The following is a 142,375-nucleotide window of genomic DNA, read 5'->3' as shown; positions in this document are numbered from 1 at the left end:
ACAGGTGACAAGCATGGCGGCACCGGGACTTGTAGAGTCTGCCTGGGCCAAGATGGTTCAGGTTTCAGGATAATGTCCCCCATGAGCCCTGGTCCCTCTGAAGGTCTTAATTAAGAGGTCCTCATGGGGGCCATGACAACTTGATTGGGGCAGTTGGGCATGGGGTTCATGTTTGGTTTGGTTTCAAGAGAGATTAAACAACAACCCCAATGACGACTGACAGCAGCCCTGTAAGGGCAGGGTAGAAGTTGCTCCTGAGACTGGGACTCTTTATGGGAGTAGAAAGCCTGCTCTTTGTTCTAGCATGCTATTTTTTTAGAGCAATTCACTGCCATCAAGTTAATTCCAACTCACTGCGACCCTGCAGGACAGACTAGAGGTGGCCCTATGGGTTTCTGACACAGTGACCCTTCATGGGAGGGAAGACATCATCTTTCTCCCGCGGTTTCGAACTGCTGACCCTGCATCGTACAGCCACTCTGCCACCAGGGCTCCAGTTCTGTTATTTTCAAGGGAGGTAAGGCTCCTGGGAATGCCCAGATTTCCTGGATGGCAAGACAATCCACCCCACGGTCTACTACTGTTGATCATTTGGGAGCACTGCCCTCCCCTCCCCCACCTCCACACACATGGGCCTTGATTAGGGGAGGGGTGGAGGGAGAAGGAAGCACTTAAGCAATCATTTGACTTCTATGAGAATCTGGTTGGGAATAAATGGCAGGGGGGTGGGGGGGAGGGAGGGGGGGAGGGGAGGGCAGCAGGGAGGGGGTCGGGGAGGGGTGTCAGGCTTCCTCTGCTCTGGTTGGAAGCGCAGAGGTCATGAATGAGGCCATGTTTGCGGAGGGCTTTGAGCGGTTGGGATGAAAGCAACTCCGAAGTGCAAGGTATTATTAACTGGAGGTATTATTTTAATCTGCGAGGACAATGTGAGGCAGGTAAAACAGGGCATAAAAACAAGGCCATTAATAGCCAACAAAACAGTAGCTGCCGTAGAAAGAACAAAATCCTCAACGGGTCGCTGGGGCGGACAGGGCAGGAGATGGCGCCCTGGCTGGGGTTTCCTGGATGCCGGGGAGAGGGACTGTGGAGTCAGTCCTGAGTCAGACACACAGTACACGGACCCTCACCAACCAACACTTGTGAGGATGACGCAGGACCAGGCGGGGCTTCTTTGTTCCGTTGTGCCAGTCTGAACCCACTAGCCCCCAACGCCAACCACCCACCAACCAACCTGCTGCCTCTTGCCACGCCCCCCCCTTTCCCAGAGAGTTCTGTGGATTCCCGGCTCACTTCTTATAGCAGTCCCGCAGCCGGTTCTGCGGATGTGGTGCAGAAAGCACAGAGGGGTGGCGTGGATCAGCCAACATCTCACAGCAAGACGTGGAGAGAAGGGCTTCAGGGTCCAGAAGAGACTGCCCGTCTCAACTATCATTTAAGGGGAACACTCGTTGAATCTTCAACGGGAAAAGACAAAGATCTATGGTCGGGATGGGAGAGACCCTTAACGTGAGGTCGTAATGGCAAACAAGGGTCTGCAGGGAAGACGAGGCTAGGATAGGTCAAGGGAGGGCATAGGAGCTTACTAGGTGACCGATGGATGTGCCACTGTTGCAGGTGGGACTGCAGAAAAGAGATTGAGGCCACGTTTGGGACAAGTGCAGTGTGCTAGACTGAAGAGTTCACAAGATTGGCTCAGGCTCTTCCCACCAAGATTGTCGGAGCCAATTGCCATCAAGGACACACCCAAGCAAGCCCTTGAGGGAGCCTGCTCCTCCCCAGGTGGCTGGGCCCGATGGGTGATAATCTGCTTTCTAATGCACTCCGCCTAAGGGCAAGAATGTGCCCATTCTTGGGTAAGGGTCAGAAGGAATTCACTAAAAGACTACGGTTAGCCTTTAGGAGACGGCTCCAAGGGGTTCCACTTTCTCTGGGCTGTGCAGCCTTCCAAAGGCAACATGGAAGGTCTGCGCCAGCCTCTTCCTCCAGAGTGGGGGGCCCAGTCCCACCGTGTGAAACAAGGTTGCAAGTATGGCATTGCATTTGAAACGTGGACGCTGAGTGAGGGAGCCCGGAGACCTGTGTGCTGGAGAAGGATTCTGAAAGGACCGTGGACTGGAAAAAGGACAGACCGATCAGGACTGGAAGAAGTAAGGCCAGAGTGCTCCTTCGAGGCCAGGATGGCAAGACTTGGTCTTACCTACTTTGTACATCTTGTCAGGAGAATCCGGTCCCTGGGACCGGCCACGTCTGGTACGGGGTGGGGTGGTGTGTGTGTGTGTGTGTGTGAGCTGGACGGACACCGAGGCTGCACCACGGCTCAGGGCCAGGCAGTGTTTCCTTCTGTTGGGCATCAGGCAGCACTAAGGGTCAGAGGAGCCCACTGGGTGGCACCTAACAACAACGAAGGCAATGACCCAGTCTGGTTTTAGAAGCTTGTCGCTGACTAGTGCACCACACTGCCTCTGTTGCTTCTGTGTTTGCCGCTTAGGAGGGTCTCACGGGGAGGCCTTGTCCAAAGCAGAGCTCTCAAGGACATTGGGACCCCACTGGGAAGACTGGAAATGATTGTCCTCTGGTTGGACAAGGGAGGGCCACAGGGGAAGAGATGGAGAACCCAATGTAGCGTGTCTTCTGATCTCTCGATTGCTACTTCTGTGAGCATTGATTGTGGATCCAAGTAGGACAAGATCCTTGACATGCCAATAAATAAGATTACAGATACATGCTTTTATATGGAGCCCAGGCGCATGGTAAGAGATAGCTAAAATAAGAACCATCTAAGATAGTCCCATGATTGTATCACCTAAGGATCATGGAGTGCATTAAAGGTCTGACCCTTCCCTTCACCCACCCAGTGACTCCCCTCTCCCGAAGCAGATTAGCAAAGTAGAGACCGCAGTCTTGAATGCTCTGTAGTATGAGGCTCCCGTGGGAAGCTCTGCACACTTCTGCACACCTGACTTAGACTTCCCAGTGGACAATGGAGAATTCCAATGTTGCTCTCGTTAAGTGCCACAGAGCGGTTCGGGTGGCCCATAGAGACCCCATGCACAAAAGAACGAAGCACTGCACAGGCCTACGCCATCCTCAGAATCGTCCCATACTTGAGCCCCGAGGTTACAGCCGCTGCACTGTGCCAATCCATCGAGTGGAGGGTCTTCCTCTTCTGCGCTGCCCCTCCACCTCGCCAAGCATGATGCCCTTCTCCATGGACTGGTCTCTCCTGTCCAAACATGTCCAAAGAATGGAAGACAAAGCCTGGCCATCCTTGCCTTCAAGGAGCTCGTCCAAGAGAGATTGGTTTGTCCTTTGGGCCGTCCATGGTACTTGTCAATATTCTTCTCCAGCACCGTAAGTTCCAAGCCGTTGGCTCTTCTTCCATCTTCCTTCTTCAGTGCCCCATTGTCACATGCATATGAGGCGTCTGAGAATATGTAGCTTAGGTCAGGCACCCCATAGTCCTCCAAGTAGCACCCTGGCTTTTCAGTACTCTAAAGAGGTCATGCAGCAGGTTTACCCAGTGTAGCGTGTCTTCTGATCTCTCGATTGCTACTTCTATGAGCATTGACCGTGGATCCAAGTAAGGCAAGATCCTTGAGATTCCAATAGGTAAGATTACAGATACATGGCTTTATATGCAGCCCATGCTCATGGTAGCAGATAGCTAAAATAAGAACCACCCAAGATAGTCCCATGATTCCTTCACCTAAGGATCTTTATTTTTCGCCTTTTTGTGTATGAGTCCTCTTTTAGATGTTGTTGAAACCCATCCCCCGGGGTTCTGAGACTCGCAGTTCTGTAAAAGTGGAGCCTCCTCTGACTTCATGAAGGACAGCGTCACCGTTAGGAGCATCAGGACGAGGTGGACTTCCTAGGAAGCAGAGGGCAGATAAACCTCCTTTGTCCAACCTCTCACCCATTCTTATGCCACCTGCCCTGCCCAGCACTCTCTGGTGTGATGATTCGTTGCACAGTCACGCAGACAATGCTCATGATTATGGGGTGTATTCAGGAAGTAACAGGCTCAGAACAGACTCAGAATACAGTTCTTCGGTCAGGACATCCCCTTCTCAACCAACTGTGCCCACAGGCAGGCCATTGGCTCTTCCGGCCCATTGGGCTTCCTGGGCTAGCCAAGCCCTTGGCCTGCTTGGACAAGTGTCATAAAGCTGGTTAACTTACCAGTGCTCAGAGGCACTGCACTGCGTTAGTGAGCCTCCTGCCCTCTTCCATGGTTGACGAGCTTAGTTCTAACAAGAGCCCGAAGGTATCCCACTCTGCACAAAGGGGCTTCTTTTTCTCTGTCTGTGGGCCGTGAAGTCCCTGAGCCACCCTGGCCTGGCCTAGCTTCTGCTGCCTCTGCGGCTGCTGCTGTCTCCCTGCTCCTGCTTCTGCTCACTGCCGCTCACTGCCTCCACGGTTCCATCTCTCCCTCCTGGGTCTAGGAGGTTCTCTGTGCAGGGACCCTAGGTATAAAGGGTCTTCTTGGTGGTAGCTGTCCCCTTTGTGCCTTGGGGTCGGCTGTCTTATAAGCCATAGTGGGGTAGCAAAACAAAGCAACTTCCTGGGTAGAGTTTCATAGACCGTATTTGCATGGCTCCACCCCCATAAGAGTGCCGTGCACCTTACTAGTAATGTCTAATCCTCTCGAAGGGTTCCAAGCACCTTCTCTGTGGGTGGCACCTGATCTTTTGGTAGGAGTTGCAAGGCCAGAGCTAGAAAAGCTACCCCAAAGCCACCCATCGTGCCTTACAAGCATTCTGTCCCCCTGATAAACCGCCTTGGATCATGTCACTTTGACTGGTTACCGAGTCACTTTCAGTATTAACAATGTTCCACAGCTATACGTGGTTTCCCGTGGCGACTTTCTCAGAAGTGGACAGCCTGCTCCTTCTTGATAGTCTGTCCTTAGTCTGGACGCTCCGCTGAAACCTGTCCCTCTTGAGCGTCCCTGCAGGGATTTGAAATACCACTGCTTGACGGATGCCCACCTGGGTAGCCCTCGGAGCACTAGTCCCACGTGGGGCACCTGTCTCAGGCAGCAAGGATGATCTAAACGCAGCTGCTCCACCTTCATGACCGCTCGTCTGCTCAAGCCCATTGTTGGGGGTCCTGTGCACTCTGAGCTCCTCCCAACCCAGGGGCTCTTCCTGCGACCCCGTATCAGACAATGTCCACTGTGCTCCACAGGCTTTCCCAGGATGTTCCTAGAAGCCAGGATGGTGAGACTTAGTCTCACGTACTTTGGACATGTGATCAGAAGAGACCAGTCCCAGGAGAAGGACATCGTGCTTGGTCAGAGGGACATCAGAAAAGAGGACAGTCCCTTGGTGAGATGGACTGACTCAGTGGCTGCAACAATGGGCTCAAGCCTAACAATTGGGAGGATGGTGCAGGACCAGGCGGTGTTTTGCTGTGTTGGACACAGGACCGCTCTGAGGTGGAACCACCTTGACGGCCCCTACCAACAACAACAAAGACAATTCTCAGCAGTAGATTGACAAGCCTTTTTCTTCTCGTCTGTCTTACCCTGAAGGCTCTGCTGAAACCTGTTCACCATAGGTGGCCCTTTGGGTATTAAAGTGCTGGTGTCATGGTTTCCAGTGTCACGGGAACCATGAAAGTCACCAGATTATGACAGACTGACAAACAGGTGGGGGTGAGTACTAGTTGCTGACTATTGAGAAGGTAATGTAGACCCAGCTCTTTATAGGTTTATGTCATTTACTGCTCACAACTACCCAACAGAAAGAGGGCCTGGTGGCACCGTGGATTAAGCCCTGGGCTGCAAATAGCCAGGTTGGTAGTTCAAATCCACAAGAGGGTGTGCGGGAGAAAGATGAGGCTGTTTGCTTCCTTAAAGATATACCATCTCAGAAACCGAACGGCAGTTCTACCCTGTCTTAAAGGGTCACTGAGTCGGAATGGTCTTGATGGATGTGGTTTGTTTGTTTGTTTGGTGGTGGTGACGAATGCATTTTCATTTCGCACATGAGAAAAGGGAGGAGGAAGGCGGAGACTTGTATAAGATCACCCAGCGGGTTTGGAGTGCGGCTAAAAGTTTGGAGCCCTGCTGGTATAGTGGCCAAGCATGGGGCTGAGATCCACAAGGTCCGCAGTTTGAAACCACCAGCAGCTCCAAGGGAGAACGGCTGGGCTTTCCACTCCCATAAAGTTACCGTCTCGGAAACCCACAGAGGGTGGCTATGAGTCAGCAGCAGTGAGCTTGGACGTTTTGAGATTGGAGGCCAGAGCTGGAGCGCTTGAACATGACACTCGGCTCTCTAGCCCTTCTCCCCCACCAGAGCCACCCCTCAGCGGGGACGGGAGGACCCGGAGTTGGTCTGCACTGCCCTCAGGAGCAGGAAGGTGGAAGGCAGTCCCAGGTGAGTTCACGCTGGTTAACACCAGATTGGCTGTTCCCCAAATGTCAGGTGCCCTAAAGGACAAAGGCTACACCACGCCCAAGTATAGTTATTGGCATTTCCCAAAAGCAGCGCTGGTGCCGTGTACGCTCTGTCCTGTGCCTGCCAGCCAAGGGAGCAATAAGTTGGCCCTCTCTCTGCTTCCTAGGTGTGTCTCTTGGCAAAGGAACTTCTGGCAGTCGTTTCAAAGAGACGCTCGGCTAGACCCGGGTGGTTGGGGCTTGCTGAGAGGCGAGTGGGGAAAGTAGGTGTGGGACTGGCTGGCTCCGGAGGGGCCTCCTTGGTGCCCCCAGAGAACGGCTCTGGGTTTCTGAGACCCTGATTCTTTCCAGGAGCTGTCACCCCTCTCCTTCTCACTGTCACCGATGGTCGGAGGCACCGACCTCAGGTCAGCAGCCCAAATGCTGAACCGGCCATGCCCCAGGGCTCTGTGGCTTCCTTCAGTAGCGTCTTCAATTGCTGTCAGCACTCAGGACTCCCAGTGGCTTTCTCTAGGTGGGCAGGGCTGGATTGGCCTGGAGCCGGTCCACTCTCACTCTACCCTGGGGTCCCAAACACTGGGGGCCCTTTGTGGTGACAACCTTGACTCCAAGGACCAGCCACACCGCTTCCTTCCTGACCCTTTGTGTGTGTGTGTGTGTGAACGGACTCCCTGCCAGCTCTGAGCTCTGTGGGACGGAATAGAACTGCTCCCAGGGGTTTCCCAAGCTGTCAGATTTTACCCCGCCCACTGGCTCCCTCCACCCACGTTTTTGTTGTTCGTCCCCCTGGGGGGATAGTACGTCAGTCATTGAGATCCGTTCCCCATTTCTCTCCCTACCTTCCTCCTACCACTCTCATTATTGGTCCTGAGGGGTTTATCTGTCTTGGGGTCTATGTGTTGAGAGCCCTTCTCTGTACCCGTGCACATGCTCTGGTCTAGCCAGATTTGTAAGGTAAAACAGGGGTCATGATAGTGGGGGGAAAGAAGCATTAAAGAACTAGAGGACATAATTGATATATGGAATATTATAAGAGCTGTAAGAGGCCCCCAATAAAATGATTTTAAAAGAAACGCAAGTGGATGGCTTAGAAAAAAACAAACTAGAGGACACAAGGTTGGATGTATAGCTCCCCCCTCCCCCAGTGGGATGAATAATAGAAAGGTAGGTGAAGGGAGACAACGGACAGTGTATGACATGAAATAGCAATAGTTCATCCAGGATTCACAAGGGTGGGACGGTTGTGGGGAGGGGAAAAGAGGCTCTGATACCAAGGGCTCAAGTAGAAAGACATTGTTTTGGAAATGTTGATGGCAACCTACGTGCAAGTGTGCTTAATACTACTGAATGATGGATTGTTAGAAGATCTGTAAGAGCCCCTCAATAAAATGATTAATTAAAAAAAGAAAGTAAGAAGAGAACTAGAGAAATGTTGTGTGTTTCATTGGTGCTCTACTGTCCCCTGGCTTGTCCCCTCCTTGTGACCCCTCTGTGAGGGGGTGTCCAATTGTCTACAAATGGGCCTTGGGCCTCCATTCTTACCCCCCCCATTCTCATCAAAATGATTGATTATTTTGGGTCTTCTGGTGCTGATACCTGATCCCCTTGGCAGTCCCGTATCACATGGGTTGGTGTGCTTCCTCCACGTGGGCTTCTTGCTTCCCTGCTAGACGGCCATTTGTTTAGCTTCAAGCCTTTAAGATCCCAGATGCTATATCTTGTAGTAGCAGGGCAACATCAGCTTTCTTCACCACATTAGCTTATGCACCCATTTGTCTTCAGCGATCGCGTCGGGGGGTGAGCATCACAGAATGCCAGATTATTAGAAAAACAAGTGTCCTTGAATTGATGGAGGACTTGAGTAGAGGTTCAATGTCTGTCTGCTACCTTAATACTTAACCTATAAATGCATGTGCATAGACATATATCCCTCTCATTATATGTGAATATATTTACATATGTACGTGCCTATGTTTAGACCTCTATACATGTCCTTTGCCTCCTAGTTCTTTCCTCTATTTCCTTTTACTTTCCTCTTGTCCCACCATCATGCTTGACCTTCATTCATCTCCCTGTAGTTTCGAACAGCGGAACTTCTGGGGAGCAGACCAACTTGTAACCCACTATGGCACCAGGCTCCATCCCTAACATGGAAATTAAGAAATCCAAGACCAGCTCCTCGCATTCCTGATGTGTGACCCACCCTGAATGCAGGCCCCCTTCTCTGCCTCAGAGAGAGTCATGATCCTCAGTTTTGTGTCAATCACCTCCTTGCCTTTCTTTGCCATTGAATCCCTAATAGAGGAGGGTTAGCCCTTCTCTTTCTGCTGGAGCCCTGGTGAGATAATGGTTACACATTAGGCTGCTAACCTCCAGGTCGGCAGTTCAAACCCACCAGTCACTCTATGGGAGAAAGTAGAGACTTCTTTACTCCCACAAAGAGTTACTGTGTCAGAAACCTACAGGGGCAGTTCTACCCTCTCCTGTACAGTCACTATGGGTTGGCATCGGTTCGATGGCAGTGAGTTCTCATTCTGGCAAGTTCCATGGCTTTCTCCACCTATGTGCTTGGTGAGCACCTTGACCCTGTGGTCACCACAGCCAGGGTGGACTCTCCTGTTCTCTCTTCAATGGGCTCGGATAACAATGATCCCCACCTAGCAGTCACCAGGAGATGGGCTCCTGTGGAGCTGCTGGTGGATTCGAACTGCCCACCTGGTGCCTAGCAGCCCAATGCTTACCTGACACCAGCCCCAGGAGTCCACTCTATGACCAGGGCTACTTGATTTCCACCCACCTCCCAGAGTTACACAGGAATCTAAACGGACCAGGATCCAGCAGGCAGCCTGTCTCCCATCAGTCCCTTGCGCTGTGGTGGCCTGTGCATGGTTACTAAGCTGAATGCATCAGCATTCCCATTGCTGGCAGGTCCCCTCCCAGTGGACAGGTTTCAATGGAGCTTCCGGACTAACAGGCGCAAAGGAAAGTCCTGCCAATCTGCCACTGGAAATCAGCCCATAAAAACCCTATATAAACATAACCAAATATTGTCTGATGCCGTGCGGGAAGACAGGCCCTCAAGGCTTCAAGTGCAGACCTGGGCACTGTTTCCCTCGGTCGCACTTGGGGTGTCGATGAGCCAGAGAAGACGCGACAATGGCCTCTCCGAGGGCATCAGTTGGCAGACGAGCAATGCTGCTAAGAGCGCACAGGACTTCTGATGAGCGGTTTCTGCTTGGGTTTCAGAAATTTTCAGGAACAGAGGAAGTTAGAAAACATAGAAAGCCACACAGAGATAACAGGGAGAAGAGACGGCAGTGGGGGAAGAAGAGAGGAATGGACTTTGTTTACAGGCAGCTTCTCTATAAGTCTGTTAGTCAGAGGACTGGGGCAAAAGGTGGGCAGGCTCACTCCAGACCACGGCAAGGAGTCTTTGAAGCACACTCTGGTGGCACAGTGGGTCAGACATGGGGCTGCATTGTCAGCGGTGGGCAGCTCAGAGGGCGGAAGATGTGGCATTCTGCTTCCGGGAAGATTTACCATCTCGGAAACCCACAGGGGCGGCTCTACTCTGTCCCACAGGGTCGCTCTGGAGGGCTGTGAGCTTAAGTGGGATGGGGAGTTGGTGCGGGAACGGGGGGTGGGGGGGCCCAGGCTCTCCATAAAGAGGAAGGATGCACATGCAGAGAACACAGCACGGGCCTCTCTACCAGAATTGGGAAACTGCTAGGACCTGCCTCCTCCCCGGCAGCCTGGAGCTGTGCTCCAGTGCCCAACATGCCCTGGGTCTTGGAAGAAGCCAGGGACAATCCGGTCAGTGTCCTGCAAGGTTGGTGTGCAAACCCAACCGCCCTGATGGCTGTGGTCAGGGTCAGGTACTCCCTACCAAACCAAAAGGCTGGGGGGTTGAACTCCCTCTCCATGGGAGAAAGCGGCGGCCGTCTGCTTCCTTAAAGATTTCCTTCCACCCTCGGCCATTGAGTTGATTTTAACTCATAAAGGTCCTATGAAGACTGTATGTCGGGTTTCCCAGGCTGTAAAGCCTCATCTTTCTCCCAAGGAGCAGTTGGTGGATTTGAACAGCTGACACTATAGTTAGCAATCCAACTCTTACCTGAAAGCACCAGCAGGGCTGCCTGTGGGGCAGTTGTGCTCTGTCCTGTAGCATCCCCATGTGCTGGCATCGACTTCGAAGCAATGGGTGTAATCTTTGCAGGAGCACAATGCCAGCTCTCTCAGACTGACAGCCTCTGGGTTAGCCTTTGAACAAACGAAACCTAAGGACTGGGCCACCAGGGTGCTTTCGAGAAGTGACCGCAGCCTCTTAATTTTAGAGCCTGCAGGCCAAGTGGGTGTGTTGGGGGGAGCCGGTGAGAACTTCTTACAGGGGGGGCCATTTGCCATCTCAGAGAAAGTGCTTTGGTTGGGGGCCACTTGGGAGAGCTGACTTAAAATATTCAGGAATGTCGCCAGCCGGTTGTTAAGCTCTCTGCAGCTTGAAATCAGCCACAATGGGAGTATTTACACCATGGAAACGGCAAAGGCTGCAAATCCGGGTTCCCTCCACCACAGCCCCTGTTCCGTGGGCCTGCAAAGCCCCCTGAGGGGCCGTGGACTGCTTGACTGCCTGGTGACCAAAGACCAAATCAGTGACTGCTTAAAGGCCTCTTAAGGATAATCATTGTGGAGTAACGAGTGCCCACACACTTGCTCACCCAGCAGTGTGTGTGTGCGCCCATGAATCCGTACATGTCCACTCACTCCGTGTGCCAGTCACCTGACAAGTCCTGAAAAACCCAGGATCCTTGTGTTCCAGCACTTTTGAATCATTCGCTCTTAAGAAACCTCAGCAAGAAACACTGATTGTTCCCATTTCCCAGAGGAGACTGGAGGTGGTGGCACAAAGAGAGTGGGAATTTGCCCCAGGTTTGCTTGAGTCAGAGGCTCCAGCTCTTACCACAGAACCACACCTGCTGACAAGCAGCCTGACCTGCCTTCAGGGAGAAACCCTGTCCAGGTGTCTGCAGAGAGGCAGCTGGGGGAGGGGGAGGGGGAAGCTCAGGGAGGGGGAGGGGGAAGCTCGGTTATTCTCTGCCCCTCCCCACTCCAACCTTCATCCTTATCCCTTATCCTCCCAACTTCCTTCTATGATCTCTGGATCCGAATGAAGGCCCACTTCTCAACTAGCCCTTTCTTCCTCTGTCTTCTCCCTTCCTTAAAAGCCTTTTGGGGTTTCAAGCATCCCAAGAGCTCTGACAGAGAAGTGATCTATCCTTCACCCAAGGTAGCAGCGACCTTTGTGCTTAGGTAACAGCCCGCCCATCCCTTGTTCAACCTGCTGAGGACTGGATCCGCACAAAAGCTGGTCAGTAGGTCAGTTCTGGCCTGGAAGCTCTCCAAGGGCAGGACCCTGGCCGGATTGTCCCGGGATTCTTCCAGGACCCAGGATGTGTTGGGCACTGGAGCACAGCTCCAGGCTGCCGGGGAGGAGGCAGGTCCTAGCAGTTTCCCAATTCTGGTAGAGAGCCCCGTGCTGTGTTCTCCGCATGTGCATCCTTCCCCTTTATGCAGAGCCTGGGCCTGCCCTGTTCTGCACCAACTCCCCATCCCACTTAAGCTCACAGCCCTCCAGAGTAACCCTGTGGGACAGAGTAGAGCTGTCCCTGTGGGTTTCCGAGGAGACTACATCTTTCCAGAAGCAGACAGCCCCATCTCTCTCCCTCGGAGCGGCTGGGGGCTCATACCACTGACCTTATGGTCAGCAGCCCAATGCCCAGCCCACGGCGCGTCCAGGGCTCTGGTTCTGGTTACTCCAAACCAATCTCCCGGCCACAGAGTTGATCCCAGCTCGGAAACCACCCTGCAGGCCAGGGGAGGACTGCGCCAGTGGTCTTCCAAGAGGAGATCTTTACGGGGAGCAGCACGCCTCATCTTGATCTAGGGGAGCAGCGGGTGAGTTTGAACTGCTGACCGCACAGTTAGCGGCCCGACGCATCACCCATTGTGGCACCAGGGCTCGCCGTTCAGAGCCCTGTTGTTAAGCGCCAACCCGTAACTTCCATACGCACAGCAGAACGCAGCACGGCCCGGTCCCAGCCCCAGCCCCAGTCCCAACCCAGCCTCAGTTGTTCCTGTGCCTGAGCCCACTGAGGCAGCCACCGAGTCAGGGCACGAGGTGGGAGGGATTAGGAAGCAGAGGGAGGAAAGGGCGCAGGAGTGAAAGGTCTGCTGCTGTCATGTAATCGGGAGCCACTGAAAGGATGGCTGAGCGAGTCACACAATGGCAGTTAACGCAGGAAGCAACTTGGCCTTCAGCGTGACTTTCCGCCCCGATGAGAGGAGGGTCAAGAGGGAGAGAAACCAGAGCGGAGACAGAGACCAGGCAGCAGCCAAGTGAAACACAGGTACACACTCCTCATTCGTGGGCGTGGAAGAGGGCTCGACACACCGGGAACAACAACCAGAAGACGCGGCCAAGTGACACCAACAGCTGTTTGCACATGGAGTGGAGTGACGTGTCTTCCTGTGGCTGTTTGACCCCAGGGGTTGGAGAGCGGCGGGGGGACAATGCAAATAGCGGTGTGTAGCACTCACAGAGGGAATTGGCCAGTTTCGTGACCGCCCCCCAACCCCCCCCTCCCGGCTGTAAGGATTCTCACCGTCTCGCACCACCCATTAGTACCCTTCCAGTTAAACGGCCCCTCTGGGGATCAGCTCACCACCGCTCTCTCTGGGCACTGGCCTGCTCTAGAGCAGCGGTTCTCAGCCTGTGGGTCACAACCCCTTTGGAGGTCGAACGACCCTTTCACAGGGGTTGCCAAAGACCACTTGAAAACACATAAATATTTCACAATATATAATTACATATTGTTTTGTGATTAATCATTATGCTTTGATTATGTTCAATTTGTAACAATGAAAATATATCCTGCATATCAGCTATTGACATGACGATTCATAACAGTAGCAAAATGACAGTTATGGAGTGGCAACGAATATAATTCTGTGGTTGGGGGTCACCACAACATGAGGAACTGTATGAGAGGGTCTCGGCTTGAGGAAGGTGGAGAATCACTGTTCTAGATCCTTCTTTTAAGTGGGCTCGGGCACTCAGCATGTCCTCTGGTTTCTGTCTGGCTTATTTCACCGCAGTGGGCTATGGTCAAGCCTCACCCACGCGACTGAGTGAGAGTCCATTGTGTGTGCGGTGCCGGGGGTTAAATGTTAGACAGGTAAGCCAGTGGTCGACTGTTCAAACCCACCAGCTGCTCTGCAGGAGATGGATGAAGCAGTCTGCTTTTGTAAAGACTTACGGCCTCAGAGACCCTATGGAGCAGTTCTATCCTGCCTATAAGGTCTCCGTGAGTCTTACGTGTATATGTACACAAGCACTGTGACTGGCCTTTCTACCTACCCGGTCCACTTGCCAGGACAGGCTGAGGGGTGGCTCAGTCAGTGCTGGCAGAACTGTGAGCGGCTCCTCGTCCCGCAGACTGTGCCACCTCAGGTGGGCTGAGACTCCAGAACAAACAAAGGAGGAGGAGGAGGGTGGAGGCGGAACGGTGCAGGCAGGAGCAAGAAGGCAGGGTCTGATGTTGGGCAGAAGCAATCCGCGACTTCGTGAAGCCAGCGCAGAAGAAATGGACTCTCCTGAAACTGTGTGGCATTCGTTCCTGAATCGGATAGATGTCCTTGAATTCGATCGATGGCTACGTGCTAGCCCCTGGGCATCTTCTGAGACTTGACCACCCTTGGGCCCTTGCCCGCAGGAGCGGGGCCAGGCCAGGTGAACAATGCTTTTCATTTTGATCTGAACTTGAGAAACGTGATTACACTGCCAACCCGACTGCCCCAGACGGCCATGGATCGAGACACTTCCTCTTTGTGAGCGGCAGGGCCGGTGAAGGAGGAAATGAACCATGAGGAATTCACACTGGGTGGAAGCGAAATAGGAAAGGCTGATGGCTGAGGTCCAAAAGAGCACGGGGTCTTTTCTTCTCCTGAGAGCGTCAGCTGTGCGGGCAGAAGCGTCTACAGGGTTCCAGGTGAGCCGGCCCACAGATCGGCCACTGCCCGTGCAAGTCTCTGCTGGAGACCCCACGGCACAATGGTGACGTGCTGCACTGCTAACTGCAAGGTTAGCGCTTCGAACTCTGCCCCTACTGACTCCTAGGCCCCTAAGATTTAGTAATCTGCTCCTGGAAAAACAACTGCTCAGAAAGCCCAAGGGGGCAGTTCTGCTCGGTCATGTGGGGTTCACTCTGAGTCGAAAGCTTGCCAGCACCCAACAGCCACCCTTATTTGGAATAGTCTGGGCTTGGATCCGCCCCCCCCCCCATGACCCCTCACCCCAGCCAGCCATGGAAGACACCTATCTTGGCATGCCTGGGGTCACACGGAACCCCTGGAATGCTGTGCCTGCCGACTTTCCACCCGTGGGCGCTTCCGCCTATTATGGTGAACCCAAGAATCGCTGCAACGAGTGGGTTTGTTCCAGGGGCGAAGAAGGCAGGCGCAGCTGAGCTGAAACCAGGACAGCTGAGATGAACAAAATGAGAAGCTCCCAGGGACTGGCTGACCTACAAATCCCTCGTCCCAGTGCCTTGCCCACGCCCGCCCCATCTGCCTCAGGCCCCAGGCTGAGAAGAAGCAGTGGGACCTGAGACAATGCCCTCCTATGGACAAAGGGACTGTCGGAGATGCTAACGTTCTGGGCTCTCCCCAGGGCGGGATCCACAGGCCGAGGCGGCAGGGTTGCTGCAAGGCCCTGTCCCGCAAGGACTCAAGTCTCGGTGTGTCATCACCCTGTGCCTGATGGACAACCCACCCTCCTGATGGGAATCGCTCCTGGATTTTCCCTCCTCTCTGCACTGTCCTCAGGCAGTTCTCCTGACCCAGATCTGCTGCATGGCGGCAAGGAAGAGCCAGAGCGGAATGCGGTCCGAGAGGAAGGTCGTCCGTCCCAAGGGCTCATTGCTTATCTTGCATCTGTTCCGGGCCTGGTGGTGCGTTTTTTTTTTGTGTTTGTTTTTTTTTTTCCAAAATACTTAACATTCTAGACCGTGGGGCTCCAACTCAGAGATACACAGATCCTTGTGAGCTAGATGTTTCAGTCCACCTCTCTGCACCCCCTCCAACAGCAAGGGCTCCATCCAGGGCTGCTGCTGCTGTTAGGTGTGGCGGATTGGTCCTGACTCATCCTCACGCCCATCGAGGCGAGGTCCACTCAGAGTGACCCTGTATGCAACTGAAGGAACTGCTGCCCGGGCCTGGGCCAGGCATGCACGTGCCGCTCTGTTGGCACTCACTATAGTACCCAGTGTGTCCAGCCATCTCCTTGAGGGTCTCCCGAAGGTACACAACTGGTGGGGTCTGGAAGTGTCTGACTCCCGAAAGTCTTATGTTCTTTCTCTGCTTCGGCGTCGGCAGGAAAAGGGGGCCCTGACAGCGGCGACGGTTAAAGGCTTTGATTTGGGGGAGGCATTTGCAGTGGGGTCTGGCCCTTTCGGAGTGCTCACCAAGCCAGCCCCAACTGATGTGGCTTTTCTTGACAGCACCGGACTCGGGATTCAATTGTGGGAGGAGAAAGCAAGTTTTGTTGTTGTTGTTGTTGTTGTTGTTGGGTGCTCTGGGCTTGGCTGTGACCCATAGTGACCCCGTGAATCACAGGAGGGAACACTGCCCAGTCCTCGCTGTCCTCACCATGGTTCCGATGCCCGAGCCCACTGGTGCTCAGTCCACCGGGTCAGTCCATCTCCTGGAAGACCTGCCTCTACTTTACCAAGCAGGAGGTCTTTCCCCAGGGACAGGTCTCCCGTAATAACATGTCAGAAGTATGGAGGCGAAGTCTCTGTCCTTGGCTCTAAGGAGGAGCTCTGGCTGTGCATTTGCACGATCTATTTTGACGGTCCATACTCCTTCCGAAAGTCTTCACCTGCACCAAGTGCACCGGTTCTTCTTTGGTCTTCCTCAGTCAACGCCCAATTTTCACACGCACAAGAGGCCGTTGGAAAGACCATGGCTTGGGTCAGCGCCTCTTGGTCCTCAAAGTAACATCCGTGCTTCCCACATTTTGAAGAGGTCTCGTACCACCAGCACACGTACCCAACACAGGGCAGTGCTTGATCTTCCGACCGCTGCCGCCGCAAGCGTTGACTGTGGATTCACACAAGATGAAACCGTTGACATCTTCAGTCGGGATGTCGCCTATGGGCCCAGCGATGAGGATTGTTATTTTCTTTACATTAAGTCGTGATCCATACAGAAGGCTGCCATCTTTGACCTTCATCTGCAAGTAGTTCATTAAGTGTGTCATCTACGTGTCGGAGGTTGTTAATTAGCATATATCTAACCCTGATAAGGGCATTCTTATAATCCAGCCCCTCTGCTAGTTTGCACAGCATACAGATGGAATAAGTACGGTAAGAGGAGACAACCTAAGGCATATCTTTCTTGATTTTTAAAATTATTATTACCTTTTTATCGTTCCTGATTTTAATCCCTGCAGGATTCCTTTGTTCGACTTGCACAACTGCCTCTTAATTCAGGGATAGGTTCTGCACGAGCGAAATGAAGCGTTTTGGGTTTCCTGTTCTTCTCAAGCCGATCCAGGGTTTGTTATGATCCGCACAGCCAAGTGCTTTGTATAGTCAATAAAACACAAACAAACATCTTGCTAGTATTCTCTGACTTGAGCCAAGATCTGTCTGACATCAGCAAGGATAACTCTTGTTCCACGTCCTCTTCTGAATCCGGCCTGAGCCTCTGGCAGCTCCCTGTCCATGGACTGCAGCAACCGTTGTTGAAGGAGCTTCAACCATTTATGCCCCCTCTCACAAGCAATTAAATGTTGCTCATTCTGATAAAATATAACAAAAATTGTCATTTTAACTATTTTTAAGTGTACAGTGAAGTGACATGCCTTCTATTCACCATGGCACACAGCCATTACCACTCTAATTCCGAAACTTTTCCAACACCAGACAGAAACTGTACCAGTGAAGCAGTAACATTCCACTCATTTCTCCTCTTAACCCTCAGCAACTCGTTATGAATGTGTCTAGACGTTTCATGGAAATGGAATTGTACAACAACTAGCCCTTTCTGTCAGCTTATTTCACTTAACATAATGTTTTCCAATTTGGTCGCTCCAGCATATCTCAGAACGCCGCTCTTTTCTACCGCTCTGTGACAGTCCACGAGTGGCGACTTATCCATCATCTGTAGATGAACGTGTGGGTTGTTTCCTCTCTTGGGCTACGATGGAGAGCCCTGTACTAAACATCGGTGTAAAAATATTTGCTTCAATCAGCACAATTTTACTTACATGCGATAGCAATAATATTGTTCTATAATTTTCACATTCTGTTGGGTCACCTTGCTTTGGAATGAGTACAGATATGAATGTCCTCCAGTCAGTTGGCCAAGTATCTGTCTTCCCAATTTCTTGGCACATGCGAGTGAGTACCTCCAGTCCTTCATGGGCATGGTGGACCGTTTCCATCGGCCTTCTCGAAGCAGAGCTGGCCACAATGGAGTGCATGGAGGAAAGCCTTCGGGACCTTCATTTGCTGATGGGACATGACCCAAAATGAGAAGAGACAGCTGCAAATAACTCACCATTCAAAGTTAGAATGTACAAAGTAGGAATCTAGGGAAATTGGAAGTTGTGAAAAATGAAACAGACTGCATAAAGATTGATATCCTAGGCATTCATGAGCTGGAATGGACCGCGGCCATATAAAAATGGGATCGGTAATTCTGAGTCAGACAATCCTATGGCTTAATAAGCTGGGAATGGCAAGTTCAAAAGGAATTACATTGCATTCCTCCAAAAGGCCATTTCCGCCTCTGTCTTAAAGTGTGATGTTTTCTGTGATAGGATAATATCTCTGTACCTTCAAGAGCATCCAGTCAATCCAGCTCTTACTCAAGCTTATGCAGCAACCACCAAAACCGTCTTGTTAGGTGCCATCAACTTTTAAAATTTTTAATTAATTTTAATAAATCATTTCATTGGGGGCTCTTACCGCTCTTATAACAATCCATACATCAATTGTATCAAGCACATTTGTGCATAGATTGCCATCATCATTTCCAAAATATTTTGTTTCTACTTGAGCTCTTGAGGTATCAGTTCCTCTTTTTTAACCTGCCCCCCCACCCTCATGAATCTGTGGAATTTGTAAATTATTTTTATTTTCATGTTTTATACCATCCATTGTCTTCCTTCACCCACGTTTCTGTTGTTCATCCCCCACCACCCCCAGGGGAGCGTCGGTTGTATATCAATCATTGCCATCAGTTCCCTCTTTCTCCCCCTACCTTCCCCCTACTCTCATTATTGGTTGAGGGGCTTACCTGGAGTCTGTGTGTGGAGAGCTCTTACCTGTACCAGTGTTCATGCTCTTGTCTAGTCAGATTTGTAAGACAGAACTGAGGTCATGACAGTGGTGGGGAGGGAGCATTGATGAACCAGAGGATTATTATGTGTTTTTTATCGATGCTATAGTGCACCCCAGCTGGCTCCTCCGCATGTCCAATTGTCTACTGATGGTCTTCGGGTCTCCATTCTGACCCCCTTCGTTTGCATCAAAATGGTTGTTTGCTTTGGGTCTTCTGATGCCTGATACCTGATCCCATCAGCACCTGGTGATCACACGGGTTGATATGTTTCTTCCATGTGCGCTTTGTTGCTTCCCTGCTAGACGGCCATTTGTTTAACTTCAACCTTTTTAAGACTCCTGATGCTATATATTGTAATGGCCAGGCCCCATCAGTTTTCCTCACCACGTTATCTTATGCACCCATTTTGTCTTCAGTGATTGTGTCTGGAAGGTGAGCATCACAGAATGCCAGGTTATTAGAACAAAGTGTTCTTCGTTGAGGGTGGATTTGAGTAGAAGCCCAATGTCCATCTGCTACCTTAATGCTTAACCTATAAATATATGTACATAGACCTGTATTCCTATCATTATATATTAATATAGTTACATATGTACATGTCTATGTTTATACTGCTGCTAATATATTTTGCCTCCTTGTCCCACAATCTTGTTCAACCTCCATTTGGCTCTCTGTACTTCTCAGGCATTCTATGCACTCCTTGCCATTGATTTTATATCTCTTGTTGTTCCCTTGTCCCTGAGTTTGTTGTGCCCCATTTCCTCCTTTCCCCTGTCTCCCCGAAAACATTGGTCCGTTGTTTTCTCCTTGGGATTTTCTATCCTGCTTATCTTATACAGATAGACATGGGAAAAAAAGAAAAAGAAAAAGTATCTATGAATAATTCCAGGTTTGTCTGCTGACCCTTATGAATCTTTTCTGACTGGGTCTGATGCAGTGCCAAGCCCTGCCCACACCACCACGCCCCCGCCCCCCCAAGTCTGTTTTCAGAATTACTTGGGGACTTTGTGGCTTTGCTCCCATTGCTGCTCTGTTGCGCTCTCTTCATGTTACGCCCTGGTGTGGGGGGGTCAGATGGGGCACAATCCCTGCACTGTGTCTCTGGTGCTGAGCACCCCACCGTCTCGCCTGCTTGCCTCTGAGGAGCACTCTGGCCTCACTTCTGAGACAGATCGACTTGTCTTTTTGACAGCCCATGGTGCTTCCAAAGTTCTTCTCCGGCAGTAATTCAAATGCAAATGCACTGACTCTTCTACGCTCTTCCTTATTCGGCGTCCAACTTTCACAGGCGTAGGAGGCGATGGGAAAGACCCTGGCTTGGCTCAGGCGCACTTTAGTCCTCTAAGTAGCATCCTTGCTTACCACTAAGTTCGGACGAAAGCTAGTGATGAAGAAAAGGAAGAGGTCTACCAATGTCTTCCATCTGAAATGGATCACGCGTCCAGATGCCTTGATAAAGATTGGCGACTGGAATGCCAAGGCTGGAAACGAAGAGGAAGGAACGGTCGTTGGAAAATACAGCTTGGTGATAGAAGGGACGCTGGACATTGCGTGACAGAATTTTGCCAGACCAACGACTCCTCCACAGCAAATACGCTTTCCCAACGACACGAAAGACAACGTTGCGTGCGGACCCCACTCCTCGCTGTCATTTTGTCGCGCTGTGGTGGTTGGTGTGTTGACGATGCCGAAAGCAGCATCACAGGTTATTCCCAGTGCCAGCACGCTTTCCCAAAGTGAGCAGGCTGCAGCCGAGCTTCCAGACACCGAAGAACACATAACAAGTACCAAAGAAGGAATCTGCTGCCCACTTAAGGAGCAGCCGCTAGAACCCTGCTTCACAGCTTCAGGACACTGTCAGATACCGAAGGCCTAAGGATTGGAAGCAGAGCCACGTCCGACATGGTGCTGCAGGACGGGACCCGCGGGTTGGAGGACAGGTGACATGACTGAGGAGCAGCTGCTTTCTTGGGGTGGAGTCGACCGTGGTGATGTGAAGACAGTCTGCGGGAGTGGAGTCTCTGGGTTCCTCACTTGTGGGTAGGGGCGCGACTCGGGGAAAGAGAAACAGCTGCCAATATCTGCTAAGGGTGGGAGTTGGAATGTGTGAAATATGAAACTAGAAAAGTCGAAAGTCATGAAAAAATGGAATGCATGAAGATTGAAATCGTAGGTAGTGGTGAGCTGAAATGGACTGGGATTGGTCATTCTGAAGCAGGCAGTCGTGTGGTTTAGTGGGCTGGGAATGGCAAGTTCGAGGGGAATGGCCTGGCATGCATCGGCAGAAGGCCATGTGAAGATGCATTTTAAAGTGCAACGCTGTCTGTGATAGGATAATATCTATCCAGCTGCAAGGAAAACAACTCCTATTCAAAATTTATACACCAACCACAAGAGCAAATGATGAAGACATTTAAGAATTCTACCAAAAAAAAAAAAGAATTTTACCAATGTCATAAGTCAGAAATCGGTCAATTGTGCAATCAAGATGCATTGATGCTTATTGGCTACTGGAATGCAACAGTTGGAAACAAAGAGGAAGGAAAAATAATGGGAAAATACAGTCTTGTGGTAGAAACGAATCTGGAGATCGCATGATAGAATTTTGCAAGACAATGACTTGTACGTGGCAAATACAGTTTTTCATCAACATAAATGGTGACCACACACATGGACTCCTCCAGATGGAACACAGAGAAATCAAATTGACTTTGTCTGTGGGAAGAGACACTGAAGAAGCCTCAATATCAGCAGCTAAAATTAGGCCAGGGGCTGACTGTGGAACAGACCATCAATTGCTCATATGTAAGTTCAGGTTGAAGTTGAAGAGTCAAGTTTTCAGCTTGGGAACCCTACTGAGATGGGTGATGAACCCAAAGTCAGTTCGCCAGGCTCAGAGCAGGTCAGAAACGCACAGCTTCCTTGTAAGAAAGAACTGAGCTCTGGAGGGACCCACATCCCTACTGTGCCCCGGCTGGGCAGAGAAAAGCCTCAGAGTGAATTGATGCTCCCTTTATGAAATATGGAAGACAAAGGCTGCTAAGTAGAGCCCAAGATTATAAAGCAACATCTCCCTCGGCTTCCTTCCCTACTGCCAGGAACAGGGGCAGACACGGTTCCACCCTCCTGCCTTCTTTGCCTCTTCTGACACCAACCGTTCCTCCCATAGCACTCTCCTTCTAGGCTGGGTTCAATACTTTGCTGCAATGGTTAGTTACACAGAGATGAGCCTCACGATTAGGGGAGTTTATTAGGAAAACTAACAGGTTGTTGCAAACCAAGATCGGTAAGCATTCATTGGCCCACATCAGCACCTCTCCTCAGCCAGCAGCCATGTCTCACTCTGGGCCTCAGCCTTTCAGACACGTGGTTCCAGGGCTCCTGTCTGCTTGGGTCAGGAAGTCCCCTGCTGCTTGGCTTCACATGTCAGAGTCTCCACACTTGCCTGTGCTCTTGTCTCAAGGTCTCCTTGTCTTGGCCTTTGGTCTTGGCCTGGCTCCTTAGCTCTGTCTCTTGGTCTTTGGACCACAGCCTCTGTTGCCCCCAGTACTTCAGTAAGAGACCTCAAATGGGCTGCCCTTCCGATGATCCTGGGGCTTCTCTCTGAGATGGCTCTTATATGCAGACCAGTGGTTCTCCACCTTCCTCATGCCGCACGACTCTTTCATACAGTTCCTTGTGTTGTGGTGACCCCCAACCATAACATTATTTTCGCTGCTACTTCATCCCCATAATTTTGCTACTGTTATGAATCGGGAGACCCCTGTGAAAGGGTGTTCGGCCCCCAAAGGGGTTGTGACCCACAGGTTGAGAACCGCTGACATAGAGTGGCTTTGATGGAGGCGTATTTTATGTCTTAGCAGACCACACCTCCAAGGGGGAATGTATGGCTTGATGGGATGTCCCTACTAAGGTTAAAATGTCATCCCACCTTAATCTGGTCTATTAGCATAGCAGAGAATCCCCTCTAAAAGGGGATTACAGCCACAGGCATGGAGTTTAGAATTTACCGGGAGGGATTATGGGAGGAGGGCCGTATTCATTTACTACATCTCAGAATGCCCGGTGGGTTCGAACTGGCAACCGATGAGAGTCTAGCTTCATCCTTGGGGCTCTTTATTGCTGAAAAAGCAAGGTGAAAACCATAAAACACAGGCAGGGAAAAAACCCTGTCTATTGTGTCTGTTGAGTTACTTCCCACTCGTGCTGGCTTCTTGTCTAACAAAACAAAATCCTGCCGTGTTTGCTCCGTCCTCTCAATCTTCGAGGCCTTTGGGGCTAGGGCTGCAGCTGCTGTGTCAGTTTGTCCCATAGAGCCATGGTTCCCAACCTTCCTCACGCCGCGGCCCTTCCACACAGCTCCTCGTGTGGTGGTGACTCCCAACCATAGCATTATTTTCGCTGCTACTTCTTCACCGTCATTTTGCTCCTGTGATGAATCAGGAGACCCCTGTGGAAGGGTCATTCGACCCCCAGGTTGAGAACCGCTGCCCTAGAGGGCTTCCTTCTTTTTCTCCGACTCTCACCGTCATCGAGCCTGGTGTCCCTGTCCAGTGACGGGCTTTTCTGATGCTGTGTCCAAGCAGGCAGAGCACAGATTCGCCTTCAATTCTAAGCTACATTCCGGCCGCGTTTCTTCCACTTCATTGAGGGTCTTCTTCCTTTTTCTGAGCCTCTACGTTAACAAGCGTCATGTCCTTCTCCAGGTAATCTGTCCAAAGTAAATGAGAGGAAATCTCCCTATCGTTGCTTCTGAGGAATGTGAGGGCTGCACTTCTTCCCAAACAGCTGTGTCCGTGCTTTCAGCAGTCCGTGCTCTGTACGCGTGCTGGGACCCACAACCCGTGCTCACGGAAGCAGCAGTCCACGGACCACACGGCACTTTGCGCTGCGTAAGTCTGCTGCACGAGACCTCATCAGAGCGTTGAAAAGCTGATGTTTCTTTGAGGACTCAGGCACACCAGCTCAAGCCATGGTGTGTTTTCATTAGCCTCGGAACACGTGGAAGTTGGGCATGCTATAAGGACTGCTGGAGAACAATTGCTGCATTGAAACTACGGCGTTGGCAAAGAATATTGAAAGGCCCGTGGACTGCCAGAAGGGCAAGCAGATCTGACTTGGAAAAAGCACAGCCAGGATGCTCCTTAGAGGCGGGGATGGCGAGACTTTGACCGACAGACTTTGGACATGTTGTCAGGAGGGAGCAGTCCCTGGAGAAGGACATCATTATTCGGGAAAGTGGAGGGGCGGAGAAAAAGAGGAAGGCCCCCCAAGGAGATGGACTGACACAGAGGCCACATCAGCGGGCTCAAGCAGAAGGACAGTTGTGAGCATGAGGCAGGACGGGCAGTGTTTGCTTCTGTCATACACAACTCCATGGCACCTACCACCAGCACCCGCGAACACCATAATTCAACGGCATCCTCGATCCCCCAGTCTTCCCTAGTCATTGTCCAGCTCTTCCAGGCACTGGAGGCGATTGGAAATACCATGGTGCGGGTCAGGCACACCTTAGTTCTTAAGGTGCATCTTTGCTTTTAAAATACTATGAGGAGGTGTTTTGCAGCCCATTTGCCCGGGGCAATGCATCCTCTGACTCCCGTTCCCATGAGTGTTTATGCTGAATCCAAGTAAAATTAAATCCTTGACAATGTCAATATGCTTCTGTGTATCATGATGCCGCCTCTTGGTCCTCTTCAGCAAGCAAGATGTGTATTTTTCATATCACAGGGTGTCAACGAGGACTTCCTCCAGTCGTGCTGCCCGGCACGTCTCCGTGTAGTCCTGCTTCTCCGAGTACTTGCTTAGCAAACATCCAATAAGTATGATGAAAGGGGACGCCTTGTTCAAGGAAGCCCAGTGGTTCTGTAAATTAAGTGTTGGGCCACTAACCACAACGTTGGCAGTTCAAACTCAGTGGCCACTACATGGGAGAAAGAGAACGCTGTCTGCTCTTAAGAAGATTCCGTCTCAGAAACGCTAGCAGGGGTTCTCAAACTTGTTAAACAGGGGGCCAGTTCACTGTCCCTCAGACCCATTGGAGGGTCAGACAACTATGAACAAATTCCTATGCATACTGCATATATCTTATTTTGAAGTGAAAAACCAAATGGGGCAAAAACACCCAGTGGGCCGGATAAATGTCCTCAATGGGCTGCATGTGGCCCGCGGACCTGTAGTTTGAGGACGCCTGCTCTAGGGAGCTCAATCCTACTGAGTTGGAACCAACTCTATGACAGTGGATGGTTCTATCCCTTTGTTGTGTTGGAAGTCCTGCCTCTTGGTCTATGTCCTGGTTCCAAATGTAAACCATACATTTTTATGGTTCGTGCACATTTTCCTAGGATTCTCTGCTTTCAGCCAAGGTCTATCTGCTGTCAGCAATGATATCTCTTTATTTTTTCTTTTTAAAATAATTTTATTGGGGACTTGTACACAATGCATCCATCCATTGTCAAGCACATTTGTACATTTGTGGCCATCATCGTTCTCAAAACATTTCCTTTCTACTTCAGCCCTTGGTATTGGCTTCTCATTTTCCCCCTCCCTTCCCTCTCTCATGAACCCTTGATAATTTATAAATTTTTTTCATGCCTTTTTCCTTCTCTTTTAAATCACTTTACTGGGGGCTCATACAACTCTTATCACAATCCATCTATATATCAATTGTGTCAAACATACTTATATATCTGTTGCCATCATCATTCTCAAAACATCCTCTTTCCATTTGAGTCCTTGGTATCAGCTCCTCATTTTTCCCCTCCCTCCCTGTCCCCCCCACGAGCCCTTGATAATTTATAAACTATTATTTTGTCATGTCTTACACTGTCTGACATTTCCCTTCACCCACTTTTCTGTTGTCTGTCCCCCAGGGAGGACGTTATATGTAGATCCTTGTGATTGGTTCCCCCTTTCTACCCCACTTTCCCCTTCCCCTCCTGGTATCTCTAATCTCATTATTTGTCCTGAGGGTTTATTTGTTCTGGATTTCCTGTGTTTCCAGCTCTTATCTGTAACCAATATACATCCTCTGGTCTAGCTGGATTTGTAAGGTAGAATTGGGACCATGATAGTCGGGGTGAGGAAGCATTAAAGAACTAGAGGAAAGATGTATATTTCATTGGTGCTATACTGCACCCTGACTGGCTCGTGTCCTCTTGTGACCCTTCCGTAAGGGGATGTCCAGTTGCCTACAGATGGACTTTGGGTCTCTACTCTGCACTCCCCCACTCATTCACAATGATATAATTTTTTGTTCTTTGATGCTTGATACGTGATCCTATCAATACCTTGTGATCACACAGGCTGGTGTGCTTCTTCCATGTGGATTTTGTTGCTTCTCAGCTAGATGGCTGCTTGTTTACCTACAATCCTTTAAGACCCCAGACACTATATCTTTTGATAGCCGGGCACCATCAGCTTTCTTCACCACAGTTGCTTAGGCACCCACTTTGTCTTCAGCAATTGTGTCGGAAAGGTGAGAATCATGGAATGCCAGGTTAATAGAACAAAGTGTTCTTGCATTGAGGGAGTACTTGAGTACAGGCCCAAGGTCCATCTGCTACCTGAATACTAAACCTATAAATATATGCACACAGATCTATTTCCCCATCGGCATATATAAATATATTTACATGTGTACATGCCTGTATTTAGACCTCTTTAAATGCCCTCTGCTTCCTAGTTCCTTCCTCTATTTCCTTTTACTTTCCTCTTGTCCCACTAAAATGTTCAGCCTTCTTTTGGGTTTCAGTAATTCCTCTCGGTTACATTGCCCTTTATCAAACCCTACCAGGCCTCCTATATCCTCCTCACCACTGATTTTGATCACTTGTTGTTCCCTTGTCCCTGGGTTTGTTAATACCCACTACCTTTCCCCTGCCTCCCCCTCTCTCATGCCCCCCCCCGAATTGTCAGTCCTGGTTGTTTTCTCCTCCAGCTTGTTTATCCCACCTATCTTATCTAGATGGACCTACAGACATAATAATATGCACAAAAAACAAGACAGAGCAAAACAAAGCAACAAAAGAAAACAAAATCAATGACAAAAAAAGAAAAGCCTGTAAATAGTTCAGGGTCTATTAGGAGTGTTTTCCGGTCGAGTCTGATGGGGTGTCACGCCCTCACCCCAAAGTCTATTTTTGGTATTTCCTCAGGACTTCATTGCTCTGTTCCCCTTGCTTTTCTGTTCCATACTCTTAGTGTTTCACCTCAGTATTATGGGGTCAGATCAGGCGCAATCCCCGCACTGTGTCTCCAGTGTTGTCCCCTTTAGCACTATGGGTCAGTGAGGGACATCGTATCTTGTAGTGAGGTGGCCCTATGGTCCTCTCTGTGTTTTGGCTGCTCTGAGCAAGAATATTGGCCTCAGGGCTTGGTGGGCCAGGATGTATTCCACTCTCTCTTCCTCTCCCTTCATTTGCTCCCGTGTGCTCTGATAAGACATGTCCCTCTCTCTGAGCTGTAACTTCAGCGCTGTCCTCTGAAGTGAATTATTCTGCAGGGAAAGGGGGCTGTCCATGTAGTTGGGATTGGGGCCGGGCCTTCAGATATCTCGTATTCTAGGTCTTCTTTTGAATTCAACTTGAATTTCTGGCAGTTCCCTGTTCATGTAGTCATGCAGTTGTTTTGGTTGATCCTTAGCAATACTTTACTTGCTTGTGATATTGATTATATTTCTTGCAAAATTAATGGTCATAGATCTGCAATCTACTGGATCACTAATCTTTGGCATAGACACAAATATTGATCTCTTCTAGTTGGCTGACCAGGTCTTTCTTGGTATAGATGCGTTTGTCTTTCCAGTCTTCCATCCATTGGTTGAAATAGCTCAGTTTCTGTCCTGCCAATTCCCAGACCCTTGTTTATTACCAGTGCCTTCAGTGCAGCTTGGACTTCTTCCTTCAATACCATGGATTCTTGGTCATATGCTGCCTCCTGAAGTGGCTGAACATCAACCCATTCTTAATACGAGGATTCTCTGGGGTTCTTCATCTTATTTTGGTGAGATGCTGCTGTGCTGTGCAGAAAGCTATACCACTGGCATTTCCAATGCCAACAGCATCATCTATGGTGGGCAGTTTTCAGTGGTGCTCCCAGACTAAGACAGACTAGTTAGAAGGACCTGTAGCTCTACTTTTAAAAAAGAACTGAGCAGAGTAGGCCTTACGAAAAGCAGCAGGCCATTCCAAGAGCCAGACTCCATCCAATGAGTTTTTAATCAACCCTGATCCAGGCCACTAGACAACCCCAAAGTGGACTTCAAAAGCTGTCCCAGGAAAAAAGGAGCCAGTCACGTTCCAGCAGTTTCAACTTGTGCTGATGAGGCCACTCTCTCAGAGAAAAACACCAGACCCACAAATAAATAAAAGGTTGAAAGCACAAATGTCTGTAATTACGCTTTGGGATGACGTCGTTGGCTGCTTGTCCAAGCTTCTCCCGACTCTGTATGTTTGTATCAAGAGAATCCCATGTTCCATCTGCCTAGTCTCATTCCCTCTTCTCAGCTTGCTTCTCTTCTGCAGGAAATCTACAGGTCTGAGGTTGGGTATCCCGATCGTATGTCGGGGTGACAGTCTCCTACCTTGAGGGTCATAATTCTAGGGATCTGTCAACAAGCACTCTGTGACAGGATTGGCCTCTTCTTAGCTGGTCATCAACATGGACTGGTTCATCTTTGGTCTAGACGCTGGGGGGCATGCGAGTTGGTTAATGCTACCGAAATCCTCTCCTCCCAGAACCCACTGGAATCGTGACACTTGAGGGGCGCTTGACGAGAACGCGCGCGCTCCTCTCCTCCCACTTTGCGGGGTGACTTCAGCAGATCCTGTGCACGGGAGGGAAGAGAAGGCTGGGGTAAACAGGCTCGGAGGGGGCGTTGTCTCCCGGTGGGCCCCCTCCAGCAGGCACGGGGTCCCTGGGGAGCCTCTGCCCGTTGGCTCCGCCCCCGCCAAGGAGGCCCCGCCCCTAAACGCAGGCCCCGCCCCCGCCCGCGAGTCCCGAGGCAGCGTCCCCGCGCGCCCGGCTCCGCCGCGACTCTCCGCGCGAGGCACGCGCCGGCGGCCCCCGCGGCAGCCCGTCGCTTATTGGCTGGCCCGGCGCGGACGCTCCCGCCCCGGCCCCCCATTGGCTGGAGCCGCCGCGGACCCCCGCGCGCGAGCCGCCGCTGACATCACGCGGCCTGAGGCGGCGACGGCGCCCCCGGCCCTACCCGCAGCCCCCCTTGGCAGAGGCGCCGCCACGGTGCCCACGGAGAATGGTGCGCGTCGCGCCGGGGCCACCCCACCGCCAGAGCCGCAGCGGCACCTCAGCAGAGCCGGCCGCGGCGGGCCACCGAGCCCCGCACCCGGCGGTGGGGCGAGCGGCCGCAGTGAGGCGGAGGGCGCCGCCGCAGCAACGGTCATGGGGGCCCTGACCAGCCGGCAGCACGCGGGCGTGGAGGAGGTGGACATCCCGTCCAATTCCGTGTACCGCTACCCGCCCAAGTCCGGTGAGGGCCCGGGGCGGTGGGCGGGCGGTGGGCGGGGGCCTGGCGCCGCGGGGAAGTGGGGAGCTGGGCCTCCCCGCCGCGGGGGGCTGGGGGCGCTGGGGGGCCGGGCTCGCTCCCTCCGAACCGCGGAGGACGAGAACGGAGGGGCGCCCCCGCCGCCGGGCCGGTCGGAGCCGCCGCTCTAGGAGCCTGGCGGGGTCACCGAGATCACCTAGCCCCCCAGCTCCATTGTCGTCTGTCGGAGACAGCGGCGGCGGCCTGCTTGGTGGGGCTGCGGCTCCGGGGAGGTGGGCGCCCGAAACCACTGCCCCCCCCCCCCGCCAGGGGCCAGCCCCAAGGCCCGGGCCCCCCTTTTCTCACAGGGTTTTGGCGTGCATCTCGGACACAGCCCTGAGCTGGGTGCTGTCCTTGGTCTGCCGCATACCGGGTCTTGGAAAGGGGACAGCGTCGGGTTAGGTGTCTCTCGGAAAAGCTGCCCTTGGCTGCTGGAAGATGGAGGCCGAAAATGTGTTTTGTGCAGAGAGAAGAAAGTGTCTGAGACAGAAAATGTTTGGGAATCCAACTCTCAGAGTCACTCCAATTGTCCCTTTGCCAGAGTAGCGCAAGCCTGGTGGTGGTTTTCATTGGAATGGGGACCCGGCGGCGGTATTTAGAAAGTGCACAGCGCTCGTTGTGTTTGTTTTCAGTTCAGATCATTGTGCCTAGCCTGGGACTGGTGGCCTGGTGCTGGAGGTGAGGAGGGTTTTGCCCGGAGAGGAGAGGGGTCCCAGGCAGGTAGTCCACCATACAGAGCAGTTGTCAGTGCCAAAGGGCGAGGCCAGGGTCTGGCTACCTGCCCTTTGTCGTTAGAAGGACATCCCCAGCTTTCTCTTGTCTTCCATCCTGCTGGGGATTTGGGGGAGCTAGCAGCGAGGTGTCAGAATTGGAGAGGAAGGTGCGTATTTCATATTTCGCTCCTTGGGTTGAATGAAGACACACTTAGGAAATCAGCTGGGCTCAGCGGTGTGTCCACTCTCTTGCCAGGGGAAGGCAGCAAGCAGACAATGAGCCTGCAGCCCTGCAGAGCGTCTGGCAGAGCCCTGCTCCTCACACACGGCGTTTGTGCCAGAGAACGAATCCTTGCAGAGAGGCATCAGCTTCGAGCTGTTTTCGAAGAATGCCTAAGCTGAGGCTGTGGTTCCCTGAAATTTTGGTGAACCCCGGGCTAGTGATGACTAAAGGCAGAACGGAAAAAGGCATGCCTTTTTTTTTTGGCAGGATCTTTTCTTTCTCTTTTATTTTCTTGAATCACTTAGCTTTTATCGATTGGGAGATGGAGCCGGATTTTGCTGACCTCAGAGTTTTCAGCAGAGTTTGCTGTCTCAGGAGTAGTCATCCCCCCACCTCCTTCAAGTGTGGGAATTTACATGGGTAAAATCTCTGGAAGGTTATTCCCCACCAGCTTTCAAGACAAGTTGGAATCTTGAAGACAAGGTTGCTTTCCGTTCACTGAAACTATCTTCATCAGCACACTCCATGCCTGCCTTCTCTACTAACCCTCTCCGCTCTGCTCATCTTTTGAAAGGTTTCCCTAATTATCACTCGATTTTAATCGGAAATTCTGTTGGAGAGCAAGCTTTCCAGCCCAGAGGATCAAATAAAGTTCATGGAAGAGAAATTCAGAAACTAGGTCTGAGACCAGTCCCGTTGCAGGAGCCAACCCTTGGGTCCTGAGCTTGAAGAGCAGAGTGAATTCTCAGCAATGCTCTGGCCTAGAGGCAACTACCCTTCACATGACCTTCAGATTGGTCCAGCTCTTGATGGGATTAGAGTATTCTAAAATACCTGAGAGGGATGGTAGAATCTGGCCCAACCTGCTCATTCACAGGTAAAACAGTGACTAGATATGACCAATGCCACCCAACAAGAATGCTCTTGGTTCAAAGCCATCTGCCTCTACCTTTTCGTTGGAATTGGATTTTAAACTTGCTCTGCATGATTAGGGGAATGGAGGCAGATCGGTGCCCACTGAATAGAAGCAGACTTGCAGGCTTGGTCCTTGCTGAGGCTGATCTTGAGAAAAAGCAGTGATGGTCGGACAAAGCAGGAACCGAGGCTGGTTTCACGGCTGGGACCACCCTCCGGTTCACGGTGTTCTTAGATGCCGTCAAGTTCGTTTCCACTCACAGTGGCAGGTGCATAACGGAGAGAAACACTGGTGCCATCCTCACGATCGTTCTGGTTTGAGTCTGCTGTTGCAGCCACCGTGTCGGTCCATGCTGTTGAAGGTCTTTCTCTTTTTCTGTGACCCTCTACGTGACCAAGTGTGACGTCCTTCTCCGGGGACCAGTCCCTCCCGATAGCAGGGCCAAAGTTACATACCTGGGAGGCGAAGTCTGGTCACCACCCTCACTTGTAAGGTGTATTGCAGCTCCTGAGCCCCTGGAAAGTCATCTAACCCCCACTACCTGTGGGACCCTGGTCTCAGACAGAAGTGCTGCCTGTTGTCCCTGTCACCATGGTCATGGTACCAAGGAGCAGCTACTTTTCCTCTTTTTAATGCTTTTAATGGAAGCCCAAATATCCACATGCTCCTGAAACCCAGAACATTCAGCATTGCCAAGAACAGCTGATTTGGTGTTCTGAGTGGGGTGTGTTATCTCAGGAAACGGGAGAAGAGCCTTTTGCTTTACAGAAGTGGAGAGAATGCAAGTAGATGACATAATGTGGACACTGTTCTGTCGGGGTGACATAGTCACATGGTTCAAAACATAAAAAGAAGGAGACAGGGCATGGTGGAAATTGGATCCTGACCTCTGACCTAGCCATCTAGTCCCCTTTCCCCATGGAGCCTCCCATTCTGGTGTAACAGTATGTGTCAACCCCTCTACAGTTATCCCGGAGTTCCTGGTCGAATACAAGCATCACGTGCTATTTAAAGCTGTTCTTGATCTTGGGTACCCACACCCCCACTGGAGATTTTTTTAATACCATTTCCATAATGGAGCATTAGTATGTTTTCAAACTATAAAAAATTCTTTGTGTACATGTACCATCATACTTTTTCACACACAATCTCCCATTTCTAGACATCCGATTCCCCTACCCCTCCGTCTTTGACTATTGCAGATAACCAGCCATGAGTAATCTTGCATGGATACTCTTCCAGGCTGTTGAGGACTGTAATAAAGGCATGAATATTCATCAGGGAAGCTATGGTGAAGAGGGAGGGGGGTTGTTTCTCTCCATCAGCATAACACGAGAGGCTGCTCTGGCTACCCTCCCCCTGTGCTCTTGGGCAGTGTTTGGTTGTGCCTTTGTGGGTGATGGTGATGGTTTTTACTGCAGCCCATCCATGCTTTTGAGGTCTTTTCTGAGGCCCTTGCTTCTGGGAAGGCCTGCGGTCCGTTGTCTCTCAAAGGCATGGCTGTGCCGAGCTGGAAAGCCATATCTTGGCCCGGCCATCTTTTGACAGCAGTATCTTCTTGGCTAAAAATCCCAAGTTCCATTTCTTTGCTATAAAGATGACTTCATTCACTTTTAATTCCGTGCTGATGAATCTTTTCCTTCCACACTGGAGCACATTTGAAAGTAAGGATAATTCACTTTGCTCAGGCTGTAAGAGATAAGCTAGCAACTTTCAAAGCTGCTGTAAATATTCGGAATGGGGGTCAGCGCCCTGCGCAGCTAATAACATCGTCATTCCATTTTTTTCTTTAATTGGAGATACATAGGCTTGTCCAAAGGGTTTGTCCAATAGCGAGCAAGAGAGGTTGTTAAAGACACAGGTAATAAGTCTTTACTTGTCAGGTAATTGCCAGTGTTTCTCTTTGGAGCCGGTAATTTAACATTCGTTTTGAAACCAAGGATTATAATTCAGGAGTTTACTACAGAATGCAAATCATGTAATGCTATCACAGTTGGAAGGCACCCTGGTGGTGTAGTGGGCTACGCAATGAGTTGCTCACCACAAGGTCAGTGGTTCAAACACACCAGACAATCCGAGGGAGGAGGAGGAGGCTCTCTGCTCCCATAAAGATCTCGGAAATCTGAGGGGGTGGTTTTGCTCTGGTGCTATCAGGCGGCTAGAGCCCTGGTGGCCTACTGATTACTTGTTGGGCCTCTACTGCAAGGTCAGCAATTTGAAACCACCAGCCGCTCCTAGGAAGAAAGATGGGGCTTTCTACTCCTGTAAAGCATGAGTCTCAGAAACCCCTTGGGGTAGTTCTCTCCTGCCCTGTACTCAGAGCTCTGAGCCGGAATCTCCTCAGTGGCACTGTTTGAGTTCGATAGAGTTGCTGTGAGTCAGAAACTACTTGACAGCAGTGAGGTTGGGGTTTGACACAGTTTGACTGATGGTTTAAGTACAATTAAATGCTGACGTTAGGTACCGTCAAGTTCGGAATCACAGCGACCCTGCATTAGACAGAACAAAACACTGCCTGGCCATGCACCATCCTCCCGGTTGTTATGTTTGAGCCCATTGTTGCAGGCCCCTCAAATTCATGGGAATACATTTCATGCCAGCAAACACCTAAGTGTTGCTTCACCTTATCATGCAGACCACATGATCAAACGCTAGTCTTTTTCCCCATTTAAGATATCATTTTCTTACTTTGAAACCCTATTCTGTTTGCTTTATTTGTGTATCTTACTGAGGGTGGAACACTTAGCTTAGCCTCTTGATTTTGTCTTCAGATTTAGAGGATTTGCTTTCCTCATGGAGGTGGCTTGGCATCTCTCTTCTCTTCTGATTTGTTATCGGTAATGTGCATTACTGAGCACCTGCTATAGATCATGCATTATGCTCAGCACCAGTATAGAAAGGCAGACTCTTTCACTCAGTTATTTTGATGCCTATGGCAAGCAGCAGGGTGGGAGCTCTTGAGTCAGCTTTGCAATGTGGGTCACAGATGGGAGTCTTAACAGCTCAAGCTATCTGGTGGCTTCTTATTTTAACTAACTATGCTTGCTAAATGTGCGGCAATCTCAAGTTCTTCATTGCCGAAAGAGTACGTGTGTTGTGAACACATAAAACAGATTGCAACGGTATATAATTTTTTTTAACAATTGTTATTTTAAAATGGTTGTTCTTCCCAAACATCCATGCTTATCATCCAGTGTCAGTGTTAGATTATATGCACACAGGTGAATTAACACAAGAGGGCTTCAAAAGGTTCATGGAAAAATTCCATCATTGAATTCCACTTCTTCTCCACACACTTTTTGAAGGCCACTTACAAGGAAGGATACATGATCAGTCGGGAATCCACCCCAGAAATAAAAGGTTGGTTTGATATCTGTAAGTTCATTCACGTGATACACCATGTTACGAGAACGAAGGACGAGAAATACATGCTCATCTTCACAAAGAAAAGGCACATTTGATAAAAGCACAACTTATCCTTGACACAAACTCTCAAGAAACCAGGGGTAGAATAGAACTTCTTTAAGCTGATGAAAGACATCAACCAAAACACCCCACAGCTAGCGTTGTGTTTAATAATGAAAGACTGAATGCTTTCTGCTGAGATCGGGGCGAAGGCAGGGACATTTGCTCTCACTGTTTTTCTTCAGTATGTGGTGTAAACAGTTAACTCACTTGGCTACTAACTGAAAGGTTGGTGGTGCAGATCCACCTAGGGGTGCCTTGGAAGAAAGGCTTGGCGATCTATCTTTGGAAAATCTGCCATGGGAAGCTCTGTGGAGCACAGTTCTACCCTGACCCACGTGGCTTCGCCATGAGTTGGAATTGACTTGATGACAATAAGTGTTCAATAGGTAGTGGTGATTCTAGCAAGTACAATAAAGTAATTACCTAAAGCCATGCAGACTGTAAAGGATGTGTAGTAGTACACTTATAAAAGAAAAAGCCAAACGTCCTTTATTCCCAAACGACCGGATCCTACGTATAGGAAATCCACACACATAAATATTTGAGCAAATAATGTGGATTTAACAAGGTGGCAGTCACAAGGCCAACTAAATAAATAAGTTGAATTTTTATACACATGCAAGAAACAATCTGAAAATGAAATGAGGAAAACTACTTCTAGTGAAATTTTTTTAAATAATAAAATTATTCTTAGGGAATAAATTTGACATAAGTTGTACAGGACTCCAAAAACCAACTGTCAAGTTGATTCAGACTCATAGCAGCCCTACAGGACAGAGTTGAAGTACGCCTGTAGGTTTCTGAGACTGTAGATCTTTATGGGAGCAGAAAGGCTCATCATTCTCCTGAGGAGCTGCTGGTGGTTTTGAACTGCTGACCTTGTGGTTAGTACCCACAAGAGACCCACTAGACCATCAGGGCTCTGGACAGGACTAGCACACTGAAAATTCCAAAATATTGCTAGTTTGATGATTAACTAAAGATGTTTTTGAAATTCAAAATAAGTAGAGAAACATTTTATGTTCCTGAATTGGAAGAAAATCTTGCTAGGGTCCCATGGCTCCTCAAATTGACCTGTGAATCTACTATACACTTTATCAAAATGTTGGTATGCATTTTCTTGGGGGCTGTTAGAAATTGATAAGCTGCTTTTGAAATTTATAGGATAAGCAAAGGAACTAGAATGGTCCAAACAGTTTTGGAGAAGAACCAAGTTGGGGGATGGATAGATCAGTGGAGCAGAATTGAGAGCCCGCAAGCAAGCTATCTATAGTGAATTGATTTTTGACAGGTACCAAGACAACTAACTCTATGATAAAACAATCCCCCCCCCGCCCAATAAATGGTGCTGGCAGAACTTGATATCAATCAATTATTAAAAAAATAATTTTGACCATTTCTTTACATCTCTAAGAATTAACTCTGACTGGGTTATAGGGTGAAAAGACAATCCACAGAAATGGGTTATGAGATGATGTGTTAGTCTGGGCAAACTAGAGAAACAAACTCATAGACACTCATATGTGTATAAGAAAGAACTTAATATATGAGAGCAATTGAATATTGAGAAAACAATCCAGCCCAGTCCAGATCAAGTCCATAAGTCTGACATTAGCCCATATGTCTGATACCAGTCTATAAAGTCCTCTTCAGACTCACACAACACATGCAATGATGCTGAGTGCAGGGAGATCACAGGTCAGTGGTGAGAAATCTTGTGGATCCGGTGGCTTTCTAAGCATCTTGGCGCTGGCAGGGGTCTCCACGTGGCTTTTCCAGCTCAGGGCACTAACATAGTTCCATGTGTCTTGTCAGTAGAGCATCTCCCAGGAAGTGAGCAGAGAGAGAGAAGTATCTCCTGCTGCCAAGCAGGAAAAACAGGAGCTCCCAGAATTCTCAGGAGGAAGCCATGCTCACACAGAGGCCTCATTGGTTATATCTTCATTGACAGGCCACACTCCACCCCTTCACTCATAATCCTCTCAAATTGACACCAGATTTTATAACTATCACAGATGGTCACCTGACTTGAGTAGACGTTTTTCTAAAGAAGTCAACAAATGGCTAATAAGAACATGGAAAGATCCATAAGATTGGTTGTCTACCAATAACAGCAAAGAGAAGTAAGAATAATAGACAATCAAAGAGGTGCAGTAGTTTTCTAATAGACATATTTTTAAAAAGAACCAATGATAACTTTTTTAGTCTTCAGTAAAAATATTTCCTAAGAAACTACTCTGTACCAAGCAATTCTCTAGTTAGCAACAGAAACAAACAAACAAAAGATCATTTACCAACAGAGAAGCATACATTCGAACTACAATGAGATAGCACATCTAGAATAAAAGTCTTGGTGAGGAAGTGGAGAAATGGAGGTTCCCTTGCATTGTTGGTGACAGTGTACAGTGGCGCAGTCGCATGGTCACACCATTGAGCAGTTGTAGAGGTTCCTTGTCATGATGCATCAATTCCATTCTTAGGTATCTATTCCCAAGAAAAAGGAAAACAGGTGCCCACCCAAAAACCTGAAAATGAGCGTTCATGGCATATGTTAGTCCGGGATGACTAGAGAAACACATTGATAGACACCTAGATGTGTATAAGAAAGAGCTTTATATAAAAGAGCAATTATATATTGAGAAAGCATCCCAGCCCAGTCCAGATCAAGCCCATGAATCCGATATTAGCCCATATGTCTGATACCATTCTATAAATTCCTCTTCAGACTCATGCAACCCATGCAATGATGCCGAATGCAGGACGATCATGGGCCAGTGCGTGGGAAGTCTCGTGACTCCAGTGGTAGTGGAAGTTTCTCAGCACTGGTGTGGGCCCCACGTGGCTCCTCCAGCTCCAGGACTCTGATTCCATCAGTATAGCTCCATGTGGTTTGTCAACAGGAATGTCTTGCAGGGAGATGAAGCACAGAGAGTGTGTCCCACCTCTAGGGAGGAAGACAGGAGTTCCCAGAATCCTCAGGAGAAGGTCATGCCCACACAGAGGCCTCATTAGCTATGACCTGATTGACAGGCCAGACTCCACCCCTTCACTCAAGTTGGCAAAAGATTATGTAACTGCCACATGGTAGCATTGGCCAACTGGGAACAAATCCACTGTCTTCTCAACTGACAAATGGATAAAGAAAACGTGGCAAGACCTGGTGCAACCAGACCTCTGAAGCCAGAGAAGCCGCGTAGAGACCCCTGCCAGCGCTGAGATGCTTACAACACCACTGGATCCAAAGACTTTCTACCCACTGGCCTGTAATCGTCCTGCATTCGGCATCATTGCATGTGTTTCATGAGTCTGAAGAGGACTTTATAGATTGGTATTGGACATATGGGCTAGTATCGGACTTATGGACTTGATCTGGACTAGGCTGGGATGCTTTCTCAATGTTCAATTCCTCTTGTATATAAAACTCTTATAAAAGAAGAAAGAATGGCATGTTATTTGGCAGTCAAAAGGAATAGAGACATGATCCAGACTATGTGGAGGAACCTTGAGAACATGCTAAATAAAAGAAGACCACATGAAGTCTTCGGCAAATCTGTAGGAATAGACACTAGATTAGTGGGAGCAGGGGCTAGGGGGTGGGTGTGGGGGCATGAGGAATGTCAGCTAAGGGGACAGGGTTTCTTTTTAGGGTGATGAAAATATTCTCAAATTAAGATCATAGTGATGGCTGCCCAATTTGGAATGTCCTATAGAACCATTGAATTGTACACTTTCAATGGGTGAATTGTATAGTGTATGAATTATGTCTCAATAGAGCAGGCTTTGAATGAATTCAAGTCACTGTCCACAGAAACAAGGGCAGCGTACGGTTGCATAGCCACTAAATCTCTTGCCTCGTGGCTTTTGACTCAAGGGGGAAACAAGCACCAGTGTCCCATGCAAAGCTAGCCACTGGCCATCCGCAAGGGGCTTGGTAGGCCGCCCTCTCTGAGGGGAGCACCCTGGCTTGTTTCATACTGGGGTCAAAACCCCAAGCACAAGAGATTGGGCTGTTGTGCAGCACACATGCTGCTCTTGTTCCTATTGGCCATGACTGACCTGTGTTGAACAATCAGAAGCCCTGTAATAAAATGGCTAAGAACTTGGGTCATAGAACTAAATGTAGTGGCTAAAATTATAATGCTTCTAGAAGACTAAGAGGAACCCTTTATCACCTGTGGTTGCATAAAGTGTTCTTAGATACAACCCACCCGTGACTGAACTTCTTAAAAAATAAAAAAATGTTTTTGGTAGCAAAAGACAACATTAAGAAGATTAAGAGAGTATTTGCACATCCTATCAAGAATTTGTACATAGAATATATCAAGAACTCTTACAACTCAGTATTAATAAGACAAAACACAACCCTGTCTTTAAAAATGTACAAAAGATTTGAGTAGACATGTTACCAAGGGAGATTTAGAAATGGCTAATTAAACCCATAGTAAACTTCCCAACCTCATTAGTCATTGTCATCATTTGCCATCCAGGTCCCAGCAACTCTATGTAACAGTAGAGCTTCCCCATAGAATTCTAAGGCTGGGCCTTTCAAAAGCAGATCACCAGGCCTGGCTTCCAAGCGGTCTCTGCATAGGGTGTAACCACCAACTTTTTGTCTGCTAGTTGAGTACTTAACCGTTTGTGCCACTCAGGGGCTCCTCATTTGTCATTAGGGAAATACAAGTGGAAGCCACAATGATGCGCTGCTTCACACCAGCTAAGATGGCTAAAAGAAGACCGTGTCTGGATGGCTGGTGGCAATGTGACGCCATTGGAGACCTGGTGCAGTGCTGGTGGAGATGCCACTTTGGAAACCAGCATGGCACCTCCTTAAAGGTTCAACTTAAGTTTTCCATATGGCCCAGCAATTCCACTCCTAAGACTCAACCCCCCAAATGAGAACATTTGCAAACATGGACGTGCACAAGGCAGCCCGTAGCTGCATTATTAACGATAGCCTCAAACTGGAAGTAAACCAAGGGTTCAATGGGTGGATAAACAAAATGCACTGTATTCATCCCAATGGACTGTAATCCAGGAATTGAAAGGAACAAACCACTGATACATGCTCCAGTGTTCATCATGTTCAGGGAAAGGCCTAGTGGCAGACTGTATTTTACAAGCCCATTTAGATGAGCTAGCTGGAAAAAGCAGATTTGGAGATACCGAAGGCAGAGCAGTGGTGGCCTAGGGCTGGGGAGGGATGGAAATGGAGGTAGATTGTAAACAGGGGCGGGGGAACATTTTGGGCTGCTTGAAATGTTCTCAAACTGGACCGTGGTGCCACTTACAAGAATCACTGAATTGCACGCTGGGTGGATTTTATACTTAGTAGTGTGTTGATGTCAATAAAATGGCTGTAAAAAAAAAAAAGTAACAGCAGGGTTTATGTCAGTTGACCAAAGTAAAGAAAAGCGCTTGATCCACCAGGAAGAGGTTCTGGGGACCAGATGGCATGGAAGATCGGCTTTGAAGGCAGAACAGAACTTTCAGATAATCCTGTGTGGAGAATGGTGTTAGTAATGGTCCAGCAATTGGCACTGTTCTTGCCAGAGCCGGAGCACACTGCACAGATGAGCCGGTTGGGTTACGAAGTCCCCCTAGAAAGATAATGGGAAAGAGCATTGGGGAGGGTGGTAGGAGTAAAATTGGTGTCATGGCAAGATTTCTCTGAGGGTTATGAGACAAGCTAACCTGCTGTCCTTGAACTTGGAAAAGGCTGAGGGTCTTCACCAGGATGCTTTGCTGCTTTCCTGTTTTGATGACGAGTGTGTTGTTAGCCTGGATGCCCCAAAAGAACCCAGGCACCAAGGACAGAAATCAGGCATCTGGAGCAGCCTCTGCTCTTGAAGGGACTCCCAGGTCTCGGCTAGGGCTTTCCTGTTCTCAGACCTGTGCAAATCAATCAGGATTTGCCACTGAGGAGCCAGTGCCACTCCCTGATCTCTGAAACTCCCAGGGGGCTATTGTTCTCCTGATCTCCTTGGTTTCTGTGCCCGGTTTGCTGCCTTTGCCTCACACAGATGTGACATCAGCCCATTCTTCCATTTCTCTCAAGAAAATTCCACTCACATAAAGGATCCAATGTGTCAGTGTTTACCAAAGACTTGAGAAGATGGGATAGTTGTGAGCACAGTGTAGAAATACTAATAGCCCAAAGTACAGTAAACGGTATTACCCTGAAATGGCAACTTCAGCCAGGGAGTTTTACTGGCTGCTGAAGCTCACCAACCTCAGCCTTTCTTTATCTTGAATACCCCTTTCCTCTTTCCACTCTCTCCTCCCCACTCTGCCCTCTCAGTGGGAAAGTACACAATGCAATCCACCCATCAGCAAGCAGCCTGATCTGAAGCCTGTCTGAAGCAACTTACTAAACTAGATTCCCCCCAAGATAGGGCCTTCCCTGCCGCCTTCCAGAAGGAAATGTTATTCACTCAGTATTAAAACATGGAGTTTACGTCCAAGATGAGTGATCTGTATGGAAAGATTTGTCAGCTGGTTAAAGATCTTGGCTGAAATTCTGCGCCCCCCCCCCCCAATAATGAAAGACAAACATTTGGAAATTGAGTAAAGAAAAGGAGAAGCCAGTCTGAATCTTGACCTAGTTCACTATAGACAAAGGTTCTATCTTATTTGATTCCACAGTAATCCTTTGAAGGAGGTGTTATTATCTCTGCTTGACAAATACGCAAAGAAACCCAAACTCAGGAAGGTTAAATCTGCCCTAGCTGCAACAACATCAGGGTCTAGTCCAGCTGGGGTCTTGGGTTGATGCTGGGAGGAAGAAAGGGAGAGAGAAAGTAGCGAGAAGAGGATGGAGGTCTTTGAGACAGGTTCATGTTTCTGTCTTCATGGGGGGCGGGGGCCAGGAATTGGAGCAAGAGGAGGAAGGCACCATTGAAGGGGTGGGAGAAAAGCAAACCCTTCAGGGGTTTTGAAAGGCAAGGGGAGAGGAGCTGATGCCAGGGACTTAAGTGGAGAGCAAATGTTTTGAGAATGATGAGGGCAATGAATGTACAAATGTGCTTTACACAATTGATGTATGTATGGATTGTGATGTGTTGTATGTGCACCTAATAAAATGATTGGAAAGAGAAAAGAAAGGCAAGGGAGAAAGAGCTTCGGCAATGTAGCTCTGCTGTGAACATGACTGTTGACCAGGTGATCCAAAGCACTGTCTGTAGAGCAGCAGGGATTCTGGTGACAATTGGAGGAAGAATTCTTGAGATGCGAGCAGAAGGTGACTGGCTGGATGGGTGTGTGAATAGACGACATGAAGGCATGGCAGAAGAAATACGTTTTGAAGTTGTTTTAGTTGGAGCTATCAGAATACATTGCAGTGTGAGTTAAGAAACTCTAGTGGGGTAGAGGGTTACTCATAGGGCTATTAAAACACAAGGACAGCAGTTGGAAACCACCAGCTGCTCTGTGGGAGAAAGGTGAGGCATTTTAGTCCCATAAAGAGGTACAATCTCAGAAACCCATAGGGGCGGTTGGATTTTGTTCTATAGGCTCACTATGAGGTGGAATCAACTCAGCTCAATGGCAGTGTGTGTGTGTGTGTGTGGGGGGGGTTATCACGGTAAGATTTTGACACCTTAAAAAAAAGATTTTGACACCTCTGTAATGGAGAGGAAGGCTGAGAAGGGAGCACCACAAAGTTTGAAAGCAAACAAACTCATTACCGTGGAATTGACCCCGACTCATAGCCACCCTGTAGGATGGAGTGGAACTGCTTCCTGTGAGTTTCCGAGACTGGAACTCTTTTTTTTTTGACTGGAACTCTTTATGGGAGTAGAAAACCTCACCTTTCTCCCACGGAGCAGCTGGTGGTTTCCAACGGCTTATCTTATGGTTGGCAGCCTGATGCATGCCCACTACCCAGAAGGACTTCTTTCCCCCACGCTGATGGCCTGAAAAAACTCTGGTAACAGGAGGAAGGAGGGCAAGGCTGGCTGATTGGAGACCTTCAAGTGTGGGCAAAATCCAGACTCATGGATTGCACCTTGCTTGGCATACCGAAAAGTTACAGTTCTTAAAATTATATTGTACTGGTTCACACTAGAGACCAGGTCTAGGTATATATGGGATCTTAAAAATAGCCTTTCAAACTAAGAGTGGAAATGGAATATTCAATAAATAGTGTTAGTAAAATTTTCCATTCAAGAAAATAAAAATTAAACTCTCATCCCCCATAGTCCACTAGAACAAATTCCAGATGTAAAAATAATCAAACAGCAAAAAAAAAAAAAAAAAAAAACCCAAAAAAAACATAGACTGCGAAGAGTAAGGAATGTTTACGAGTAGGGACATGCTTAATTGAATTAGGGTGTTCAGTGGAAATATGGTGTCATGGTTAAGAGCATTGGAATAAAAATAGAGTGGGCTTGGGACCTGCTCCTTCTCCTACAAGCTGTGTGGCCTTGGACAAATCACCTCACTGTGCACCAGTGTTCTCTTAGAAAATAGGATCATAAGAACTTACCTTCACAGGGCTGTGAGGATGATCCACGCCGCCCCCTTAGAACCAAGGCAACACTCAGCAGGAGGTTCTTGCTGCAGGGAGGGCAGTGCCTTTTTTAATGTGGCTCTTCTAGCCTAATGAGCCCTGGTAGCTTAGTACTTACGCTTTGGGCTGCTAACCGCAAGGTTAGCCATTTAAAATCAGTAGCTGCTCCTTGGGAGAAAGAAGGGACGTTCTACTCCTAAAGAGTTGTAGTCTAAGAAACCCACAGCGGTAGTGCTATCCTGTCCTTCCAGTTCGCTATAAGTCAGCCTCGACTCGATGGCAGTGAGTTTCCTTTCGTTTTGTATTCTTTTTTTCCTTTTAGCCAGTCTCTAACTTCCAGCAAACCACCTTCCCCTACATGGGTCTGGTAAGAAGGTGGAGGAAAATACAGATGGGATTCACCTGTGAGGGACTGTGAGCAGGATTCCCGGGAATACCATCTTGCTGGGTATAAAAAGAGCCTTCTGAGAAGCAGGAGGAGAGATCTCATGACCAGCATGAGCCAGGAGGGGAGTGGGTTTGGGGACCCCAGCTCCCCACAGTGACCCTCCTAACTCAGATGACAGCTAGACCATCAGAGCAGCAGCGGGACCAGAGCATGGGACAGACGGTGGACACCCCAGGCCGTGGAGTGAGTAAAGCGGGGTGCTTTGTGTGGGAGGCTGGCTGGGGGGTTGGGGTATCTCTGGGCATTTAACTGGGGAAGGTGGTCTTGCTGACCCACAGAAGTGGAGCGGAGTGCCTTCAGGCTGAGGCTTACTGGAGTGGGTGTCTGGACACTTCATTCAGGGAGCTGGGCTTGCTGACCCACCGAGCTTGAGCTGAATGCCTTCGGGTTGAGCCTTACTGCAGAGAGCGGCATGCTCCTTTGAGCATTTATTAGCAGACCTGAAAGAACTTTGTAACAAGTCCTGATAAACAACCATATTTCTCCCTTGCTTTACAACCTGTCCAATTCCATAATAAACTCTTTAATCATGAACATTGTCAACCCCAGGATGAAGGTGTCTTGTGGGTCTTTTCCTCACTGCCATGGGGTCAACCCTACAGAACAGAGTAGAACTGCCCCTGTGGGTTTCTGAGATGGTGACAGCTGACAGGAGCAGCAAGCCTCAGCTTTCTCCCATGTAGAAATACAGTACAGAATACTAATGACAACACCATTACTATGGGATGTGGACAGTCCCAGCGAGGTGCTGATGATTAAGCTGGACAGTTAGCCAAGAGCTTGGCCATCAGACCCCACCCAGAGGTACCTCTGGTGATCTGCTTGTAAAAGATCAAGGGCCTTAGAACCCTATGAAGCAGTTCTACTCAGCACACCCAGGGTTATCTAAGCCAGAATCGACTTGAAGGCAAAGAACACAACATCAGGTTAATTGTACATACTTCTTCCTGAGGGGACTTTGGAAAGTTCTGTTGAAAACGGGGGCACGCTCTACATTTTTATCTAGGTCCAGAGGTCTTTTGCCTTTGTTTCAAAAATACAGTCTGGCAATGCACTCCATGTGTTTTATTTTCATTATATTTTCTGTCTTCTGCGCAGGGAGCTCACACATCAGCCAGATGGACGTGTAGGTTCTTCCATTAGACACGTAAAGCAAAATATTTAACATTGATGTGGAAAACAAAATATTTTTGACACCAGAGCGTCTTTGATTTATATTCATTCCTCTCTGCCTTTGCCAGAAAGGAAGAAACCTGGCCTTTTTCTGGTTGAACATTCTGTCATCAAATGCATTATCTCTCGTTCCTGTTACAGTACAGGAAGAGGAAAGTCAGATAATGCTTGTGGTATGAAGGGCCCCAAGCCCTGGGCTCCTCATCCACATATTTGCACATGTGAAATGATTGACAAGGGAGAGAGAGGAGGGCGGGGTTCATTTCCAGTGCTTCCATGCTCACTGTTTTTTGGGCTTATATAACTCTAAAACTCACTGTCATGGAGTCACTTCTGCCACCCAGTGACTCCCTGGCCCTGTGGGATTTTGAGACTGTAAATCTTTACTGGTGCATCAAGCCTCATTTTCTCTGTGGAGTGACTGTGTGTTCGAACTGCTGATGTTGTGGTTAGCAGCCTAACTTGTAACCCACTATGCCATCATGGCGCCTCTTACAGTTGTTTAGTTGATGATAAGGGGTTTAGAGTTGGTCAGGTCTGGGCTCAGACCTTGTCTTTGCTGTTTCTTAATTGTGAGCCTTTGGGCAAGTCTCTGAAGTCTTCTAGGCTTCTTCAACGGAAAGAAAAGCATGCGCAAGCGTAGCTCAGAGTTGACATTTAAAAGGGATAATCTGGGCAAAGTTCTGTATCTTGTTCACAAGTTATTGTTAGTTTCTGTCTAGTATTCTGACTCATGCCAACGCCCTGTGTGCAGAGTGGGGCTGCTCATAGGGCACTCAAGACCATGAACTTTTGACTTTCCATAAGAGCTTGGAAACTGAAGCAAAAATTTAAATAGCAACATTATTGTGACTTGTGTGAAAATGTGACTTTCTTCACACGTGATGTGTTTTGTATTGCAGTGAATTCTCATAGCATAAAATTAACGAGTTAAAACAGACAGTTTAATGGCATTGAGCATCTTCACAATGGTGGGCAAGACCTCTTGTGTCTAGTTCCAGAGCAGGTTCCTCACCCCCAACTAAAAACCTTACCGTTAAAAAGAACGGCAGTCAGACCCTCAGTGAGATGGCCCCTAGCCTGGCAACGATCGTGAGGATCATGTAGGACCATGTGTCCTTCTGTTGTCAGCAGGGCCACTAATAGAACAGACTCAAAAGCCAACAGGCCACTGAAAGCAGTTATCCCCCAGCCCCTCTTTCCCCCAGCCCCTAGCAACCACCAATCTCCTTTCCGTTGCTAAGAGTTTATCTGTTCTGAGTATTTTCTATAAATGGAATCATACCCTGTGTGCCCTCTTGTGTTTGGCTTCTTTCACTTGGTGTGTTTGTGGGGTTCATCCAGGTTGCGGCATGAATCACGTCTTCATTGCTCTTTCTGAGTAACATTCCGTTGCATGTGTTTTCAGTGCCCCTTCTTCCGTGTGTGGCCATTGGATGGTCCTGCCATTTGGCTTTTGTGAGTGGTGTTGCTATGTAACCCTATGAGTCTTTGTATCATTGTATTTTATTTCTTACGGTTACTGTATATATTCGAGGATAAGCTGATCCAAATATCAATGGAGGCACCTAATTTTAAAACAAAAAATGTGCTGAAAGACTCAGCTTGTACATGAGTATACACGGTATTTTAGATGAACCCATTCAGAGCAGGGGCAACAGCTGCGGGTAGCCAGTGGTGTAAAATATAGGGCAATGAAAAGCTGGTGAGGATGAAGTGTGTCCTTGCAGTATCCCCCAGCCCCACCAGCTTCCAGTGTATTTCTTGAGGAAGCCGGGGCCTTTGGTTTGTAGAGTTTTCCCCAGTCTAGATTTTGCTGATTGCACCCCTGAGCTGTCATGAATCAGTGGCTCAATCAAATTCACCTCCTTAAATTTTTAAAGGGTATGTTGAGTATGTCTTATTTACTGAGATACTTTGTTCTGTTTTGCATCAGTAGACAGATGTCTGGCTGTCTTGTTTTTTGTTTGGGATGTTTTGCTTTGTTTTCGTGTGTGGGTGGACGAGTCATTGATTTATCAAGCATTGTCAAACAAATAACTTCATTTTTATCACTCCTTTTTTGTCTCTTAGCCGAAATAGTTCTGCCAAGAAAAACCTTATCTGCTGGTTGGCCAGTCACCGAGAAGTGCGAGCTTAGTTCCCCGGGAAAGACAGGCAGGATGAGGTCTTCTGCTGTCCCAAACCAGGACTTGGTTCGCTCGCTTCCTCCGGGGATGTATTTAAAAAAAGATGACTCGTAGCTGCCCTGTGCACTCACGATCCCAGGCCTTGCAGTACATTTGACTGGAGCACCAAAAGGCCCTGTCTTTGACCAATGGGACCGTTGCAAATTGGTTCCACAGTCCTTTTCACGTGGCGCTCCTCAGAGGTTTGGGGTGATCTCCTTGGGATGTGGGGCCACACCCAGTGCCACGCCCCTCTGGTGAGTTTCCTGCCCAGGCCTGGGTGTGAACCTGGCTCCCTTTGGTGGGACATGGTTCCCGGAGACCACAGCCTCAGCGTTCTTGGCACAGGAAATATTGTTCATCTGTAAAGATATATCACATGCTTTGAAAGTGAAAAGAGTTATTTTCTTATGTTGGAGGTGAAAGTTTGCCCAACAAGCCAGGTTCTTATTGAACAAGTTCTATATTTGGTGATGTTGGTTCCGTTTCCCATAAATTCTGATTCATTCTGTTTGGGCTGGACCATTTCTCATGCTCTGTCTTGTTTCCCTCAGGAGCCCTGGTCGTGGAGTGGAGTTGTTTAGGCTTTGGGCTGCCAATCTCAGCAGTTCAAACCCCCTAGCTTCTCTGAGGGAGAAAGATGAGGCTCTCCTCTGTGGTAAAGGGAAAGTGCTACTCTGTCCTGGCAGGTCACGGTGAGCCGAAAGGACCCAATGGCAGTGAATTTGGTGTGGTTTGGTTTGATGTTTCTTTGCTCCCTTACCATCTGGTCTTCACTCTCCAGTGTCATTTGGTTTCCTATAGACCACTCAAAGGAGCTTGTGGCTCAAGGAGACCTTTAGTCTATGAGCCAACTGTTACTTAGCTAGCAGCTCCAGGACGACATTGTTGTCTTCTTTAATCTTGACGTTAACGTTTCTCTCAAGGGAGAACCCCTGCTTCTCATTGATAAAGTTAAATTATTCCATTGTTACTCACTTGCTATAGATCACAGCCTCAGGATAAAATGATACAATACTACCACTAAAATACGGTTACTGTTTTGGTTTTGTGCTGCCGTTTTTCTCCTGCTGGATAAAGTGTAAACTCATGTTTGATTTTATTTCATTTATGTAAGGATAAGCCATTTGCATTTTTTAGATGGCTGGCTGTCTATACAGGGAGGGGAAGGACAAAGTGGAAGGTACCGGGATAAAAGCTAGGTTGCTTTGAATATGTATCATTTTGTATAGTTCAACAGTAGAACCCTATACACATTTTACATAATTATTCATTTTTTAATTGAATGCAGCCCCTGAAAATGGAAAGTAAATAAAACAGAGGAGCCTAAATTAAATGTGTGTGTTTTTAAGATATTAATGGATATTCTCTGTATTTATACTGCTAAGAAGAATGGATATACACTTACAAGTTGACTAAAAGGCAAGTGTTATCAGGATTGTGCAGGCATGTGTTTGCTGTCAATGTCTGTCACTGCGGTTGCCGGCAGAGCTGTGTGCTGACTTGAGAGCCTGAACAAGCGGCGGGAGCTTTACCCGGTCTGTCAGGGCATGATCACTTATTGACCCAGTGTAACGGAGAGCCAGGGGTTACAGGAGTCTGTTTCAAAGACAGGAAAAAGTGAAAATTTGGTAGTCTCAAGTGGATTTTTTTCTTTTAACCTGTAAGTATATTGGTAGCTTACTCTAATTCAGATAGGTGTACACATGTGATCTGGTGCCTTGGACCACTGCACCATGTGCCCAAGGATACACATTTCACGCTGCCCCCGCCCAAACTCTAGAAGTGAACAGTGTCAAAGTGCATTCAAGTTCATTTAACTGGAAGTGACCTATGTAATTTGAAGAAAAGCATCCCCAGGTACAAGTATAAAGCAACCTGGCACTTTAATCAATATCGTTTTTTCCCTTGAAAAGTTGCTTAAGTTGAAATACCATTTCAAACCTTATAAATATGACCATTTCGTATTATAAGTAACACCGTATCAAACCTTACAAATGACGTGTTATATGTTAAGTGCACGGGGGAAGTGAGCTTTTTAAAGGAAGTGTGCATACCTGGTTTGACAAGCATCCTGTTTTATGTATGAGCTCTTCCTTGAATTTTAGATTTTAAATGTACTCTTTGTTTTTTCATGCAAGGTAAAATTGTCATTACCTCAGCATTACCTCTTTTGATAAGCTCTTTTCGCATCCTGCCCCAAAAGACATTTTTCTGTCAAACCTAGTCGGCTCCTTTAACCTCTTACACCAGGTCATTCATGCCTCTCTCTTGCCAGGCTCATCCAGCCCCACGTGGTCCACTGTAACCTATGGATTTCATTGCCCCAGATCCCTTACCTGACTGGGAAACACCATGGGCCTTACACTAAACTCAATTTGTACACTATCAGACCCCAAACTTGCTTCTCTCATTTCTTCACTGATGATTTGGGCAGGCCATCCTTCAGTGTAGAATCTGTAACATGTCTAATTTCACCGTCTGTCCACTAAAGACATCAACCCTAATAAATATAGATGTAGGGCCCTGGTGATGCTGTAGATTCATGGCAGTAGACTGGTAACCACAATGTCAGTGGCTCAAGCCCACAAGCCGCTCATCCGGAGGCATGCGAGGCAGTCTGGTCCTATGAAGACTTACATCTTAAAAACCCTCGATAGGATCACTGTGAGCCAAAATGGACTCAATAGCATTGGTTTGGGGGGGGGGCGGCGGTGAATAATATAAAGAGAATACATTTTACCAAGGCTCAAAGATGAATGACACTTAAATTATTTGCAATGGCTTCTTGTGCTTAAGGCCACTAGGCACTTACCTTCTCTATAAATTATGCACTCGGAAAATAGGACAAGCAAGTGCTGTCATAAATAATTGATAGTCAAGCTTTCCCAAATGATCGATTGCACCGCCGTATCACTGCAGGTGGCTGGCCTTTGTGTGTGCGATTTGGTGGAAACTGTTCCGAGGTCCTCTGCGGTGGCTCTCAGCTGGGCTCCTGAGTATTCAAAAATGATGTTTTCCTCCTGTCTGGAGCTCAAGAATTGCTTCACTCTGTAGTAGGAGAGCTGATCCACATGGATGTGCTGACTAGATATGTTGTTGTTGTCATCGTCGCTCCAGCTCATCGCGATCCACGTCCAGCAGAAGGAAGCACTGCCCGCTCCAGCGCCATCCTCATAATTGTTCTTCTGCTTGAGCCTGTTGATACAGCCTCTGCGCCAATCCATGTTGCCGCCCTGTTAGTTTATCAAATGTGATGTCCTTCTTCTAGGCATAGCAAATCCAAAATTGGATGCATGGGGTGGTGGGATTCAAATAATTTAACAACCAGTCACTGCCCTCATGACCATTTTAAGTATGTAAGTATAAAAAATGAAGTAGAAATTAACTGCCGGTAAGTAGGAAAAAAGGATATGCTGAAAGGTAGTTTATTATTTCTTTTTAAAAAATTAATCGTTTTATTGGGAGCTCATACAACTCTTACCACAATCCATACATCCATCCATGTGTCAAGCACATTTGTACATTTGTGGTCATCATCATTCTGAAAACATTTGCTTTCTACTTGAGCCCTTGGTATCAGCTCCTTATTTTTCCCTTCCCTCCCCACTCTCTCCTCCCCTGGTAGTTTTTTATTTCATACAGTTAGTACTTAAATAAGAAAAATAAAGGAGGGACACAAAGAAGGAGTTTTAAAATATTAACAAAAAGTATTTCACAAAAAAACAATAAAACGTGTATGAGCCCCTAATAAAATGTAAAAAAAGAAAAGAGGAGAAAAAAAAAGAAAATGATTAGGGAAAAGAATGTACGGATGTGCTTTATACAATTGATGTATGTATATGTATGGATTGTGATAAGAGTTGTATGAGCCCCTAATAAAATGTTTTAAAAAAACAATAAAACGATTATTTTCATCGTTGCAATATTCTTCACTTTCATCTGAGCGTCATTGGCTGGGTGATTTATCTTTAATCATCTCTTCACTGGAGAAATAGGATACCATTCCTGTAGAGGTAGGCCAATAGATTAGAAAAAAGTTAGACGACTTCTTTCTCTGAATCTATTATATGCATCTTTGAAAAACCCCTTTCAGACTCTCCTGAAATTACAGCAATTGTTCTGATCATACTTTTAGCTCTTAGACACTTTTAGGAATTGCATATTTCTCTCATAATATCTTGTGGGAATTGGAGGCATAACACAAAGCTGAAACAAATGACAGTGTGTCATTGTGCTATTAATATTTATTCATGAACAAATGATAAATTCTTAGAACAATAATAAGAATAAATTTTTATAACATTCAATTCCTTGTAACAGTTAATAAATAAATATTACAAGCACAGTTGCATCTAATTTTTTATACCTATGGATGGAATGAACAGTACTACGGGTGCTTAGAATATGCTGTCGCACAGATGAACATTGAAAAAGAGTAAGGCATGTAAATTTGTGGTTTCCACATTGGGCAGCTGCCCAGCCAAGTGCCATTTTAACAACTGGTTCACCAAACTCAACAAAGAATTACGTATCAGTTCTGCTGATCTGGTGCAAACTGGCTGAATCCCACCACTGGTTTAGCTGTTCTGCTCTATCTTCCTTCTCCACTTGCAGACACTCATTTTTAAAATTTGCTATAAATCTTAAACAAAAATTGCAATTTACTTAAGGGAGTTCATACATATCCTAGTAGTATAAGAGAGAAACAGCTTTCTGGCATTTTGTACTCTTTTTGTATTAGCTTGAGCATTTGGGGTCTGTGGGGACATTGGCATGGCATGTGATGGCGTGTGCTTACCTTGATGGGAGGATTGCAGTTGTGGTTGCCGTTGTTAGGGCCGTTGCGTCAGTTCCAACTCCTAGCAGTGACCTTTAGTACAAGACGAAACACGTCCCCGGCCTGCGGCACCCTTAAGGTTGTCCTTGTGTTTGAGCCCAGTGTTGTAGCCACTGGGCTATTCCATCTCACCGAGGGCTTTCCTCCTCTTCTCTGCCCCTCTGCTTTCCCAGGAAGATGTCCTTCTCCAGCCTGGTCTGTCCAGAGTGTGGGATAAGAGGCAATTCATTTAATCATCAAGAGTGAAAAAATTCCCAGAGTGAATTTATTGTTTCCTAAACCTCTCACTGCCATCATATCCTGGCTCGGTTCTTTGGTCTATCTGGCTGAGAGGTTGGTGAGAATTCTGACCTGATTTCTTGTGGTAAGGGCAGTCTTGACTAGATCCCTGCCTTCTGTTAAGGTTGGGGTGTCCAGTTGGGGTGCCCTGCAATTCTGGCCATCAACACTGGTGGTGAGTTCTTGGTATGCTGTGTAGTAATTGTGGGACAGTGGTTCTCAACCTTCCTAATGCCACCACCTTTCATACAGCTCCTTATGTGGTGGTGACCCCCCCCCCAACCATAACATTATTGTCATTGCTACTTAATCACTGTCATTTTGCTACTGTTATGAATCGGGCAACCCCTGTGAAAGGATCATTTGACCTCCCCCATACATAGGGGTCACGACCCAGGATTGAGAACCACTGTAATGTGGGAGAAAGCTGAGGCTTTCTGTTTTCACAAAGATGTACATTCTCAGAAACCCACAGGGACATTTTTGCTCAATCCTGAGATTGCTGTGAGTCAGAGTCAACTGGATGGCAGGAAGTGTGTGGTATTTTATGGGTAAAGCCAGGGACAGCTGTATTATTGAAATTTGTGTTTGCCTATGAAACAAACATTTATATAATTGAAGCAAAGTGTAAAGACGCTTTCTTTTAGAGGCACATAGAGATGTAAATGTAGTGGTCAGTAGGTAATGAGACCTCTGTACATGAGTATGAACTTGTTTATGAAAATCTAGGTAAGATTATTTTAATAAAGAAAATCTAGGTAAAGAAATGTATACATGTATATACATGCTAATACTTGTCATTAAGATTCCTGGAATAACTGTTTCAAGTGTAAGGAAAAAATCAATGACAAAATACCGTTATAGAGAGCTAACAGCAATGACTACTAGAAGAAATGGTCCCGAAATTGATTGTGGACATGAATGCCCAGATCTTAATATGAGTGAGCCATTACATTGTATGCTAGATGAAGGATATGTTAATAAAACCATTTTTAAATCAACACGTGTAGATGTTCATTAATGTGGGTTGTGGGCCCTTTTTATAGGTCAATCGTGATTAAGATTTGATGAAAGAGTGTTAGAAAGGAAACACTGATCTAGTTTATGTTTGGCATCTTGATTCTCCTAGCTGTGATTCTGCTCATTTTGTGCCATTGTTCAAATTAAAGAAAAGAATTTCTAACTCTTGACTCAATTTGTTTGAAGAGTTAGACCTTCCCCCCCCCCCATCCCCTCTCCCACTTAGTTTTGTCTTACTAGTTTCTTCTGTTTGTCCCTCATCAGGGAGCTATTTTGCCAGCCACTTCATTATGGGAGGAGAGAAGTTTGACTCAAGTCATCCTGAAGGTTACCTGTTTGGAGAGAACAGCGACCTGAACTTCCTGGGAAACAGACCGGTTGCGGTATGGTTGTGATCAGCTCACTTCTCCCTGGGATTTCAGTGGCCAGACAAACATTTTTATCAGCCTAAGTTGACAGTTGTTGGTTCACCAGTGTTTGTCACTTGGTCCGAGTTGCGAGGGAGGGACCCTTGCAGTCTCATCAGGGCCTCTTTAGCCACACTTACCCCTGGAAAGGCTACCAGAGTCTGCTTAAGGGGGAGGGGGGGTCTCCAAAAACAAAGCCTTCCAGAGGATTCAGATCTCTACGTAAACGGCACTTTTTCTGGAATCCCCTGCCCCCCCACCCCCCCGCGTCAACCCTACTTGCCATCACCTTATTTGTGTTTCTTTTTTGTGACACTTAACACCATAGAACATGGGTTCTCAACCTGTGGGTCTCCACCCCTTTGGGGGTTGAACCACCCTTTCACAGGGGTCGCCCAATTCGTCACAGTAGCAAATTGACAGTTATGAAGTAGCAACAAAAATAATTTTATGGTTGCGGGTCACCACAACATGAGGAACTGTATGAAAGGGGCATGGCATTAGGAAGGTTGAGAACCCCTGCTATAGAAGCTTCTTTTAGTTTATCTCCTCTTTTAATTGTGTCATAACTAAAATGATCCTCTGAGCTCTATTCAAATAAGACAAGGAGATTTTTAAAGACATTGAGCAGTTGAAAAATTACATGGATAATTATCATATGCTACCTACGATGAGCTGGACCCCAGAGGCTGGTTTGTGTCAGGTAGTTTTCTGATTGACTGATATTTACAGAGCTTTATGTTATCAGTCACATGGTTGTCTTGAGGATCCAGAAGGTTTAGTTGAAAGACTATTTTTAAATTTTCAAAATAACTAGTCTATCCAATGTGCAGACATCTTGGGGCCGGGTGGAAGAGCATGTTTATAAAGTTCTGTAGGATCTGGCAAGAGCCTCCTTTCCAAGGACAGGTTTTACAAGTCAGGGGCGGGCTGTACATTTCCTGGAACAGTCCGACCTCATGCCTGACCGCTGCCTTCATCTGCTGGGAACAGGTAAGAGTTTACAAAAGTCTACTTGTAGATAACGAGCAGAAATAAGGTAAAATGGGGTATAATCCAGACCTGGGTCAGCTAGTTTAGTCACGCTGAATGCCTCGGGTTTGGGGGTTTGCTTACACATTCCCCCTTTTGACAAAGGCACTTTGAGGGGGCATAGATCACATTCACCAACATAGGAGTAACCTTTCTCCCACAAGGACTTTCTAAGGACTTTCTGGAGTTTTATGTTATCAATCAATTAAGTGATTGATGAATATATTTTACCATTACCTTGTCATGTTACTAGGCCTCATCATCACGGTGAGCTGGCTGATATCAGGGTTAGTATAAATAGACCACATTAGATGAACACTTTGGTTTTCTATAAGGACTGCTTCAAGGTGAAAAATAGTCACCTTCAAATTTTGGCTTTTTTAACCTACATAATTCTTTGCATAATGAGGAAAGTTGCAATGGAGTTAAATATAGTAGATGACTATTTCATGGTTCTTTAAGTTATTTCTACAAAAACTAAAGCCACTTCCATCAAGTTGATTCCGACTCATAGCAACCCATGAGGACCAAATAAAATACCGCCACAGAGTGTCTCAGACTAACTCTTTACAGGACAGAGTGCCTCGTTGTCCCTTGGAGTGTCTGGCAGGTGTGGGTCACTGACTTTGCAGTTGACAGTTCCATGCTAACCTTCTCTGCCACTGGTTCTCCTAGCTAACTGTTCTCACAATAACTGTAATTATGATTAGGTTTAGTAGTCTAGAACATAGCCAATAATCGATCCTATTTGATAACCAGCTAAAGATATCAAGAAAGGAGGGAGCAGTCATAGGGCATTGAATGCAACAAGGTAACCCTTTTGGTAGACCTTTAAATGCCATTCTAAAATGTCTAATCTGAATCAAGATGACAAAGAGTTGGTGGGGGCCAGTGATATGAAGGGCTCCCTTTTCTATTAAAGGGGCAAGAATTTAGGGGCCACCTTTTTGTTTGTTCCGTCAGCAAGAGCATTATATTTCTTCTGTTTGCGAACTTATTTTAGGTGGTGAGCATGGGTTTTGACAACAGCAGGCTCGAGAGGTAGGGAGTCATACAGTTAGGACCTTTCCTGAGCTCGTGTATGGGCTCTGGCAAGGGCGGTTCTTTTAACTTGTTTAAAGGAGAGGGCTTGGCCTTCAAGAACTTCAGGAGAGCTTGTCACAATGTATCTTGGCTGATCATGAGAGTTAGTCAGATCATATCTCATCTAAGAGCTGGCTACAGATATAATCAAATCAGGATTATCTGAAGGGATTTTTTTTAAATCCCCAGAGAGTTGGTCTAACGTTAGGTGTATCCACAAAGAGAATGTCAGAGAAAGTGAGCTGACTGGCAGAGGTGTTGGGACAGAGCAGAGTTTAGTGTGGTCGTTACACCATGGGTCACATCTAGAAAGCTTCCCAGGACTGTGCCTTCTAACAATGTGACAGTGCCGTTTACTGCTCAGCAACAAGGAGGGGAGTCTTTGTCTCCAGGATTAAGCTGAAGGCTACAGTAGCCTATAAGTCTGATATCCTATAGGATCAAGCTGAAGGCTACAGTAGCCTATAAGTCTGATATCCTATAGGATCAAGCTGAAGCCTACAGTAGCCTATAAGTCTGATATCCTATGGGATCAAGCTGAAGGCTAAAGTAGCCTATAAGTCTGATATCCTATGGGATCAAGCTGAAGGCTACAGTAGCCTATAAGTCTGATGTCCTCCATGCTTCTGGGCCAGAATACGTGAAGCATTTCCTGAAACTTCCTGTATAAGCAAGCAGAGTCTAGATGATAGTTGGGAACACCAGATGCAGGGGTGTTTGTTAGGGTTTCTTTCCGTTTGTGGTCTCCTGAGCTTCTAATGTAATTTGAAAGAAAAACCTGATTTTGGAAACTTTCAAATACTAATATAGGAATTAAACTAACAAGGAGAAATTAAATTCAAGCTCTATAGCAGCCACAAAATCCAAGAAACCTACATAATTATTTCTTAGTCTCAAAGATTAAAAACCAAAAACAAAAACAGAAATGGTCTCCTTTCATTTGGGAACAATAGAAATACCTTCTGCAGAAATTATATGGCCTATATATTTAAACCACAAACCAAACTCAGAGTCAATGCTGACTCATGGCGACCCCCTGTGGGTTTCTGAGACAGCAGCCGTTGATTGGAGTAGAAAGGCCAGTCTTCTCCAGTTTACAACTGCCCACCATGTGGATCGCAGCCCTCACAACACTACGGCACCACCCACGTAAAGGAAGGCTGAAATAACTGGCGTTTTTCTGTAGAAACTCTTCGCCCCTAGATGTTTCAACAAAGTTTTTCTGTCATCAATACACACTTGCTGGGAGTTTGGAGCATATTAGTGAATTATCAAAATGTTGTGATTCAGATTCATGTAGCATTTGAGAAAATAACTGGGAGATGCAGTAAATTATTGAGGTATTGCTGTCCATATCGTCGATTCTCCCTGTGTTCGTCCGGGTAGACTAGAGAAACAAATTCATAGACACTCAAATTCATAGACACTCATAGACATTCATAGACACTCATAGACATTCATAGACTCTCATATAAGAGAGTTTTTTTTTGTTTTTTTTAAGAGAGTTTTATATAAAGGGTAATTGTACATTAAGAAAGCATCCCAACTCAGTCTAGTCCAACTCCATAAGTCCGATATTAACCCATATGTCCGATAACAATCTATAAAGCCTTCTTCAGACTCACACTTGCAATGACAACGAGTGCAGGAAGATCACAGGACAAGTGGGGGGGGGGGAGTCTTTTGGATCCAGTGGTGTCAGCCCTGGCAGGGGTTTCCACGTGGCTGCTCCAGGTCCCAGAGTCTGTCAGCGTAGTTCCATGTGTCTTGGCAGTGGAGCATCTCTCCAGGGAATCAGCATTGACAGAGAAGTATCTCTAGCCTCCAAGGAGGAAAATCCAGGAGTTCCCAGAATTCTTAGGAGAAGGCCATGCCCACATAGAGGCCTAATTGGCTATCATCCAATTGACAGACTAGACTCCACCCCTTCACTCTTAATCCTCTGAAGTCCCAAATTGACACCAGATGATATAACTACCACACGCACACATGAAGACAAACACCTAAAGAAGGTGCCACAAAGGTCAATGACAATAACATGCATAGCATCCAGAAGAACATGAAAATTAACAAGAGAGGGTTTAGGATTACTTGAACTTTAGGCATGGTAATGTGATTGCTAGCTCACCGAGCCTGAACAAACACCCAGCCGCTCTTGTTTTGTTTCTTAGCAGGCAACACAGGCGTTTGAACAGGGGCTTTCAAAATAAACTCCTTCTTCAGCTTCTCAAGTAAGGGGATATTGAGGAATTGGGGGCAAGGGTTCAGATGTGCCTACTTGAATTCTGATGTATGGCCCACAGAGTTTCAGGAATCATAAAAGCTATGGGGAAGTAGAGTCGAGAGTTATTATTTTTCTAATACACAACTCGTGCTTACAAGCAGCAAACCGCTTCCATTTGAAATAATTTTGATTCAAATTAATTTTTAAAGGTGTGGGGACATGAAGTTTAATCATATTTCTCCTTTTTGTGTCAATTGTTGATTTCAGTTCCATTTGGATAAAGATCTGGCCCTAAAAAATGGCTTTGTAGCTTGGAGGTTCCTGGGCTATGACCGATATTTACTGCTGCCACCAAGTTGATTGCGGCTCACGTGGTCCCAACAGAACTGAAAGTCTCACCTTTCTCCCGAGTAAATTGACAGAGGTTGTGTTAGTCTGGGTACTTTAAAGAAACAAATCCACAGAAACTCATGTATAAGAGAGAGTTTTATATAAAGGTTAAGTGCGCATCAAGAAAGCATCCCAACCCAGTGCTGCCCAAGCCCACAAATCCAACATTAACCCATATGTCCAAGCACCAATCCACAAAGTCCTCCTCCATCTCACAAAACACGTGCAATGATGCCGACTGCAGGAGGAAAGCAGAATCATTAAGTGTGTAAGCATCTCAGCGCTGGCAGGGGCCTCCACACGGCTGCTCCAGCACCCAGGGATGCATTGGGATAGGTCCATGTGGCTTCTCCACAGGGATGTCTTGCAGGAAGTGAGCCTTGCCAGCTGAAGCAGGGAACTGGCAACTGCACCCTGGACCGGCCATCACAAAGCAAGAGACCCAAGAACTAGAAAGGCGAGGCTCACCGAACCCTTTATCTCTCCGCCCTTCAATTAACCCCACATGTATTTATTGGCCAGGTTGGCGAGTGCGATAGTTTATTGTGCCAGCCTGGCTGATAAACTCAAGTAGGATTAACTGAAGGGCAGAGGGATAAATGGCTTGGTGAGCCTCACCTTGGCTGTTCTGTGCCTCAGTTTAAAGGGGTACACTACCTGTGGGATGCCTAGCCTGTGGACTGTGTCGCTGTAAGGTGAGGTCCCTTTAAGCCCACACGATTGGAATGTTCCTCTCTGGAGCTGGGGGCCGACAGTTGATGACAGTTGGGGACCTGCCTTGCTGTTTGCTGCCTGGGTATATATAGCCCAGCTCTCTCTACAGAAGGGGACTAGCAACTGGCGGCTCTAAAGCCTTAAAGGACTGCTAGTGTCTCACTGCTTTATAATTTAACTGTTAATTTCTTGTATTATCTATCTGTATATAATTTAACGGTTCATTTCTTGTATTATATATCTATCTTTATAAATATATCTATATATAATTATTAGCAATCTGGTCTTGTCTTTCTAGAGAACCCTGTCCAACACATATTGGTACCAGGAGTGCTTCTAGAGAAGTAAACCATAAATATGGGTTTCTTAAATTGGCTTTCCAACCTGATTACTCTTGACGTGGATACGTCTGCTACCCTTACTAATCCATGGTGTGAAATAGCAAAGATAATACCTAAAGTAGCACCACCGATAGATGGGGTGCTGGATAAAGGAGATGATCCTATGTTTGATATTTTCCAGGAGTTTTGTGATAATGACAAGTATAGGGAAGCTGGTTGGCTGGTCCTTCATGCAATGGAAAGTGTGATTAAGGAGAGGGATGATCTCAGAGCCTCAAAAGCACGCCTCAGGTGCAGACTAACAGGTTTGAAAACTTCCATCTGTGCTACAAAGGAGAGCCTTCTCTCCTCTAGTAAAAGAGCTGACATTGCTGAGAACCAGGTCCAGAGTCTCATTATACGAGTGGCTGAATTACAACGGCAGCTGAATTGCAGATCTAGAGTAGTGTCTGAAACCAAAGTAAGGGCATTAATTGGGAAAAGTTGGGACCCTGAAACATGGGATGGGAACATATGGGCTGATGATCCAGAAGAAGAGGATATTGAGCCCTTAGAAACACCTGAGCACATTAGCCAAACTATTCAAGTTGATATGCCAGGTGGGGCTGCATCAGTAGCATTACCTGAGGAAGATGCCTCGCAAGATATTGCTGAGAGCACCCAGGAAACACCCTCACCACCCATTATTTCTGCTAGACCTGTGACTAAAATTAAGTCTCAGGAACCTCCTAAAGGTGAGGTTGCGAGGATTATCCAAGAAGAACTGCGCTACACACATAAAGACCTGCTTGAGTTCTCAAATACGTACAAGCAAAAGCCTGGAGAATACCCCTGGGAATGGTTACTCAGGGTGTGGGATACTGGTGCACGAAATGTAATATTAGACCGGTCTGAGTTTCTGGATATGGGACCCCTAAGCACAGACTCTTCTTTCAATGTCTCTGTGAGACAGGCTAAAAAAGGATCTAAGTCTTTATTTGGTTGGTTCAATGAAGCATGGACTGCCAGATGGCCTAGATTAGACCAACTTGAAGTACCTGACCTCCCTTGGTACACTGTAGAGGTAGGCATCCAAAAGCTTAGAGAAATTGGTATGTTAGAATGGATCTATCAAGATATTCCCATAGACCCAAAAAGGGGGTGTCCTGAGGACATACCCTTTACCACAACCATAAGGAACAAGATTATGAAGTGGGCCCCAGCATCTCTTAAGACTCCTGTAATAGCTATTTTATGTGCACCAGGATTAACAGTGGGCACTGCCCTAAGCGAACTCTGACATTTGCCCACAATGGGGCTGATTGGTCCCCGTGATGGTAGAGGGCAGGTGTCAGCACTGAATCAACAGAGACAGGGTAGGTGTGGTTATAATAGACAACAAGTTTTCAATAATAATCAAAGCAACCTGTCTCGTGTGGAATTATGGCATTGGCTACTTAGCCACGGTGTCCCTAGGAATGAAATAGATGGGAAGCCTACTAAATATTTATGTGATCTGTACAGGCGAAAGAATGGTAGATCAGGGAAACAGCAGAATAGACCGTACCGATTGCTCAATCAGTTCCCAGACCTGAGCCAGTTTACAGACCCACAACCCCTTGAATGAAGGGGAGGCCGGGTCCCTTTGAAGGGACCTATCACTGAAGGTTTATACTGTTAGTCTTTCCTCTAGCCTTCCCCAAAGGGACCTGCGGCCTTTCACAAGAGTGACTGTTCATTGGGGGAAAGGAAATAATCAAACTTTTCAGGGATTACTAGACACCGGCTCAGAACTAACACTAATTCCAGGAGACCCAAAATGTTTCGAAGGCCCACCAATCAGAGTGGGGGCTTATGGAGGTCAAGTTATCAATGGAGTTTTAGCTCAAGTACGCCTCACTGTGGGTCCAGTGGGCCCCCGGACCCATCCTGTGGTTATTTCCCCAGTTCCAGAATGCATCATTGGAATAGACATAGTAACTGGCAGAACCCCCATATTGGATCCCTAAAATGTGGAATAAGGGCTATCATGGTAGGAAAGGCCAAGTGGACACCATTAGAATTGCCATTACCTAGGAAAATAGTGAACTAAAAGCAGTACCGCATTCCTGGAGGGATTGCAGAGATCAGTACCACCATCAAAGACTTGAAAGATGCAGGCATGGTGATTCTCACTACATCCCCATTTAATTCACCTATTTGGCCTGTAAAGAAGACAGTGGATTATCGTAAACTTAACCAGGTGGTGACTCCAATTGCAGCTGCTGTCCCAGATGTGATTACATTGCTTTAGCAAATTAGTACTTCTCCTGGTACATGGTATGCAGCTATTGATCTGGCTAATGCCTTCTTCTCAATACCAGCCTCAAAGGACCACCAGAAGCAGTTTGCCTTCACTTGGCAAGGGCAACAATATACTTTCACAACTCTCCCCCAGGGGTACATCAACTCTTCTGCCCTGTGCCATAATTTAGTCTGAAGGGACCTTGACCACCTGTCTATTCCACAAAATGTCACACTGGTCCATTATATTGATGACATTATGCTGATTGGACCCACTAAGGAGGATGTATCAAAGACTCTAGATTCACTGGTACAATATCTGTGTACAAGGGGTTGGGAAATTAACCCAACAAAGATTCAGGTACCTTTAACATCAGTAAAATTTCTAGGGGTCCAGTGGTGTGGGGCATGTCGAGATATTCCTACTAAAGTGAAGGATAAACTATTGCATTTAGGGCCCCAATGACTAAAAAAGAGGCACAACGCCTAGTGGGCCTCTTCGGATTTTGGAGGCAACATATTCCTCACTTGGGTGTTCTACTTCGACTTATTTATCAAGTGACACGAAAAGCCTCCATTTTTGAGTGGGGCCCAGAACAAGAAAAGTGCTCTTCAACAAGTTCAGGCTGCCGTGCAAGCTGCTTTGCCACTGGGACCATATGATCCAGCTGACCCAATGGTGCTAGAGGTGTCAGTTGTAGATAAAGATGCAGTGTGGAGTCTTTGGCAGACCCCTATTGGTGAATCACAGCATAGACCATTGGGATTTTGGAGTAAAGTCTTGCCATCCTCTGCAAACAACTACTCCCCCTTTGAAAAACAGCTGTTGGCCTGTTACTGGGCCTTGGTGGAGACTGAACGCCTCACCATGGGCCACCAAGTCACCATGAGGCCTGAATTACCTATCATGAACTGGGTATTGTCTGACCCACGTAATCATAAAGTTGGACGTGCTCAGCAACACTCCATTGTTAAATGGAAGTGGTATATACGAGATCGGGCCAAAGCAGGACCTGAAGGAACAAGTAAGCTGCATGAAGTGGCCCAAATGCCCACAGTCTCCACTCCTGTCACATTGCCTCCTTTCTCCCAGTCTGTACCTATGGCCTCCTGGGGAGTTCCTTACCATACTTTAAGTGAAGACCAAAAAAGTCATGCTTGGTTTACTGATGGCTCTGCACGATATGCAGGTGCCACTCGTAAGTGGACAGCAGCAGCACTACAGCCCCTTTCTGGGATCTCCCTAAAGGACAGTGGTGAGGGGAAATCTTCCCAATGGGCAGAACTTCGAGCAGTGCACCTGGCCATTCAGTTTGCATATAAGGAAAATTGGCCAGATGTGAGACTATATACTGATTCATGGGCTGTGGCTAATGGCTTGGCTGGATGGTCAGGGAATTGGAAGGACCATGATTGGAAAATTGGTGACAAGGAGGTGTGGGGAAGAGGTATGTGGATAGACCTCTCTGAATGGGTCAAGAAAGTAAAGTTAATTGTATCTCACATGAGCGCTCACCAAAGGATTACCTCTGAAGAGGAGGACTTTAATAATCAAGTGGATAAGATGACACGCGTTGTGGAAACTGGTCCTTCTCTTTCCTCTGCCAACTCCTGTTATCACCCAATGGGCACATGAACAAAGCGGACATGGTGGCAGGGATGGAGGTTATGCATGGGCACAGCAACATGGACTTGCACTCACCAAGGCTGACTTGTCCACTGCCACTGCTGAGTGTCCCATTTGCCAGCAACAGAAACCAACATTAAGTCCAAGATATGGGACAATTCCTCGGGGAGATCAACCAGCAACTTGGTGGCAGGTTGATTACATAGGACCACTTCCATCATGGAGGGGACAGCGTTTTGTTCTTACTGGAATAGACACCTACTCTGGTTATGGATTTGCCTTCACTGCACGTGATGCTTCTGCCAAAACTATTTGTGGACTCACAGAATGCCTCATCCACTGGCATGGCATCCCATATAGCATTGCTTCAGATCAAGGGACTCACTTCACAGCAAATACAGTGCAGCAATGGGCCCATTCCCATGGAATCCACTGGTCGTATCATGTTCCTCATCATCCTGAAGCTGCCGGCTTGATAGAATGATGGAATGGGCTCCTAAAGACACAATTACGGTGCCAACTAGGTGGCAACAACTTGCGGGGCTGGGCAATGTTCTCCAGGAAGCTGTATATGCTCTAAACCAGCGGTCAATATATGGTACTGTGTCTCCAATAGCCAGAATTCATGGGTCCAGGAACCAAGGGGTGGAAGCTGGAGTGGCACCACTCACTATTACTCCCAGTGATCCCCTTGCAGCATTTTTGCTTCCTTTCCCAGCAACCCTGTGTTCCTCAGGCCTGGAGGTCCTGGTCCCGAAAAAGGAACTCTCCCACCTGGAAACACAGCACGGATTCCACTGAACTGGCAGCTGAGAATGCCCCCTGGGCACTTTGGACTTCTCATGCCTTTGGATCAACAGGTCAGGAAGAGTGTCACTGTACTAAGTGGTGTGATTGATCCTGATTACCAAGGAGAAATTGGACTGGTACTACATAATGGAGGTAAAGAAGAATATGTCTGGAATCCAGGAGATCCCATAGGCCGACTCTTAGTGTTACCATGCCCTGTTATTAAAGTAAATGGTAAGTTGCAGCAACCCAATCCTAGCAGGACTTATAATGACCCAGACCCCTCAGGAATGAAGGTCTGGGTCACCCCGCCAGGCCAAAAACCACAGCCAGATGAGGTGCTTGCTGAGGGCAAAGGTAATACCGAATGGGTAGCAGTAGAAGGTAGTTCTACCTATCAATTACGACCACGTGATCAATTGCAAAAACGAGTCTTGTAATTGTCAATGTAGTTTCTTTGTATGTGATTATTGCATATATTTCCTTTGTTCGAGTATGATATATCGGATATAATTTGACTCAGTGTGTTTTCATTTATATGTATGATAGATGATTCATGATAAGTATAAGTGTGATTTCATTAATATCTGGAAATTATATAAGTATGTATGGGTAAAGAATTGTGTACAGGTGCCAGGTTGGCAAGGGGTGGATTGCGATAGTTTATTGTGCCAGCCTGGCTGATAAACTCAAGTAGGATTAACTGAAGGGCAGAGGGATAAATGGCTCGGTGAGCCTCGCCTTGGCTTGTTCTGTGCCTCAGTTTAAAGGGGTACACTACCTGTGGGATGCCTAGCCTGTGGACTGTGTCACTGTAAGTTGAGGTCCCTGTAATCCCACACGATTGGAATGTTCCTCTCTGGAGCTGGGGGCCGACAGTTGATGACAGTTGGGGACCTGCCTTGCTGTTTGCTGCCTGGGTATATATAGCCCAGCTCCCTCTACAGAAGGGGACTGGCAACTGGCGGCTCTCAAGCCTTAAAGGACTGCTAGTGTCTCACTGCTTTATAATTTAACTGTTAATTTCTTGTATTATCTATCTGTATATAATTTAACGGTTCATTTCTTGTATTATATATCTATCTGTATAAATATATTTATATATAATTACTAGCAATCTGGTCTTGTCTCTCTAGAGAACCCTGTCCAACACAGCGAGATAAACTAACTACCTCAGAGGGGTTTTAAGAAAACAAAAGACCCCAAATAAAGCTCAAAGAACCACAATGCAAAGATAGTGGAGCTCCAGTGTTTGAGGTGCTCATCTGATGGCAGCACTCAAGAATTCATGGAGAGTGAAAACCCCAAGTAGCATAGTTGTTACTGAAGCTCAAGCCCTCAGGTCCTCGGGGGTCGCTGCATGTAAAGCACCTTTGAATCCCGCAGTTCTGACAGCAGATGTGTAGAGAAAATGCTCATAATTCTGCTAGAATAAAATAAGGAAGTTTACTGAATATAACACCTCAAAATGGAGAGCGCACATGGAAAACCAGCCAGCAGAGCCAGAGGGCAGGTTGACATACGGAAATGTCAGGAATTAACAGGCAAGTTTCTGATAGGCTGATATTTACAGAGCTTCATGTAATCAGTCACAAGGTTATCATGGGACCCCACCCATCCACCCCCAAGTATGTTCAGTTGAAAGGCCAAAAATAGCTTTAAAATAGTTTATTTCTCAAAAAAACCCAAAGTTTATTTTTCTACCATGCAGACATCTCGGGGCCACCATCGGTGAGCATTTTACAAACTACATTTTGCAAGGGGGCTGGCAGTAAGCATTCTTTCCAAGAACAGGTATTGCAAGGAAGGGAGTTGGTCGCCACTTCCTGGAACAGCCCACCCACCCACATTCCCAACTTCCAGTTTCATTTGCTAAGGGCAGGTAAGGGTTTGCAAAAGTCCAGAAATAAGGCTAAAGGGGAAAAGGAAATTAGGGTCTGAAGTAGAATGGGATGCCATCCAAGCCAGGACCACCACTTTAGTGCGGCGTCAAGCTTCAGGGTTTGCTTACACAATTAATTGCCTGTATAACTACAGCACAGAAACTCAGCCCGGCCCACTGATATCCAATCAAGTCGGACTCAGGAACCCAGTAGAGCAGAGCAGAACTGCCCCTGTGGGTCTCGAAGATGGCAGCTCTACACCGGAGTAGAAAGTCTCATCTTTCTCCCATGGAGCGGCTGGTGGTTTCAAACTGCTGCTCTGTGGTTAGCAGCCCAATGTGTGACCCACAACACCACCAGGCTTCTTCAAAGGGCAAGGACCGTTTGAACTGTTGTGTTCCAGCACAGAGAACAAATCCTCATACATAGTAATAAACCTTTGATAAATAGTTGTTACATCAATGACTGGAAATTTTTCATCTTGACCTCTGAGTTGACTGTCTCAGCTGTTTGTGAAGCTCACTCCATGGACTTTTGCTGAGCACCTCTCTGCACCCAGCATGGGGCTCCACAGTCATGGCGGCCGTGTGGCCGCCGGAGTGACTTACGTGTGCTTGATGAAGGGCGTGAACGAGTTAGCCTGCTGTTAGTCAAAACACTAGAAATATAACATAATTTAAGGTTTCGTTTGTTAAAAATCCAAAATGTAATAGGCTCCTCTCGTATTAAAAATTCCTTTTTAAGTTTAGTCAGCAGGGATGTCCTTACTCAGGAAGGAAGCTGGCAGGTCATTAAGATAAGAAGCCAGAATAAGCCTAGCTTCCCTCTCAGTGATTCTACACATAGCTGGGGAGGTCCTGCCTGTCCTGGGACCCTAGACAGGGCTGTGGGAGGAACACCCCAGCCTCCCCTCCCCCCCAGCCCCTGCTGCAGTGCTACATACAGCACAAGGGAGGTACACCAGCGAACTCCAGCACTCAGCTGACGCCTGGCCATGGGTGCGATCTTGCCTTTGAAGTAATCTCACACAGCATCTGTGGAACCCTACATCAAACGGGTACAGCACCCCCACTACCTTGAGGAAGAGTTGGAACTCCTCCAGCCTCATGGACAGGTGCTCAAGTCTCAGTTATCTCCTTACCTACTACTCGACTCTCACTCTGTTCACTAGCCCTTCTATCTTTCCCACTGCAGTCAGTCTCAACAAGCTCAGGTTTGTGTTGGGTTTTTTTCTCTTTCCTCTTTTTCCCTCTTTTTGTTCTTTTTCTCTCTTTCTCCTCTTCTCTCCGACTCTCTCCTGTCATATGCCACTACTGGCTTCCAGGTCACTATCCTCTGCTTAGGGCAAATCAACCCAAATAGCAGGAGGAACTCCAGCCTGCCCTCCGTGGGAGTGCTGTACACCACATAGGGCAGCTGGGACGTCAGACCTCTAAGGCGATCTCGTCAACTAGGGAAATTCTGCCCAGCACCATTGGGTGCCGGCATTAAAAGGGTACACCAGTCTGCCATTGTGGGTCAGGGTCTAAACCCCTCTGGCCCCACATTCAAGCAATCAGGGATCAGCTATCTCTTTATTCTTTATTTCTTCCTTCTCTCTCTCCTCCCTCTTTACCATCACAGCCAATTTTAGTGAACACAGTTGGGTTTTTTCCCCCTTCTTTCTCTTTATTCTCTTTTTCTTTCTTTCCTCTCTGTCATTACTCACTTCGCTTCTCTCTCTGCTTATATGATTCTCTCTGCTCCCTCTCATTCCTTTCAAATGACACTGCTGGTTCCCAGACCCTACACTCGGCCTAGGGCAAGCCTGTCCTCCCAGTGAGCAGCCTGACCCCTAAGACAGTGCTACACACAGCACAGCAGGGGGTCAGCTATTTCTTCAACTATTTTTTAAATTCTCTCTCCTTCTCCTTCCTTTTCTCTTCTTTTTCTTTCTTTCTTTGTGTTCTTCTTTCGCGTTTTCTTCTTTTCTCCTCTTCTTCTAGCTCTTCTCTGTTTCCTACGACAGCCTCAGCAGATATAGTTCTCCTCTTTAGCTGTTTTATTTTATTTTCTTATTTTTACTGTTTACTCTGTGCATTTTAGTTGTGCGTGGGTGAGTGGGTGTCAGTTTGCTTGGCATTATTGCTCCAGTCTGTGTCTTCCTCTTTCTCTTTTTCCTCTCCTTTCACTCTCTTTCCTGTCACAAGCCACTAGCAGCCTCCAGGCCACTCCCTTCTGCCTAGGGCAACTCTGAAGGCCCAACTGGGGGAGCTCCCACCCGCATTTATTGGCTTTGCAAGCAGCTGGGGAATTCACGCTAGTCCTCTTCCATACACCAAGCAGCAGGGGGTTCTCCCCCACAAAAAGTGGAGGCATCCCCAGCCTAAATCCTTAGGCCCTACAAGTGACCGGGGGAAACGCCTGACCACCACTTGTGGGGCTCCACGCTACTGCGGGAGCATCCACCCAACCTCCAAGGACATCTCTCTGTCTACGCTAATTCCCCTGTCAGCTACACCAAGGAGGGTATACCCACACGCCCTCCTCGGCACTACAGCTGCAGACAGGCCAGCCGAGGTGCTCCAAGAACCGTGAAACCTACTTAGAGATCGGCCAGGGAAGCAACGCCATCGTGGGCCCACAACAACCCAGCTAGTGTCACATGAGAGGAATATCCAACACACATTCCAAGTATCGGAATACTGGACGGCTAGGAAGATAGCGCGATAGCCTGACCCCTCAGTACAGCTCCTGGCAGGGAGTTCATAGAAGTACTCCTACGAGTCCCCCAAGAGAGCCCAGGGCTCTTTCACTCAGGCCCCTCTAAAACAACACGTAAACCAGCAACCAGTTCTAACAGCTTCAGCGTAAAAGTAGGAGAAACAGAAGACGATGCTGGAAGAAGTCATGAACCTAATGATGGACATACAAGAAGCAGATATTGACCTGCCATAAGAAGCCAGGCCCAAAGCATCCCCTTCAGAGGCCTCAAGGGCAGTAGTGTGGTAAGGCCAGGCATGGAAGCATCCCTCGAATCTAGATAAATAAGGGTGCATGAAGCTTTTGGGGATGGGGGGCGGGGTATCTAATGGCCACTGGAGATCATTTCCAAATCACCATGGCAAAGCCTGCCTTCTTGGGTTGGATTATCAGTGGTCTCCTGTGATCGTTGTAAAACCCACTGACAATGACAAAATAACGATGTATAAATTACCAAGGGCACATTGGGAGGGGGGAGCGGGGAGGGAGGGGAAAAAAAAAAGGACCTCATGCAAAGGGCTTAAGTGGAGAGCAAATGCTTTGAGAATGATTGGGGCAGGGAATGTATGGATGTGCTTTATACACTTGATGTATGTATATGTATGGATTGTGATAAGAATTGTATGAGCCCTAATAAAATGTAAAAAAAAAGTAATAAAAAAATTAATGTATTTTATGGAAAGAAAAAAAAGAATAAAGTACACTACTGGATCTTAAAAAAAAAACAAAAAACCTGCTGACATGTCCCCATGATGTTGTAAAGCGCCTCATCTTTTCCTGTGATCATTAAAAACTGCTTCTGTCATATCGTTTAAGGCATAGAACTTGCTTGACTTTCACGAGCGCTTTGAAGCAGTTTTGTGGAAGCAAACCTTGTTCTTTCCTTCGGCCAGCACTTACAGAAATCAACTTAGAACTTCTCGAATCAGCCTGGTCTCTCTGGCTGCACACTGGCGGCATCATGCTGAGGGCTCAGAGCCTCTCTTTAACTCACTTCTGTGCCATGGGACGGAGGACTTCCTGTCGCTCCCATTTTACACACGAGTTCGGGGAGATGGATAGTAGTCACAGCTGCCATCATGTAAGGCCTACGGGTACTAAGTTTTCACAGATCAACACCCTTTTCACTGACTCCCTTTGCCTCAGAATATTCTTCCCCCTTCAAGAAGCCCCCAGTTCAGCGGGGCAGACAAAACATCTAATGTTTAAATCCCAAGACTAGATCTGAGGTGATTGACCTTCCATAGCAGTTGAGAGTGAGAGAAGAGAACTGCAGGTTAGGGGACTCTGGGCTGGCGATAGAGCCAGGTGGACTGAGCAGGTGGGTGGGGATCAAGTGGGGCTTTGAAATGTGGCTGGGTTCTGACTGGACAGGCAGACACGGAACCTTTTAAGACTAAGGCACAGGCCCCAAAACATGTGTTTTGCTGAGTGAGCAAACACACCTGACTGCTGTGTGCCAACTACTATGAGGGGTAGGTGCCGAGGGTGCAGAGCGGAAGTGCGCCTGGTTGGTCTAGCCCCAGAACAAAGAAGTCTGGTGGGGATGGACATTTTCTGATGGCAAGACAAGATTGAAAGGGGAGTTGGGCACCCTCTCCTGTCATGTGGGGAATAGGTATAATTTTTCAGGCAGAAAAATTGTTTTTTATGGGGCTGATCCCCTCCCCAGGAAAAGGAATCTAGTAATGATCTTCCATTTTATTTTTTAATTTTAAAAAAAGGAGCTGTCATTATTTTCAGGAGCTCTGGTGGCATAGTGGTTACACATTAGACTGTTAGCCTCAAAGTCAGAAGTTCGAGACCACCTGCGCTCCAAGGGAGAAAGATGAGGCTTATGAGGCTTTCTGCTCCCAAAGAGTTCGTCTCAGGAACCCACAGGAGCAGTTCTGTCCCGCCCTGTAGGATCGCAGTGAGTTGGCATCAGTTTGATGGCAGTGAGTCATCGTCTCTTCCTTTCTCTCTCGAGTGGTGCCTCTTCCAAGTTGCTTCCACCTCGGCGAGCCCTTAGTGCAGAGCTGCCAGATGAGGGTTCCCACGACTTTCAGTCTTTAGGAAGCTGACTACCGATCCTTTCTTGAGAGGAGTGGCTAGTGGGTGTGACCCTCAAATCTGTGGGGCAGCAACTAAGCAGTTTAACCGTTGAGCCCACAGGGTGCCTGTCGGAAGAAGTCAAGTACCCACTGCCTTCTAGTGGATGCCAACGCAGAGCAGCCCTGTAAGATGGGTAGAACTGCCCCTGTGGGTTTCTAAGAATAACTCTCTACGTGACTAAAAAGCCCCATCTTTTTCCCATGGAGTGGCTGGTAGTTTTGAACCGCTGACCTAAGTGGTTAAAAGCCCATCGCATAAACACCATGCCTGCTCCTTGGCCCAGTAGTATACTTCAAAATACTAAGCCCTAAGCAAAAATCAACCAACAAATGTTTATCGGATGCCTACTCTTTGGTTTTGCTATTGCTACCTTAGCAGTCTTTGCTTTCGTCTTCCCGGACCAATCCAGAGAGGACTCGGTCCTCACTTACCAGGAGTCAGCTCAGGGTTGGCAAATGGCCTTTCTTCTTCCTCGGGCCTTACTTTCCATCAGTCTCTTCCGTTTGTTTGTCCTTCCCCTTGGGGCTACAGTAACTCATGTCAGACACAGTCAAGCTTACTGTCATTGAGTCAGAGTAGAGCTGCCTTATTGGGGTTTCAGAGACTTCAATCTTTGCAGGAGTAGACAGCCGTGTCTGTCTCCTATGAAGCAGCTGGTGGCATGGAACCGCTGACCTTATGGTTAGTTCAATGCATAACCCACTATGGCAGCACACATTTTTTGTAGTTCATATACCTTTTGTATTTTTTACCTTTTAAACTCTAAAGCTTATTTGGAAACAAACAATTGCTTCTTTAGGTTCATCTTGAGGTATATGCTGGTTGGTGAAATTCCTCAAAATGTTACCGCCTCATATACATTTCAGGGCTGACGATAAAGACAAAGGCAAAGACACTGCTGTGGTGTGGGTCTCGATTCACAGCGAGCCTGCAGGACAGCATAGACCTGCCCCACTGGGCTTACAAGACTGACATCTTTATGGATGCAGGTGGCTACATCTTTCTCCCACAGGATAGCTGGTGCGTTCAAACCCCTGACCTTTGGGTTGGCAGCCATGCACTTTAGCCACTGACCATCAGAGCTCCCTGTGTAAGACTGAAAATGACAGAAACCTGCAACCCTGGATGGCAGCCTTGCCCTCCAGCTTCAGGACTTCCCCCAAAGGACTATCCACATTGGAGTTATTAAGGTGGTATGGAGCCAGGTTTTCGAAAGGCACCCTAATTTTGTGAAGAAAGCCAATCTTAGCGTTCACCTACAGTTGGTCTGCCCGCAGGTGCAGTTCGGTGCTGTTGATGTAGCTCCAACTCATGGCAACCCTCTGTCAGCAGAGAGAAATGCCGTCCTCACAATGCTGGTGCCACTGCCGGTCCATCTTGTCAAGGGCCTTCCTCCTTCTGCCTGCCCCTCCACTCTACCACGCCTTATGTTCCTCTCTGGGCATTGGTCTCTCCTGACAACATGGCCAAAGGACAGGCAACAGAGTCTCACCATTCTTGCTTTTAAGGAGCGTTTTGGCAGTATTTCTTTCAAGATGGATTTGGTTGTTCTTTTGGCAGTCCCTGGTACTTTCCCTCTTCTTTGCCAGCACCGTCCTTCAAACGCATCCAGTCTTCTCCAGTCTTCCTGACTCAGCATCCAACGTTCACACGCACAGGAGGTGATTGAAAATACCACGGCTCGAGCCAGGCGCAACTGAGTCCTCAGAGTCACATCTCTGCTTTTCAGCACTTTAAAGAGGTCTCAGGCAGCAGATTTACCCTGGGAGACATGTCGTTTAATCTTTTTGACAGCTGCTTCCATGAGCATTGACTGTGGGTCCAGAATATCATATAGAATAAGCCTAGCACATCATCTTTTTCTTTCCCCATTTGGTATTTCATGATCATAAAAATAGCTAACATTCATTGACCATCTATCTCACTGTTTGTCAGACCTCAGTGTTATATGCTAACTCTTGTTGTGCTCACACCCTAATGAGGCAGGCCTCTTAACCTCGTTTGACAAGCCAGGAACATGAGACACATAGAGCTCAATAAAGGCTACAGTGTCTGCAAGTGGTCGACTCAGGATTTGAACCCAGGCAGGTCAGCCCCAGAGCCTGAGCCATCTGCCACTTCTGCCAATAAGGTCAGGTGTGCTCACGACCTCTGCCCACACGCTGTTCTTGGGTACCTCTGTGCAGCTCACCGGGCGAACATGTGCAGGCTGGGTAGCTGTGTAAAGGGCAGGCCCACGGCAGGGCTGTGTTCCCTTGCAGGCACTCTTCAGAGTTCACGTTTGGTTTGTAATTCCATCTGCCACGCTGACCTCTGGGCTTGGCCACACTTGCAATCACACTTCGGTAGAGGGAGGTCCTGTGGCTGGAGATTGATGTGTAGCCTGAGTTCTGAAGACTGACTTCTACTCTCTAATAACGCAGCTCGTGTGTCAGCAAGTAAGCTTCACGTTACAGCGGGAATGGAACCGACTGTGGCATGAGGCCAGAGCAGTTCTTCTTTCCAGAGAGCAGCAAAGCGGAGTGGGATGAGAGGACCCAGGTTGAGCTGCTAAAGGCCGCAGACGGGTGGCCTTTCTTGGGATTTCTGAGTGGTCAGACTGAAAGCATTGCTTGTGGATCCACTTGAGACGAAATTCCCGACCAAGTCATTTCTACCATCTTTATTGGTAATGTCATGATAAACAGAGTAAGTGGGCCTCCTTCTGACTCGACAGGGATGGAACTGTTTGAACACAGAGCCCGAGCAGTGGTGTGGAGCAGCGTAGGAAACCCACGGGGTGGTTCTGCCCTGCCCTGAGTCAGCGTCGGCTCCACGGTGCTGTTTTGTCTTGTGTTTGTTAGGGTGCTTACTAGATGGCGAGCACGGGCCTCTTTAGCCGCTGGCATTTCACACGGGTTATTTCTGCCCTGCTGGTGGGCAGGGTGGAGAGGATATGCACTGTCTTAGCACATCACTTTCTGAAGTGTGGCTGTGGCTGTGACCAGGCTTCCGCAGGCGTTGCTGCCCTGGACCCTGGAGAGGCGGGCCAGCGCCTTCGTGTTTCTGCACCACAGTCCCTGGGCAGCTGAAGGACTTGAGACCCAGAGACGCTGGTTCATAAAAAGGACAAAGCCCAAGAGTGGTCAGCTCAGGGCTGCACCCAGGCCAGCCGCTGCCACTGCTTGGACCACTCTGCCATTTCTGTTGATAAGGTCAGGTGTCCTCAGGACCTCTGTGTGTACCCCGTCTCGCCCCCTCCTCTGATGGGGAAAGAGCTGGGCTGCCTTCTGCTCCGTTACTGAGTTCGATTTTGTTTTGTTGTTGAAGTCTTAAGTTATTCAGAGGATTTAAGTCCAAATCCTAATACAACAATGAATGTGGGATTGCCAGAGGCTCTGGTGGTACCTTGACACTATCTGCCTTTTGTAGCCAGGAGTTCAAGTCCTCCCTCCAGCAAGTGGGAAAATAACTGTGCTTCAGCTGAGCTCCCAGGAGCTCCCACCACCCGAGTCTTCCTAGACCGACTCAGGGCTCCTGTCCCAGGGTAGGGTGCTAATGGGGAGAGTAAGGTACACGTAGGTATCTTTTTCTTATTTCTCTAATAGAGATAGACCAAAAAGTCGTATTTAAATTTTGTGTCTATAAACCAAACCTTTTATTCATTTGTGAAGGAGTGTTTTGCAACAGTTTTTCATGTGTTTTTTTTCCCTCCACTGTGGCAAGGAATAACATGTTAAGAGTTTTGTTGCTACTCATTCATTTATTCAGCAGATGTTATGAGTCAGACAGTGAGCAGAAGGAGGTGTTGCTATGAAGCACTGTGGGAAGTCCTGCTGGAGAGAGAAACGAAGAGCTGAGGCTGAAGGAGTCCCTACATCAAGAGCAGACACCGGCTGCCGGAACTTTTGAGCGAGTACGTCCCTGAGTCCAAGGGGTGCCTAGGTCTTCCCTGGAGGAAGAGAACAGGAAAGAAAGACAACAATGGAACAAAGTGCACCCTCGCTTTCCAGATTGGCAGCCAGTCTGTACAGACTGGACTCTGGGAGGTCAGTGGAAAGACATCTCCTTGTCTGAAGGGCCATGAAGATTGTGGGAAGGAGTTTGTTCCTTCTGCAGCAGAGAGATCATAATCATGATGAACTTGGCCTCTCGTTAGCTTTGTGATGTTGGTTAAGGTCTTGATCTTTCCGAGCCTCAGTTTCTCCATTTATAAAAATATTTAAAATTCAAAAAGTGGTGACTTTTATTAGTTGATTTGCATTTTAGAAAGCTAACTGTTTAAATCAGCTCTCAGTGTAGAGACTGGATCAGAAAGACAGGAGAGAAACTAGTCAGAAGGTAGTTTATTGGTTAAGATACTATCTCAGTTATCTAGAGCTTGCTCTAGGAGAAATGCTATCAATGCTCATGAAAACAGCATTCAAGAGGTCAATCAACATGTTGTATTGGTCAAATCTAAACAAGACCTCTTTAAAGTGTTGAAAACCAAAGATGCTACTTTGAGGACTAAGGTACCCCTGACTAAAGCCTTAGCATTTTCCATCACCTCATATGCATGTCAAAGTGGGACATTGAATAAAGAAGACTGAAGAAGAGTGGATGCATTTGAACGAAGTTGCTGGCAAAGACTATTGGAAGTCTGATGGACCACCAAAAGAACACGCAGATCTGTCTCGGAAGAAGTACAGCCAGAACGCTCCTTAGAGGCAAGAATGGCGAGACTTGGTCTCACTTACTTTGGACTTGTTGTCAGGAGAGAACAGTCTCTGGAGAAGGACATGCTTGGTAAAGTGCAAGGGCAGCGAAAAAGAGGAGGCCCTCAATGAGATGAATGGACACAGCAGCTGCAGCAATGGGCTCAAGTGTGGGACTAATTGTGAGGTTGGTGCAGGGCTGGGCAGCGTCTCCTTGTGTTGTGCACAGGGTCACTGAGTTAGAACTGATTTTGCAGCACCCAACAACAATAACCAGTTGATGGATTTATGAAGCAAATTTATTTTCATAGTTTAGAACGTTAGACACCCAAATTCTTGGTACCACCTCTAGGGTGGACCTCCGTGTTGGCTCTGTAGTGGGCACTTTCTTGTCTCTTTTCAATATCAGTGGGCCACTGTTCCTCGGAGACCTTCCTGTGCTTTAGGATCAGTCTTCCCCTGCGTCTTAGCAGACCCCGTGCGGCACAGGGACCTTGAGTCCACAGGTTCTAAGCTGCTCCTAACTTATTTCTTACCAGTGGGTCTCTCTTTTTCTACTTGTTTCTTTTTTCTTTCGTGACCACATCCAGAGCAAACTCTTAGGTATGGTGGTCCTACTTTCTCGGCTTTGCACAGCCCTGCCCCCTGATAGTTATAAACAGCAGTCCTACGCTCCTGAACTGGGGTGGTGAAGATCTCTCTCGGAGGCGGTGGCCCCACCCACCCTTTGAAACTCCAGAAGCCACAGCCCTACCTATATGCCATGTCTCTCCACTTAGATAGGATCAGGGCTGTGACCTAAGTAAGGATTTTGCATCCTGCCCCAGTCCCTTTACAACTGACTAGCTAATCACATCAAATCATTTACTGTGGATAATTACATGGTTACACAACTGCCAAACCATGAGGGAGGGAATCATGGTCCAGCCAAGTTAACACATATTTTGGGGTCACAATTCAGTCCGTGGCAGATACTGAGGGGCTAAGCTAAGATAATCGCATTAGAGATAAAGACAGTGCCATTCTAAGAATTGTGAATCCTAGGAGCTGAGGAGCAGGAGCAGTGAAAGCAAAGAACTTGACGAGGAGCAACCTGGGCCTGGGTGTTGCTTAGAGATCTGTTTGTGCTCTGGCCCCGTTGTAACTAGACAGGATGGCCACTCCTTGCCCTGGAACCTACTGCCCTGAAGCCCTTGGAAGCCTTCTGTTCCACATACGTTCCTGTGTGTTTGTAGGTGGTGCGCATACATGCGCATGTATGTGTCTTGCTAGATAGACCCTTTGCATGTTACTTTCTATCCCAGCGGTTCTCAACCTGTGGGTCACGACCCCTTTGGCGGGGCCGAATGACCCTTTCACAGGAGTTGCCCAATTCATAACAGTAGCAAAATGACTGTGATGAGGTAGCAACAAAAATAATTTTATGGTAGGGGGGTCACCACCACATGAGGAACTGTATGAAAGGGTCACGATGTTAGGAAGTTTGAGAACCACCGGTCTATCCTTTTCCTTCATAAACTGTGCTTCCGTTTCTTCAGTTTGGCAATATTTGTTCATTGTGTAGCTGTGCATACCCAGCTGTTTCACTTCTCTGAATCTCTTCTACAGAAAAACCGTTGCAAGTGAGATGATTCATGCTTACAATGTACAGTGCAGCCTTACTTGCCATTGGGAAAAAGGAGAAACCCTCTAAAAGACTGTTAGAAAGTGACTGGTTAGACAGACTAGTCTGCCTGTACCATGAACTAACATGAGACAGATCTGTAACTATTTACAGGAGTAGAAAGCCCAGGCTTTCTCCATGGAGCTACTGCTGGTTTTGAACTGCCAACCTTGCAGATTGCAGTCTGATGCTTAACCACGACACCACCAGGAGGGCTCTGTATACACCAACGTGAATATAGGTCCATGATCACTGTACTCACCAAAACATGCCGCTTGTTCTGTGCAGCATGCTATGTAGAGTCTGGTTTGATTTGATACGCTCTATGTGTGCATTTACCTATTTATACAGGCGCATGGAGGAGCCCTGGTAGCATAGTGGTCACTCACTGGGCTGCTAGCCTCAAGGTAAATAGTTTGAAACTACCAACCACTCACTGGGAGAAAGGTAAGGCTTTCTACTCCCTTAAAGGGTTGTGGTCTGGGAAACCCACAGGGACAGTTCTATCCCGTCCTATAGAACTGGATCCACAGACCTACATGGAGAAGAATGCCCTGTACGTTGTGTGTGTGTGGGGGGGGGTCATCCTTGGGGACATGGCTTCCTGCGGCAGACTCCTGTGTGGCTGGGATTTTCTGCAGCGAGCCTGCGCTCATCCTGGTAATCAAAAGCATGTTGACGGTTTCGAGCAGGGAGAGAGGGCCTGTTTCTGAGCACAGGCAGGAAGGAGGTCAAGGAGACTGTAGAAGGAGCGAAGATTAAGGAAGGTCACAGGATGATGGTCGCACATTTTTTTACCTGAATGACAGGAAGGGTGGGGTCTGCTGAGTGAGGCTGGGATGTGTGTCAGGAAGTGGTCGGGGCCTCTGGGGCTGATAAGACATCTGGTGAGGAATGGAGCCCTGGGGGGGCTTGGCCTCAGCATGCCATGATTCACCTTTTGAACATTCGATTCACCACAGACGCAGCCTGTTTTCTTTCTTCATTTTTTTTAAACCAACCTAGGAATAAAAGAAAACCTCACCTTGAATAGAGCTGACCTAAAAAATGAACATTTGTACTTTGTACTGGTTGAGGGGCTTTCTGAAGGAGTTCACTTGAGGGATGGGGGTTGGGGGTGGGGTGGGGTGTGTGTGTTTTGTTTTAATAACATCATTCTTTGAGAATGCCCTCACCCTCCCCAGTGCCGACCACCGGGATTGATTGAGTAAAATGACCGTCACCTTTTCTACTCCGCACCGCCCGTGGGTCTGGTGTGTGTTGCCAACATTGGCGTGGTGGGAAGAAATGGCTGGTTGGTCAGAGGAAAGTCTGTGAGTGAACTTTTTGGAGGTATTCTGCTTTGAACTCTAATTTGTTTTTGTGTTCTTAGAACAGCACCAAGCAAAACAAGCAACCAGAGACACATCCCATTTATGTCACTCTCTTTCCTTCGTGCGTGCAGCCCAGGTAGCATATTGGTTACAGGTGGGGCTGCTAAGCAAAAGGGCAGCAGTTTGAAACCACCAGCCACTCCAGAGGGGGTAAAAAGACGAGGCTTTCTACTCCTGTAAAAAGAGTTACAGTCTCAGAAACTCACAGGGCAGTGCTACTTTGTCCTCCGAGTGGGCACTGATTCGAGGACAACGAGCTGGTGGGGGTTTGGGGGTTCTCCTTCATACAGATGAGGAAGTCATTTGAAACACCTTTCTCTAGGGAAACTTGCCTCCTGGCACCTAGATGCAGGAAATGGGAGGGTGAATCCTGAGGAATGAGCAGAGACTGGTGCAATATGCAGATGACACCACCGCCCTGTTTCCAAAGAGCATGGTTTGGTTTTACAGATTTTGTTCGAGAGTTTTAACTCTTTCTTGACTCCAGAGGTATGGAAAGACTGGTGATTTTTATTTGGAGAGTAGAATGTTGTCAGGTAGGTCAGAGCAAACAGAACAGGCCATTCAGTGGTGTGTGTGTGTGTGTGTGTGTGTGTGTGTGTGTGTGTGTGTTTTGTCTTTGGAAAATCCATTGTTTATCATAAAAAAGAAAAGCTTGGGGGAGCTCTTTGGGTCCATGCATTTGCTACCGGGCCTTAAAAATGGGATTTTTATGTGGCTTCTGTCCAAGGAGTTTTCTGGCTGGAGGCAGCTGTGTTTATGGAGTAGGATTTATGGGTCAGCTGGATCTGATGGGGCTGGTGAGTGTGCCCCACATGTAGTGAGGTGGGGGCTCCTGAGACGCCTCATCAGTGACATGACTCTTCCTGCCAGCTGTGCTGTTTGTGTCTAACTTTTTTTTTTAATAAACAGCTGCTTTTCGTTTACTCACCACTGTTGTTGGTGGTGTGAGAGTTCTCCATGCGTGGACACACCATACACACACGTGCTATTAAAACAATGCTAATGTCAGCACCCTTGCCACCACCCCCAGATCCAGAAGTGGGACATTGCCAGTGTCACATGGGTCACGTTTTGTAAATTAAAAGCATTTTCATTAAACTTTCCACATTTGTATTGATTTTTATCAGCAGCTTTGTTGTTAGGTGTCCATTGTAAAAGCAAACCGTTCCTACACACACACACACACACACACACACACACACACACACACACACACACACGGCATTCTGCAGATTGTGTAATCGTTTGCTGCCTTTTCAGAGTTGTTTCCCCCGCACAGTCATCAGCTCACTGCCCTGAGGTTTCTGTGTAATGTCTCAAGTAGCTGTTACCAAGTTGATCCCAGAGAGATAGTTAGTTCGTAAAAGCCCATAATGCTCAAGGCAGATTTTTTTTTTACGAGTTAAGCAAAAATGTTGTTTGGTTTGAAGGCTTGGTTGCAGGTTTGAGGAGGATCTCAGGATGATAAAGTTGTTGCAGGAGCTCCTCCAGCCTTCCTGACTCCAGGAAGTGTGGCGCTCCTGCATGGCCTGGACTTTGTAACCCCAAAGCGTCTGCTATGTCTGATCCATTTCTCTGTTAGCTAAAGGGGCTGCCTCTGGCTGAGATGCCTGCAGGAGAAAGGGTCACAGTAGAAGGGAGTCCTGGCTTTCCGTGCCTGGCACAAACTCGAGGGTAGAGATTTGAGGATCAAAGGTACTGAGGGACGTTGGAATGTAGCTGAAAAGTCTAAAAACTCCTCTGGAAATGGAACTTTGCTGGGGACGAATGAAGATGAGGATATGAGATTTTAATAGTTTATTAGCCTGGTGGATTATTTTTCTCTATGTGTACCTATTTTCATGCCAGTGTACACAGATCTGCCTCTTTCTTGGCTGAATAATTCATAGTATAGACATATTCCTTATTTCATCATTCTCTGATAATAGCCAATTAGGTTGTTTATACGTTTTCGCCACTACAAATAATGCTGTAATCAGTATACGTTAGGAAGAAACCATTTCATATGTTGAAGAGTATGTCAGCCAAAGAGACCCAGCCAAGGGAAATAGCTGGATATACACAGCTAACATTTAAATGCATCTAGGCATGCTGAAGACCAGAAGTTGTTGTGAAATATTTGCATATAGCAGTCATTTTTCATTCTCATAGCTGTATGCTGTTCTATGATGTGAAGGTGATGGTCTCTTTTCCATGAATATTCGTGAGTGTTCATACATGAATGTGTATACGTATGTGCACAGAGGTATAGATAGGCAGGCCTGTAATTCTGCTGAGGCCATTTTCCTTGTTAGGGATTGTAGTGCTGTAAACTTTTTACCACACTGATGAGCATGTTTGCATATTTATTCAGAATACACCTAGAAGTGGAATTACTGGGTCATGACTATGCTCAGCAGCTTCTCAACGTGATTATAGCAGTTCATCCTCCTGCCAGCACTTTGAGCATCCCCAGCAGTTTGCACCTTTCAATTTTATTTTAGCCTTCTGGGGTGTGTGGAATTCATTTGCATTTTTCTGGTGACTAATAAAGTTCCTTTGTGAAGTGCCAGATCCAATCGTTTGTTAGTTTTCTATTAGCTCATCTTTCACTTTCAGATGTGTGCCCCAGCAGGTAAATACATCATCAATCCCTCCTCCCCTCTCTACCTACCCTTTCACTCCTGGGAGGGAGGCATGCTCAGTGTGAACGTCCTGTTTGTCAGACTTTTTTCTTACCTTCTCTTGCTCTTTGGTTAGGAAATCTTTCCTGAACCAAAACCATAAAGGTGTCCCGTTTCCCTTTATTAGCGTATTGGCATTGTTTTCTTACTACTGTGGAAGCCTTTTGGAATTGATTTCTGAGTGGGAGATGAAGCAGGGGCCAGGATACACCAACAGTTGCTGAAAAGAACTGTCAACCTTTGCCCAAGAGTTTACAGGTCACCTTTGTCATAGAGTGACAGTCTCAGAAACCCACAGGGGCAGTTCTAGCCTGTCCTATAGGGTCGCATGAGCTGGCAATGACTCATGGCAGTGAGTTTGAGTTTTGTTATAAATCAGGAAGGTGGGAGGGTACTAAGACATGTGGCCAGCAAGCATTCTGGGAGCTGAGTGGGGAAAGGAGCTGAGAAGGATGTATGGACATCCCCTCTATTTTCAGAAGAGCCCCCTGGTGCTTGGCTGTGCCTGGTACCCTGGGACAGAGAACCTGTCCCGTCCCCCCCACCCGTCCCCCCGGCCCCAGCCTGCTGTTAGATGGGCATGGAGGGATCCAGGCTTCATGGTGTCTACAAAAAACTCTTGGGCTCTCCATGTTTTCCATTCAGACTGACCAGGTCTCCCCTGTCAGCCCGCTGGCACCCCCTCACTGTCAGGCAGGCCGCTGTCTCTGGCTGAAGCCTTTCCAGCCTGCTCCTGTGGTGCTTGCCCGTTCTCCTTTGCCCTGCCCGCTGGTCTGTGTGTGTCTCAGCGCCCATGGTTTTGCTGTGATCATTTCCTGGACTCTTCTCTCTGTCCCCTTGGTGTCCTACCTCATGTCCTTCTCTTATCCCTCCAGGGTCGTTGAGGGGTCTGGGGAGAGGATGTGTGTTCGCATGGGGCGGACACCAGCCTCCACATCCATTCTTGCACACGTTCAAGCCTGTGCCAGCAGGGCTATGAAATCCTGTTGAATTGGAAAGTTTCTGCCATTTCTCAGTCCTTATACGCAGGCACTTCAAAAAGTCTGTGGGAAAATTGAATGAAAAAATCATGTAAATTTCCCCCAAGCTCTTTGGAGCCTCCACAAATAGGTATTTCATGGTCATATGTGTGTGTGCGTGTCCTGGTAGCATGGTGGGTGAAGCAGTCAATGCACTGCAAGCTGCTCAGTCAGCAGTGTAAGCCCCCCAGCCGGGAGGGGAAGATGATGCAGCTGTCTGTGCCCGTAAAGATGAAGCCCTAGTGGGCAGTTCTCTGCCCTGCAGGGTTACTATGAGTCAGAATTGACTCGATGCCAGTGCATGGAATAGACACAGTATTTGACATTGTGATATATGTATAATACAACTTACTGCCTCGCCTAGAACGGGAATGAATAAGTGCTATAACTTAGGCTATGAGAAAACTACTCCTGCAAATTAAAAATAAGGTAAATCATAGCTATAAAGGGATCTTTTGTTGAGCTAGAATGTAACTTGCCATCGCTGGGGTGAGCTCTCTTCTTATGGAGGGGCTGGTAATTGTCCTACTGTGTGTCTGTGCGATCTTTTATGTCAGCCCTAACTTGTGCCGGAGGCACTTGAGTGGTTCTTGTGGAAATCAAGAACCCTCCAGTAGCTCACCAGCACACAGTACCTCTGTGTGAGGGACGCCACATCCGAAAGGAGGGGAAGAGCGTGCTATTGAAACTCGACAGCGTGTTCCTATTCGTCTGTATTTGCCTCCAGCCTCAGCCCTGTCTATTTGCATTTAGTGCCAAGAATTTCATCTAATTGTGTCCAGTACTGTACACTCCCAGACGCAGGAACCAGGAGAATATTTCTGTAGGAGGGGCTGGTTCCAAAGTAAGAGCTCCTGGCCCTTGGAGGTGAACCAGCCACTTCCCAAACTCACTGAGCAGCAGTCTACTTTCAGGAGCCTGCATGTGTCCCTGGATGTGACCATGTGAGAGGTGGCAGGCAACTGCATCTGCCCCTCAGGAGCAGCCTGGAAGGTCTCTGCGGGTCTGAAGGAGGAGCCCTGCCCACCTGGTGGTTTGGGCCGGTGCTGCTGCCACCGTCACTTTGCTTGGTGAGTTCACGAGGGTCACAGTGGACCGCAGGAGCACTGGCCTACCTCTGTGACTGCAGATGGCCTTCCTCGTTGCCCTGGAAGCTCAGCCCAAGTTCCTGCGAGAGAGGTTCGCCATCCCCACAGGTGAGCTGGTCCACCAGGGAGGACTGTCCTGTTGTGTTTCCTCCCAGGGCTTAGAGAACTCAGAGACAGAGACACCCATCTGACAGTTCGGGCCACCTTTGTTCATTTGCTCCTTCTCCGAGTGTCCAGAGCAGCCTCAGAGGTGGGGCCCCTCCATGAAGCCGACAGCACCGTTAACAGTGACCCAGCAGGCACCCTGGTGGGGCAGTGGTTATGTACCTGGCCGTTCTCACCCGCCATAGGCTCTACGGGAGGAGAAGTCCTGGCGGACCTACTCCTGTGCAGGTGACAGCCAGTTTTAAGCTGTCTGCAGTGCCGCTATGAATTGGAACCCATTTGACAGCAAGCAACCACCACAATGGTAACCAGTGTTCTAATAACACTGTATGATTTTCAAAATGTTTTTTATTTGGTTTTAATTACCATATATACTTGTGTATAAACCGAGTTTTTCAGCACAAAAAATGTGCTGAAAAACTTGGGTTTGGCTTATGCACAGGTCAGTGGTACCCCAGCGAGAACAGCATCTATGATGACCTCCCACCAGCTGAAGCTCTGCATTGGGATATGGATGATGATGAGGAATCCAGTTTAGAAGGATTTTAACTCTTTACATTTTAGCTTGGTTGCTGATTGAGCTCAGGGAATAGTACTCTTAAGGTATCATTGTTGATACCTTATTGTTTTTGTTGAACCTATTTTCCACTTATTGTGCTGGTTTACTAATGTTAAATGACTTGTCCTTTTATTTTTGTTTTTATTTTAAATAAATATTTAAATACATTACCTCACTGATGTCTCAATTTCTAGTAATTTTATTTTGATTTGTTTTGATTATTGAAACTCACCAATAGCTTCGGCATTTTCTACCCTAGGCTTATATTCGAGTCAATCAGTTTTTCTGGTTTCCCAGGTGATAATTAGGTACCACGGCTTATACTCAGGTTGGCTTATATTCGAGTATATACGGTACTCCAAACCACACACAAGCCCACTTCTGTTGAGTCCATCCTGACCCATCTCAACCCCACAGGACAGAGTCAAACTGCCCACAGGGTTCCCCAGACCGCCATCTTCACAGAAACAGCCTGCCACGCATTCTGGGGCAGAGCCACTGGCCTCTTGGCTTTGCAGCCATGCGCTCTAAGGGCTGCCCCACCACCAGTGTGCTTACAAGATGGGTGGGGGGGAAGGTGGGTGGAAATGCCATTGTACAGGGGAGCAAGCTGAAGCTAAGTGGCCTGCCTGCAGACTGCTATAGCAAGTGAAGCAGAAGCACCAAGGGAGAAAGAAGCCCACTCTTCTGAACCCTGGCGTCACCTCCCTCAGCTTCCCATCATCTCGCAGACGAGGATTCGCACCCAGTGTAGTGCATGCCCCTCCTGGAGAACATAGCCCTTCTGTTAACAGACAGAGCCCCGGGCCTGTGGTGTAGGAATTTCCTCGAAGTTTCTGTGAAGCGTTCTGAAACCAAGTGTACATACTCTGACCTCTGTTTCCTGTTGTCAGGGTGCACCCCAACTTACGGGAAACTGCACTTAGTGGTGGGTGCATTTCCTAGAGAAATCGGGTTAATTTTCTCAACTTTTAAAGAGGTGCATAGTAACCTTAAGTTGTAATGAAACGTCTACCCGAATCTGTTATCCATTCCCCAAATGCTACAGAGTCCCGTCCCGTCCCCAACCCCCTAAAGTTGACAGTGCCTCCTGCTTTTCAGGTTGAGTAAAGAGCTTCGCCATTGGGTCTGTGCAGCTGGGACCCCTAAGCAGCACTCTCAGCTCGTTCTCCACGGAGGCCTGGCGGGGCCAGTCCTGCAGAAGAGCAGCTCGAGCATCAGAAAGATTATGGGCACACACTCTGTTTTCTCTCTCTTCAGAATGTTATTGCGGTTTCAGCGAGTTTAGTTCACAAACTAGGTTTATTCTGCAAACCATTTATCCCTTCCTACATAAGCCACATGCGTCATGAATCTCATTCATTCCATTCTAGATGCTTCCTTTCCAGGACACTGGCTTCCCTGACCCTTCCCTTCTCCACTCCCTTCAGAGTCCTTCCTGAATGTCTGGTCTCTTAGTTTGGTTGGTTGGTTGGTTGTTTAAGGCACATTACTCATGGGTGGTATTTTTTTCTTTCACCAGCAAGTCTGTAATCGAGTGAAGAGGGTGACCTGGAGGGATGGTTTGGTTTTCTTTCAGGGTCGATGTGTATCTTCTGACAGAAGTCTTAGCGAGTGAGTCTTCTAGTCTGCACCCATCCCATTAGTCTGCGCTTCTGAAGAACTCTGCTCCCCATCCTCCTCCTGTTTGACAAGGACTCTTAGGCTCTGCCGACAGGGAAGCAAGGGAATGGGGTGGGGGCTCTGCAGGGCTAGAGGAGGAGAAGGGCCTGCTGCTTCCTGTCTACTTGCTGCTCCTATAAGGCCTCTTCGACCAGAGCAGCTTCTCTGGTTCCAGTCTCTGGCTTAAATGCCACCCACACCTCCAAACCTGGAACCAACTGGAAGCCACGCCTTCTCAGAAGTCTGGGTCCCTGCTCCAGGTTTATAGGGTCCAAAGACCCCAGCCCTTTTGCTCCCCAACCCTGGGGTGAGGGGTAGGTAACTGAAGAGTATCAGAGCTCGCAAACCTCCTGGTAGTTTCCCCCAAACCAGACCCATAGCCATGAAGTTGATTGTCGGACCTGTAGTCCGCTCCAGGCTGTCATTCTTACAGCAGCGCATAGCCGCATCTTCCCCCACAGAGCGCCTGGTGTTAGCCGGTGCGCCACCAGGGCAAAATGGAATAAATGTTGCTTTGTAAGTCAACTGCAGAATAGATTTTCCAGTCCAGGTTTCCACAGGAATAACTTTGAAGTTGAAACTGTGAGCCATGTGCTGTGCATTTTCACTTTGTGATCTGTTTGTTGTTTTTCTAATTACATGGGGTTTCCATGCCCCATGATTAGCTACAGAAGACACACGTTAGTAGTTCTGTATTGGTTTTCTGTGGAGGGCCGTATCTGCCAACATACAGCCTAACCTGAGTGGCCTGGCTACTTAAGCATTCTGTATTGGATTGGCTTGGGAACTCTGGCGCTTCATAACTAACGTGCTTGCCATCGCTAGAGTCTAACAGACTGCAGAGTGGTGGTGCTTCTGTGACGTTCCAGGAAGGCGAGAAGGAGGCTGGGCGCCCCCTGTCTGTATCTTGCCGTTCACACAGGCACTTGGAGAGTCGCCTTGATGGGACACAGGATAGCCTGGGGTTTTCACAGAGCATCAGCTTCTCGGGTTTGTGTCTTCTGCAAGTGGGAACACCGTGTGTGGGTGCCCTGGCCCCTCTTGGTACGTGGCCATCATGAAACCCGGGAGAGCTAACACCCAGTTGTCATCGGGCATCCAGACGCTTCTCTGAAGAAAAAAATACAGGATGAGTATTTAGAAATACCTCTTTCGGTGGAAGCTATCCATAAGGTCATGCATTAGGTAAACCTGCTGCATAAGATCTTTGGGGGTTAAAGAGAAAGGGTGTTACTTGGAGGACAAAGGTGGGCCTGACTGGAGCCATGGCGTTCTCCATGGCCTCACAGTATGTGAGAGTTGGACACTGAATAAGGAAGACAGAGGGAGAACTGATGCCTTTGGATCGTGGTGCTGGAGAAGAATACCGAGAGTACCATGGACTGCCAGAAGGACACATTGATCTGCCTCAGAAGAAGTTCTGCCAGAGTGCTCCTTGGACACAAGGATGGCAAGACTTGGTCTCCCGTACTTTAGACAGGTTGTCAGGAGAGACCAGTCCTGGAGGAGGACATCGTGCTTGGTAAAGTGGAGGGGCAGCAAAGGAGAGGAAGGCCCTCACCAAGAGGGACAGACAAGGTGGCTGCATCAGTGGACTCAGGCGCAGGAACACTTGTGAGGGTGGCGCAGACCGCGGTATTTCGTTCTGTTGTGCAGAAGGCCATGATGAGTCGGAGCCAACTCTGCGGCACCGCACACAGCAGCGTCTCAGCAGGTCCCGATGCTCGCCTCTCTGCAGACAGCCTTCACAGACAGCACCCGCTTCTCACACAGGCATGCTTAAAAGTGGCCTCTTGTTTCCCTGCTGGGCTGTTTAGCCTCCTGCCCAGCTAAAGTCAGGACGTCCACCAGGAGTCATTTCACCGGCCACGTCGTTACAGACCAGCTTGTTGGAGGGAAAAGGTGATGCTGTCCACTATATTAAGAGCACGCTCCACTCTACGCCATCCACATCCCGCCCCTTTCCCCCAGAACTGAGCCACTAGCAGGTACATTGTTGTAAACCATCCAGGTTTGTGCTGCTTATCATCCCTCCAGGATAAGGTGGTGGTGGTCTTCCCTAGAGATAAGATGCAGGCAGCGGGGCAGAGACCCGGCTCTGGGAACAGGCTCCTCTGGCTTTGTCCCATGGGCAGGTGGTGGGAGCTGCTTCTGGTGCTCGGGGGCAGGTTGTGCCCAAGACCCTGCCAGCTCCCTCGCTTTCCCCTCTCAGCATGCAGGCAGTGCCACCAGCCTCACCAGCAACAAGCACAACCGGAAAGGGACCACCTGTAAGATTTCTGTATGGTGTTTGCCTGGTGTCTAGATCCCATAACTGCCTGTTTCCCAGAGCACAGCCACAGTGAGCCACGCCTACACTGCCTCCACAGAAAGGAGCGCCGTGTCATGTTCCAGGAGACACATATCCAAGGGCCTGAGTTCAATGCCACCCTTTGGGGAGGGATGGAGACAGCAAGGGAAGCAGCACAGTAGTTCATGGCCACTGCCCCTGAGTCATTCGGTGTGGCATCTTTTAGGGTGGCAGCGCACACCACCTTACAGGCACAGAGGTCAGAAGGCCAGCACCAGTCTCACTGGGTGCAAGTGCAGCCATGAGCACACTGGCTCCTTCTGGAGGCTCCCAGGGAGCGTTTGCCCCCTGCCTTTGCCAGCTTCTCTAGCCACCCCCACTCCCTGGCCCGTGGCCCTTTGCTCCATCTTCAAAGCCTGCAGTGTAGCATTACCCTGTCTGCTTTGCTTCAGGTTCTCAGGCTGCTGTCCAAGCCATTGTCTCATTCCCTCCGCAGGTACTCCCAGGAGCCATCTCCCGGCTTCCAGTACTTGTTAAATGCAAAAGTCTTGTGAGTCTGTGTCTCCCACCCCACCCCCACCCCCAGAATTCCAGGCATGGTACAGATGGTGCAGCTGGCCACCAGCTCCTCCAGTGGGATGTACCTCTGACAGCTGCTGCGCTTCCCTACATCTCAGCTCCTCCTGCCTGGCACCCGAACATCTCCCTGTGCACATCCTCTTCTGAAACCCAGGCACCCTCCTCTGTCTGTCTGTCTCTCTCTGGTGGTGCCTTCTATTTAATGGAGGAGCCCTAATGGCATAGAGGTTACGCGTTGGACTGCTAACTGCAAGGTCAGCAGTTCAAATCCACCAGCAACTCCTCGGGAGAAAGATGAGGCCCTCTACTTCTGTAGAGCTACAGTCTTGGGAACCCACAGGGGCAGGTCTACTCTGTCCTGTGGGGCCACTGTGTGGGTCTATTTAATTGCAAGGACAGCTTTCTAGGTAGCAAATATTGTCTCTGGGAGAAGAGAAGTCTGATAGGGATATTTTTTGTGTGTGTGGTAAAATATAGATTACCAAAATGCGCTCTTCCCACTGGTCAGACATAGGCATGTATAGTCCAGGGATGTTGTCACATTCATTGTGCTGTGTGATGTCACCACTAGCCATTTCCCCCACAAAACTATCACCCCAAACAGAAGCCCAGTGCCCTTTAAGCTGTTCAACCCCCACCCCCACCCACTTCCTCCTCCCTTTGTCCTCTGGGAGCCATTGATAAACCTGGGTCTGTGCATTTCCTGCCCCACAGAGTCTGTAAAGGAAATCGTGGAGTATTTGGCCTTTTGAGTCTGGCTTCTTTTACTTAGCCTGATGTTGTCAGGTTTGTCTATATCGTAGCAGGTATTGCAATAAAGAACATCCCATGGTATGTTTACACTGCATTTTGCTAATCCTGCCCTCTGTTGATGGGCATGTGGGCAGTGCCCACCTTCTGATGGTTGGGAGTGGTGCTGCTGTGACCATCTGCAGGTATGTGGGTAGGTGGACTTTGGTTTTCATTCTTCTTGGCATGTACCCAGGAATGGGTCTGCCGGGTCCTACAGTAGCTCTGTGTTTTGCTTTCGTGAGAAGCTGCCAGACTGCCCAGCCGCTGTACCATCTGACATGCCAAGGAAGGATCCGGTCTCTCCACTTCCTCACCAATAATTGTTTCCCACTTTTCCTGGTAATAGCCATCCTAGAGGGTGTGAAAGGGGTCTTTTCCCCTCTTAGCTCTTCTCAAAATTAGCTGGTGTTTGGCCAAATCTTTTGCATCTAAAAACAGTTCCTTCCCAGGAAGGGATTTTGGGAAGCTCAGCATGCTGACTGCTGTGTCCTGCTGGGAGGGAGCTGGGAGCTGAATAGGCTTCCTTTGTCATCACAGCCATGTGACCTATCTGACCTGACATCATAGGGGTATGCAGGGTGCTGCCATGTCTCAGTACTCCCAGACAGTGTCAGTCACCACCAGACAGACCAGGAGACACCTGCTGTGGAGTTGACACTGGCTCCCAGTGCCTCAGCCCATAAGCAGTGGGCAGTCTCTACTACCCCGTGGGCAGTCTCTACTAGAGTGGATGGCCAGGTCTCTGCTCTGGCAGCTCCGCTTGTTGGGTCACACCATCACCTTCCAGTCAGCAGCCAGGTGTTTCCACCACTGTACCAGCAGGGTGCCTTTGATTTTCACAAGAAAGGAGAAACTGGATCCTGGATCAGGGTGATTAGCAGAGCTGTCTGGTCATTAATCAGAAATGGGGTTTTCCGAGGGTTAGCAGGGGCACTCCCTGCCCCTCCTGTCGGGTGAGCTAAGGGAAGTGGCTCCCCACACACACACACTGGGCAACAGAGGGCTTGAAGATTTTTTTTTTAAAGTCAGGGTCATACCTGCTGTTCCACAGCCATGACTTCTGCCCCAATCCTCACGGGGACGATAAACAGACTGCCACTTCAGGTTGGTCTCTTTGGTGACCAAAACCAAGAACAAAGCTCTTTTGTGTTCATGTTCAAGGTCATCTTGTGACAGCCACTCAGTGGTGTCTCCTTAACATCTTGTCGGCTTTTGGGGAGGCTTAGTGGGCATGGTATGGGCACACTTCTAAACTCTGGGGAACAGATACCCTGTGAGTCCCTCCCACCCACCCCACCCCCCACAGCTCCTGTGGACCTCTGAAGCTCAGCGTAGGGCAGACCAGGCGGCAGTCTTCTGGAGATGCTGTTCTGAGGACATGTCCTACAGCTCCACGTCTAACCCTTGCCTCTGGCCAGTCCTGGGCACATGCCATATCTGAGAAGAGGGGCAGGGGAGACAAACAGAATCAGCAGGCATCAGATCAGAGATGGCCAGCATTTAAATGTGAAAGGCCGAAAATCTATACAGGGGAGTGTGTCTGCTCTGCTTGGAAGGAGTGCTTGCTCTGGCCCAGCTGTTGATTTCTGTGGCAACTATCAGCGATTCTTGGGCACAAATATTCTTGCTGCTCATAGTATAAGCGAGTACTTACCTGTTCTTTTAATAAATAGTCTTAAATGATCTCCTTTCTTGTTGGAAGCAGCATTTTGGCATTTGGGCTTTTAGTAAATTTTCCCCTCCTAAGTAAAAAATGACATTAATGAATCTTAACATTTGTGTTTCTTCTGCCCCCCTCCTCGTCTGTATTCTTCCTCTTAGCAGGGCATGCTTGTGCCTCGCGGTGACTCGCTCCCAAAGCCCCCTGCCACCCAGGCCATTCTGATTCACTGCGACCCTCAGAACAGAGTAGACCTGCCCCCAGGGGTGGGGGGTGGGGGTGGGGTTCTGAGACTGCACCTCTTTACAGGAGCACAATCAGTGGGATTGAACTGCTGCCCTTGACTGTGAGCAGCCCGACCCCTAACCCACTGTGCCTCCAGGGCTCTTAGAGGCCAGTTCATTGGTGGTGGTCTGAGGTGGACAAGCCAAAAAGGAAGAAGGCTCCTTGAAGACAAGGGTGGCTGCAGGGCTGGGCAAGGAAGGCATCAGTTAACACTGGGAGATCTGTGTAGCCCGAGAGTGCGCACAGGGCACCGAGCCGGCAAAGCTGGCCACGCATGTGCTCCACGGTCACATGTGAGCTGTGTGGAGAGGATCCGTAATGATGGTGGTGGGCTGTAGAGTCCAGACTGAAATTGAGAAGCAATTGAGCAAGAAACTCAACCGCCATTCAGTAAATTCCATTGACAGGACAGTGGACGCGCCAGCAAGTCCTGTCACGGACAAGAGTCATCATTGGAGGCTGACCTTAGTGTGGGGGAAGCAGGTGATGGACACATTCTCAACGCCCCTTCCTACTAAAAGGCAGCAATAGAGTCGCTATTCAGGGTGAAGCTGACATGCCAAGGGAGCGATTTCAAGCCTCCAGCCTGAAGTCGGCCTCGCCGTGCCCTGTGCCTGGTGAGAGACAGCAGAAAGAGTGGTCATCAAGACCAATTGCGTGCACTCTGAGCGCTGGCAGTTCCACAGTTAACCACCAGATGGCCCTCTGCTGATGCAACTTTTGCATGTGCTACAGAAAACCGTTGCCCTCCTGGATGGGAGCCAGAGAGGAATTTGCTCTGGATATACATGCAGAGCCTTGATTGACAGACCTCCGGGACCACGAAAAGAGTACATCTGGCTGAGCTGGCGCCCCTCTGGTACTCTTCTGGGCTTGGGTTGTTTGAGATTTTAATTATTCTGGGATCTGGGCTTGTTTCAGTACAGACAGAAGCAGCCCAGTTCAGGGTGAGTGCAGCTCCCAGCTTGCAGTACACCTGCTACAGCACCTTTTGCAGATGGAACTAAAGGCAGCTGGCTTGGTTCATCCCTGCCTCCCAGGCCTAGTGCTTGTCCAGGCCGGGCAGGTTCTCACTGAGCGTGTTGAGCAAATCAGGAAACATCTCTGCTCTTTGGAAACAGAGGAGCCATTGCCATATGTTAGAAGCATCATCAGCTACGTGTGCATTTGAACATCTGGGGTGAAAGGTGAGCAGCAGCAACTAGCACATCTGCGGTGGCTGTGACTGCTGTTGGTTCTGGCCTCTTCCTGCCCGAAGTGTCCCTGGCTGTCTTCTGAAGGTACCTCTGGACCTGCTTACCAAAAGGCTCTGCCACGAATGCTTCACAAAGGCTCTGAGAAGAGCCTGGGCACTCTTGTTCACATCTACAAGGAGCGTGCTTCTGAGAGCTTCCACCAGCTTCCAGATCAGTGCTCTGCAAGGACCGCGTAGCTCTCGGCTTCCCTACATGCTGCTCAGCCGCAGAAGAACCTGTAGACCTGCCTTGTCGTTGAAATCAACCTTCTGCTACAGCACAGCCCTGTTGCCGCTTTGCTGTTTGGTTCCGTTGAGTCAGTTCGGACTCACAGAGACGGAGGCTGTATTGGAGCCCGTGGTGGTAGCCACTGGGTCAGTCTGTCTTTTTCACTGACCCTCGGCTTTCTCCAGGACTGGTCCCCCGCTGTCCACGTGCCCTGGGATAGTGAATTACACGAATCTTTTGAGTCTCCGTTTCCTTATCTGCAAATTGGGGTGATTAACCCTGACTTTATCTAACCTAGACATGAGCAGCCTCATGGAGTGCTTCTTGCACCCATGGCACCATGGCTGTAACCAGGGGCTCAGGCATAATAACTGTGAGGAGGCGGTGTTTCTGTCGGGGACACACAGGTGCGCTGTGAATTAGAGCCGCCTTACAATCAACAACAGCAACCACCTGAGAGCCAGGCTGTCTGTGTGTACAAGCTGATGGGGATGGCAGGCGCATCTGTTAGCGCTGTTTCCAGAACAGCCCATTGTTGTCCTCAGTAAACTTCTCCCTGCACTCGCTTTCCACACGTGGCCCCCACAGTGCTTTCATTGCAACGATTACCCAGATTTTACGCTAATAAAAAGGGTTTGTGGGGGCAGCTTTCACTGGCTAGATGACTAGATCGGGGGCCCTGAGCCTGCCTTGTCTGTCATAAAGATGCTGCCCTATCAGTCTGGTCCATAAGCCGGTGGGAAGACCACCTGTCATTCTGTGTCCGTTAGTCTTTGCCTAAAGCCTGTCTTTACAGTGGAAAAATGGAAGTTAATTCCTGAAGCTGCATGTGGGTACCTTGTATGAGACTGTTGAGAGACCACTCCCCCCCAAGGAGTGCCAGGGGGAAGGCCTTGTTCCAGGAGCCCAGGACCAGTGCCATGGGTGGCGTCTAAGGGCCACTCAGTCCACCTCAATGAACGGCCCGTGCGTCTGCCTGTGCACCATGGAGAGAAAAGGCTTCCTCTGCTCGTCCCTGTCACCACCCACTCGCCAGTGTGGTACGTAGTATGCCCGAGGGCAAGAGAATGCCACTCGCAGCTCTTCAAGAGCCAGTAGAAACTCTGGGTGTGGCCTGAGAGACCGGCAATTCATGCTGAGTATAGTCTCTGTTTCTTTGTAGGACATGAACGGCAGTCTGTCCTGGTGTCACCCTGATTAGCCTGGAGATGACATGATTCTGCTTTCCTTTCTCACTCACCCGTCTTCATTTGAGCTAGGCTTTGGTTTGACTGGAGGGAAAGACCTCTTTTCCCTTATATATCACTCAGTGACCACCCACCCTAACATGCCACCAGTGCCCTCGGGAGGGACTGCAGGCCACTGAGAACACTAAGGAATAAAGAGTACGCAGAGTCAGGTTTGTGCTTTCCGATCTGGTCGTAACCAGCACTACAGTCCTCAGAAGTCCGCTTCCGAACTAGGACGAAATGCCTGTGACCGTCTTAGCAAAGGAAAGAGAGGGAGGGAGGATGGCTTCAGCCCTCAACTTTGCTTCCTGATACCTGTGAGACTTTGGGCCCCTTCACTGAACGAACCCCTGACCCTCAGTGTCCTTATCTGCAAAATGGGAACAGCCATCTCGGTCTCAAGGGCTTGACATGTGATAGTGTCTGTAAGGGCCCCGCGTGGTACCTGACACATGGAAGGCCCTCCGTGAAAGGCGTTGCAAGCAGGATCAGTAAGAAGCAGTGAGCCCGGAGCAGAGGGATGCGCTGGGCTCTGGTGGAGGTGAAGATACTTTCTACTCCATGCCCTCTGGTTCCCTTTTTAGCCAGAACAAATGCCACCTCCTCTATGAAGCCTCCGGGGACCTCAACCCACGCGATCTCTTCCTTGATTTTTACAAACGAGCACAGTATTACAGCACTAGTGGTCGTGTCGGGTAAGCGTTGGACTTTTAACCAACCACAAGGTCAGAGGTTCAAATCCACCAGTGGCTCCACGGGAGAAAGTTGAGACTGTCTGCTCCCATAAGATTGATAGCTTGGACACCTCTGTGAGGGTCGCGATGCGTCAGAATTGGCTCGATGGCTGCAGGCTTGGTTTTCCTTTTGATTGGAGAGGCACAGCTCTTTGTGCGGCCACGTTGTCCGCTTTATCACGCAGGTCCTGAAGGAGCTCTCTCCTGGTCCCTAGCCCTAAGCATCGCGGCAGGTTCTCATTGGATAAGTGTAGCGCCACCAACATGAGCGCTGTGATTTCCGTGAGGAAGTAAGATCAGATTTTCAATGGTTTCCTTTTTTTTTCTTTCGGGGGGCTTATAGCATATAGGAGTTAAGTAGCCCTGGGAGTGCAGTGAGTTCAGTCTGAGGCTGTTAGCCCAAAGGTCAGTGGTTCAAACCCACCAGCTGCCCCGTGGGACCCAGGTGTGGCAGTGAGATGTGGCGGTCTTGCTTCAGCCTTGGAAACTCTAAAACAGCCCTCCTCTATCCTGTGGGGTTGCGGTGAGTCAGAAGCCCCTCTGAGCCAGTGATTGGTAAAGTGCAGGAGTGGATTCACTCTGCTGCAGACGAACTCCCACAGAAACCAGGGCAGGGAGCCTGTTGATACTTTCTGGGAGCTGAGTAACTTACTCTTTGTTGCTGTAAATCTGTTGTTCAATCGATTCCGACGCATAGCTACTTGCAGGAGAGAGCAGAACCTGTCCCATGGGGTTCAAGGCCATCATCTTTCTCCCATGGAGCAGCCGGTGAGTTCAGGCCACCGCTTCCCCCACTGCACCCCCAGGCTCCGTTCACTGCGTGGTTAGCATCAAATGCGAGGTGGCATTCAAACACGGGGTTGAAAAGTGCCGCTTTGTTTCTTTCATTTTCTTTGTGCTTGTTTCTTTCTCCCGCCACCCGCCCCAAGGGGGTCGAGGAAGAACTCAAGAGTTGTGGATAATTCCTAAGTCCCTGTACAGACGAAAATGAATAACTTCACTACTCCAGAAAAAAAAATGTTAATCCCCCCGTCATTTATTTTGGCTTTAGGATACACGAGCGTTTGTGGCAGATTTACCTCCCTAATTACTTTTTGCTTAAGCTTACTTGAAAATCGTTTTCAATTCCTTTGGTATGACAGCTCAGGAAAGCGGGAGGGCAGCGAAATGGGCCAACAGCTGGGATCTGAACTTGGGTGTTCGTTTGCCTAAGTTACTGCCCCCGGCCCACTGCTAAGAGGAAAACAGGCCTGAAATCCGCTTTCTGGAGAATAATTGGGCAAAATGTATTTAGAAGTCTTAAAAATATTTGTTCTTTGATCCAGTAATTCTACCTTTAGGAATTTGCCTTAAGGAACTCTTCACCCAGGGTAGGCACAAGGGTTCGCCACCACACTGATATAAGAAAAGAAGAAGGTTGAGCAAACTGTGAACTGCCCAACAAGTGAGCAAGAATGGAGGGGGGGAGGGGGCTTGAAGCCCTGAACAACAGAGACTCGAGTGAAGCGGTGTAACCTGCCACTGAGTGCAGACTTGAAAAACGTTTGCCGTGTCTTGCTAAGTGAAGAAGAAACTGTAAAATAGTATAGACAGTGGGATATATAAGGTATAGGTAGATAGCCCATTGCCATTAAGCCAATGCCAACTCATAGTGACCCTGTGAGACAGAGTAGAGCTGCCCACGTGGGTTTCCTGTGCTGGAATCTTTACGGATGAGGAGTATCATTGCTGATGTCAGATGAACCTTGATTGAAAGCAGAGAATATCAGAAAGATCCTTACCTGTTTTTTACTGACTACACATAAGAATCTTGAAAGGACCATGGGCTGCCAGGCCAACAAGTCTGTCTTGAAAGAAATACAGCTAAATTCTTCCTTAGAGGCCAGGATGGCGAGACTTCATCTCGCATACTTTGGACGTGTTATCAAGAGAGATCAGTCCTTGGAAAAGGACATGGTGCTTGGTAGAGGGTCCTCGGAAAAGAGGAAGATGAGGATGGGTTAGCACGGTGACTGTAACCATGGGCTCAAAGATGCGACAGTGCTGAGGCTGGTGCCGGATGAGACAGGGTTGCGTTCTGTTGCACATAAGGGTGCTATGAGTAGGAGCCAACGTGATGGAACCTAACAGCCACAAGATGCGAGGTGTTTGACCATGTGACTCATAACAAATTACAAATAATATTGGGAATATAGGAATTCCAGATACTTGGCTGTGCTTTTGTGGAACCTGTAAACAGACCGAGAGTGAGTTGGTGCAGCAGAACAAGGGGGTACTGTGTGGCTGATGGCCAGGAAAGGTGTGCCCGTGGGGTTGTGTCCTTTCACTGTAGTCAGTCGGTCTGTGTGCTGAGCAAGCCATCTGAGAAGCTCCACTGTAGGACACAGCCTTGCGTGCTGAAAGTCAAGAAGGCTTGAAGCACTTACTGATGATCAAAGACTGCCGTATGTGCTTATGTAGAAGCCGAGTTTTCAGCACACTTTTTGTGGTAAAATTAGGTGCCTCGGGTGATACTCGAGTCGGCTTATACTCGAGTATGTACGGTATTCATAGCCTTCCGTGTGGAACACTTTGGCATGAAAACACCCTCACAACTGGACCATAAGTGAGACCACGGTAAAAGGAAGAAAAAATGTTGACATTGGCAAGGATTTAGTTTTACCTGATTCATCACCAATGTCACATGATTGGGCCATGTGGTCCAGAGAGACCAGACCCTGGAGAAGGACAGCGTGCTTAGCAAAGGGGAGGACGCTGGAGAAAGGGAAGCCCTGGACGAGCTAGATTGACACAATGGCTCAAACATAAAGACTTGGAGGATGGCGCGGGACGAGGGAGGCAGTGTTGCAGGGGCAGAGTCGGAGCCAACTGAACAGCGCCTCGCCACAACGGTCTTTATGGAAGCTGCCCTGGTGGCGCAGTGGTTGGGTCTTCAGCTGCTAACTGTGGGCAGTGCCAACTCAGCCACCTGCGGAAACAGCACATGGCAGTTTGCTTCTGTAAAGGTGGTTGTCAACGTGAGGTGCCACCCAGCCTGTTCCCACATGCCACCACCTCTGTGCAGAGAACAAAACCCTGCCTGCCAGGCACCATCCTCACAACTACCAGCCACCGTTCCAACTCCCGGGCCAACTCGCCACCCAGCATGATGCCCTTCCCCAGGGAGTGGCCCTACCCGGTAACGTGTCCACAGTCAGGCAACAGCCTCACAAACCCTCTAGGGAAGTTCTGCTACATCCCAAAGGGCTGCTATGGGGCTGAATCACCCCACGGCAATGGGCTCAGGGTTTTGGTTGGAGTCTGTACACGAGAGATGGGCACATCTATATCACCCATGAAGCATTGTTGTGTTTGAACCACTAACCTTAGAGATAGCAACTAAGCACTTGTCCACTGTGGCCAGAGGCTCCCTGGTGGGTAGATGCATAAAGGAGGTCCAGCAGGGCTGCATCCCGCAGTGTGAGCGTGGAACCGTGGCCGCCCCGTGGGTGTTTGCTCAAGTGCTCCCTGGGATACGCATTGCTTTTACAATGGGAAGATGTCGCTGTGGTTTTCAGAACTTTTGCTTCTTTTACCCTATCAGGGAGAGAGGGAGCTGCTGGTATGTAACCCCCAGAAGGTGGGTGATCTGAATGCCAAGGGTCTAGACAGAGTGTGTTTTCTTCAGGGTCACACTCCTGTGTGGAAATTACCCGCAATCGTACTGACTTGCATGAGGTCGGATGGGCCAGAGGCCACCTTATGTCTCTGTCGTACCTTCACTGCTCTCAGCAGAGCCCTGCGGAGACAAGTCTGACTAAACAGTTCCGCTTCTTGCCACCAGCACTCCAGAGGCAGGCTCTTCCGGAGCTAGTAGTTCCACAGTGTGACAAGAACTTGTCGATTTTAATACATACACGTGACGTAGTGTCACAATTATGTAGTACCCAAGTCACATTCTAACTGACCACACTGGGAACACTTTTCATCACCATTTGGCTCCTGAAAGGAGCCCTGGTGGCACTGACAGGTAAGCATTAAATTGCCAACCACAAGGTCGGCCTTTCAAACCCCCAGCCCCTCCATGGGAGGAGATGAGGCTGTCTCCTCCTGTACAAGTGTACAGCCTGCGAAACCCTTTACAGGGTTGCTCGGAGCCGCCATCAACTGTTTTCCCTTTTATTTACCATCTCATTACCGTGCGCATGGAAGTCCAAGTCCACGGTCTGAGCAGCGTTAGAGAGTGCATGGGGACTGACTGTGCGTGCATGTGTGTGTGTGTGAGAGAGAGAGAGAGAAAGAGAGAGAGAGACCGACCGACTGACCCCAGGATTCCTGAGACACCAGGAGGCCAGACTGAAAGCTTGCTGGCATAACCCTTCGGTGTTGGGAACGTCCGTGGCCACTCTTTATTATGATGAGGTTGTAGACAGAAAGCTGCCCATCATGGGAAGAGCAGACCAGTCTGGCTCTGGCTCTTTGGAGCCATGTCGATGCCCAGCTGTGCTGCCAGCAATGACCTGGATGGAGCACATTCACTCAGTGTGTCTGGTCTCTGCCACCACTACCACCCCTACCACCCCACCCCCAAGCTCTGTCACACACCACACTGACAGCCTGCCTGCTGTTTCTGTCACAGTTTCCTTATGCTGCCCCGCCGCCCCAGGAGCCGGTGAAGACTCTGAGGAGCCTGATCAACATCCGGAAGGACACACTAAGACTAGTCAAGTAAGCTGGCCACCACCATGTCCTCAGTGACCACCTGGCTCCTGTGTCGTCGTCTCCCTCCCGGGGGTGGGCACTACAATCCAGTCGTGGCATGAAGAGCAGGGCAGCCTGGAGGGACCCTGAGGGGGCGGATTGGGCAAGGTCACTGGTAGACATGGTGCCTAGAGCCTACCATAGGTGGGTCTCTCGTGCTTGTTCAGTGCACACTTTCCTCATTAATGTCTCTTTAATGCAGTGCCCATCCTCTGAGGCACGAGGATGATGGCCAGGTTGGTGGTTCATTCATTATCATTACATTAGCCATCATTTATACTGGTCATCTTCATGTTCTACTGCCAAGCATATAATTTTTAAACAAGTGCCCCCAGCCCCTCAGAGGGTATAATATATAAATGGATATCCACCCCCCCAGAGAGTGTAATATATAATCAGATGCCCAGGTTTGGGGTGTACTAAGCTCCCTGGTTTCCATGGAGACAGATTTGGTTCCCCCAGTTTGTCCAGGAGGATAGGACGGCGGCTCAGAGGCCATCTTACCACAACAACCCCATGGACGGCAGAACGAAACATTGCCTGCTCCTCCCCTATCCTCACAGTTAGGGTGTTTGAGCCACTGTGTCCATCCATCTGGCAGAGGGCCTTCCTCTTTGTCGCTGGCCCTCCACTTTACCCCGACTCAGGGAGCGGGCTGATCTGACAACACGTCCAAAGTGTATGAGATGGAGTCTCCTCACCCTGGCTCCTGTAAAGGGGCACTTTGGGTGCACTTCTTATAAGAAGTGGCTTGGTGTGAGTCAGCCCTCTTGGCATTAGAAAGTTTATGTCCCTCTTTTAGAGTACATGTTACTCTGATAATTTTATTGAGAGCTGAGTCACATGTCATACAATTTCAGAGACAATTCAGTGGCTTCAAGCTTATCCATAGAGCTGTAAAAGCAGTTGTTACTACTCTTTACTGTTAGGCCATTTTCTCTCTGTCTCCCTCTCTCTCTAACATACACACACACACACACACACACACACACACACACACACACACACACAGCCCTAGGCAGCCTTTGTCTCCATGGTCTCTCTCTGATGAGCCATTAGATTTTGTCTGCCCCTGAATGTTCTTCTGCCCCCCACCACCAGCAGCTTGCCATTCTTCCCTCCGCTGACCAGTCGGAGCAAAGGACCCCAGGACACCTACCAATTTGTAGCCTCATGGGCGGTCCCCAGGAGCTGATGACGCAGGTGGAGTGAGGCCTTGAGAGCCTGCCTGGACCAAACCTGTGCGGCCATGGTTCTGCCACAGAGGAGCGGCCGTGTCGGGCCTGGGACTAGATCAGAAGGCAGGAGGCCAGTTGGCTGCTTCCCAGCCTCTCTCCCTATCCCCCCTCACCCCCCCAGTACTCATTCAAACTGTCACTGAGCATCAGTGTCTCCTTTGGAAAATGGTTTTCATCAGCCTGACCCCCTGGCACTATATTCACAGTAAGGCCAGCCCCAGGGGAGAGAAACCGTGCTCACCAGGTTCACCAAAAAGGCCTGGCTTGGTGTTTCTGAGCTGATGGGGAGGGAGGACTTCCAGACTGAGATGGAGGACTGAACATGTCACAATCCAGCTCCAAGCCTGGCAGAGCATTTTAAAAGTCTTGGCTCCTGCATGAGGAGCAGCAGTGAGCAGCCTTCCAAGCCTGTAGCAGTTGGTGAGTGTTACATGGCTCTGCAGACCTGAGCACCAAGCTGGCAACAGAAAAAGCTGGGTACCAACTGGTTTACGCAGAGACAGCCCCAGAGGCCCAGGACTGGCTGTGCCGGGGCAAGTCTATGGAGGAGGCAGTAGCTCTCTGCCTTCCATACTGCAAAGCCAGACCCCACGCTAGCAGAGGAGCCCCACCCCAGTAGCCTCTGGCCTTGGGGGACTGGGCTCAGCTGAGGGTCAGACTCAGAAGGGAAGAAGGAAGGAATCCAGGCCTCCTTGGTGGCACAGCCTCCTGCTGGCCTCCCTACCTTTCTCCACTCCCAGAATGCCAGCAGTCAGGCCTCTGCCAGAACAGAGGAAGACATTGCTCTGGGGGATTCTGGGGGATTCTGGCCATTCAAGGGAGCAACCCACAGGAATGACCTCACACTCCCTCCACAAGCAGCTCAGCCAGACCAAGCCTCAGGGAAGCTCGATGTCCCCCAGGCCCACTGTGCCCCAGCTCTCAACCTGCTCAGGTCTCTCCATGGTGAGCAGCGCTCAGTGAGCAGGTGAGGACTGCCTGAAGCAGAACCAAGGAGCCCCCACCCCCACCCCCGCCCCAAGAGGAAGAGGGATGCTGTCCCTGGATTTCCTGGACACAACGGCACACAGCATCTCAGACACACCACGGGCTTTCACAAATGAAGAGCGTAGCAGCAGAAGGGACAGACGGTGGGCACAGACAGTGGAGCAGAGCAGCAGAGAGAAGGAAGCGGCAGGGAAAGGTTAGGTCACATTGAGGGCAGGCGTGGCAGCTCCAGTCCCTGGGTGTCGTTCTCGGAAGACAGTCATCTGTAACCTGCACAATTGATGCAAAGGGCACATGCTTCTCAGTGGGGATTTAGTGGACGCTGGAGGGGCGAGTCCTGCCAAGGCAAAGCTGTCAGCAGTGGGAGCTGCGCCCCTTGAGAGCAGCACCGGGGGCCAAGGAAGAGCGAGTGGGGCCATGCTTTCATGGGGCTCCTCCCAGGGCTTCTCACGGCGAGGCCTGTTCTCACCACACTTCCCAGGAAGGGCGAGAGTACGCGAGGACAGTAGAAGTCTCAGCATCGTCCCCTTGACCCTGGTGTTCCATGTCCCATGAGTCATTTAGGCGAGTGTTGACTTGGGGGAATATTTCATTTCCTCTTTTTTAAAAGTCTAGTATGATATGGCTTGAATCCAAACTCAAAGTGTTTCTTTTTTTCAAAAAAACAAAAATGCTCTCCGAAGTATCTCCCCTCAGCAGCACCCCCTGACAGGAAGTCAGTGGACTTGTGCTGCCCGCCCCCCCAAAGGAACAAGTTGCCGGAGACAGAGAGAGACGTGAACTTCAGGACAAGCAGAGCTCTCCAGAAGCAGCCCCCCAGCCAGGCGGCGGGGAAGGGAGCCTGGAAGGTGTCAGGCTGCAGGCCCAGAGGCTCTGGAGCCCCCTGGTCTGGACCATGGAGTGAAGGGAGCACCTGGCACATCCAGCGTGGTCTGAAGCAGGGATAATCTGTAGACCACTGGGCCAGGGAAGTTGGAGAGAAGGGAGAGCACGAGAAGGCGGTGTTAGCGGAGCGGGAAGGAAAGTGAGCCAGCTAGCTTCTGGCTGCGCCAAGACTAAGGCTTCCTCCTCACAGCCACAGCAAGGCGCAGCTCAGGTCACGACACTGGGGTAGGGGCAGGGGACAGGGAGAAAGGCTTGTTTGCGTAGTAGGAAATCAAGATAAGAGCCTAAAACTGAAAAATCAGTTGGTAACTTGAGCCTGTTATGTAGAACCATGCAGGTAAATGCCAGAGCCATTGGCTGGCAGAGGTCAAAGGGGCCTCCTCTTGGAGGGGAGGTGGGAGGAGAGAGCTGCTGATTTGGTAGCAGGCCTGTGGAAACAATGTAAACTGTGTGGTGAAGGACTGTGAGGAAAGAGGCAGACACAGGAGGAGGTTCCTTGTAGCAGAAATAGCTTGAGTGCCCACAGGTGCAGTAGGAAACACTGCCGTGATTGAAGATGAGGATGAAGATGTGCGCATGAGGGCACATCTGAAACATTTGTAGGAAACGGGAATGAAAAGAAACCAGGTTTTTTTCATGATCTTTCTGGAGCCACCCACCCCTTTCCTCCACCCTCTACCCCCGCCTCAGAACTATGCATGTGGTTATGGTAAAAAGTCCACAATGAATTTTTCAGGGCAAAAAGGCAAGATAATAGCAGACTTCAAAGAGTTAATGTGCCCCCCACCCCCTGCCCCAAAGCGCTGGGTCTTCTCTCCATCTGGTACAAAAGAAACCCCAAATCAGAGAAGACGCTAAACTGAGCTATAGGCGGAATGGTCCCCAGGGACCACGGCCCGCCTCCAGCTAAATGGTGTCCTGCTGTCTTGCAGAATGTTCTGCTCAGGGGCAGAGTAGATGGACCCTGATGGAAAAGAGAAAACTGTCCCGCACTTCAGATTCTTCTTCAAGAACCGAGCCACGCTGCCCTGTGGAGGTTGGAGGGCTCCCCAAGGCCATGGCCCTGAGTTGACAAGACCCTCCAGACACCTTCAAGCTCACAGAGTAGCTCTCCAAATACAGAGTCTCACCTTCTGAGTGTGGTGTTCTTGAAGAGATTACTATTATTTATCCCACTGAGGCCAAAGGGTCAACAGCTGTCTAAAAGCATCAGGGAGAAGGCTGTGGGGCAGAGAGGTCAGTTTGTGGAAGTGAGACAGCTGCAACTGAAGCACTGGGAAGGTTGAGACAGTGTGCTGGTGAGGGCTGTAACCAGTGTCACTTGATCAGCACATCTGGAAGCCACACAAGGTGGCAGGTGTGGACGTGTGGCTCATTCCCACCCCACCAGAAAGGTTCTTCCAGAACATGCTGAGCTGCTCTCTCGGCTCCCTAGATGCGCCGAGGTGAAGTGCCCCGGCGAAGAGTCCAGCAAAGCCAGAGTCCACTACAATGTGGAGTTCACCTTTGACACTGATGTGAGGGTGGCCATCACCATCTACTACCAGGCCACGGAGGAGTTCCAGAATGGCATTGCCAGGTAAGAGGGCATGAGGCCGAGTGAGCCGCTTCCTTCCCAGCCAGCTCAGGGTCAGTGTCCTTCTCAAAGCCCCACTCCTGGGAAGGTCACCTGTCGTTTCGCACCCAGGTGAGAGCTGGTTCTGAGTTCAGATGCTCTTGCCCTTCCCGGGTGCCATCTCTATAGTGGCAGTGGACCGTGGAGCCCTGCAGGTCACCGAGATGCTGTCAGGAACGCACTCAACAATGCAGAAACCCAACCCCCCACACACGGAGCGACCCTTCAGAGGCTGTGTGGGTTAGGTGGAGAGGGTGGAGAGCATTACCAAGCAAGAGCAGAGCCAACCAATGATCAGGGAGGCTGCGGGCTTGGTGATCATTGAGACCGCTCATGAGCTAGACAGAGAAAATGATCAGGTCTTCCAGCGAGAGCCTAACCTGTGCTTTGCTTCCCACTTCAATCGATAGCTACATCCCCAAAGACAACAGCCTGCAGTCGGAGACGGTGCATTACAAGCGAGGGGTGTGCCAGCAATTCTGCCTCCCCTCTCACACTGTCGACCCCTCGGAATGGGCTGAAGAGGAGGTGAGCGGTCTCTCCCACCTGCTGCCCGTTGACATGGGCGTGCAGCCACCCCGTGGGTGTCAGAGTAGAGCTGGGCTCACCAGCGCTTTGGTCTCCTTCGTGGATTGTGTTGTTGCTGAGAGCGCACAGCAGGGCAGTGGCTCTCTGTGTACAGTTCTGCAGTGCTGGCCACGCCCTTTGAGCTGTGCCATCCTTCTCCCCTCCTCCCCCCGTGCCGCGCTGTCCCTGTGACCCCACGTGTCCTAGCTCATCTTTCAAGTTGCTGCTATCCATTTGATCCGATAGCGACCTTCAAAGAGCATAGTACTCAAGGAGGACATCTATTAGCCACACGAAACTATTGTTAGGCTGTGAGAAGACCTCGGGGACTATTATGATGATCTAAGGCTTAACGATGATCTCAGGTCAATTGTTTCAGGGGTTCATCCAGCCTTCAGGGCTCCAGAAATTCTAGATTCCATGATTTTCAGAGATTCTGCGATGACCAGCATTTCTCTGTAAAATCCTGGATAGAATGTTCAGGCACGGAGGCCACTAACCACCCATTCCCTCTCCTCTTATTTAAGTCCCCTTCTTCCTTGGTTGCTGAGGAGGGTGGAGCAAGGTCAGTGTTGTGCCTTGGATAGTCACTTGCAAGCTTTCAGGACCCCAGCCACTCTGCAGGGAGCCAGGAGATCGTATGAAGCATGGGACACATTACTCGGCCAGTTTATTGGAATGGTACATGAAGCCATGATCCTAGACCTCCAAACCTGAGAACCAGATCCCACGAGGTGTTAGATTATGCATTGGCAGTTGTGTGTGTGTGTTCGTGTGTGTGTTCATGTGTGTGTTTTGGTTGGTTGCTGTAAATATGTCTGTCACACAATACTGCTGATGGTCAGAAGATGCCCAGTCCTGTCTTCCAAGGCACCTGTGGCTGGACTCCAGCCACTCCAGCTTCTTGGTGACCTTAGCGATTTACGCCCAGGATCGCCAGGGAGAAAGCAGGGCAGTCGCCTCCTAAGACTCAGGAGGGGTCTCCCTCCCCATAGGTTCCCAAATTTATTTTCCTTACCTCCCCCTTTTCAGGAAAAAAAAAAAAGGACTCAGTGTCCCGAGGTCATTAAAAGCCTTTGTCCCTATAGCCCTCGATCCTCTGGTTCCCATGCCTCCAGGGTGGCTTTGGCCACTTTGTGAAACAGCAAGACAGAGCGCTGCTTGCCCTTGAGCCTGGAGCTGCTCCCGGCCCTTCCTGCATGGGGCTGCTTGCTCCACACCAGCAATGTAACCAGCCTGCTTACATTTGCTCGTCCTCAAAAGGGAGCCCGTTTTGAGACATCTGTGCTCAGAGACCGAGCCTGCAGGCTTACAGGGCTGTCTTAGGGCACTGCCTGGTCGCCTCCAGTCAGACGGATGATGGGTGAGCACAGGTGAGGTTGCGGCCTCTGTGCCATGTGATGGGTCACTGTTTTCTCCTCCGCTTCCCTGCAGCTTGGCTTCGATCTGGACCGCGAAGTTTACCCCTTGGTGGTGCACGCTGTGGTGGATGAAGGCGATGGTGGGTGACTGGTGGCTCCTGAGGCCATGTACTGCCCTCTGGTCATAGCAGTCCGCCGGCTCTGTAAGGACCAGCCGGCCGGTGCTCAGAACCTTCTGCATTGGGACCCCTTGGGTGGTGGGACCAGTATTGGGTAACACACCCGCCCCGCCCCACAGGACTGCCCAGCACACTCCTAAGTTCCCCGGAGAATTTGGGGTGGTACATGGATGTCTGGGGTGGCACTTGGCTTCCGCCTTCCCTATCTGGGCCTTTCTTTCTTTCAGAGTATTTTGGCCATTGTCACGTGCTGCTGGGAACTTTTGAAAAGGTGAGTGAGTCTCAGGGAGAGGCCCTCTGTCTGCTCCTGGCGCCTCAGAGGCTGTGCTGGGGTGGAATGGGCGCTGGCCAGGGTGTGATGCCAGCCCTGGGCCTGCTGCACTGTGACTGTCCACTCCAGAGCTTCCGTTTGCTCTTCTCAGAATAGAGGGTTAGACCAGGTAACTACAGGCTCAAACTGGCTGACTTGGGGGGACAATGACATGGATGGCCCCAAGTAGAACTGCTCTCCATAGGGTTTTCAGGGCCTGAGTTCTCACACAGAGACTGCCAGGCCTTTCTTCTGAGGCACTTCTGGATGGACTCCAACCACCAACTCTTGTTAGGTTCAAGCGCCCACGTTTCCACTTGTGGCAGCACTTCCCCACTGCACCGCCAGGGCGCCTCGCCCTCAATATGAGGGTGTTCGAACTCCAACTGTGGCTATCAGTGGTGCTGGTCGTGGGGAAAGTCACGTGGGGAAAGTCACGAGAGCTGCTCATTGCTCAGTGGTCTAGTGGAATATGAACTGAGTTGCTAGCCACATGGACAGCAGTTCAAGTCCCCCGACTGCACTGCCAAAAAGAGATGAGAGTCCAATCCCGTAAAGAGTCACAGGGGCAGTTCTTTGAGTGAGAATAGCAGTGGATCCGGTTTGGGTTGGCTCACTGTCCTAACTGTCATGTGTTCATTCCAGCACACAGATGGGACGTTCTGCGTCAAGCCCCTCAAACAGAAACAAGTAGTAAGTATTCGATGGCTGGGGACTGTCAGGCTCGCTCTCTGTTTTTCTTCGTTTATTTTTAGTCATTTTTCCCTAGCTGCTTATATTCCTCCTCCTCTCCCTTTAAAAACTTTTTTCTCACACCTGAAAAAAATTACAGTAAAGCATAGACCACAGACTTTGCCATTTTAGCTATTTTTAAGTGTACAATTGAGTAGCATTAATTATATTCACAGAGTTATATATATTATTACCCCAAACAGAAGCTCTTGTACCCCACCCAATAAGCAGCAGCTCTCCGCCACCCTGGGAACCTCTAGTTGACACTGCCTGGCCTCTGGTGTCTGGCCTCATTCACCTCCACTGCTTGCCAGCTTCACCCTCGGGCTAGCCGGTATCAGCTTGTCATTTCCCTGGAGAGCCGAGTACTGCCCCAGACCACGTGCTGGCTGGCTGCTCATCTGCTGATGGGCAGTTGGGCTGCTCCACCTTTGAGCTATTGTGACTAGCGCTGCAGCGGACACTGCTGTGCCAGTATCTGTTTGAGTCCCAGAGAAGAGAAACGCGGGCAAGTGCTTCTGTGTTGGAAGCGACGCGGGCGACCTGAAAGGAGTGCTGGGGTGCCTCTACTGGCTCAGCATCCTTGGTCTGAAAGCAGCGCCCGTCTGCGCACAGAGCGCTGCAAAGGAAGGAGGAGATTGTCTCCTGGCATCAGCACTCTTGGGATGGAAAATGCCAGAACGAAACCACTTCCAGCGGAAGGATAGAGTGTCGGAGTCCAGTCCAGGGCCAGTTCGAGCCCACCCCTGAATTGCTCCCACCCTTTATTCAGTCATGCAGAGTGCACTGGACGCCCACCAGCACATGGCGCCTGGCTGTCGGCGGTCTAACCAGGCTGTGACAGCACGTGTCTGTCCACTCTCGCGGAGTGGTGCCAACGAGGGTGTCAAGTGTGGGGTGTAGAGATTGAGTAGGAGGTCGGGTGGGCCTTGGCTGAGATGCCAACGAAGGCCTCTGGAGCAGGGTGAAAGACGTACCCCAAGCTCTTCATGAGTCATCCTTTGAGCTCCATATTCTCCCCACTTTTAAGTAGTCAGTCATACTTGAGTATAAGTTTGTTATTAAAAAAAACTTGTTATTAATGATGTCCTTTTCAGTGCAAGCATGAGATTGAAGCAGGTTTTGAGAGGGACTCAGATCCTAAGCCAGGGTTCTGCCTGGTGAGTTGCCTCGTGGAAGACTCACGGTCGGTCCCACAGGAGGCAGGCTGAAGCGGGGCAGCGAAAGGGAAACATCAGGTGACGTTTCTTGCTGCTGGATTAGCGCTAACAACAGACTCTTTGCAGCCAGGGAGTACGAATTGGGTCCGTCATGGGCTAGGTCTTTGGGGAAGGGCCCTGAGAAGCAGAGACTGGGCAGACAGGAGAGAGTGGGCTTGAACAAGGTAACAAAAGAGCCAGCTTTGGCACTGCCATGTCCCAGGAGTGGGATGGGGACAGGGTGGTGGAGCAGGGGTTTGAACTGGTTGGTGGCCAACAATGGGAAACTGGAATCGACTCCCATCAAGATGTGACTGACCTAGAACACACACCAGAGTGGGAGAAAGGACCAGTGGAAGGCTTAGAGGGAGACTTGGAGAGGCGGGGTGAGTCCTTTGAGGAGCAGAGACTGGACTATTTCCTGGACTGGGGAGACCAACACACCCACAGCAACCCAGTCAGCCACCGCCTCTGAGTCGGGCGCCATCATTTCCGCTCGGCCAGTCAGGAGACTCAGTCGCTCTTCAGCTCACATACTGCCCTTGTTTTGTGTAATTCTGTTCCAGCAGGGCTTCCGCCCTTAATGGTTGCCATTCTGTCCAGCATTTAGATTCACCCACATTTTAGAAATCCAGGCGCACTCCTGTCTTGCTTTGTAGACCACGAGACCTAAGAGAGACAATTTTGCTGCGTGTTTTAAACTCAAGGGAGAGACTGGGGGCCTGCATTGGTCTTGCTATCTCTTTGGGCTCCAGTGTTTGGGTTTCCCACTGAGTCTCCTCCGTCTCTTCTTGGGCATGGATCTGCTGTGGTGCCATGGAGTCGGTTTTGACTCACAATGACCCTGCGCACGGCAGACCAACACACTGCCTGGTGCTGCGCCAGCCTCACAGCCGTTCTTACGTTTGAGCCCGTGGGGACAGCCACGGTGTCCATCCATCTTGTCCAGGGCTTCCTCTTTGTCACTGCCCCTCTGCTTCACCAAGCATGATGACCTCTCCAGGAGCTGGTCTCTCCCGACAACAGGTCCAAAGTCCGTCAGCTGAAGTCTCGCCACCCTTCCCTCTAAGGCGCACTCTAGCCTTACTTCTTCCAAGGCAGATGTGTGGTTTTCCGCAGTCCGTGGTACTATGAATTTTCCTTGTCAGCACCATCCGTCAAATGCACCGATTCTCCTGTCTTCCTTATCAGTGTCCAACTTTCACATGCACGCGAGGCCATGAAATACCATGGCATGGGGAGGCAGGCGCCCTAGCCCTCAAAGGAGCCTCCGTGGTTTGCAGCACGTTGAAGAGGGCTCGTGCACCAGACTCACCCAGTACTGGTGTACTGACTGCAGTAACAAGATGAAATCCTTCACAGCTTCAACCTTTGCTCCATTTGTTGTGATGGTGCCTGTTGGCCCAGTTTTCTTTACATAATCCATCCTGAAGGCTGCAAACCTTGATCTTCATCAGCAAGTGCTTCAAGCCCTCCTCCCTGCCAGCGAGAAAGGTGTGTCATACGCATTCCGCGGTCACCAATAAGTCTTCTTCCAGCCCTGAAGCCATATTCTTTTCACAGTCCAGCTTTTATCAACATGCAGATTGAATAGGTATGTGAGAGGCCACAACCCTGGTGCACACCTTTCCTGACTTAATCCATGCAGTGTTCCCTTGTTCTGCTCTCACAACTGCCTCGTGATGCACGTACAGCTTCCGCAGAAGCACAATGAAGGGTTCTGGAATGCCCATTCTCCTCCATGTTGTCCATAGTTTGTTATGATCCACACAGCTGAATGCCTTTGAGTAGTCAATAAAATGCAAGTAAACATCTTTCTGTTTTCTCTGCTTTTCAGCCAAGACCCATCTGACATCAGCAGTGATATCCCTTGTTCCAAGTCCTCTTCTGAATCCAGCCTGCACCTCTGGCAGCTCCTTTTCAACATGCTGCTGTAACCCTTGTTGGATGATCTTCAGCAACATTTCATTTGCATGTGATGTCAGTGAGACTGTTTACGCATGTGAGCATTCTGTTGGGTCACTCTCCTTTGGAATGGACACAAATACAGATCTCTTCCAGTCAGTGGGCCAAGTAGCTGTCTTCCAGATCTCCTGGCACAGACGAGTGAATGTTTCCGGTGCTCCGTGACCTGTTGGAACATCTCCATCGGTGTTCCATCAGTCCTGGAGCCTTGTTTTTGGTTGGTGCTTTCATTACACCATTGGTCCTTGCTCATCTGCCACCTCCTGAAACGGTGGCATGTGGACTAGTTCTTTTGGTGCCGTGACTCGGTGGTGGTGTTGTTTTTTATTGGCTCATACAACTGACTCTGTGTGCTCTTTCCATCTTCTTCTGATGTTTCCTGCGCCTTTCAATATTTTTCCCTAGAATCTTTTAACCTTTTGGGAAAAAGAACATTTTATTGGGGGCTCGTACAACTCTTATCACCATCCATCCATACAACTATTGTGTGTCAAGCACATTTGTACATTTGTTGCCCTCATCATTCTCAACACATTTGCTTTCTACTTGAGCCCTTGATATCAGCTCCTTATCTTTCAATCTGTTAATCTTGCAACTTGAGACTTGATTTTTCCTTCTTCAGATTGAGGCACGCTGAGCATGTCCTTCCTTCTTGGTTTTCTAACTCCGTTACCCCCCTTTGACATTTTCCGCTTAGCTCTTTGACATCATCATTTCTCTCACTTGCCTTAGCTACAGTATATACTCCTGTACAAGCTGAGTCTCTCGGCACATTTTCAAAAGCAGTTTTTGTGGTAAAATTAGGTGCCTTGGCTGATATTCGGGTCGGCTTATACTCAAGTATATATGATTTAAGTGCAAGTTCAGATTCTCTCCCAGTGTCCACTATGATCCTTTCTTTCTTTCCTTTCATGACCTTCTGCTTTCTTCCTGTGTGGTGCTCTTGGTGACTGCCCGCAGCTCCGTCGTTAGGCTTTAATGCCCCAGTCTGTGCTCGAGATGTCGTTGAAATCCAGGGGGATAGACTCAGGGTCGTGCTTGGCTCCTCTGGATTGGCTTTCATTTTCTTCAGCTTCATCCTGAACTTATAAATGAGCAACTGATGGTCTGTCTCACAGCTGGCCCCTAGCCTGGTTTTGTCTGCTGAAATTGAGCTTCTTCATTGTCTCTTCCTATAGATGTCAATTTGCTCTCTGTGTATTCCATTTGGAGAAGTCCATGTGTATTGTCACTCGTTGTGTTGTTGGAAAAAAAAGGGATTTGCTATGAACAAGTGATTGGTCTTGCAAAATTCTGTCATGTGATCTCCAGCTTTGTTTCTGTCTCCAAGGCCCTATTTTCTGACTACTGATCCTTCCTCTTTGTTTCCAACTGTTGCATTTTCATCTCCAGTTATTATCAATGCATCTTCATAGCATGCTTCATCAGTTTCAGGCTGAAGACGTTGGTAGGTTTCTGTAATTTCTGCCTCACTAGCTTTAGTGGTTGGTGCATAAATTTGAATAATAGTTGTATTTATTGGATTTTTATTGTCAGCAGATAGATATTATCCTATCACAGACAGCATTGTACTTCAAGATTGCTCTAGAAATATCCTTTTGATGATGAATACAATACCATTCCTCATGAATATGTATAAGCCATATTTCAAGCATAGTAAGCCATATGATTTTCTGATTCACGGTGTCCATTTTAGCTCACTAATACTTAGAATAAAGATCTCTACATGTTCCATTTCATTTTTGACAACTGCCGATTTCCCTGGGTTCAGACTTCATACATTCCAAGCTGTGATTATTAGTTGATGCTTGCAGTCGTTTCTTCTCCTTTCGAGTCATGCCCCGTCAGCGAGCGAAGGTCCCCCGAGCGTTACTCCATCCCCGTCCCTGTGGTTCACTGGCTCGGCTTCCTCAGTCACATGCTGAGTGCCCCTTCGCCACGATCTCGGACCAGGATCTGCTTCCATTCAGTATGCCTTCCACACGCCACAGGCGCTTGCTGCTATCCGTGAGCCCTTCCGTGGCGGGCTCCTCCAGAGTGGACAGCCTCGACCTCGTCATCGCTCTTCACCTGGAAACGCTCCTGAAATCCGTTCATCTTGGGTGACCCTGCTCACAGCAACACACAAGCCACCACAGTGGGACAAACGGACAGACCAGGGGTGGATACATTGTATCGAGATGAAAAGGAGGCCGCCTGCCCCTGTAAGCATAGGCCAATGCTGCCACTGCTCCACCTAGCTCCTGGCCCGGCCTTCCTCCGCTCTCCTCAGGGGGGTGTGTGCCACGAAAGCTCTCTGAAGTTTTACCAGTTCTGTGTCGGCTGTTGACGCAATGGTGTGTTTCTTTTTCCTCTCAAAAAGAAAGCTTCAGTAAATCGAGCCCCCTCTGTGAGGCAGGACTTTGGTGGTTTGCATCGTGAGCAGGTCAGGGTGGGGGAGCCACTCTAGCCTCAATCAGCCCACCTGTCCTTGAACTTTTCTGTCTGCTCTCCAGGTAGATGGGGTCAGCTACCTCCTGCAGGAGATCTATGGGATTGAAAACAAGTACAACACCCAAGATTCTAAGGTAGGTTTTCTCCAAAGTTCCCCAAGAACCCCTGTCAGGGGCAGAGCTAGAAATGTGCATGCTCCTCGGGGTTCCCCCGGTGGACTGTTCAAAGGGTGATGGCCAGGCCAGTCTCCCAAGGCCTCTCAGTGGGCAGCCGAGCATATTCCCCAGGGCTCCTGCCTTCCGTGTTGCTCTGAGCTGGCATCTCCAAGTTCCACCTGCAAATTCAGGCACTGGTTAGTACCTAGCACCTTTTTCCTCATTTCTGTTGAGGATGCCTCGGGCAGTTGGGCAAAAACAGACTTGGAGTCTGTGTGCTCTGTGTGGGTCTCTCTGCCTCAGTTTCCCAGCAGGGCCCCTCAGCTCAGACAGTCAGAGCAGAGCCCCAGGGGCCCTACACATTTCCCAGCCAAGGGGCACCTGGCCCACATTGCAGCCTAGCGCATTGCAAGCTCTTGCGCCTCCTCCTTAGCCCCGAGGCTCCCTGTCTCCCTGTGCAGGTGGCTGAGGACGAAGTGAGTGACAACAGTGCCGAATGCGTGGTGTGTCTCTCAGACGTGCGGGACACCTTGATCCTGCCCTGCCGCCACCTGTGCCTGTGCAACACCTGTGCAGACACCCTGCGCTACCAGGCCAACAACTGTCCCATCTGCCGGCTCCGTAAGGTCCCCCGCTCCAGCGGGGGTGGGTGGGAGGGAGGCCCTGACCCAGGCCCTGACCCAGGCCCCACCCCATCTGGTCTGCCTTCGGGGTGGCCTCATGGCCTGCTTTCATCTGCCCAGCCTTCCGGGCGCTGCTCCAGATCCGAGCCATGAGGAAGAAGCTGGGCCCCTTGTCCCCAGGCAGCTTTAACCCCATCATCTCTTCCCAGACGTCTGACTCCGAGGAGCATTCCGTAAGTTGCCCACCCCACCCTTGGGGAAGCAGATGCCCTTTGACCCTCATCCCTCCTGCCCCAGGTGACCTCGAAGCCGGTAAGGAACCTAGCTACCCAGTGAGCCACATTGGATCAGAACCAACCTCGTGGCAGCCAAAAATGGGGTGCTGGCCACCAAGGCTCTCTCTTTCCTTCCTTGGGCCCTCTGTGTCCAGTCATAGGTACCATTTCCAGAGCCTTCTGTTGACAGTGGGCACTCCAGGGGGCTGGCTATGGAAATCCCTCGGGCAGAAACAAGGGGTTGATTGTCTGCAGTTGAACAGTTTACTACCCCTGAAGAAGGTCACCGTTGTCCTTTCTCCCATTTCCTGGCTTCAGCAGCTGAGCGCTGAGACAGTGAAATGACGGGCCACCCTCTCAGAGGGAGAGCCAGGAGAGGGGTCCTGCCCGGGGTACTCAGCACGTTCAGACTCTGAGGAAGGGAGCGTTAGTCAACCAAGGGCCTGGGGGTGACTAGTCTGCTGTTTCGGGAGGAAAGGCCGTCTCAGCCCGTAGCACCTGACCAGACACCCCATTCCAGGGGGAGAAATGCGTCTCCTATCACAGGACACCAAGCAGAATCATAGGTTCTGACGGAGTTGACTTGGGGACCCCCACCTAAATAAAAGTTCGTTTAAAAAAAATGGCAATGGGAAACTGAAAACGAATCAGTACATTTTACTATATAGAAAGTTTAGTCCCAGAGGTTCTGAAACACGGCCAAAATTAAAAGGCAAAAGAACAAGTAGTCTTTTTCCGAAAGCACCCACAACATGCATAGATACCGGTCTCGGCAACAGCTCCCGTGAGTCAAACCCCTCGGGAAACAGGGGATCAGGCCTGCAAAGCCAGCAGCAGTGCCCCAGAAGAAATGCAGGTCATCGCACTAGCAATGTGATGGTGCCAATGAAAATGAAAGACCATTTTCTCTCCTTTCAGATTAGAAAGTGATTGAAAGACACTCCGTGCCGGCAGAGAGGCACCCAGACAGACCCTTGGCAGGGGGACAAAAACAAACACAGCCAAAGAGCTGCTTAACAAGAGACTTACAACCCCCATCCCGAGACCAGCGGGCCCTTGAGGAGTTTAAACGGAATCACTACCCCAGGAGGCCCCCTTCCAGCTAAGTAGCAGGGTGGCTCATGAGGTCAGCCACAGCACCCAGGAGAGCGTGCGGCTCTCCAACTGACCTCTTTCTACCACTCTCTCTCTGTGACCAACAGGTCAGCATTCACCCTAAAGCAAAGTGGAGGGAGGCTCAGATAGAGAAGTTGGATAGGTGGAAAACAATCGGAAAGATGCTCATTTGAATGTTTACATGTATGGAAAACGTAACCAGTAGCCATATCACAGCATCAGTTGGTAACATGGAACAGCATGTTTGGAAGTGGTCCTGTGGGAACCAACTTGCTGTGCCAGTTTCCCCCACAAACTGAAAATGTGTTTTCCCCAACTGAATCAAAAGATGTGTGTGCAGAGGTGTTGGTTGGAGCCGTGTTTACAATGGGAGGGCTCAAGCCACCCCACAGCATGGCACTCTGTTCCTAAATGAAGGGTCTCAACTTCAAGCCCACCAGGAGCTCAAGTTCAAGCCCATCAAGCTCTTCAGGAGAAGAGATCGGGCAATCTGCTCCCCTAAAGGTCACCGCCTTGGAAGCCCCTGGGGCAGTTCTGCTCCGTCCACACCACTGAGTGGAGGAATAGTCAGGAGACTGGTGTCGTGAGTGAAAATACATGCACCAAAAGGTTTCAGAAATTGTGTGTTTTACACTCACTGAGATGAGCAAGCTGTAAAATTGTCCTGCAGAGGCAGAGTCAAACATGTAAACTCTACAGAACCAAAACGCAGACACTTCACACTATCAAGTCGACCCTGAATCAAGAATGCATGGGCCCAGAATGTTCATGCAAGTTGTCTTTGGGGGGCGTCATCACAAGTCATTGCTTATTTCTCCACATCTCCTGGGATGAGCCTTTATTTCTCTTTCCTTTGAAATCTGGAAAGCGGAGCCTTCCACACACATTCATCCCTGAGCGGGCTCAGGGGTATGCTTCCACGCCGGCTCCTTCCTTGTTCAGATGGAAAAGCAAACCCTTTTCCAGTGGTAGGGGAGGCACCATGAGCTTGCCGTGGGAGGAGGGGGTTTCATTCATCTTCCCGCCTCTCTCTGGTTCCCTAGTCCTCGGAGAACGTCCCGCCGGGTTATGAAGTCGTGTCTCTTCTGGAAGCCCTCAACGGGCCCCTGACCCCGTCCCCAGCGGTCCCTCCACTTCACGTGCTTGGCGACGGCCACCTCTCAGGAATGCTGCCCTCCTACGGCAGTGATAGTCACCTGCCCCCTGTCAGGACGCTCTCCCCCCTCGACCGCCTGTCTGACTGCGGCAGCCAGGGACTCAAGCTCAAGAAGAGCCTCTCGAAGTGAGTAGCCAGCCCCGGCACAATGCAGCCGGCCTCCCTCAGTGCCGGCCTTCACCTGGCCCTTGGAGGAAGAGAGGAAACTAGAATGGTGCGTGTGGTGCTTACGATAAACCCTTCACACAGTGCTAGAGGAGGAGGAGGAGGAGGAAGAGCCTTCCTGCCGTGAGGGCTGCTCAGGCTCTGAGGGCCGACGGAAGCTGTGATCTTCCTTGGTTGCTTGCATTTTTCCTTTTGGTGCCATGGGTTTAACATTAGGCTACTAGCCACAAGGTTGGTGGTTCAAACCCACCCGCTGCTCCCTATGTGAATGACGAGGTAGTCTGCTTCAATGACTAGATTTACAGCCACAGACACTCCCTGGGCAGCTACACCTGTTTTTCAGGGTTGCCATGAGTCAGAAAGGAATCAATGGTCGGGGCGGGGAGGGGATGGGGATGTGTGTTTTAGCACAAACCCTATATTTCTGACGTAGAGTGAAGGATGGTGTTTTACAGATAAAAATTTTGAGCTCCTGAAAATCCCAATGATTTTCCTCAAGTTCAGACAGTGAGCCACTGAAGGGGCTAAAGTTAAAACAGCAGAGCTCTCTGCACATCTATTACTGGTCTTTGTGCCCACCCCCTGCCCCTCAGTCCCCCGAGGTCCTCTCCCTCTGGGGAGCTCTGGGCCTTCCGTGGGCCTTGGCTGCAGCGGACTGCCCACGTCTGCAGGTCCCTGTCCCAGGACTCGTCCGTGCTGCGTGAGGAGGAAGACGAGCACTCCTGCAGTGGGTCCGAGACGCAGCTCTCCCACCGGCAGCCAGCAGCGCACCTGGGAGGGGAGGTAACTCATGCCTATGCCCGCCAGGCCCCTGCCTTCCCCCATTCCTGACCCCTCCCCCATGCCCTCTGGGTGGCAGCAAAGCCCTCCTCTCCATCATGTGAACAGCAAGGCATCAGGTGGGTGCCCTTGCCCTGCCTCTGTGCTGGAGGGCCGGGTGGTTCAGAGGGAGAACTCTCACCTTCCCTGCAGGATGCCTCATGCACTGCCCCCGGCTGCCCATCAGACCCTCTGGTAGACCCAGCCCCCATGAGCCAACCAGGGAGAGAAAGTGGGCTGGCCGAAGTCTGGGGAGACTGCGAGGCATTGGCAAGGGCGAAGGCCCCAAGGGAAAGCCTTTTGGGAGGGTGGCCAGTATGGCAGGAGTGGAGGAAGACCAGGTGCTCTCCCCCAGCACCCCTCACAGGCCTTCCTCAAGGGGTGGTCTCCCTGCCCTCTCCATGGCAAGGGCATGCTCTGGTGACCCATGTCCCCCAGAGGAGAGCTCACATCCAAGGTCTACCTCAGACCGGCACTGTTCCCCTGGAATGTGTTGCTGCCTCCGGAGAGGTTGGCAGTCGTAGCCCACCCAGAGGCATGCTGGTGCCCCAGGCCCACAGCAGCGGAGCCCAGCCGTCCTGGCAGGCACAGGGGCACCTAGTGGGTGAATTTGAGCTCGAGACAACAGGCAGTGCTTCCTGGGGTACAGGGTGAGGGGCTGCTTGGTGCAGGAAATCAGAACCAGGGTGGAAGCACAGCTGAGTCCAATCTTTTTTTTTTTAAACACCTTTTTATCATGAATTAAAGCAAACTCACTGCCATCAAGTCGATGCTGATTTATAGTGATCCAGTGAGAGAGAGTAGAGCTGCCCCTGTGACAGGCTTGAGACGGTGACTCTTGACCCGAGTAGAAAGCCTTGTCTTTCTCCCATGAATTAGAGAGGGTCATAGGGCAGAGCTTCATTTTGCACTCTAACCCTACACGTGCTGATGCCTTCCAGTCTCTCCTAACCCTCTGACCTTTGTCCTTGGGAAGTGCAGCTCTTTTGACCTTAAATGGTTGCTTAGGCAAATGCTGAGGTCTGAGGTCAGCGTGAGACCTGAAGATTAAGGGCCACACCTACCTAGTCTTGGGGCTCCCACCAGCCTCAGACTGACCAATGAGTCTCCCCATTTTCTGTTATGGCACCGTGGAGTTTTTTCCCACCCTTAGCTCCCACTCTAGGTAGGGCCCTCAGGGGTGGCCCTTTTCCGAGTGGCTTGGTGGCCGCCAGGCACCATCTAGCTCCTCTGGCCTCTGCGCGGCAGTCTGGGGTTCCCGCATCTTGATTCTCGTCTTTCTCTCCTCTCCTCTGAGTGGGGAGCAAGGCCCGCGGCTACATCTTCAACGGCAGCCCTCAATCTTTTCACTAAGCTGAGTGGAGGGACCCGACAGTGGTCAGCCATGGGGAGAAAGGCAAGAGGAGCCTTCCCGGGTGGAGGGTGGTACCAGCCCAGGTGGCACAGAGCAGGCTGACATGCAGGGAGAGCCTTGCCTCGCCACGGTCACCTGGCAGGGGCTGGACAGGAAACAAGCCAAGCAGGAGCAGATGCCTGAAGGGGTGAGAGAAGCTCATGGGCTCAGAGGAAGAACTGACCCCACTTGACATCTGCCTGGGCCTGGGGTGAGGCTTCATGCCCGGGAGACTGGGAGTGGGAGGCAGTGTCTGTCTGTTTAAAGGGACTGAGCTCGAACTTGCTGGGCATCCAAGGGTAAGCCCAGCAGCCAGGAGCCTCTTCTAGTGTCTGCCCTTTTGCCTTCCAAAGGGGGGTGGTCCCTAGTCCTGGGGAAAGTGGGGTGTCCCCATGTCCCAGCTGCTTGGTGGCCGGTGTCACTTGAGCCGCAGGCTTTGTGCAGCCCAGCAGATGCTGGGCTGGGCCTTGGGCAGGCCGTGCTGACTGAAGGCAGCCGGTCCCCTGGGAGACGCCACTCACTCAGGCCAGGGCTGGCAGAAAGAAGAGCAGCTGGGCCCTCAGCCCTACTTCCCTCAACCTCCCCATCACCACCACCCCCCAACACACATATGCAGGCACCTGCCCCAGTGGCTTTCCTCTGTCCCCACTGCAGGAATGTGGTGTGACCCCAGACAGCGAGAACCTGACCTTGTCCTCGTCAGGAGCTGTTGGCCAGTCGTCCTGCACAGGAACCCCTCTTTCCTCCACCATCTCCTCCCCAGAAGGTACTTGGGGGAGCAGGGCCCTGGTCTGTCTGTGAGGTGGGCAGTCACGGGGCTTCACCTCGGTCCTGCCATCATCTCTTCCTGTACCCCCATGGCCCAGGAAAACAAGACTGGATCCTGAGGATGCACGCTACACTGGGACGTAGCAGGGGGCAGGGAGCGGGCTCTGCTCCCTGCAGGGCCCTGATGCACTGGTTCCCTCCACTCCTGCCTCAAAGATCCTGCCAGCAGCAGCCTGGCCCAGTCAGTCATGTCCATGGCGTCCTCCCAGAGCCAGCACTCCCAGATCAGCTCCGACACCGTCTCCTCCATGTCCGGCTCCTACATCGCCCCAGGCCCCGAAGAAGAGGGTGAAGCCCTCCCTTCCCCAAGGAGGGTCCCGTCAGAGGAAGGAGAGGTAAGGGAAGGACGGGGGTGGGGAGAGCTAACTGTCCCCCCGGGTCCCTGCTGCAGAGCTTTCTCCCAAATCTAGGGAGCCCTGTGTAAGTGGAGAGGTGCTGGATTGGGCGTGGCCCTACTGTGGGAGCTTCACCTTGCCCTTGGTCTTTGGTCCACAGGTGATGCCGCTGGAGTCCCCAGATGTCAACTTCATTGGCCTCCCAGCTGAGGAGCAGGACGCAGAGGTAGCCCCGTGGAGACAGCCTTGGCTGGGGTGGACTTGGGATGGGCAGCTGTGAGCGGAGACTTCCTAGGGGCCATGCTTGGGCTAGGCTGATGGCCGGGGCAGAGAGAGTGCCCACGCTGCTCCCAGGGCTATTGGAGGACAACTAGGGGGCAGCATGGGGCGCCCCAGTCCAGTGTGAACCACCTAGGGGGCCGCCAGGGGTAACTGCTGTGCCAGAGCCGCTGCTGTTGCTGGGGGTTGTCAGGGTCCTCCTCTGTGCCCTTCCCCCGCCCCACAGGAGGGGCCTTTCCAGGCAGCAGTTAAGATGCATCTCCCACGGAGCCGCAGGAGGGGTGGGAACAGAACATCCTCTGGGGCCAGGTCGTCTGAAAGGAGTTCTTGGAGCATGTTTGGGACCCGACAGGATTTCTGTGTGATTGGATTGACTTGGCGACACGCAGGGTCTCCCTGGCCGACCACTTGAGTGTCACCTGTCCCTCCCGGCCACGGTCCAGCCTCATAGGCATGGGCAGTGCATGTTCCTGATGCAGCCCTGGAGCGAGGCCCCAGAGGGTGGCGGGCTCTGTGTTCAGCTGCCTGAAGGCTCAGTGTGGGCCTGACTCAGTGTGTCCTCCTTCTGCCTTAGGGAAACGACGTCCTAGAGGAAGACCACGGATCCCCCACTCAGGAAGCCGGTAAACACCTGGTCCTCGGCTACCCTTAGACCCCTTTCCTGGGGGCTCCTTACAGGGTCAGGGAGAGTCGGGCTGTGTCTGGGGAGGAATCCCAGCTGGTGTCAGGGAAGACCCCCAGCTCTGTGGGACACAGAGGGTGCTCCCTGCACACACAGTAGGTTCTGGAGCTTCTCAGGCACCTCCCTCAACACCTTCCTGCTTAGAGAGCCCCAAGGCACCCTCTAGAACCTGCTGCTTCCTGGTGCTCACTCGTGGTCCGTGTGGCTTTGCCGCGGTGAGGTTGGAGGTGGGTTGGAGCAAGCCGGGCTGAGGTCCTGTAGCCGCTCTGCATAAGCAGGTGTTCCACAGGCGCCTGCCCTTTTCCCCCCTCTGGAAGGGCTGCGTTTCAGGGCAGCCCGGAGAGGAGGCCCAACCCACAGTCAATCACTAGGAAGAAGCTCCCCCAGGAGGAGAGCCAGACCTGCGCCCCCGCTGCTCGGAGGGGCCCTGCCTGGGCACAGGCCCAGCCGCAGCTGCCAGCTGGTCGCTTCTGCTTCGCACTGGCCTGGCCGCTGCTTGGGAACTTGTAGCGCATGCATGCAGCACAGCCCCTGGGCAAAGAGGATGGTAAGGCTGTGCCCACCAGGCTGAGAGACTGCCACAGGGTCCTCTGTGTCCTCCCCTGCCACCCCACTGGGGCCCACACCAAGGGTTTGTGCTTTCTTCTCCCTTTCACTGAAAAATAAAGGAAGGGGCTTTGCTTGAAAAACAAACTTTTAAGACAAACACCGCGCCCCCCCCCCCCCATGTCAGTCACTTAATGGAGAACAGGGTCTCCTGGGGCACAAGTCAGCTGAGGCGCAGAACCAGGACACCCAAGGCCCTGGCCGCTGCCTTGGGGTTTTTGCCTCTTGCAGAGTCTGTATAATAAACACAACCACCTGTCCCCAAGACCGCCCAGGCCGAGACCTCGGCAGGGCAGCTTCAATGGCCACTGTGGCCTGGCTCCACCCTGGTCTCACAGACCCCCTCCCACCACCTGCGGAACCATGGTGGGAAGGCACAGGGGAGCGGGCTAGAAAAGCCAGCCCCGCCCACCCGCCCTGCCTGGGGCCTCTCCTGTCCTCTTTAGGCACTTAGTTATGACTGTCTTTTCTTTCACACGTGGTTTGGTTTGTGTGTCTCCATCCTTAAGACTTTGAGTGTAAGGCCAGCAGAGCAGCTCACTGTTGCCTCTGCTCCTTGCAGGCCAGAGGACGAGCGCATTCCTAGGGGTGGAGTGTGGCAACAACAATGACTTTGACACCGTGGACAATAAGCTGTGCCCTGAGGTCTGCTTACCTGGTGAGTGGCCGTCTGCTGAACATGAACTTGGTGGGAGACAGTCCCTTACTGTGACCCCTACCCTCGCCCTGCTCGGGGATGTGTTCGGATGCGGGCAGCCACTCACTCCGAGAAAGTAAGCCGGGCGAGGGGAGACCTGGAGGAACTCCCTGCAAAGGGCAGCCCCTGAGTGGGAAGACCAGGACAGGGAGAGAAAGGTAAACCAGGCCCTCCTCAGGATGGGGCCATTACCACAGCAGGAGGCCTGGGCCTGCCCCTCACAGGGAGCCCTCTGGGAAGACAGCATGAGCCCTTCCGTGAGAGGAAGTGTGGTCAGTAGAGACCAGTTTAGAAGCCAACGTTTGCAGAGAAGCAAGGAGTGACCCAAGGCCAGTCAGGAGACCCCTCACTTCAGGACTGACCCATCTCACCATACTCGACTCCAAACCCAGGGTTGCTTCTTAGAGATGAACCGTGTTCAACACATACCCCACCACCCCACCCCACCCCCATCTGGCCCCAGGGCACCAGCTTAGGCCTTACCCCTAGGGGTCTGCTCCACGTGGTGGTGGTGGTGGTCTAACCCTCTTACAGCCCCTCCAGGCCCCACCGGAAGGAAGCTGTCTTTCACCACAGAACAGCCACCTCCTGGGGCCAGTGCTTTCCTAGCTCGCTCGCTGGAGAAGTGGCTGGAGGCGCTGAAGGGCAGCCCCTCCTGCGGGTTGCCACTCTCCACCAGCTCTGTGGGGGCACAGGCCCCAGGTGCCCAGCCCCCACAGCTGGGCTCTAGGCAAGCAGTCCTCCATGCCTGCAGCCTTCCAAAGGGCTCCTCGGCCATCAGCCATCACCCACAAGTTTTTCCTGTCGCTGTTGCCCAGTGAGGCCAAAAGAAGTGGTGTCTCCTGCTCCCTGGCACGGGGAGGGAGGAGGGAGCGTGGGCCCCTCGGCCTGCCTCCCAGCCAGCCAGCCCAAGCGCACCTCCCACCTCCCCACTTGTGGTCTGCTTCTATCTGTCCATTTGTGTCCCATGTCTCTCCACCAAACGTGAATGTCCGTCTGGTTTGTTTCTTTTCAATCTCCTCTGTGCCAACACTGCCCATTGCCCTGAGCCGGCTGGTGTGCAGGCAGCAGGCAGCCGCCAGTCACCACGCAGGTCTCCCCAGTGGGCCAGGGCCTGCAGCCACGACGCTAAGTGTCCAAGGAAAGAGAGGCGTGAGAATAAAGTACGTCCTGCTACACAAAAAACGGTCAGGGGCTCATCTCCCATTGGTGTTGGTGGCCAGTGGCCACTCTGCTCTGGCTCTACCTTGGGCCTGGGGCAGCTCTGCCTGAGCTACTGGGCGCCCTTCCAGCTGCCCATGGTGGTGGGCATGAGGCTTACCCCTCCTCTTCCTGCCCCCTCCTGCCAGCCTGCTTGCTGGTGCTTCTTCCCCTAGTGGTGTTGGGGGAGGGGAGCAAGCGAGGGAGACAGCCTTCCTGGTGGTGGCTGAGTGGGGCGCACAGTGCGAGTGGGACCAGGCAGAAACATTGGATGGGTCCTCTCTCCCCAGAGGTCTCGGGGTTCTTGCAGGAGGGGACAGAGGGCCTGCGCTGCCCCCCCTCCCCACCGGGAACCGTTTCTCAGCTTCTGCTGTTTGCATCAGTGGGGCCATGTGGGGAGCTTGCACCGTGGTAGGTCCCTGTGGAGTAAATAGGCCTCCTCACACCCAGCTGGAAGTTCAGACACCCGCTGACCACTGACCGGGACTCCTACAGGGCAGCTTGGCTCCTCGTGTCCGAGGCCAGCTGGTTCCTGCTCTGGACAGTGTCTTCATGCTGCGGTCTCCACTTGCGCCTGTTGCCTCGCCAAGCAGACACTCTCTCCTCACAGAGGCATGAGAAGGGGAGTCCAGGGGAGCCCCCCACCCTTCGCTCTCACTGCACCTACCACCAGCCTCCTGTGCCCTTGCGCCCGCTCTACAGGGAGGCCCGCAGGGGCCAAGCTGCCAGGCTCCCTTCCTCACCACCACCACCCTTGTGTGCGGGGCCGAGGAGGCCTGTGCCTCTCAGCCTCTTCCCCAGGAAACTTCCAGCCCCTCAGCCCCGGACCAAGGGTGGGTTTCTGGCTTCTCAAAGGTTCTCTATGGGTGAAAATCCAAGTGGACAGGTGTCAGTCCTTAGGATATAGTGTCAGAGTTTGATGGCCCTGAGCAGTGACTGCAGTGGGGAAGCAAAGACTATTTGGGTCTGTTGGTGAAAACATAGGTGCGTTTTTAACCGCCTGCATTTTGTATGAGAAAGGGTCCCCAGTAGAATCTAGAGATACTTCTAGCGGCCTGAGCTTCCATTCAGCCCTCTCCTCAAGCCCCTTAGCCCAAGGCTAGGCTGCTCCTAGGACACTCAGTCGGTGGGGGGGGGGGGGCAGTGAGGAAAATCAGAACCGAGACTCTCCTCCACGGGGGGGGGGGGGGGGGGGAGAAGCAGAGGTCACCAACATCTGCCCCTAGGGGTCCCTTCATTCTCCCAGTGCCTTTCCCCAGGGGGGGCTGATCCCCGCTCTGGAGAGTCAGTGCCCCGATCTCCACCCCTGCCCATCCTGAAAGAGCCCTGGCGGTGCAGTGGTTCCGGGTTCCAGAGAAAGACTGGGCTTTGACCCCAACTCGCATAGACAGTTACAGTCTGTCTCCAGGAGTCAGAGACACCATGGTTTGCGGGAGGAGTTCACATCCCAGCAGCTCTCCGTCCAGAACCCTCCTCAGCCTTCCCAGGCTCCTCACTGAGGCCAGACCACTTTGGGGGAGGGGGGTGAGCAAGGCAGCTGTGGGCCCTCTGGAGCGGTTATGCGCTCCCCTTATGGGGAGAGGGCGCCTCCTCCGGGCTACTGAGGCTCCTTCCCCTCACTAGCAGGAACACAGACTGCCTGTTAGGGCTGGGTCCAGATCTAGAAGCGGGTGGGCGCCCTCAGCCAGGGCTCTCTGGTGGCCTGAGGGCCGTGCCTGGAACCCGTTCCTGGTGTGCTGCTGCTGTCTTACTTTGTGCTGTGTCTTCGCTCGTTCACCATGTGCTTTTGGTCTTTCCTGCCCAGCAGCCGCAGCTCCGGAGTCCTGCCCCATAAACACTGAGGACTAGGTATGACACCTAACACGCTTACCAGCGAACAAGCAGCAGTGTTGGGGCTACTAGCCTCTAAAGGTCACACTGTCTTCTCGCCACCCTGTCACACACGGAGGGCCACCCAGGGAGGGGAAAGACACCTCAGGCCCTTGCCCAGACCCCGCTGGGGGAGTGAGAGGCCTTTCTCCCCAGGGTCCACCAGCACCCACCGTTGCTAGGGCCTCAGGGTTGATTACCACCCCAGGATGTTGGTGGGATCACTAGAGACACTGCCGGGACCCTGGTCCTTCTGCCCTCAGAGCTTTGGTCTGAGGCCAGCCTGACCGTGGAGGCGGCCCCAGCCTTTCCTGAGTGCCCTCACTGGGACTGGAAATGCCGCAGGCCTTGGGATTGCTGCACTGGCTGTGGGTCAGCCTGCGCAGGGCCAGGCCCGGTGAGAGACTCAGGGGCACAGCAGTGGATGAGATTTGCCCATCGGCCCGCCCAGAAGGAACTGACCGTCTAAGGGGGGAAGTGGAGAATGAAGCCTCAGTAGAGGGTGAGGAATGGGCTGGAAGACAGGGTGCAGGGCGCTCAGGAGAGAGAACCCCGAGGTTGTGCATGCTGGGGATGGTGCCAGGAAATGAGGTTCACAAGGTCCCTGTGGCCAGAGGAGGAAAGGCTAGCCAGCCCCCCAGTGCATGAGGGTGGGGAGCCTGGGGCCTGCCCTTCCTGGGGAAAGGGCCTCTCCACTGCCCTGTAGAAACCATAGCCAGAGGGCCCAGCTGTGAGCTGGCACATGTGGCTCAGAGCAGTGCTCTGAGCTAATCTCTCCCTCTCCAGCTGTGGATGAAACCCCAGGCTCAGAGCAGGTGTTTGCCCAAGTCCCACCGCTAGGCTGTGGCCAACAGGCTGCCCTGAGGACAGCCTTCAGACAGGGACAGGAGGCGAACAAAGCAGAGGCAGATGATTTGGCTTTGGGGCCCAAGTGCAGCTGCTCCCAGGCTGAGACCTAGGCAAGAGGAGGCGCCCTTTGGCCAGACATGGGGGACCCCATGGAGAAGCAGGCAGGGATGTTGGTGCAAACACTAACACTTGGGCCCAAATTTACCGACTCTTCTCACGCCCTCCACCTCTTCCTGCCCTGCTGCTGGGCTCAGCTGGACCCAGGCCCTTCTCGGTCACAACATAGAAGCAAACCGTGAAACCCAACAAGTAAGACACCAAAGTGGACCGTAGGCTAAGCTCACAAGACCAGGAACTCTGGTGGCCCCTCTAGCAGTGGCTCCGCCTCCCAGTTCTCACAAGGTGGCTTGTGCACACACACACACACACACACACACACACACACACACGGCACTCGGGAACACGCATCCTGCTAGCTCCGGGCCGAACTCCGGGCCACTCTGCTGGAGGCACCGTCCACACCTGGCCAGAGCCCTGGCCCCTGTAACCACCCCTCTCTCTTCCCCAGGCGCCTGGCAGGCTGATGACAATGCTGTGGGACGGCGGAGCACCCAGCGCCGGCGCTTATCGTCCAGCAGCCTGGAGGACCCCGAGGACAGGGCTTGCGTGTGGGGGCCACTAGCTGTGTGAGGACCCCAACCCATCCCCGGGCCTCCCTACTGTCCTCACATTCTGTCCCGTCCTCACCAAGCCACCTCCTCGAGACTCAGCCTGTGCAAAAGCCAGCTGGCGCGGAGGCCAGCCTGCCCCTCTCCCAGCCTCATCTCCTCCTGCAACTGTGGGTCACCCCCCAGCCCCAACCTGAGGAACTGGAAGTCTGCTTTCTCCCCTGCTGAAGTCACTCCTGGGAGCCGGCCGACTCCAAGTGCCCGGCATCCCAGTCTCTGAGTGTCAGGGGGAGCCAGGCGCCACATCCAGGTCTTTCTTGCACATCTTTTCTCTCCTTAGGGGTCAGGCCAGAAGCCTCCAAGCACCCACTGGGGATTTTCTGGAACATTCCCCTAACCTCACAGCCAGCTTGAAGCTCCTGTTTGGGTGGGATTGGGAAGGACTCAAGCAAGAAGGGAGGAGTCTCTCCAAGTCCCAGAGCAGAGGTGGTCCCTGAAGTGTTGACAGCAACAGCTGCCCTGGTCCCTGAGCCGTCCCCTGTCAGAGAAGGACCCCCCCCCCCCAATCAGAGCATCCTTGAGTCCCTCCTAAGACTCCACCTCCAGTAACGTATTCTGACCACTTCTGCGTGCCAGGCACTCTTAGATGCTATCACCACAGTTTTCCTCCTCACCACAGCCCTGGGGGGCACCCCATCTCCACTCTGTTCAGTTAATAGTTACAGGAATGGGCTTCAGAGCCCCAGAGGAAATGGACAGCCTGGGGCCAGTGGCAGGGCCTGAGAGGTGCCAGGTGGCGGCTTTCCTGCCTTCCAGACCTGCTGAGTCCAATGGGTGAAGAGAGAGGTCGAGGCCCTGCGACTCAAGGGAGCCTTCCCTGGGCTCATGAGTTGAGAGGTATAGAGGTGGTGTCCAGATCATGTGTGCCCACCCCTGAGGGACTGCCTATAAACCAAAGCCTTGGACCAGGCTGGACAAAGCCCCGTCATCCCTCCTACCCCTGGCATTATCCGGGTAGGGGCCCACCAGCTCTTGGAGAGATGCTTGGCCTATAGGTTTTGGGGGAGGTGGTTATTTAGCAGAGCATGAGATGACTTACGAAGTCAAGCCCCATACAATTCCTTGGGAGGCAGAGAGGAAAAGCACTAGGCTCCCCTCCCCGATGCACCCTCAGCAGCCCTGGCTGCTGTCATTCCAGAAGGATCTTCCTCAGAGGGCGGCCAGGCCAGCACCCAAGGAACACTTTGTGGCGGTAGCCCAGGAGGGAAGAAATGGCCTTTGCCCTCCCTGGTCAAGAGGAGGGCCATTGTCCTGATTGGACCATGGTGTAGGCAGCTGGGATTGCAGCTCCTGCCTGGACTTCCACAGTCCACCTTCTGTGGAATACCTCAGTACACACCATTATTACAAGCCCACTTAATTCCTTTCTTCCCCCAACATTTTACAGCCCCTCTTAGGTCTAACCAAGAGACGCTGAGCAATAATCCCATTTTGACTTCCTTGAAATTGGGGCTCTGTAAACGTCCAGCAACAGGGGAGTTTCCCTGGCTGAGCAAGGGGGGGTGCGGGGGCTGGCAGGTCCGCTCTCCCTCCCTGCAGGTCGCAGTGACAATGTGGTGTGATCTTGAGATCCCCCAAGGAGCCAAGATGCAGGAGAGTCAGACAGACAGCAGCCACAGGGAACCCTACCTACGTGAAGGCAGTTGTTGGCATCCCTTCCTTGAGGATCTGCGTCCTTCCTCATAGGATGTGCTTGACCTTCCCTATCCCCTTGCCCGCCCCCAGCTCCCTTTTAACAGGTAGGGTCCTGGCCCCTGACAACCAGGGTTGGCAGCGTCCCCTCCCTCCTGTTCCTCTAATGCAAAGGGCCTGCCCACCCTCCCCCTCCTGTGCAAGTGCTCTATGTTCTGGGACACAGAAAAGCTGGACACCCGGGAGAGGCAGGCCTGGTCCAGAAGCCACGGGGCTCCTGGCCGCTCAGGTCTGAGCCTTCGGATGGAGCCAGGAGCCAGCTTCCATGCCCAGCCCGGCCTTTTTCTTCCATCCACCCCCTCCCCAGAGTGGATACTCCCACAGGGGGCAGCTCCTGGGCATAGCACAGACGTAGAGGGCCCTATCCACCGGCCTGCCCTGGCATGCTGGTTGCGCTCTGCTTTTGCACCGACACACCCGGAGTGTGAGTGCGTGTATGCCGCTGCTGCACACGCCCTAGCTCCCTGGAGGACACAGGTGGGCGCGGCCACCACAGCGGGGACATGAAGGGTGCAATATTTATGGGTTGCTGCATGATTCTCAAACGTGAATAAAACTGCTTATAAGGGAAGGAGAGCTGGTAACCAGGAAGGTGGCTTCTGTGTGACCCACTCTGTCCTAGGGCTTGGGGGGTGGGGTATTCAGGGGGATCTGTGAGGAGTGGGGAAAGTTCTGCTCCCAGGGAGTTACCGGTCATTGGGAGGGGGGCAGGGCAGGGCAGAGTCATACCCCACCCTCACCCCCTGGGCGGCTGCCTTAAACCGGAGAAGTCCTGAGCTCAGCCCCTTAATAATTAAAGAGCTGAGAGGTTGATGACAGGAGGGAGGCCATCGCAAGGGAGAAGGGCGGAACTCATTCCCCCCCCTGGCCCTGTCGCTTTAAAGGCTAGTGAGGTTATGGGGCAAATGACCCGGCTGGGACAATTTGCCAGTCCGCAGTATTCCCGACTCCCCCTTGGCATTTGGGGAAGGGACTGCGCTCAGCCTAAAGCCTCTGGAGGTTCAGCTCTCCAGACTGGATATGACGGGGAGTTGGGGGCGGGGAGCCGCTTACCGGGAAACCGGTCGCCCTGCCCGCCTCGGTGTGTCTGCGAACGGTGGGGCGCATCGGCGGGCCCGAGCGCAGGTGGCATCACCGGGCACCAGTGGAGACTCAGGGTGGGGGAAGAGGGAAGGCCACGGAAACCTGAGAAGGTGCCGCTCGCAGCCCTCCGAGGCGAGGCGGGAACCCCAAGGATACGGTTCCCGAGCGAGAGCCCCGCGCCCCCGCTGCCGGGGCGGGCGGGCGCCGGCGGTTCGGGGCCGCGGGCGGGAGCGCAGGGCCCGCGGGCGGGAAGACGCGGGGGGCTGGGCGGGCCAGAAAACGCGGCCTAAGGAGGGAGAGCCCGAGAATTACCGCGGGGAAGGGCCGCGGTCTCCTAGGAGACGATCTGGCCAATAGCAGCTGCGGAAGCTGTTTACGGGGGCGGGGCGTCGCCATGGCAGCTGGAGAAGCCTTTCGGAGCGGCTACTTAATGCCGGTCCCGGGTCCACGGGCGCTCAGAGAGGTGCTGTCGGGCGGGGGGCGTCAAGGGGCGCCGGTGGGGCCCTCGAGCTGAGGGCAGAGAGCCACGGGGGGTGGGAGGAACTACTTCCAGAACCTTCTTTTGGCCCGGGCTGCGCTCTGAGCCAGGTAAGGGACCGGGAGGGCTGTGGGCCAAGAGCAGGGAGGGCGTAGGTCCCTAGTCCGCGCCCCCGTCGGTTCCCGAGGAAGTGGGAGACCCAGGGGCTGACATTTGAGGACTTGTGGATCATTTCCCCCGTCCGGCTGTCTCGTTGCGTCCGCTTTCTCGGGACCCCTCTCGGAGTAGCACTTTCCAAGGATCGGCCGGCCCCCGCGGCGCTGGGCCCCTCCCCTCCCGTTCCCATTTGATGGGGAAGGTACTGGTTTGTTTCCCGCTGGTCCGAGAACGGGGCCCCCCTACTCCTCCCCGCCCCCGTTTGACTCGGAGCGTCTCCTCTGAATTCCCGAGGAGGAATGAAAGAAGAGGCGGCCAACTTGGCGGAGCCCGCGGGCCCTGCTCAGGCCCTAACCCCGCCGCTCACTCCCCGACCCCGCTGAGCCGCAGCCTCTCTCCTGGGGTGATGAGGGAGAGCGCTCAGCCCCCTGCGGTCCCCACAGGCGACCACTCACTCGTTCGGAGTCGTCGGCCCGGGGCCGCGAGATGGACGCGCGCGTCCGTGCGGCCGCGTAACTGGAGCCGCGGGGTCAGCCTGTGGATGGTGGCCTCCCCCTCAGAGACATGGCAGAGAGCTGGCTGCGCCTCCCTGCTGCGGGGCCAGCGGAGGAGACCCTGCCAGAGGGTGGCCCGGAGGAGCCCGACGCCCTGGATGACAGCCTGACCAGTCTGCAGTGGCTACAGGAGTTCTCCATCCTCAGCGCCAAGGCCCCCACCCTGCCCCTGGGGGGCGCCGACCCCCACGGCTACCACCAGGTGCCAGGCTCGGCCGCACCAGGGTCCCCCCTGGCTGCCGACCCTGCCTGCCTGGGTCCGCCACACACTCCAGGCAAGCCCACGTCCTCGTGCACGTCCAGGAGCGCCCCGCCGGGGCTGCAGGCCCCGCCCCCGGACGACGTGGACTATGCCACCAACCCACACGTGAAGCCACCCTACTCGTACGCCACGCTCATCTGCATGGCCATGCAGGCCAGCAAGGCCACCAAGATCACGCTCTCGGCCATCTACAAGTGGATCACAGATAACTTCTGCTACTTCCGGCATGCTGACCCCACCTGGCAGGTAGGGGAGGTGTGGGAGGCTGCCATTCCCTCCCTCCCCACCCCTCCCTGTGCCCAGCTCTGGACTCCCCTTCCAGGAGGCCCACCCCAGATCTGCAGCCCACATGGGCTGAGGGCAGGCCGAAGGCCATCTGCCCAGAGCCCTGTTCTTGGAACTGCCCTGCCCTTAGAGTTGCTGAGAGAGAGGAGGGAACACTCAGGTCCCAGGGGAGTTTAAAGGTGCCGAGGGCTAGGCTCAAGAGCTGGCCCTTCCAGAAGGCCAGCTAAGACCAGGGCTAGACGTGAAATGGGTCTTAACCAACGTTGAAGAAAGTGTTAGGTGGAGGGAGGGAGAGAGGGAGGATACACATTCTTGTCCCAAGTCCTAGAATTCCACGACTTTAGCCTGTCCAAAGGCAGTGTGTTAAGGCTCGACCCTGGGCTAAAAGCAGCCACAGCCTCCCGCCATGCCCTGCTGTCCACCAGGGAGGGTGGGGTGTGTCCTGTGAACAGATTGGGGAGGGGGCCCTTCCTAAAGCTGCTGCCCCACCCCCTCCCCAGCTTCCTGCCTCTACTCCTCCCCCTCTCTGCAGCCGACCTCCCTAGGGGGACAATTACCTGAGCCCCGGTGCTCTCCACAGGGGCTCGCCTGCCGCTCCTGCCTCTCTGGTGTTCCAAGTCTCCGGAACCTGGCACTGAGCAGCCCAGGAGCCCTGGCCACCATGTAAACACCCCAGTGGGGCACACACACACCCCCACAGTGCCCCAGCTCTTCCCCACCCCCAGATGGTCTGGGCCAGAGGAAGCCCGGGAAAGGAACCGCAGGATGTCGGGATTGAGGGCAGACATTGCCTGAGCCTTACGCTGACAGGATCAGTAGCTGGCTGGGCCCAAGGACACCAGGCCAGGCAGGGCCTGTTCCCTGGGGCACCCACAGGGGCAGCTCATCACACCTCATCCCAAGCCTTTCTTCATGTGCTCAGGCACTGACCACCAGCCCCCTGGAGAGGAAGCAGACACACACACACACACACACACACACACAATCCGGCCCTACCCAGGCCCCATCTCCCCTATGGGCTCCAAGTCAAAGGAGGGGGCTGGGGGACTGAGGGCCCAAGCCAATAGCTAGTTCCACAAATAAAGACCATCACTAGTTTTCCCACACAGCATCCCTGCACACACGCAGGTCAGCACGCGCGCGCACGCACCCACACAACCTCCTTGTCTAGCCTCCACCCTCACTCTGCAAATGGAGGCCAAGCAAGCCTGGGCCTCAGGAAGTGGGCCCAGGCCCTGAAGGAGCTGGGGGCTTTGGCCGAAGGCCTCTAGCCGTGGGGTAAGGGGGAGGGGGGCAGGCGGCCAGGGGTGGTGCTGAGAGCCACCCTGCAGCTGGGGGCTGGATGACTGAGGCGGCTGATCTCCCAGCAACAGGAACAAAAGCCCCCAACCACACTCCCTGCGCCCGCGTCCTGTGGCTTGTGTCCCAGTGGCCCGACAGGCCGGCTCGTGGGTTCATCCCCCCTCCTTTGCCCAAGAGAAGGTCAGGGTGGGGGGAGGGTGAAGCTAGGTGCCACCCTGCCTACCCCCCCCCTCTGAACTGGTGCCTAATCCTTCTGGCGTTTTCTCTCTCTATATCCAGAATTCCATCCGCCACAACCTGTCCCTCAACAAGTGCTTCATCAAGGTGCCCAGGGAGAAGGATGAGCCGGGCAAGGGGGGCTTCTGGCGCATCGACCCCCAGTACGCTGAGCGGCTGCTGAGTGGGGCCTTCAAGAAGCGGCGGCTGCCCCCAGTCCACATCCACCCTGCCTTCGCCCGCCAGGCCTCTCCGGAGGCCCGGGCCGCACCCTGGCCTGGGCAGCTGACAGTCAGCAGCGAGGCCCAGCAGCTGCTGAGAGAGTTTGAGGAGGCCACCGGGGAGGTGGGCTGGGCGGGGGGTGACAGCAGGCCTGGGCACAAGCGCAAGCAACCACTGCCCAAGCGGGTGGCCAAGGTCCCCCGGGTGCCCAGCACCCCGCTGCTGACGCAGGAAGAGCAGGGCGAGCTGGAGCCTCTCAAAGGTAACTTTGACTGGGAGGCCATCTTCGACGCAGGCCCGCTGGGCGGGGAGCTGGGCTCGCTGGACGGCCTGGAGCTGAGCCCGCCGCTGAGCCCCGCCTCCCACGGAGACGTGGACCTCACCGTCCACGGCCGCCACATCGACTGCCCCGCCACCTGGGGGCCTCTAGTGGAGCAGGCTGCCGACAGCCTGGACTTTGACGAGACCTTCCTGGCCGCCTCCTTCCTGCAACATCCCTGGGACGAGGGCAGCAGTGGCTGCCTGCCCCCGGAGCCCCTCTTTGAGGCCGGGGAAGCCAGCCTGGCGACTGAGCTGCAGGACTGGACCAGCGTCGGCGCCTTCTTGTAAGAGGCCAGGCTCCGTCCACCTCCGGACAGTGCCCACCAGGGCCCAGAACTGTCCCCCGCAACGCAGACCCTTGGACACCCCTCCATGCAGGCAGGGGCTGTGCCAGGTCTCCTGAGGCAGACCCCAAGAGGCCTCACCATCCCAGCTCAGGTGGCCCTCAAATTCAAGCCAGTAGGCTGAGAACAAGGGCCCCCCACCAGCCGAGTGCCTCCCAGCCCCCCACATACAGTGTTTCGTCCCTTCCCTCAGGGACTGGCCACAGGACCCTGTGCTGCCCGCTGCCCAAGCAAAGGAAGGTGATGGGGGGTGGCGGGGTGGCCAGCTGGGAAGAACAGCACCGGGCCACCTTCCCCAGAGAACCCCCTCCTAGACTCCCCCCCTCCCTTTCTCCAGGTCTCTATCTAGAGAAAGTTCCCAGGTATACCAGATGCTAATTAGGTGACAGCAAATTAACCCCCTGGAGGCCTCTCCCAGCAAAAGTTTCCCTGGGGTAAGGGAGGGGGGCAGTGGGTGGGGAGGTGGGCAGAGGACAGGCGTGGGGGCTGGGCAAGCAGAGGAGACAAATGCCTGGGCAGGCATGGGAGGGGACCAGGAGTCCCCTTAGTCCCCTGGGGTCTTCCCCTGGCCCATCCTTAGGGGTCAGGCCAAGTTTGTAAGCCCTAATCTTTGCAACCCATTTGGGGCTGAGACTCAGCAGCAATAGGACGTTGGGGCTTCAGCAGGGCTAGGGCAGGGCAGCCAAGCTGAGGAAGGGACAGGCAGACTAATGTAGTGCACCTAGCCATAGCTCAGACTTAACCAAGGGACACCCAACTGACTGGACCCGGGGGAAGGAGTGGAGGGGTGCTTTCCCCATAGGGTGCCCCCAGCTGTGTCCGACACCCACACTCCCACCCTGAGGGGGCAATTTAACCTTTTTCATGAAAAGTTATTTACAATAAAAAAATTTAAAAATAAAATTTTTAATAATCTGAAAATGAGCCTGCTCTGGGCTTTTTGTGGGGGGGGAGGGCAGTAAAGGGAAGAGTTGGGGGGAGGGGAACTGTCCTGGGAGGAAGCGAGGGGGGGGAGGGTTGGCAGCAGAAGAGCCCCTGAAGAACCCGCCACAACCTGTTTCTCCCCCAAGAGAGAATGCAAGGGAGAGGATGGTCCCCTGAGGCCAGGGCCTCAGCACCTGCATCTTGGCAATGGGGACAGCAGTGCCCACAGCTCAGGTTAGGAGGCACAGCTCCCCCCTCCTGGCCCCCTGGGTCTCACAAAGGCCCGAGTGTGTCCAGGACTCATCCCCCACCTCCAGGGCCTGCCCAGGCTCGCCTGCTGGAGCCCTGTGCCCTGGCCTGGGCCTGCCTCCAAAGCCTGCCTCCCCACGGCCCCTCCTAGTCCCCACCACCCACCCAGGGTGGTGTGTGCACCTATCTGGAGCAGGCTGGGAGGGGCAAGGCCAGGCAACCAGGGGGATGGCTGAGACCTTACCTACCCCACTCCCTCAGTCTGGAAGGCCCACCCTGGGGGGCCAGCCCGTTGGCATGCTGGTGGGAAAAGAAGTCCCAGCATGTCTGTGGGACACCCTGCTGGTACCTGGCAAGTCCCTCACATCAGTTTAATCTGGACTTCACCTCCCCACCCAGCACCCTTATCCTGGGTGCCTGCACCCAACACACACACACACACACACACACACACACACACACACACTGCCCCACAAGATCCTGCTCTACCTTCACTCATTCCTTCCACGTCCTGCACTCCACAGGCGCTGGTCCAAGCCAGCATTCTCTCAGCTAACTGGCTGCTTTCACTTGCTAATTATTCCAAATATTTCAACCCGGCAGCAGCATGGCCTGGAGAGGGGCCTCCCTCAGCCCAGAAGCCAGCCTGTGCCCTCCCCAAGGAGCAAGCTGCTCAGGGGGCCCTCCACCTCTGAGTGGAGTTCCCTCCCTCCTCAAGCCCCGCCTCTTCACTCCCCACGCAGTCCCACACTACCCCAAGGGGAAGCAAGGGGGCTCCAGCCTTCTCCAAGATTCCTGAGGTCCCCCAAGTTAAGCCTCCAGCCCCCTTCATCAGCCCTCTGCCCCAGGCCCCTGGGACTAGCCTCAGGCACTAGCTGCACGGCCCAAGAGGAGGAGAATGAGTCTGAAGAAGCAAAGCAGGCTGGACTAATGCAGTGAAGAATCACCCACCCCGGAAGTTTCTGAAAACCCACCTCCGCCCAGGCCGCCCTTCCAGAACTTTCCATCAGTCTCCTGGGATTTGGACTCAGGTGTCCACTGGTAGTTTTTGAAGTGATTCCAAAGCCAAGTCAAAGGAACTTTGTTGGGGTGGGGTGGGGTGAGGTGTTCCCCCCACCCCAGCCTTTTTGCAGGCAGTGTCGGTATGGGGGGAATCTGACCTTCACAGCCAGTCACTCGTATTCCAAAGGAACGTAGGGTGCAATGCTTAAGCACTAGGCGGTGCTGACAGGTTGGAGGTCCAAACCCACCAGTGGGCCCTGCAGGAGAAAAAGCCGCCACGACCCGCCCATCTGCTCCTGCAAATGTGATGGCCTAGGAAGCCCCATAGGGCAGCTCTGCTCCCACCCACACAGGCAGTGTGATCAGATCACCCACTCCATCACTGCCATCCAGTCTACACCCATTCATAGAGACCCCTTAGGACAGAGCGGAACGGCAACTGCGGGCTTCCAGGATGTAACTCTGTGTGGGAGTAGAAATCCTCCCCCAGAACAGCTGGTGGTTTGGCACGCAGTCAGCAGACCCCCACCTCACCCACTGTGCCACAGGGCTTCCTATGACCAGGATGGATCCCTTCCTGTTACACACACACACACACACACACACACACACGCAGTTACTGAGAGAAGTACAGTAGACTCACGCTTGTTTCTAGGCTCACGTGTACCAAATCCAAACCCGGTCAAAATCCTCTTTGAGAGTGCTACACACTTGGCGGCTCTGGCTCTCGCCACCTCAGACAACCTCCCCCCTGCATAACCACAGTCCACAAACCAGTTGCCACTGAGCAGACCCCAGCCCATGGCAGCCCCAGGTTTGGGTCTCAGGAGGACTGGCTCCATCAGGTTCTCAGTGGTTGGCTTTTCATAAATAGATCACAGGGTTTTCTTCTGTGGTACCCCCACCCTTTCAATCAGCAGCCAAGTGTGCAACCCAGTGATACCACCAGGACTGCCACATAACCACAGCACAGCAATCAAAACGAGGATGCTGAGATAGGACTGATTGGATTGGGTTGAGTTGGGTTGGGTTGTAGTAGACTGGTCTAGAGTGAACTGGTCTGGATTAGATTGTTTGTGTTGAGTTTGCTTGGATTGGGTTGGGTTGGATTAGATTGGATTGGACTGGACTGGACTGGGTTGGGTTGGATTGAACTAGAGTGGAGTGCATTGGACTGGTTTGGATTGGATAGGACTCCACTGGGTTTGGTTGTTTTGGATGGGACTGAATTATATCAGACTGGACTGGGTTGGGTTGTATTGGACTGCACTAGATTGGGTTGGTTTGTATTAGTTGGGTTGGATTGGACTGGGCTGGATTGGATTGGGTTGAATGAGTTGGGTTGGGTTGAGTTGAATTGGATTGGACTAGACTGGACTGGATTTTATTGGATTAGATTTGACTGTATTGTACTGGACCGGACTGGAGTGGATTGGGTTCGGTTCTGTTGAATTGAACTGCACTGGACAGGACGGAGTTGGCTTGGCTTGACTGGACAGAATTGGACTAGACTGGACTGGGTTGGATTGGATTAGGATGGATTGAGTTGAACTAGACTAGACTGGACTGAACTGGATTAGGTTAGACTGGACTGGATTTGTCTGTTTTGGGTTATTTGAATTGGGCTGGGTTGGGTTGGGTTGGGTTGGGTTGGAGTAAACTGCACTGGACAGGACTGGGTTGGTTTGGTTTGGACTGGACAGAATTGGAGTAGACTGGACTGGACTGTGTTGAGTTGGGCTGGGTTAGGTTGGATTGGATTAGATTGGTTGGGTTGGGTTGGATTGAACTGGACTGGACTGGAGTGGATGGGTTGGGTTGAGTTGGACTACACTGGGCTGGATTGAGTTGTGTTGGAATGACCTGGACTGGATTGGACTGGAATAGACTGGGTTGACTTGGGTTGGGTTGAATTGGACTGGAGTAGAGTGGACTAGACTGGACAGGAGTCTCTTGGGTTGGTTTGGGTTGGATTCGATTGAACTATACTATAGTGGGTTGGGTTGGATTGGACTGGACTGAATTGGATTTGACTGGACTGGATGGGATTGGGACAGGTTGGGTTGGATTAGCTTGGACTGGACTGTGTTGAGTTGGATTAGACTGGATTTTACTGGATTGGGTTGAGGTGGGATGGATTGGGCTGAACTAAATTTGATTGGAATGGATGGATTGGACTGGGCATAACCAGACTGGGTTGGATTGGATTGGATTGGATTGGATTGGACTGGACTGGATTGGCTTGGCTTGGCTTGGATTGGATTGGGTTGGATTAAACTGGACTGGACAGGGACTGTACTAGATTGGACTGTGTTGGGTTGGGCAGGACTGGACTAGATTGGATTGGATTAGTGTGATAGTTAAGGTTTATTGTGCTAACCTGGCCAATAAATACATGTGGGATTAATTGAAGGGCAGAGATAAATGGCTCAGTGAGCCTTGCTTTCGGTTCTCTTGTCTCTTGCTCTCTGATGGTCAGACAAGTGTGTGGCTCAGCTGGCAAGGCTCACTTCCTATGGGACATCCCTGAGGAGAAGCCACATGGACCTACACTGATGCAGTCCAGCACCCAGGACATTGTAGATTAATGTCAGATTTATGGGCTTGGACTGGACTGGTTGGGATGCTTAATGTACACTTACTTTTATATAAAACTCTTTCTTACACATATATGAGTTTCTGTGGATTTGTTTCCCTAGTTTACCTAGACTAACACAATTAGGTTTGGTTGGGCTGGATTGAATTGGACTGGACTGGACTAGACTGCAGTGAACTGGACCGGACTGGGTTGGGTTGAATAGAACTGCACTGGACTGGGTTTTGTTGTATTGGTCTGGATTGGGTTGGGCTAGATTTTACTGGACTGGACTGAACTGGGTTGGATTGCATTGGGTTGGGGTGAATTCAATCAGACTGGCCTGGATTGGACTGGGTTGGGTTTTTTGGATTGGACTGGACTAGGTTGGGCTGGATTGGACTGGACTACATTGCACTGCACTGGATTGGACTGGATTGGGTTGGCATGGATTGGATTGGTTTGGGTTTGATGGGTTGGACTGGAGTGGACAGGGCTCGATTTGTTTGGGTTTTGTTTGGTTGGATTGGATTGGATTGGACTGGACTGGCCTAGGACTGGGCTGGATTGGGTAGGGTTCGGTTGTGTTATGTTGGATTAAATTGGACTGGGCTAGACTAGACTGGTCTGGGTTGCATTGGCTCAACTGGATTGGATTGGATTGGATTGGACTGCACTGTATTGGGCTGGGTTGGGCTGGATTGAATTAGACTCACTGGATTGAATTGGGTTGGGTTGGCTTGGATTGGACTGGACTGGGTGGGATTGGACTGGACTTGATTGGACTGAGTTGGGTTGGTTTCTTTTTTTTAATCATTTTATTGGGGGCTCATACAATTCTTATCACAATCCATCCATCCATCCATCCATCCATTGTGTCAAGAACATATGTGCATTTGTTGCCATCATCATTCTCAAAACGTTTGCCTTCTACTTGAGTCCTTAATATCTGCTGCTCATTTTTCCTCTCCCTCCCCACTACCCCTCACTCATGAACCCGTCATCATTCATAAATTATTATTATTATTTTGTCATATGTTACACTGTCCGTCTCTCCCCCCCCCCTGCCTTCTTCTCTGCTGTCCATCCCCCAGGGATGAGGCTATACCTAGATTCTTGTAATCAGTTCTTCTTTCTACCCCACATTCTCTCCTCCCTCCATTGGGTTGGTTTCTATTGGATGGGACTAGATTAGACTGAAGTGGACTGGTCTGGATTGGATTGGACTAGACTGGATAGGGACTAGACTGGGTCGGACTGGGTTGGGTTTGGTTGGGCTGGATTGGACTAGACTGGATTGGATTGAGTTGGGATAGGTTGTTGGTTTGAACTGGACTGGTCTGGACTTGATTGGATTGGATTATTGGACTGGATTGGACTGGAATGGACTGGATTAGATTGTACTGGGTTGAGTTGGGTTTGATTGGACTAGACTGGACTGAACTCAATTGCATTTGATTGGGATCGGTTGGGTCGGATTGGAATTGCTGGGGTGTGTTGGGTGGAGTGGACTGGACTGGGTTGGGTTAGATTAGATTTGATTGGATTGGATTATACTGGCCTGGATTGGATTGGACTAGACTGGACTGGGTTGGGTTGGGTTGGACTGGATCAGACTGAATGGGGTTGTGTTGAGACATGACTGGATTGGACTGGACTGGATTGGGGTGGGTTAGGTTGGATTGGACTGTACTGTACTAGACTTAATTGGGTTGGGTTGGGTTAGGTTGGGTTCACTTGGGTTGGGTTGACATGGGTTGGATTGGATTGGACTGCACTGGACTGGATTGGATTGGATCGGGCTGCACTGGACTAGATTGGACAGGACTGGGCTGGATTGGGTTGCTTTGAGTTGGATTGGACTATAGTGGACTGGGTTGGGTTGGGTTGGGATGAGATGGAATGGATTGGATTGGATTGACACCTTGGCTGCAACAATGGGCTCAAGCCTAAGAACAGTGGGAGGATGGCATGGGCCCAAGCAGTATTTTGTTGTGTTGTGCAGACGGTCACTATGGGTCCCCACCGGCTCGATGGCACCCAGCAACCGCAGCAAGCCACAGACCCCCTCTCGTCTGTTGGTGGTCCCTAAGATGCTCTCTGTCCCTCCCAGTGCCCATATGTTGCACTGAACTGCCGAGTCTCTCTGAGCCTTGTGGCTTGGAGCTTTTTCCTCTTCCCCACAAGCCCTGAGTTAGGAATGCTTGCCCCCTTGTCCTTGCCCTAGGCTCCTGGGGTATCCCATGAGGTCTGGAAGGCTGGGGTTCACTGGGCCTGCATAGTGTGAGCTCCGGAGCAGGCTGCCTGAGCAGGAACTGCTCTGACCCCCTCCCCCTGCAAACACACACACACACACACACACCCTCTGGGAGGGACAGTGGGGGGCAGGAGGTGATCAAGAATCAGGTCAGGGCCACCCTGGGCTGAGGCCCAAAGGAAAGCAGGTGTATTTGGCCTCCCGGCAGGGGACAATGAACTGGGCCAGGGGCAAGCCTGGGCCTGTCCAGTGGGGGAAGGGTAGCCCCAGTCCTGCAGCCGCATTCCTGTGTGAGGAGGAGGAAGATGCAGGTTTAGAGAAGGGAGTGGAGACCCCGCTGGGAAGGGGAGCAGGCTTCTTGAGCCACCCACACTGAGTTGTCCTGTTGGCCTGTGTGAGCCTAGGGCACTCCCCACCAGGAACTTTGTCCTTCCATTCTGGGCCTTCCAGGAAGGATGGGTCAGAGCCACCACCCTGGGCATGCTGGGGCCTGAACTTACCCTGCTGCGTCAGGGGCAGGAGGGAGCGTAGGGAGGGCAAGGGAAGATAGGCGCAAGAACCAACCCAGTGGGGCAACTAGACCTCCCAGGTCCTGGCCCAGCCCCCATCAGCCCCACAGGTCACACCACATGGCCTGACTCTGGTCCAGAGCTGGGCAGTGGCACCGCCCCTTGGAGGTTGCAGAAACCTCTCCACTGAGCCCCCAGGAAGGCAGGAGTTCCAAGAACTGAGAGGCAGAGCTTGCCTCCACCACCACCCCACCCCCCCACCCCACCCCCCCACCCCCACCCCAGCAACTGAAACCCCCCCCCAACCTGCCCCTCCCACAGCCCTCAGGGCCTTTGAAGCCAAAGCCCCAGGCTACCTCCGGAACTGGAACGCTGTTTGCCCAAGGAATTAAGTGCAGGATCCCACACCCCTAGGCTGCTCTGCATGCCCCCTAGCACCACCCCCACCTCATTTCTGGATACCAAGCCCCTGTCCTATTCCCATGACACCCCAGTTCACACCAGTCTGCTTAAAGGAGACACTGGAGAGTCAGACTGGGAGAGGTGGATGGGGAGGAAGTAACCACAGCTCCCCCTGACACTCCTAGCATCAAGCACTGTGCCCAGCCTGGAGAGCCAGTACCTGCTGGACAGATGAGAGTGGGCAGAGATTGAGGCGAGGGCCCTGCAGGCCCAGACAGAGCTGCCCTGTCCCAGCCAGGGTGGGACCCACTCCCCTGGGCTTGGTGGAGACCTTGGAGGGCAGTGGGAGCTGTGAGCAGGGTCGTGGAACCAGGGAGGGAGGGACCCCGGCTGAGTAGGAAGGGACAGGTGGCCAACTTGCTTTCTTCCATACCCTACCCTGGCTGTTCTTGGTCCCCAGCTGCCGCAGGCCCAAGTCCCCACCAGTCCTGAGAGTGGAGCTCACAGAGGCCCAAGAGGCAGGCAGATGTTGCTCTAGAGCAGGCGTTCTCAAACTACGGTCCGCGGGCCACAGGCGGCCCACCAAGGACATTTATCCGTCCCGCTGGGTGTTTTTGCCCCGTTTGTTTTTTTACTTCAAAATAAGATATGTGAAGTGTGCATAGGAATTTGTTCATAGTTTTTTTTTTAAACTATAGTCCGGCCCTCCAACGGGTCTGAGGGACAGTGAATTGGCCCCCTGTTTAAAAGGTTTGAGGACCCCTGCTCTAGAGAAAAAAGATTTTCCCAATGCAAGAGACCTATGTATGAAGTCTGACCGGGACAGAAAAGACAGATGCAGTGTCTGGGGGAGGGAGCCCATCACCAGGAGCCCGCTGTGGCATCTGAGCAGGAACCGCACGCCCAGCAGGGCACGAGGACCAGGCGCTGTCACAGAAGCATGTGCAGCAGGAAAGG

General features: G+C 50.8%; 2 protein-coding genes across 3 annotated transcripts; both read left to right on the top strand.

The window, feature by feature from the left end:
* Positions 1-28,957: 28,957 nt before the first annotated feature.
* On the top strand, positions 28,958-128,860 carry RNF157 (ring finger protein 157). Of its 2 annotated transcripts, XM_075562247.1 has the most exons (20): positions 28,958-29,300; positions 53,373-53,491; positions 99,218-99,306; positions 103,885-104,028; positions 104,475-104,592; positions 106,066-106,132; positions 106,399-106,442; positions 107,127-107,174; positions 112,873-112,944; positions 113,427-113,586; positions 113,709-113,821; positions 116,023-116,261; positions 116,972-117,083; positions 119,167-119,278; positions 119,497-119,675; positions 119,836-119,901; positions 120,529-120,577; positions 121,805-121,900; positions 124,944-124,987; positions 126,426-128,860. In XM_075562247.1, the coding sequence occupies exons 1-19, from the start codon at positions 29,213-29,215 to the stop codon at positions 124,985-124,987; spliced, it is 1,959 nt and encodes a 652-aa protein (XP_075418362.1). In that variant the 5' UTR covers positions 28,958-29,212; the 3' UTR covers positions 126,426-128,860. The 2 variants fall into 2 exon arrangements, with proteins under 2 accessions (XP_075418362.1, XP_075418361.1); XM_075562246.1 differs by lacking the exon at positions 124,944-124,987 and having other exon boundaries at positions 28,959-29,300.
* A 1,441-nt stretch (positions 128,861-130,301) lies between these two features.
* FOXJ1 (forkhead box J1) lies at positions 130,302-133,929 on the top strand. Its single transcript, XM_075559457.1, has 2 exons — positions 130,302-131,056; positions 132,677-133,929. The coding sequence occupies exons 1-2, from the start codon at positions 130,559-130,561 to the stop codon at positions 133,442-133,444; spliced, it is 1,266 nt and encodes a 421-aa protein (XP_075415572.1). The 5' UTR covers positions 130,302-130,558; the 3' UTR covers positions 133,445-133,929.
* The last annotated feature ends 8,446 nt before the right edge of the window (positions 133,930-142,375 follow it).

Source organism: Tenrec ecaudatus, chromosome 10, assembly GCF_050624435.1.
Source record: "Tenrec ecaudatus isolate mTenEca1 chromosome 10, mTenEca1.hap1, whole genome shotgun sequence".
In the NCBI taxonomy this organism is placed as follows: Eukaryota; Metazoa; Chordata; class Mammalia; order Afrosoricida; family Tenrecidae; genus Tenrec; species Tenrec ecaudatus.
Note: the sequence above shows the minus strand (reverse complement) of the source record. Positions and strands in the feature narration are given on the sequence as shown.

Bases quoted from the DNA above. Each gene is read 5' to 3' on its own strand.
- FOXJ1 (XM_075559457.1), top strand. From the start codon at position 130,559: ATGGCAGAGAGCTGGCTGCGCCTCCCTGCTGCGGGGCCAGCGGAGGAG. The intron at 131,057-132,676 runs GTAGGGGAGGTG...CTCTATATCCAG, and splicing joins ATGCTGACCCCACCTGGCAG to AATTCCATCCGCCACAACCT.
- RNF157 (XM_075562246.1), top strand. From the start codon at position 29,213: ATGGGGGCCCTGACCAGCCGGCAGCACGCGGGCGTGGAGGAGGTGGAC. The intron at 119,676-119,835 runs GTAAGGGAAGGA...TTTGGTCCACAG, and splicing joins TCCCGTCAGAGGAAGGAGAG to GTGATGCCGCTGGAGTCCCC. The intron at 121,901-126,425 runs GTGAGTGGCCGT...TCTCTTCCCCAG, and splicing joins CCCTGAGGTCTGCTTACCTG to GCGCCTGGCAGGCTGATGAC.